This window comes from Telopea speciosissima, chromosome 1, assembly GCF_018873765.1.
Source record: "Telopea speciosissima isolate NSW1024214 ecotype Mountain lineage chromosome 1, Tspe_v1, whole genome shotgun sequence".
In the NCBI taxonomy this organism is placed as follows: Eukaryota; Viridiplantae; Streptophyta; class Magnoliopsida; order Proteales; family Proteaceae; genus Telopea; species Telopea speciosissima.
In genome coordinates this window covers 78,261,507-78,397,306 of record NC_057916.1, presented here as the reverse complement: position 1 = coordinate 78,397,306, position 135,800 = coordinate 78,261,507, and the positions used below count along the sequence as shown (strand labels likewise).

Here is a 135,800-nt window from a genome sequence, read left to right as displayed (position 1 = left end):
CACAAAGAGAGTAGGTTCATCCACCATCTTACAGCCATTATTACTCTCCTATTGTAAGAAATCGATATTTCTCTCATGTAAAAAGATATTCATTCCACATCATATGGACCCTTTAGATTCTCCCTTGATCGTGGCAGAAGGAAAATTCGATCCTTGATAAAAATTTAAAAAAAATATGATAAAACAATGGAATCATTTTCGTTTAAGACCCCAACCCGCTTTCCACAATTCCACTTTCAGCTGCTCTGCTCACCGTTCACCTCTTCCACTTTTAAACTTGACAACCTTGGAACTATAATAGATGGAACAATAATGGTTACAGTATCATAAACATACGTGGAGATGCATGCGAATGCATGAGAGGACAATTGATTATTATGTTACAGTTTGACATATGACTAATCCAAACCATTTGTTATTTTTTCAACAATCGGAAGATTATGTAAATTAGTTTTTCCCAACATATATTTGACGTTTGAAAAATTCTAGATGTCACTATGTCTAGTGAAGTATAATAATGTTTCACTATTTGGTAGTATATGGGTAAGTCCTTGTTAGTAAAGACCATACAAACATCTAATTGGTATAATTTCAACTTAAAATAACTGAAGGAAGTAGCTAAAATTACAAAATATGTATTTTGTTTTTATATTGATTGCATTTTTATAGTTTTATTATAACTTTGAATTAGAGGTTGAGCCATTTTTCTTACTTATTTGAGCTGAAATTTGACCATTGAGATGATATGAGGTCCTCTATCACATTGACTAATTCATGTACAACCTAATGGTAAATAGTGAAGTGTTACACTTCACTAGGCATAATGAAGCCTCGAAGGACCCAATTAATTAATGGAACTGTCTAAATGACACCTCTAAAGGTGTATTTAGAACTTGACATTTTCTTTTTAATTGCCCCTTGTCTTATTTGCAAAAATTCTTTATGTCAGGGGTAAATTAGGATTTTCATATAAATTTATTCTTCAAAGAAATTGATCATTCCAAATTGTTGTCTTTGTTGGAACTCCTTTGAGAATGTGGATCATCTCTTTTCTTCATACCCCTTCTCCTTGTCTGCCTATGATGATAAATGTTAGTTAGTATGGTATTCTCAGTAAATGTTAGTATGTTCCTAGAGTTATCCTCATTTTGACAGAGAGTGGAAGTGGATTTTGAAATCTTTCAATGGCAAAACTTCCTATGATACTCTTGGTAAGTTGACATTTTTGTGCAGTAATCCATCATATTTAGTGGAAAATAAATAAAACAAGATGGATTTCATCCCCGTGTTCTATTGCTCAGATTTGGGACACTATTACATTTAGACTCCAAATAAACATAGGTGTGTGGTGTGTCCAGATACTACTAGAAACAGTTATCTTGCCTTATCTTGAGATATTCCTCTTATTTATCCTCACCCCCTTAATTTTGATATGAAAAAACGCACTCCCTTTTAATGTATCACATTTGTTCTTGGTCTTCCTTCCCCCTTTTTGATGTATCAATTTGTCTCTTTAGCTGGTTGTATTTATTGCAACCCCCCCCCCCCTCTCTAAGATTTTGTTGTAATTGTCTCCTTGGGTTTTGTTGTGTCACTTTTATTGGTTGTATTTGGCTCTGGCTTTTGTTGTATCCCTGTTGTTGTTTTGTTTTCCTGTGGGTCTTCCCTTGTCTATCCTTAATGGGTTTTGAGTTTGTATTTCCTTTTCTTTCCTTAATATATTTTATATTCGCTAAAAAAAATATATTATCATTGTCTTGTACATTTTTCGAGTATCCGTGTAAAACAATATGATTTACCCAAACTAGAAAAAACAATAGTATGTTATACACTTATACTAAAAACACAAAAATGTAAGATTACAAATTATTTGGCACCTTAGGAGGTGTCAATAAAAAAATCCCATAATTAAATACGACAAGTGCTCATGATTTTGTGGGTAAACACCAAGGGTATGTATAACAAGTATTAACCTGTCGCATGTTAATATCACCTAGTTGTGTCCTAATATCACCTTGTTGCATGTTGGGGCTGCAAACCAATGGGATTCACATAATGCTAGGGAGGTCTTTCTGGCCCCTTTGTGGGTCCCTTCCTTGCCCCTCTATGGGACAATGACCCTCGCACCAAAAAATAAAAAATAGATAAAAATACTTTGGGAAAATCTAACACTCTCTTGCATGTCTTTTAGTTTCACACCACTTGCCCAGAAATGGGAGTGGTTCAAAAACAATTTTAAATTTGAGAGAGGGCTGAGCATGCTGTCAACTTTTAGTAAACTAGTGACATACACCAATCATAGGACTGGACATACGAGGGCAAGATGGTATTTTCCAAAGTGAATGGAGAGACGCCGAAATTGGCACTTGAATCGGGCCGAACCAAATATTTGTCAGGCTATTGTTCTCTTATTCTCACGAATTCATAGAGTAAGACATCGATTTCTCAATAAGATCAATTTTGCATCTAAGTAGTAAGCCCACCCCAAGCTGAGTGCTCTCCTATTCCGACTTCCCCAGAGCCTCTGGTAGCGCACCTTTGCGTCATGCCCAACCTTTTCCCTTAAAAATTTTAGTTAAATTATAGGAATGAAATACAACTAAAAGCCTTAATTTCAAGCTTGAAACTTTAAAATCAATATACGAATTCCAGCCCTTACTCAAAGTTTGGGCCTAGCCCGAATTCCAATGGGCTGGGCTCAGACCAAAAAATCTCAGCTTGGGGTTGGGTGAAGCCCAGACCAAGGCTAAGTGACCCCAGGCTGGGCCTGACCCTGGGCCTTCATAGCTCCCAACCCATACCGGTCCAATTGCCTCTCTACTTTAGGGCCTTAAGATGCGATGTGCTTGATCTTTTTATTTATAAAGAAAAATTCCAACCTGAGGGAGTGAGATCAAGCTTTACCCAAAATCAACTATACTTCTCTGCCTTTACTAGTGGATTTCTCTCAAAAACATATGCGATGTAAACCCTTATCATGATGTAGGTTTCTTTTCCTTTTGCTTCTAATGTTTCTATTCTCTACAAGGAAAAAAAAAAAACTTCGAATGGTACCTTACTCCTATAGAAAGCTAATCCTTTGTTGATAAGGAAAGGGGAAAGGATTGGTACACAGACTTGCATGGTGCACAATCATGCTTTCGACTGTTGGATAGGCATGATCTTGTATAATACACGACCCCTCATCCCTATCTTACGGTTGCAGGTACGATCGTGTACCATGCACGGTTGTGTACGAAACCTTTTACCATGAGGAAAACATCTAAAGCCTGAAGAAAGTCTCGCTAAGCAAGTGGATAGGCTATGCCAGTGCTCTTTATCTCCTCCTAACACTCTCTTCACTCCGTTCCCTATTGACAAATTGTATACCGTGCTTCCCCTTGGCTAGCTCGCTCCCCCATCCTTTGAATCCTCTCCCTTTGAGTTTTCATGATTTTTTCTTGGGAAAATGAACTTTGTCCGGGAGTGTGGCCAACACCAGCACTCCCATGAGTCTATCTCTCTCCTCCTCAAAACAAGGGGGCAGAGGTGTATTTTCATATGGGAAGGAGAGATAGACTCATGGGAGTGCAGGTGTAGGCCACACTCCCGCACAGAAAACTACTTCATTTTTTTCTTTTATCATTGTTACTTTGTCCAAATGGAGAGTTTTTCTCACTTCCCACCATGGGACTTCATAATTACCTCTTATTGTATAAAGTTTGAAGTGCTTTTGACACTCTTTCATAAGTCCTATCCAAGCACTAAAAATGGTAGATGAAGAGATTCTCTCTACACTGTGAGTGAAGGAAAACTCAACCTTATCAATATTAACCATTTAATGGAATGATATATTTTACCACTCCGATGATCAAATTACCATTTCTAATGTATGATTCCTAAAAATGCATAAAAATGCTCTAATAATGATAATAAATCTAAAATAAATCATAAAAATCTAAAGGCAATTATTGATACTAAAATGATTAATAAAAAAAAAGTTTATCTAGAAAACCATCAACAATTATTATGTCTAAATGACCCAAATACCTTGTAACGTGAAAACTAAGAAGATGCTTAGAAAATCCTACAAATAATGAAAAATAAAAAACAATTAAGAAAAATAAATGTTAAACACCTTATGATAAGGTTGTGTTTGTTGTTGTTGAATTAAGAAAAATAAATGTTAAACATCTTTTGATATTAAAATAATTCCGAGAACAATTTTATAATTGGATGACAAAATTGTGCATAAAATGACAAAAATACCCTTCTAGGTGCATAAACCCTAAAATACATCTAATATGCATGTAAAAATTCTAAGAAATCCAAAACACCTCAAAACTATCATAATATCTGTAAAAACCACAAAATAGTAAGAGAGAATTTTTAGAAAAATCGGCATAAAATGTGAAGAAGCAAAATAACCCTTTATATCCCAAATGCAAAAAATATTATCCTAAATGCCTAAAAACATGTAGAGGATTATTTGAGTAAAATAAATAAATAAATAAACTAGCATAATTTTAATTCTAAAATATGAAAAATAAAATTATTCTAAAAATTAAAATATGAATGAAAACCCTAATGTAAAAATCTACATTATTACATAAAATTTTAAGAAAAATACTAACATGCATAGAAAAATCCCAAAATTCATACTAGTCATAAACATAATCTAAAAAATTAACTATAAAATACCAAACAGATGTTAAAATTATAAATATTTATTGAACATAAAAATTATAACAATAACAATGCATCAAAATTTCAGATAGAACACTATGAATCGTGTCAATTCAAGAATTAGATTTGGTATACTGTTTATCACCTATTAAGGGCTACAACAGTATACCTGGGATAAAAAATTAATAATAGATTAAATTAAAAAAAATATATACCTACAGAAGAACAATCTCACAAAAAAATCAGGGGTTAGGGGCATGCACAACCCATGGATAATTGTTGGAGCTCATTGTTGCAAAATTCGGTTCTAAATTTGGAACCTAATTCCTACCCTCCAAATGTTGCCTTTGAATGTGTGGATGGATTTGTTTTATAGTTGAGAGACTTCCTTAGGGTGTGTTTGGTTGTGTAAATCCACAAATGGTAAATGTAGGAATAGTCATGGGATCATCTTGTGTTCACAACTATTGGAAATCTCCAGGTCACCCTATGGTCGCCCATGGGACCCTAGGGCAATCCCATGGTTGCCCATGAGAACCCTAATTAAATTTCGAATATCTCATGGTTGCCCATGGGAACCCTAGTGAATCCCAATTATGGTTTGATATACAAATTTTACACAAAATCCTCTCTTTTCTTGTCCCATAAAATTATGGGATCCACAAGAATTGAATAGGTCATCTCTTTTCTAGCCCATGGAAAGAGGGATCCATCCCATACTTGAATGTGCAGCGAAAAATAGATCGATTCGGATTTTTTTCACATCCCATGATTATCAAATAATTAATAAACTTAATACATAAATAAAACATTAAGATCTGCTAACTTGTAGAGCCTCAAGTGTTGCTCCTCCTTCAGATAATGGTTCTTCCCCTAACGAGCTGTTTAAGAAAGCTCCAACTTGGATATCCTTGATGCAGTAGAAGAACCATCCTTGATGTAGTAGAAGAACCTCAAGCCAAACTAGAATTTCTCCTCCAAAAACTGGATCCAATCCGAAAAATCAAGGTTTCCAAAACCCTAACCGATCTCACAACTCTAGAGAGGGAGCAAGAGAACAAGAGAGAGAGAGAGAGAGAGGCATGATGATTTCCAGGGGGAAAAAAATTCAGCCAAGGCTAGCTATGCTAGTTGTCCCCTCCTTGGTGTGTTTAAATAGATGAGGTTCTAATGAACCTTCTCATTCCTAGTGAGAGTAACACTCTCCATCTTGTTTGACTTAAAACCTTGATGGGCTTTCTTAATGGGCTTCTAATTAGTGAAGAAGTACAATCTAAAAGCGAATAATTATAATTAATAAATTTAAACATTAATGGACCTTAAATAATTAACATCAAGCCCATATATACTAGTTTAAATTAATTAATTATTAATTAACAAATACTAAAAATACCCTGCATACAAATATGCACTAACCCTCCACTAAACAACATCATCGTCATGAAATCTAGGGCATGTATACTTGTACTGCCAAACCCCATTCCATGGTATATGTCTGTATCAGAGCGTCTATGTATGTGATCAGAATCTGCAAAACACGATTAAACAATCAAATACATAATAATAAATTATCATTTTATGTGAAAATATGTTTTGTAAAAATCATTTAACAAAACGGTTCAGGATTTCGATTCAAATCCAACCATCCATAGACTAACTCCCCTTGATATTCTTCAATCGAGTAGTGAAGACCATGTTGAGTGACTCTTTCACTCACATAATATTTACGTATTCCCAGAACATCAGCTTTTGTTCTCTTGAACCACAGTTATTGGCAATCAAAGAATACGCTCACATCATGTAGTGACGAGGCCCTCTTAGGTACTAGGTCTTGATGATACATGTCTATCCCAAACCTACATTTGGCAGTAATATATGAGGGAATCGACAAACATGTCTAGGCATACCCAATGCGACAACCATATGATAAGGGCTACCTAACCCAAACCCTAGTCGTGACTACCAATTTAAAGTAATACTTATGGACATACATTGCTCAAAATTTTATATCGCATGTGATCATATTAAACAAAATGTATGAAATGTTTAATACATAATAAACCAGGTCGAACCGACATGAATTGGGTTTGATAGACACACATATCCAACAGTAATTTCGTGGAATCGTGATTCTCAAGTATTCCTGTTTGGTTGTGTAAAAATTTCACAGAATTAAGAGAACCACCTGATTCCACTTTTTATACTAAAGTTGTTTTGGACCACCTAATGCTATAGTACATTTAAATATCATGATTCAACCTGGAAGCAACATTTTTAATAATTAATATTTTATTAAAAATAAAATACTAATATTTAATTAAATAAAACACTAATAATTACAAAAATAAAATCTTATATTTTATTAAATAAAATACCATTTTTAGTTAAATATTATGCTTATATTTTTTAAATAAAACACTAATAATCAATTAAATAAAAAGCTAACATTTAATTAAAAAACTAATATTTAAAAAATGCATCCCTTATATTTTTTATTTTGAAAAGAAGAAAAAAAAAAAAATAAAATCAAATGTGTCTGGGCATAACCTATGCTATAGGCTTAGAGAAACTTTTACATTTAAATTATAATCTTATATTTATATTTCCGAAAAAGATCCCCACGATACCAGAGTGGGGATTCTTTCTCACACCCTCTAACATAATGAGATGCGAGATTCACATTGATATTATTTCTCCTCAAACAAAATGTGGGTTCCCTATTAAACGAGTTTGTCTCCTGCCTTCTCATTGGTGGTTTCCCACTCTAGCATCGTGGGAATCCTGTTCACTTATATTTATCTTTGCCTTATTTTTCTCTATATCTCTTTTATTTTGGTTAGTCTAGGACCTTAGGCCAAAGGGTCGAATATAGGTCTTTAGCCTCTACCCCCAACCTAATTAACTTACCAATTAATTAGCTATTTAGCTCACATTCAAAGGATTAGGTCTCTGCTACTGGACATGTCCCACTTAATAGATTGTCTATATCAAGAGTTGACATGATTTAATGGTATTTAACCACATGATTTATCCATTATATATGGAGATTTTCAAAGTGTTCTTGAAGGAACTTTTATAATCTTTCAAAATTAAATATACAAGTTTGGATCAAAGATTATTTTCATCTAATTAATCTGATACGTGAGTTCCAATATTGATTTAATGGTGATTTCAATTGGAAAGTTTAAGTGTTAATTAAGATTAGTCCACCCCCCCCCCCCCCCAAAAAGGAAAAAAAAAAAAATTCCTATTTTATGTTATCTTTTAAGGACCACTTCAGCTGGTCCGGTCCCCACCCTATCCATTTGGAAGAGTTTCCTGGCTTCGCCTTTTATTGAACATAGATTTTGGACTCTTGAGTGTTAAGATCATGTAAACCTTTGTATTAACCCAAAAAAAAACCCTTTTAAGAGGGGACCAGATAATCAGACAAAGATTGTTCACGCTCAACAAACGGGCTCCATCCAATGGTTGAACCTAGAAATTTTCCAACCACAGTCTGATGATCACCTGGTCTGAAACACATTACACATGTATTTCAACCTGTGGGTTCAACCAAGCGCTAGTAATGACATCCAACTCAAAAGCCAGAGTTTCAGGGTGGAGAGACCATTCTAAGGTTCATAAGCTCAGTAACTGTACACTATTCATGCAATGTGGGACTAAAAACCCTCTCATTCTTGGCCATTTATAGAGTGCACTCACCGTATCAATTTCCATAAATTTGGCCATGTCATACCCGACCAATGTAGGACTAAAACTCATCTCATTCCTGGCCATGGAACACACTCACTACATCAACTCCCCACCTTAGAGCATATGATACCCAACCAATGTGGGATTAAAACTCTTCCTATTCCTGACCATGGAACACACTCACTGCATTAGGCAGTTTCCTACACTATTCTCTCAGAATCGAATCTTCTCCATCACGCATGCTGTCCTACACTATTTCTCTTTTTCTCTCTCATAATAAAGTTTGGACCGAGTTTCCCCCCACCCACAATGAATGGGATCCCATTCACCGAGGGGCGGGAATGGCCATTAGGAGAGTATTTTGGGACATACAAAAACCCTAGGAGGAGTTTGTGAAGACAAGGATGGTGGGTGAACCGTCCTCTGGTGGAGGATTGTGATCTTCTACGACGCGCTGCCTGTAGCAGCTTGAACGACACACAAATAAGGCATGGTGCAATGACCGCATTACCCCGGCTCGGGCAGGGGTAACGCGGTCATTGCACCGCAACGCACCGTTGAAGATTTGGATATAAAACTTTTGTCCATTAAGTTTTCTCTCTCAAATAAAGTTGTATGGCTACTTAGTTTAGTCTCAGAAGGTCAACTATTTGACTTGTAAATGTTTTATCCTTGGGCCTTCGTGGGTTCCTCTAAGTACCAGCGGAGGATAAGATTTAAGAGCCGTACTGAAACTATTCAAAAATTTATAAGCGACGGTCCAATATTAAACACAGAGAAATGCTTTCTGTCGCTCTTGTCAGTCTGGGTATCTAATTAAGCCCATCAATATATTAATGGGTTTCTCTTTTGTAATCTTAATCCCAATTAACATGAACTTATAAGATTAATACATTCATAATTGACTCTAAAACTTACTTTAAAAACCTTAGATTACGTACGTATCATATCAAACACTACTTCCACAATCTTCCCGTTTACCAAAAAAAAAAAAAAAACTTCCACAATCTTCCTAATTAATCTGAAATGTCTTCATTATTGGACCACTTTTAGGTTAGGGGAGTCTATAATTAAGAGTTTCAGGGCGGTTTAAGAAGGAAATTTCTTTTTTTACATTTTTTTTTTTTTTATCATATTCTTCAACTTGATATCAACAAGAATTCTATATTTGCTTCCTTGATCCATTCGACAACATAGTTTTCAATTAATTTGGAACTTATTATGTTAGAGTTGCATTTAAGCATCATGTACTGGTTTCTCACTACAAGTCCCACAAATTAATGATAATAAATTGTATCTTATCTATAATTGTTAACTAAACAACAATTACTTTTTTTGGTTAACATAATTACTATGGGAAAGGATCATTTGAAGGAGCTGGAGTTTGGCAAGGGGCCAAGAACCTGCCCAACCTATCAATAAATATAAAGAATTGCAGAAGAAAATTCTAATTATTTTGCTACTAATGACATGATCAATGACATGCTAATCACAAATGTAATTAATCTTTAGATGGCACTGTTTACAACACTTCCACAGCCATGCATTGTGCTCGCCAAGTTGTCCATCTATACTCTTCAAGTTGTGCATTAATCCACCAGAGTGGAAAATATAATAGTACCTTATGACCACTACTCTAGATAATCATTTGTGACACATTCTTTAAAAGTTTACTGTAGGATGTTCAGTGGTTAAAAATCCACAGTTATAGATTTGCTGTGAAAAAATCCGTAGTTACAGAATATCATTTTTTTTTTACGGTAAAAAATCCTTAGCTATAGACGTAGCGACGACACTTGTAGTTGTGTATAGAAAACCGCAGGTAATTCGCAGTTACAGGTTATTGCTGCGGATTTTTGGACCTTTTACTGTGAAAAAAATCGTAGTTATAAGCCCTTTTTGGTGTAGTAAGGGTATTTTGGAATAATAGATCGATAATTCCTGCTTGATACCATCATTACTCTCTAAGGCATTTTAGATGATTGCTTCTCTCATCTAAGCTCTTAAGTCTTAACCATTGGATAGATTTGGCTCAACTTGGATGAATTCAGTGTTAACTAGGCAGAATAATGCTCATTTAAAAATAAATGACTTTGGATTTCCTTATCATAAAAGGGGGGGGGGGGGGGAAACAATTGGATTTGAACCATGATTTCAGTAAGAAGAGTTTTTTTTTATGGGTATTGACGTATTGTATTCTAAAAGGGGAAGAGGAAAGGTGAATACTAGGAGGCTCAAACTGTCAAGCATGAGACCTAGTAGGGTGGGCTTTTACACCACACTCTATCAACAACTGCGCTCGGCAGTTGTTCTCTAAGAAGAAATTAAGAAAATATGGACAGGTTATTTATGTAAAGAGAGTTTGTAAGAAGTAATAAATGGTAGGAATATTTGAGACCCAATGAAGAACTGGAGGCTGGATCAGGTTCTTGTACGCCCTTAGGCACATAGATGAAATCCACTCACTCTCTTGAATTCCATCTATGCGTCTAAAGGCGTACGAGAACCTGATCTGCACTCGAAGAACTGGGTATCTTAGATAAGCAGTTGCTAGTCACTTTTGGTGGGTCTCAGCTAAGTAGCTAATCACTTTTTTGGTGGGTCTACACCCATGAAGAACTGGGTATATCGGATCCGGCTCCTCTTCAGGGAGCTTAGAGCCCAGGGCATGCCCAGGGGGCATCCAAGGGTGGGGCTGTGCTGCACACATCTCGGCGCATGCCTAGGGACGTCTTTGGCACAGCCCAACGACTGGATGCTTCTTGGGTGTGTTGGGCTCCCTGGAGACGAGCTCAACTCGAGTATATCTCAACTAAGTAGCTAATTACTTTTTTTGGTGGTTTTACACTCTATAGCCATAAAGAACTGGGTATATTTCAGGTTAGTCAGTTTCTAATCACTTTTGGTGGGTCTAAACCCATAAAGAACTGAGTATATCACTTTTGGTGGTTCTACACCCATGAGGAATTCGGAATATATCTCAGCTAAGTCAGTTTCTGATCACTTTTGGTGGGTCTACACGCACATATCTCAACTAAGTCAGTAGCTAATCACTTTCAACCATTGGGAGAGAGTGCTCGAAGATCAGTTCGACCACCGGGAGTTGGGGTGCCGCGCTCCTACTTCTAAAATCCCAGTTTTTGCAATAACTGCGTTTTTGGTGTGTCTACACCAATTAATTAGAACTGGGTATGTCTCTGCTAAGTCAGTTTCTAATCATTTTTGGTGGGTCTACACACGTGAATAATTGCGTATATCTCAGCTAAGTCAGTAGCTAATCACTTTCGACCACCGGGAGGTGGGTGTGCCGCGCACATGCCTACTACTAACATCCCAATTTTTGCTACAGTTGCATTTTTGGTGGGTCTATACCCATTAAGAACTGGCCGGGTATGTTTAAGCTAAATCAGTTACTAATCACTTTTGGTGGGTCAATTATTGTTCACTAGTGTAGTCTTGAACCGGGTCGAAGATGGAATAAACAAGAGACCTATATATTGTTTGGCTCGTGGGGTGGAAGCAAAGGGTTTAGCACATGGGTACACATAATTGCAGGTCACTTTTATCACTTTAGAAGCTAATCATTATAATAAAAAACAAAAAACCTGATCTTAATTATTCTAATTAAGTTCTAATCTTAGATTTTAAGTTTTAAATCAAATGCTTATATATAAGATGCATGTACGTGGCACCAAAAGAACCTTTAGTCTACACTTTAAAATTCAGAGAAAACTATTCAATATTTCATATCCAGTTGTGAAGAATATAATTTGCCTTAAGAGAATTTTACGTGTAGTGTAACCAAACTGTTGTCAACCTAAATGGAGCAAAGCTGAGACACTTTATTTGTACTTCACTCCGACTTTCATTAATAAATAGAATAATTTCTTCCCTTCTTTTTTTTGACTAATTCAATTTCATCATAGAGATGAAGTGTCATCGTCTGTGGCGGCTCCACATATTACGATACTGCCCGTTTTGATAAAGGTTAATTTGTTGCATGATTTTATAACACATCGTATATGTGAAGGTTACCACTTATATGAAAATTCCATGATCAAGACACAATTGACATGAGATTAAAACTAAAAAAAGTCTTAACAAGGTTTATAGCAGGTCTCTATCGACACATCCTCGCCCATAAGTAAAATAGCATACCCTCCAATAATTGTCACGTGACAGTTTAGGTAAGGTCAAAAATTTGTGTAAACGTTGATTAAACTGATATGCCATGTGAAAGCTCCCAACTAGAGCAGACCAATAATGAAGGAGTGTTATTTAGGCCCTTTGCTCATTTCTCAAATTTCGTTTCAATCCGAATTTGTCAAGTCACAAAACAAAATATTAAAAAAAAATCAAGTATTGTCAAGGGATTACACCTCTACAAGGGGATGCATGGACATACATGGAGGGTATATCTACATAAGAGAGGATAAATTGGATCTCGGTCTAAAATTTGAAATGTGGCAAATCCACATAATTTCTTAAACAAATAGTCAAAATTTCCAGATCATCCTTCCACATGGCAAAAAAAAAACAAAAAAAAACCGGACGTGTTGATCTACTTTTGTATAAATGCATGCTAGAATTTTTTAGTCGATGAATGGAATTCAAGTACGTTCCTCCTCACCCCCTTCCCCCATACTCAAGTAACTCAACTCATCTCAACTCAAATCAACTCAACATTATCCAACTAAATGAGGTCAATTACGTGGATCTTTTTTCTCCAATCAGCTTTTTCCAAATTCATATTTGTTATCAGTCATAAGCTATGCATGTCTTCCCTCACCACTTTTCCAATAGTCATTTTAGGTTTATCTCTGAATCTCTTATCTCTTTTAATCTAAATAAAATTACACTCCACACTACGAAACTATTAATCAAAAGTCTCTATAACACATGTTTATATATGTCACTTCAAACAATTTTTTTTCCCACAACTTATCATCTATCGAAACTATTTCTAAATTAACTCTAATTTATATAATTCAAGACCCTTACGTAGAAGCTTACATTAACCTTCCATTTACCAGTCATAACGGCTAGTGTACCGTTACCAAAGGACCACAACTCTCTTTTTAAAATTTGATTTCTACTAAGCACGTCATTAACTAGTGTTGCACTTTTGATTTAAAAAACCAAATAATGCCTCTATGCATTGTCCAATTAACTGTTGATGTTAGAACCCTTTTCATTATTATTATTTGCATTTCCCCCCTTCTTAAATAATTTGTTAAGGCTTCTAATTCTCATTTTCACAAAAGTAATCACCACTATTGTTATTCTAGTCCACTGCTCTTGGTCATTGAATCCCTTCTTATCCTTCCACTCTCAAAATTTATTTCTTTGTTTCTTAACCAATAACCATCACACATGTTTGAGTCATCCAACCTTTTCTAATGTGATTTCTTATAAGAGATTACACTCATAAGATCGCGTATGTGGTATACATGGATTCTGAATTAAAAGCTTCAAGAAATCATGGAATGGAATTTAATCAATCAGTTCTATACGTCAAGGACCGGGCCCTCCGGACAAGGGAGTTAGCCTAACTATTTTTCTCCCCTGAAATGAAAACTAAAGTATATGATTCTAAACTTGATGCCAAATATGTGATATCTTGAATGATAGGGAGGGCTGAAATAGGTGGATCGGTCTGGTCGCCATTGAGTAGTGAAATCAATGCTTTGTTGTCAGATTCAACAATTAAATAGTCCAAATTACTATCTTCAATAGCTTGAAGGATGCCTGCCCGAATTGCCAATGCTTCACTGATGAGAATAGTTGTGAATATAGGCATATAGCTGGTTCAGACGCTGCATGTACTAATTTGCCATAATCGTCCCTGAAAACAAATCTAAGACCCCAAAAGAGCTACTAAATACTTAACACTAGGGTTTCAATCCTCCAACCTTTGAACACATTCATGACAACTTATATGAGCCCCAAACCAAAGATTTCACCATTAATGAAACATTAAGGCAGGTATTTGAGCTCAAACCAATATTCTTAATTTCTAACTACTTGTCTCCCTCATTGGAAATATATCCATAAGTAATGAAAAAAAAAAAAAGAAAAAAAAAAAAATCTTTTAGTGAATACTCAATTGCTTCACCTCACTTCCCAATCATTAGACTGGTCTACTAGAAAAAAAGCTTTCTTTCCTTTGGCCAAAAAAGAAAAAAAACGAAAAAGAATGGTCTACTATAATTAATTCATTTCTAATGGAAGAATTAGTATACTAAACCTAAGCTAACTATTAAAAAAGAAATTAAAAAGATAATCTAAGTAAAATTATTAATTAAATAACTAATCTAGCAACTCTCCTACTTCACCTTGGCCTACACAAATAACTTTCCATGTGTTTAGTGATATATATATATATATATATATATAATCATAAAAAATAATTTCATTAAGACTTACAAATTAAAAATTTGAAATGTTGTGGTAATTAACTCTTAATATATTGTTATCAACTTCATTAGAGATTAATTATTTGGGTTTATCATCATTTTCAAGATGAGGATATGAGATCCATCATCCATTACGTCATATGGTCCTAATGGGTTGATCCTTTGAACCAAAGAAAGGTGGAAATATTTTAAGACTCTGGACCCTCCATATGGGTAATTAATAACTAATAAGGGTCAAGGTGAGCCTTCCAATGTTGGGGCCAATTAAATCATATGAATATGATACACGTGAGGCACCCACAGCTCTTGAAATACTAAAAACTTCCTTTTTGGGTAAGAGACTTCAACTTTTATCAAATTACAGATACAATTATCAAATTACAAATACAAGGATGGTTGGGCTGGAAGTGAATTTGATTAAATCTTATTTTAGGAGTTTCCATTTCTTTTAAGCAATTAAAACCATTTCCCAATTTTGAATTATTATATTATTCTTATTAAAAATTGTTTTATTTATTGTGAATTAAAAGAACGGCAAAAAGAGCATCCTCCCACGTCGCATGTAAGAGACCCAATCATAGAGTGACAAGTCAAAGTCCTCTCTCAATGGTAATCTTGTCATTACACATGCTTCTTTGTCGTGTCTTCTGTCTATGTTGGATTTCGTACAATAGAGAAGAGATTTATGACCCTTGATTCTTTTCATCTATGGCAAAGAAAAACTTTTTCTTATATTATATCTTATCTTTGATTTGGTGGTAAAATCTCAAGTTGTTCATAACAGAGATTTAGGATAATGGAGCCTTGCATTGGCATTGGTTAGGGTTTTTCTGTTTTTTTTTTTTTTTTTTGGGGGGTGGGGGGTGTGTTGGTGGGGGAGGGGGTAAGAGAGCAAACATGACATAGGTAAAGTGGATTAAAATTCTCTGTAGTGCGGGCATCTAGTGGTACATTGCAATGCATCCCTGACAGTTCGACACGAGGAAAAAGCTTCATCTGATGATGCGAGTTTGATGCAAGACAATTTTTTATCGCATTTGCCACGTGTCGAACTCTCAGACCCGTACTACAAAGGAATTTTTTTCCTTGGTAAAAGGCATAGTTTTTTGTCGCATTTTCCACTTGTCGAGCTCTTAGACCCACACTACATAGGATTTTTTTCCCTTAATAAAAAGGCAGGTTTCACCTATAAGAGACCTGACACTCTTAAAGTTTGCTAAACCCCAACACCCAACTTGCCCAGGTGAACATTCATGGGACCCTTAATATAACGCATATACTCCTATAGGGCTTAATTAAGGTTTTTCAAATACCCATAGTATCCAATTCAAACCCTATAGAAAGCTATAGAGTAACACCCATCCTAAGACCTAACCATTAGGGTTGGACCATCCACCGCTTGAGTGAGCGGTGCCGGTGCTACTGTGGGGAATCTTGTTCCCAACCTCACTTGTCAAAACCCTTACATACCTCAACTTAAAAAACCAAAGAAAAAAAGGGGTGTACATGTGGGGGAGGCATTGGGGACAGTGTTTGGTAGTAAAATCATTAGTGAAGATATGTTTTGGTTAAGTTTTGTTTTATCCACATTCTTCTTCACCGGTGACGGACCTTATGATTGGAATCTTGTATCATTATTACATTTATCGATCCACGTTTATTTATAAAGTCAAAATTATTTCTCCCTTAACGCAATCCGATGGTACCAATAATATTACTGATGACCATAGTGAAAGAATTCCGCAGGTGAAGAGAAGCTTGATCCTTTATATTTTAATATGTATATATATCCATTAAAGAATAATGTATGTTTATAGTTCATAATAGAGAGTCAGCTTTCTAGAGAAAACTTGACTTTGTGGAAAAATTTTATAATAATAATGAATAATAAAGACTAATAAATTAGAGAGGGTTTTATAGTCCCAATATGAGCTGTCCTCGTTGTGCCACCCCTTAAGCAGCCATTTCCAAGCCCTCCCTTATCAACCGGTTAAAATAAATATTAAGAGATAGTTTTCTCCTCCCAATCTCAAAGTTGAAAGTTGATTTTTTTTGGGGGAGGGGGGATCAACCTATATCAAGAGCTCATAGGTCACTAGGTGAGCATCCAAGGGGACATCCCAGGGGGTGGCTCAAGGTAGGGGAAGTGCATGCGAAGCATCAAATACGGATGAGGGGACTCAATCAAGTTATCAAAGCTCCTGAGCATGCTTCGACAAGACATGCCAAACCACCAGAACAAGTCCAGGACTACAAAAAGTTGAAAGTAGAAAGCAAAAAGAAATACAGTGTTTTTTAGTAGAGGTACCCTCCCTAATAAATGAAAGGGATCAGAGAAAGAACACTCAGACATAGCCCGATGTGAAAAGACTGATGTTGCCCCCTCAAAAAATGAAAAAGGACCAGGGACAGCATCGAGCTGTGTTTGGGCACAGGTACATGTCGAGGCACAACATCGATTAATGTTCCTTTTCCGTAAATGAAATTTCCATCTAGCAAGTTACCTAATTAAATGAAAGCTCTGGAATTCCAAAGCTAGCTCCCCTCTCTTTTTTTTGTTTGATGGAAAGCTATCTCCCCTCTTGATCAAACCAAACATTTTATGATTGTTTACTAACTAATAAATTGTTTATAAGAGCAAAAGAATCACAAACATCAAATCAAACAAAGTTTTATTCTATTTTCCTAGGCCCACCCATCCCCGTTGCTTCCTCATATTATAATCATCTTTAAGTAGTACTAATCAAATATATATATATATATTATTAACATAAGAAGACTTCATAAAAGAGAGTAGCCTAGCTTTGCTCAAATTTTTTGATAGAACTAGAAAACAAAGATGGATCGAGCCTTCTCTTATTTATTTTAGAATGGGAAAGAGAAGAGAAAGAACAAAGAGGATATAGAGTAGTTGCAAGCATATCTAAAAGAGAAGAACCACTAGAAATGGCAATAGAAGAAGTGATGAGATTAGTCCAGCTAACTAAGGATCTACAAACAGATCTAATCAGATAAAGAAAAAATGAGATATAATTGGCATTGCTCATGTCATAGATATTAGTGTCTATAACACAGATACTTTGGGAAGATCTAGGAGGTTGGTGATATGGCCATCCATTAGATTCTTGTTTTTTTATGATGTCTTAGAAGATTTGCTCCTGATATTTAGGTAGGTCGGATCCTTTGAACCTCTATCCTCACAAATCTAGGGAAACCCTCTTGTTATCTGCACAACACCATTAAGAAAACCCACATTTGTTCCTCGTGCTTAAGAGTGTCAAAGCTAAGGCTAAATCGAACCAGTCAAACCGGTCTGGACCGATCCGATTAAGTCCGATCCAAACCGAACTGATGCCTTATCGGTTTGGTTTCGGTTTACGGGTTAGAACATCATTCTGTTTTGGCTTGGTTCGGGCTAAACCGACGAGCCACCGATTGTCCTAACCGATAGGACCAAACCTAAACCGAACTGAACACTGAAACTGACCCCGAACACTAAAATCCCACCTAATTCCTACCCAAAACCATTCTATACCCGGTTTTCAAACAGAATTGAAACCAATAGCACAAAACGAACTGAACCGAGTCCAACCTGAATCGAAACTGAAACCGAAAAGTCATTATTGGTTCAGTTTCGGTTTCCCTGAAGTTCACACCAAAATGAAAAAACCAAACCAAGCCCAAACCGAACCGCCCGATTGATACCCCTACTCATGCTCCTGCAAATGCATTTCAAGACCTCTTGTTATGTACTGTTAAAAGTTAAAAAACACTCATAAGAACACCATATTACCATTTTGAGAGAGAGAGAGAGAGAGGATTTAGAGTTTTTTTTCCCCCCTTAAACAAAAGTTTTAGAGAATACCCAAGATTTAAATAGTCCATGGGACGTGGGGTATGTCGAGTGAAGGAGCAACAAGGTGGCTAACAGCTGAAGGAATGAGGAAGGATCGTGTAAGCTTCAAATTCCTCTGGTCATGTTAGGCTTAATACACCCTACCTTGCTTGCTTCATTTTAATAAAAGCCCTCCCCGTTGACAAGGGAGAATTATGGGTGGTCTTAGACAAAATTATTTTATCTCCAACCAAACCACCTCTGTAAGGCCTTTTTGAGCAACTAACTATACAAAAACCAAAGACCAAAAACTTCTATTTTATTATCATTATTTTCTTTATACATACAAAGCTGTGTTACCCAGTTCATCTATTTAAGTACTTCTTCCTCATGGTCAGCTGAGATACATGCCAGCACTGCTGTCCCTCTTCTCTCTCTCTCTCTCTCTCTCTCTCCAATTTAAAAGCAAAATTTCTTGCATTCTTGCCTACCCAGTTAGTCTCTTCTCTTCTCTTCTCTTCTCTATATATACTCATTTCAGTACAACCACCACCACCACCACCATCACCATCACCAGCAAGCTAAGCCCCTTATTGCTTTCCGATCCCACATACACAATGTGGTCCATTTTTTTGTGGACTGGAGCTTTGGTTATCTTATACATTACACATTGGGTCTACAGCTGGAGGAATCCCAAATGTAATGGAAAACTCCCACCAGGCTCAATGGGTTTCCCTCTAATTGGAGAGACCCTTCAGTTCTTCTCCCCCAATACCTCCTCTGATATTCCTCCTTTCATCAAACAGAGAATGGAAAGGTAATTAAGTTTTTTTTTTTTTGTTTTTTGTTTATTTTTGGACTTTTGATAGCCAGTCATTTCCTAAGCTAGAACAGAATGAATCTAAAACATGTTCTGGTATAATATCATTTTCACAGATATGGACCAGTGTTCAGAACCAGCCTTGTGGGTCGACCTGTCATTATATCTACAGACCCAGATCTCAACTATTTCATCTTCCAACAAGAAGGTCAATTGTTCCAGAGTTGGTACCCAGATACCTTCACAGAGATCTTTGGTAAACAAAATGTGGGTTCACTACATGGTTTCATGTACAAGTACCTCAAGAATTTGGTTTTGAATCTGTTTGGCCCTGAAAACATTAAAGATGGGCTCCTCCCTGAAATAGAAAAATTTGCCAAGAAAAACTTACATCTCTGGTCATCTTGGGACAGTGTAGAAGTGAAGGAAGCCACTGCAACGGTATAAGTTCAGACAGAGTACTTGATTTCTCAATAATTTTCATTGTAATGCTATTGTGTTGATTGTAATGGTTCTTAATTTGGATCGCTACAGATGATATTTGATCTAACTGCAAAGAAACTGATCAGTTATGACTCCGCCAAGTGCCGCGACAATCTGAGGGAGAGTTTTGTTGCTTTCATACAAGGACTAATTTCATTCCCTTTGGATATTCCTGGCACGGCTTATCACAAATGTTTGCAGGTACTTTTACTCTCAAATGTGTGTTGGGACTTAATAGAACTCATCCTTAATAGTTAGCCTTTAAGGAGAGGGGTGCAAGTCCTTATAAGCTTTTACATTGGGCTACTTACATCCGATGTGAGATTATTGCTTTTGCGTGAAACCCAATAAAATAGATATAATGGCGCTCTTTGTGCAGGGAAGGAAGAGAGCAATGAAGCTGCTCAAGGATATGTTCCATGAGAGACGAGCAATGCCGGAGGAGAAGCGAAAAGGAGATTTTTTCGACCATGTCTTAGAAGAATTGAAGAAAGAAGGAACAATCCTTACTGAGGCAATTGCTTTGGATTTGATGTTTGTCCTTCTCTTTGCCAGTTTTGAGACAACTTCCTTGGCTCTAACTTTATCCATGAAGCTCCTTTCTGACAACCCTTCAGTGCTCAATGAATTAACGGTCAGTAACACATCCCCAGTTTATGATTCTAGTATTGTTTCTATCTCTCACATCCATGATTTTAAAATCTTGTTCTTTGATGTATGATCAGGAAGAACATGAGAAAATTGTAAGGAGCAGAGAGAATGTTGATTCTGGGGTTACATGGAAGGAATACAAATCAATGAGTTTTACATTTCAGGTGAGCCAAGCAACCCATTTTGACAAGTCTTCTTCCTTTTCTTGTCTCTTTTCTTCCCCTCCCTTTTTAATGGAACCTTGAGAACCCTTTTTAATTGACCTGTTAAAATTGCAGGTAATCAATGAAACAGTGAGGTTGGCAAATATAGTCCCTGGAATCTTCAGAAAATCACTTAGAGAAATCCAATTTAAGGGTATGTTTATGTTTATCATTTGACTAATCAAATTCTAGTTAAAAAAGAAAATTGAGCCTTGTTACATTTGGAGCATTACTCAGGCAAATTTGTCTGGTTCTTCAGGTTATACAATTCCAGCAGGTTGGGCGGTTATGGTTTGTCCTCCAGCTGTCCATTTGAACCCTGCCAAGTATACAGATCCTACTGCCTTCAATCCAGGGAGATGGAAGGTTAGGCCCATATCTTCAGTATTTTATCCTTTTTCCTTTGTTTTCTTCCCTTTTCTTTCCTCATTAGATGTGGTATTTTATTCTAGGACTAACTTTACCTTCACCAGCGGAGAAGTAAGAATTCCTTCACCAATGGTGATGTGACCCTGAGATTGGACTACTGTGTCATCAACTCCCAACCCCTACTGGAGAGGCTATAAAATATGTTTCCACATACTAATCAAATGGTCAGATATCCATGATGAGGACATTCTCTCTCTCTTTTTTAATGAGAGGGAGGGAAGATGAGAACGAAGAGGCTTGAACGCAAGACCTCCTAGTAGGGTGGGCTTTTACACTCCACACTTTCTACCAACTGCACTAGGCAGTTGTTCTCAGGACATTCTCTCTTAACTAGGTCCTTCATTCTATAGTTCTTCCTAATGCATTCCCATCACATATCAACTTGTTTGTCACTAGGTCCTTCATTCTATAGTTCTTCCTAATGCATTCCCATCACATATCAACTTGTTTGTCACAGGGCATTGAATTAAATGGTGCAACAAGGCATTTCATGGCTTTTGGTGGTGGCATGAGGTTTTGTGTTGGAACAGAGTTTACCAAGGTGCAAATGGCTACCTTTCTTCACTGCTTAGTTACGAAGTACAGGTAAGAACACAAATCCACACACACCTCTCATGCTCATGGACAAACTCATGTATATATAGATAGAGAGGGACTGATTTATCATGTTTGGTTTTGTCAGATGGACAACTATTAAGGGAGGAGATATAGTTCGTACCCCTGGTTTGGCATTTCCAAATGGTTATCATATCCGGATATCAGAGAAGCATAGTTAAAAGCATTCCAAATGAACATTTCATGCATCAAAACATATCGATGCAATGCAAGTTACTTATGGCTTGAGACAATATAACCTTTCACTTACAAGTTGCAGAGGGAGTCATAAGTTGTCTTCAGGCAGTGTAGAGAAAAGGAGAAACAAATTATTCCGAAACCAAAACCACTTTGAAAATATATTTTCCATTCTTGGTTGCTTACCAACTTTTGTGAATAGACTTGAGGTTTGCTCCCTTTTCCCTCTTCCTCAATGAATAATGGAGATTTTCACAATGTTGTCTTTTTTTTTTTTTTGTAAAGGGGAGGAGGTGTGAGGGGGAGAAGGGAATCCAGAAAATGTAACTTACCAGTATGAAAATTTACATGTAACAACTAGTGTAAATGTTTCCAACTCATGATTTTGTGTCAAGTGCAGACTACCTTTTTTGAGATTTCAAATATATAAAATTGTCAAAAGAAAGAACTGACAAGTAGAATGAGCATAACAATATCATGCCAACTGCAGCAACTGATTCAGTCATTATTCACTCGGCTTACAGTAGGTTTTGAATTGGATGTGGTCCTTCAGCTACCATGTTTGTGCTATTTATAATTTTATATGCTATCTTTTTTTCCTGCTCAGACAATTTTTGATGGCCCTTTATATCTTTCTTTGAGCCTGCGGTGGTCAAGTTTTTCATCCATCGAACCATCTCCTTTCCTCCTTGTGTAGTGTCCCCCACCCGAATTTTTACCTCTATCAAGTTTGTGTCTGTCTGTATGAGCATGGCGAAGATGGTAATAATCAGTTCCTAAATCAGCATGCCTGTGCTTGTGAAGCTCATGACGAACATGACTGCTTTGTTTATTTTGTACACTATAATGCCTGCCTTCCTTCTTGTGATGCCTACGAAGATGGTTGTGAGTACTGCCAAGACGTGTACCATACTTCATATCCACTCCAGCTCTTTGCTTCTTCTCCTCAAATTGATCATCCCACCACTCATGAATTGGGTCAAAGAATCCTTTTTGGTGTAAAAGCCAAAGAAGCACAATCACTGCAACTCAAACAATAATAGATTATTCATATGTAGCATGTTTCTGAAAACAATCCACCCTAAGCAGAAACTGACCAAGAAAAAAAATTAACCTGTTGGAAAGATAGCCAAAAACAAACCGAACATCATTACCCAACTCATACAAATATACTGTATGTGGCAACTGAAGTCGAAAAACCCGGAGCATTTCCTTCTGCTTGTAAAAAGAACCAAAAGTACATCAGTAGGCTGTCAGACAGGTTTCAAAAATGTCTGTGTGAGGGTGCAGGACTGCTGGTGGGTAAGGACTCAATACTTAATGCAGTTAAAAAGAAAATTATAATAGCCAAGAAATTTTTTTTTTGAAAGAACAGATTTGTAAGCCTACTTAAAAACTTGGTGCATTATGCTTTAAATGTGTCAGACTGGTCTGTTCCCCGCAAGATTATCCATGTTATATCACCTAATACCTTGGCAATCATCTGATTGTTCTAATCTTTTTTATTTTTTATGTCTTGGAGAGGAAGGGGAAGATGCAGTTCAAAGGTAAAAACCATGATAGAAAGGAACTAAGAGTTCAGTTTGCCATATCAAAATGTACTGTCAGAAAGGTGAGGTGATTAGTGTAAAGTAAACTATGGTTTTAAAAAATGGTCCAGGGAAGTTTCCAAATCAAATGAAGATATTTAAGTCGTTCATAGAACAATATATCATGAAGTCGGTCACTCTCACAGCACTTTCTCAAATCCAGGGAAAAGAAAGGATGTTGAATTCATTAACTTCTCTGAATTTTTGTGAGCACACGAATCTTGTTTCTAATGAAAAATTTTATGAATAAAAAGTTCAAAAGATCATAAATTTTCCATTTATTTGTGTCAAGTGGTATTTTATGTGGAAACAGATGGTGAGGCCCATGACTCATTTCCAATTAAAGGAAAAGGAATTTAAAAAGATCAAGCAAATTTGACATTAATGAATTTGGATACTTTTGGGGGAGGAAAAGGGGGAAAGTTTGGGGGGGGGGTGCATAATTGTATTTTAGGAAAGAAAATATATATTGGTCCGCAACTCGAGGAGTCACATTAGCCCACACTATGAGAACAGTTAGTAGTTTCTCTGGATAAAAAGAATGTGATTACTCTCTGCACTATGCCATTCCAAAATTTAATCAACCATACAGAAAGAGGACGTACATTTGGCATCGACCTCAGAATTCCTTTTCTTTTCCACTTCTATTGCACTTCTATTTTACTCTTCATTTTGACTGAGAATATTCTTGTAAGTTCTCTTGTTTTGTTGTACAGCTATAATGTAATTTAATAGATATTGAAGCATTTTACCTGAGGGAAAGAGGAAACTATGTTTTCTTGTATCTAAATTGATTATAGTAGTCATACTTAGCAGAACTTGAATATGTTAATACATCAGTACGTCTTTCTTTCTTCTAATTACGATCTCCACTATGTGAGTCGGCTCAAGCTTAGGCGAATGAATTTTGTAACCCTAAAGGAAGCACATGTTTAAGCATTAGCACCAGCTTATATACGCTTACAAATAAACAAGAAGTGACAATGAAGATGTCAATCAATAATGAAGAACAAAAAGCACCTTAAAAAAATGCTTCTGTCAACCCAAATTAACACCAATTTCATACTAGGTTTTGTTTTTTGTTTTTTAACTGGTTAGGTGTGGGGAAGGTGTTGTATCGAATTATCAGCAAAGGAAATGAGGATCTCCCAAATAATAGAAGGAAATAAATACAAGAATATATGGTTTTGTCCTGAAAAAAAGATAAACCAATAGGAGAGAAGCTCTATTCGGTCTACATCTCTTAACCCCTTCCAGCAAAGGGCCACTGCCATTATCAGGGGATGAGCACTCAAGAATAATTCTTTGGATACTGGGTACATTTTATTAGTAAATTTCAAACCTCTGTGACTTAGAATTGGTGAAAAACAGTGCATTTCTTAAATGGAGCACATACCTGCAAGTTCTGCCTGAAAAGAAATCTCCTAAACCATCCCAAAATCTGTTCCATATAACTTCGATAGATTCAAAGAAGCCATTTATACCTGTCTTTGGTGGTTGAAAGGGAGAAATCTGTAATATGATAAAGTATTCCATTAGGCTCTGTTTGTTAAAAGAAAAAGGAAATTGTAATCAGGGATCAAGAATCTACATATGTATACATGGTAAAAGGGGAGGCAAGCAACACAGTACACAAAAGTAGATACCAGGAAGACCTTTACAGAATATATGTAGATGTCTGAAAGTCAAATGTAAACTTATTTCATAATCCTTTCAAGCATCTGAAATTTTTCCATGGTAGATGTTCTTTATCATGTAAGGTCAAGAATTGAGACGTTTCTCAGTTTCATGTTCTTGAGAACAGTATCTGTTCTTTTGTCTCGTTTTATAATACCAGTATTTTTTTTGGGAAGGGGGGGGGGGGGGAGGAGATATGGTGACATGCGATTTTAGAATAGTTCTCAAACAATCCTCTGACCTGAGTTCCATTGTCTAGAACAGTAGCTGAAGTAGTAAACTGGCACTCTGCTCTGTCCACTTCATTAAAATCAGAGTCCTTTAAAATTGCTGCATTGAAACACAAGCATTTCAACAAAGAATTCCTATTCTCTCATTCTTATGTATTATTTTTCACTTCCTGTTACCTGCACATACATATTTTGCCGCTTGATCTGTTGTTGGGTATAGCTTGAAAGAGCGAACTGCAACCTCATCTGGCTTCATTATGTAAAATTGTTCCTGCAACAATATTACTTACAAAAACATCCTCTCTAGTGTTTCAGGAAAATTTTAGGATACACAGAAGTTTGATGTAAGGGTACCTCCACGAGGGTTACACCACTTGAGCAATCAAACTGCAGGATATAGGAATTACAAGCAATTAAACTAGAGAGGTTTCTTGAAATTCTCCTTCCCAAAAAGAAGTAGTAAAGAGCCAAGGAAAAAATAAATTCAACCATCAACGCTGTTATACCCAACAAGTAGTTATGCACCAATAGAACAATATAGATTCACGGTTATTGATATTAGTTACATCTTAACATGAGTGCTACAACATATGTAAGTCTACACATTATTTGCTAATTTTAATCTTTCCTTTCCAATCTAGAACCTATTATTCATGTTTAGTAAAAAGGTGTAGGAGTTAATTTAATTACGGGACTGTATTCCTGGGCGGATCCGGTCTGGAAAGGTTCTTCACGAGGGCCTTGGTTCTGTCACCTAGGTCAGACAGGGCTGTAATTTTGTGGACAGGTGGACCCCAGGTTCCCTGCTCATATGTCAAGTTTCATCCCTATCAGAGTTGGTCAAGTGGCAAAAACAAGTATTGAAAAATCAAGGGCTATGAAGGGGTGCACACCAAGAAATGGACGTTTGACAAATACAGGGATGCATGGACATACATGGGGGGGGGGGGGTATTTGATTGAATTCGTATCTGATCTTTGACATGTGGCCAATCCAGATCATTTCCTAGAAATCCAACGGTCGAAACTGCCTCTGCTACATCACACCTCCATGTAGCAGAAATAGGTGGTCCTCCTAGAAAAGATCTCCAAGTGCAGGCTGGTCTAGGAAAACTTTTGCCATTTAGCTATTCTGTCAAATGACAGCTGAGTTGGCAGCTTGAAGCGTGTCCTATTCTGCAAGTTATACCTGCGGTAAGTTTCAGCCCTATAGCGCTCCTAAATACCGAAAGGAACCACCTTTCGTTCTTTAAGGGAAATCAAGAATTTCAGCAGAATGCAATGTTAGGAAGGCCACAGGGCTTATGTCGATGAAGGAATTGCAAAAAGTGGCAAATCCACAGTGTCTGCCATATTTGGACATTCTGGAAAGGCGATGTCACTCTCCATGTGCCAGAAAAAACTGCAGATGCCAACACCCACATCGACAGAACAAAAAACTAATGTAATACAAGTATCTAAGTGCACCTAATTTTGTCACAAAAAAAGTAATGCAAAAAAAAAAAAATCGTAGCCTTTTTTCTCTCTTTCTTGTTTTATTTTTTAAATGCTGACACCTGTTTCGATCAAATTCCTGACCAACTTTCATTCTAAAATCAAATTATACACTACTATAACAGTTCCTCTATTTCCCATGCACCAACTTGTCAAATATGCGCATCTCAAACATTTTAATAGGGAAGTCATCTATCTTTGTACTACAGTACATAATCCCACAAGTATACCAAAATTCTGTTTGGCGCTCACAAGTTGAGTTCAGATCAACAATTTATGTTTCTCTATTTGCAGTTTCGTTTGCAAGAATAAAATTTTGTACTTATATATAAACATTGATCTTCACTAATCATTAAGTCAGATGATTGCAATCTCTATGACACAGAACATCTTATACATCATCCAAAAACTATACCATCAATCCAATTGTTCACAATTCAAACAATAGAAACTCGAACTCTACTAGAAAATGTACCCTAGTGCTCATATAGATTATGCTGAAACATTTTGATAGAGGATACCGTTAAGCTGTATGATGCTTCTAATTTTCCAATGTTCTTAGTTGTAACCGTGGCAGTGCCAAATTGAGTAAGGGCTTCAAATGTTGGGATGGTGACACCTAAGATTTTTCCAGGGCTCCTGAAGAGAAATGTAAAGGCATGAGCACAATCATTTAAAACAATGCAATCTTGAGATTATTACACAAGTATATAAAATAAAGTAACATCATGAAACTTGAGATAGAACAGTTTTACTTCACTATATATAAATATAGAGTGGGATGCACTCTCATATGCAATATAAGAGAAGATGGTTAACTGCTACTGCATACAACGAAGAAACAATACACAGAATTGCAACAATACTTGCTTCGAAAGTAACTCCCACACTCCCTCTAGCTGTTCAAACATTTATAAAAAGTTACAACAGCATGTATGAGATATTGATACAAAAGAGAATTTTTTCACTGAAATGATGTTCATCAATCCCATGTCTCTCTCAAGCCCCAAATGGATTTCAGGAAACCATCTCTTAGTGAGACATACCATAACTTGAGATGACATGCCAAAAGCATTTAAGATTTAATACACAGGCAAGAGATGACATATCACAGGAGAAAAAGAATTGATGCAGAAACAAAGAGAAAGCATCCATCTGAAGCCTGTGGTTCTCGATTTTCCAGAATTTCCAGGTTTCCTAGTCTCTCTAGGAATCCTAGTCTCTTTGGGAATCTTATTCATAGTCTATCAAGGAGTATTGTTTTGGGTTCTACTTTCCTATTTTAATTGTGAGTATTTGCCATTGGTCAGGATGGATTAAGAATTGATAAGTCCAGGTCCTGTTTTGATTATGCTCTTAAGTCAAGTCCTATAATTAGGAATTTGAGTCCAGATTACATTCTAAGTCTATTTTCTGTTTGTTACAATACCAAGAACAAGGGAACCAGTACCTGCAAGAGTATAGAAGAAGAAGAAGAAGAAGAAGAAGAAGAAGAGAAAAGTCAGCTCGATCACCAGGATCGAGTGGTCATTGATCAGCTAGCTCAGCCATTGCTTCTTTGGTTGTAGATCAGATAGCGCGCTTTGGTGTTGCTTGAAGGGAGGAGAGAAACAAGCTCACGGTTTGTCTTAATAACCTAACCGTCTGCCCCACTCCCTTATATTAAATCAAATAGTGATAATAACAAACTTAAGTCATGGACTTATGTGCATTTGCACATAAGCCCCTAATAAGTAAAGAACATTAGGAGTCTGCTCAACATGCTTTTGGCTAGAGTGGACCTCATCCAAGCCCCAAAGTCATCTCCATCCCCATGCTTTTGGCTAGAGATGGTTTCTCCCTCTCCTCAGTTGATGATATTAAGGCGGAGGCAGTTGACTATTTATGCAGATTTTCTGGCCAACTTCCATTGCCTCTCCAAATCTTATCCCAGAGGGTCTACTTGTTAGAGTTATGTATTAAGGGTACTTTAGGAACTAGTTTAGTTACTTATTGTCTTGCATTGTATCTTTCCACTTTCTACTTTTTTCCCCATCTTTCATTTGTCTTTTTTCTTTTTTTTATTTCTCATCTCTTTCCCTTTTTGGTTAGAACTCTGTTTTCCCTACTTTGTTTTGTTTGGATTCATGTAGCCAACCCCATTAAGGCTGAATTTGTTGTTGTTGTTTTTGTTGTGGAAGTAATATAGGTGTGGTAGAGATCATTTTTCTAACATAAACATTCTACCATCATCTCTCTTCTTCTCCTTCATCTCCAACCTTCCATTCTCATCACTTTCCTTGTTCACTCACAATCTTTAAATTCCAACTTGGTATCAGAGCACATAGAGGTGGATAGACACTTCATCAGGAGAAGATTGACTCTGGCTACATATGCACCCCTTTTGTAAGGATTGGTAATCTGTTGGCAGATATCTTTACAAAGGGATTCATTTATCATCAATTCAGTACCCTGTTGTGCAAGCTGGGAATGTATGACATTTATTCTCCAGCTTGAGGGGGAGTGTTAGAGTTATGTATTAAGGATACTTTGGGAACTAGTTTAGTGGCTTATTATCTTACATTGTAATATCCTTTTTAACCTTTTACCTCCCTAGGGAGTTGTATGTAATTCTATATGTTATGTTAGTAAAGTAATACAGGTGTGGTAGAGATCATTTCTCTAGCACACAACATTCTACCATCATCTCTCTTCTTCTTCTCCAACCTTCCATTCTCATCTCTTTCCTTGTTATATACGTGTGGTAGAGATCTGTTGCAATGTATTGGGTACAACTGTACAAGGGTAATTCTGTCCTATAGGTATTATTGTCATTGTATCTATTCTGGAATGTTCTTCCTCTAGTTATGAATAAAGAGGTTGTGGATGTTAGCAGACCTGAATTAGAGAGTAATTGCTTGAATGATCAATATGATCAACCAAGCATTGTATTTATAATATGAGAGATTACATACTAATGACCAAAGTACCCCTAGTACAGCCGACTTAACTAGGAGGTACAAAGAAGGAAAAAATACAACTGTGAAATGACCAGAATACCCCCACAGTATTCCGGTGTACATAATTCAACACTCCCCCTCAAGTTGGAGCAAACATGTCAATCATGCCCAACTTGACTAGATTAGGATGGAACAATTTCCCAGACAATCCCTTGGTGAAAATATCAACAACCTGATCAGTAGACTTCACAAAGGGAACACAAATCAACCATTGTACACAAGCCACATTCAAGCAATTCCACCCATTGGTCTCCAAGTTGGGCATGTATGATATATTGGCACCAACTTGAGGGGGAGTGTTGAGAACCGTGGGATTGGAATATTATCTCTTTACCATAGGTTACTTTAGGGCTTTATTATTTTCAACTCTTTACTTTTTTTCCCTTGGGCTGTAATTCTCCTTATAAATAAAGTGGACCTCTGTCATTAATGACAAGTCAAATTTTTCTCCAAACTCTGATTCTGAATTGACTATCAAAGTAATTCTCTTTGCTAATAAATTTTCTCTAATTCTGGTTCTTGTTCCTTTTCCCTGTGATCCTGTCACAAGCTAGTCTCCTGCTGGAATTCTCCTGGTTCGGGATTAGTTCTGCATCAAGAATACCTCCCTCCAGCTAAACTCAAGTTAATGAAGATATATGCATTCTACACCATCTCCTTTCTCCAGGGACTTAATATGTCACAAATCAGGAAAAGTAAAACATGTTCTCAAATATTATTGTATGATATATATGAATATCACCCCCAAAGTTAAAAAGAAGCTTCATAAGCAATCCTTTGGCCGATGATAGAAATCTTTAGAGATAAATCCTGCAAACGCGTTGCACTTAGGTGAGAGTGATAACCTTTGGTAGACATACTCTATGTCATCAGCTCTTAATTCTACCAAGAGATTTGAATTAAGAGCTTCAGTGATTCCTATAGAGAAAGAATGTGTCCCTGCATTCTGCACGTTGTTTCAGGTAAAGCTTCAGAAAAAAAAAAATGATTGGAATCAAAGTAGTAACTGTAAGAAAATGGAAAAATATATCACGGACATAACTGGATGTTGGTTTATCCTTTCAAACCTTCCTTCCACACCATAAAGAGGCACCTGGTTCCTCCCAATTCGGATCTGATCATTCTGTAAGAAAATAAAGACAAGTTAGACTAATCATTCAAACTTATCCACCATATTTCTTTGATCACAAATATGATGGAAAGAGCAACAGAAAACAAACAGAATTTATTCGTTTATTTGCTCATATTTCCTGATGTCTTCTATTTGGAAAAATATATTACACTGATGAAAGAAAATTTAAGTTTTTCCCTTTTTTTTAAAAAAAAAACTAAAAGGCACATCTGAAAACATAATAGCAGCCCTTAGCTACAAATTAGAATTTACAAGATCACCAATCTAAATCAATGGAGTTCCTATATTGACAGAATTTTACAGTTCACATGAAATAAATATATTAGACATGAATTCAGCATGAAATTAAACTATCAAGTTTTCAATTCGAGAGACTAACCTCCCGATATGTCCACAACTGATTATGCAAGCAATTCAAAAATGGTGAAGAGCAAAAGTTTGGCTGCCCATTATAAGCCTCATAACTGACCCCAATCTTGTTGCATTCAAGGCCGTCCAACGTAAATCTCACTCTCTCAAGTAGCATCCACATAGAAAAGTTCCCTCCTAGGTTCTGTGGTTGACCTGGACCATCCTTCAGCAAAGATAAAGCACTCATCAACAACTAAGTAACACTGCCCAGATCATATGATCCGATGCTGCAAACAATTTTTGCCTCTTTCATTTGTACTGCAAATTATATAGACAAACCAAATGACATGGAGGAGGAACTATAAAAACAGTCAATTCTTCAGAAACCCACAGTCATTTGCTTAGCGCATGGGACCAAGTAGCCGCCAACCAAGGAGGCATCTTGATAAAGCTTTGGTGTTATTGTTTTCCTCTCACATTCGATTCAAAGGGGTACCCCCTGGGTCCTACCACCTTCTCTATTAACACCCATTCTATTACCCCTCCTACTTCTAGTCCTCTCCTTGTTCCTAACCTTATTGGGCCTAGCCCCTCGAGCGGCCAGCCCATCCCACCCCCCTAAAGTTGAAGAAGGAGGGTTGAAGAAGATGGTGGAATGTTGTGTGTTGGAGTGATGTCTCCACCACACCTATATTACTTCATTAATAATATGAAAGAAATTACATACACCTCCCTAGGGAGGTAAAAGGTAAAAAAGGAAAATTACAATATAAGGTAACTAGTTAACAAACTAGTTCCTACAATACCTTTACTACACAAACTCTAATACTCCCCTTCAAGCTGGAGAATAAATATCATGCATTCCCAGCTTGCATAATAGAGTACCAAACTGAAGAAAAGTCCTTTGGTAAAGATGTCTGCCAATTGATCACCAGTCTTCACAAAAGGGGTGCAAATGCAGCCAGAGTCTATCTTCTCCTTGATGAAGTGTCGGTCCTCTTCGATGTGCTTTGTTCTATCGTGTTGCATCGGATTGTGAGCAATGCTTATAGCTACTTTGTTATCACAGAAGAGCTGCATAGGTTCTTCAGTATCAAACATAGTTCAAAATCTCGCTGACGGAAATCTCGGTAAATTTGAGCTAGTCGAGAAAAGATATCATATGAAACACAAAAATGTCAAATATCGAAAATCTCGGTCGAGATTTCGACCGATATCTCGTGAGTTTCAAAAATCTCGCAACATATCGGCTTTTAAGTGAAAAGCACCTTATAAAAAAAGCCAGAACTCGACCTCTTGTTCGAAATTTCGAACTCCCTCGGTCGAGTTAGAGCTCTTTGTTGTGGAGAAGGAGAAAAACATCAAGGGAGTAGTGGTTTCTTCATTTTTTGGCCAATTCTTCACCATTTCTACTGGGATTCACTACAAAGAAGACTTGGGTGCTGCCTACTTCCATTTTAGGTAAATTTACTATTCACAAAAGCTTTTTTTGGAAAAAATATGAATAATACTTGTTGTATGGGTGTGGATTATATATATGTTGTTACACACCGGAGGCCGATCTACGACCTCACAGTGTCGAAATATTTTTCTGTCTTCCATACAGTGCTGAAAACTATGCTCAAATTAGCGAAGGAAACAATCACGCCACCTTCTTTTGATGAGATCTCCAATGAGATTCGTTACAACAAAAAGTACTACCCATATTTTAAGGTAGTCTCAAAATTTTAATCTTGAACTACATAATATTGTTTAGTTATTCGTACATATGATTACCCAATTTTGTAGTGACTTTGGTTGGTTGTATGTTCCATATAGGATTGCATTGGTGCAATAGACAGTACTCATATTAGTGCCATTGTCAAACCTTCAAAGCAAACCCGATATAGGAATCGAAAAGGATTAATCACACAGAATGTCATGTGTGTATTTTCCTTCAGTATGCGTTTCATATTTGTGTACGTGGGTTGGGAAGGAAGTGCACATGATGCTCGGGTATTTGAAGCAGCAAGATCAGATCCTAGCATAGGTTTCCCTCATCCACCTCCAGGTAAAGACAATTACTCTAATTTTAAGCTTATACAAATTATAATTGAATGTTAACACCGAAATATTAATTTACAATGTCCATTATACTTCAAGGCAAGTATTATGCTGTTGACTCAGGTTATGCAAGTCAACTAGGATACTTAACACCGTTTCGAGGTGAAAGATATGACTTGCCAGATTTTCAAGGGGATAGAGGGCATGCAACAACAGCGAAGGAGTTGTTCAACTACAGGCATTCTTCTCTGTGTAATGTTAATGAAAGGTCCTTCGGCGTATTGAAAAATAGGTTTCAAATTTTAAGGTCAATGAAATCTTATTGTTAGAAGTAAGGGAGAGAGGGGGAGTCATGACTAGGGAATAGCGTCAGCCCCTATTCACGATTCCCTTATTGGGGGTATTTTTGTCTATGGGAATTGTTTAATGTTTACCCTATTAAATAATATGATTTGGGGGTAGTCAAAGTTACGGCTGCAGCCCCTATTCTGCAGATTCGATTCTCCTCTTCCTCCTTCTCTCTTCTTCTTCTTCTTCTTTCACTAATCTTACATGGTATCAGAGCTAGGACTATAGAGGTCGGTTTTTCATCCTCAATCCTCTCTCTGTTCCTGCGCTTTAATTTGTATAAGCTTGTGGATTTGAAGAATTAAGGTTTTGGAACTTCTCGTGGTCTCATCTTAAAGGGGATGCAACACCCTTTGCTGCAGTTTTATGGTTTTATTTGAGCCTAGTTCATGACTATATAAAGAACTAGGTCTCGGTGGTTTATGTTTTGAATTTGGATTGAGTTATTGGCTGGCGTATGTTGGTTGTGATTGATTGGAGGTCGTAGAAGGTTGTATCACCTTGCTGCCCTACAGTTTCAGAATTGTTTGTAATTTCAGAGGTGTTTGACAGTAATAAGTGAGTGCTGTCCATAAGTTTGCAAGTTCAGAAGTGGTTGCTGCCCATTAATTTCTCTCTGTCCGTGACTTCTCTGTGAAGATTTAATTTGGTTTTAGTTCAGCGTGGGTGATGCAAAGATTACTGTGACAGAATTGTCCTCCTCTTCTCATCGCATTACCGAAAGGAAACTTGAAGGGATTTCTAATTTTCAGCAATGGAAGATGGTGGTTCGATTGGCCTTGACGGGGCGTGATCAACAGGATCATCTCACCAAGCCAAAGCCTGAAGGAGACAAGACATGGGATACGGTGGATGCAAGAATATTGAGTCAGATGTTGAACTCAACAGATAATTAGATTGCAGCCACGATTCCTCTCATGGTAATGAGAATTCTGCCCTTGCAGCCTTCCCCAACCGTGGGTCCAGTGGTGGGACAGGTACGGGCAGCGGTGGTGGTAGCCGTGGTCGTGGGTCAGGGAACAGTAAAGCACCCACATCCGGTACTTCAGAGACTTCAGGACAGGTGCGCACTTGTCATCATTGTGGCAGAGCTGGTCACATTCAGCGCTTTTGTTGGAAGCTTCATGGTAAACCACCTCAGTTTGCAAATTCAGCCAACAGTGATCCGGTGGTTACCCCTCCTTCTAAGCCTGAGGGTAAAACAATGACTATGTCTGATGAAGACTATGAGCGGTTTACGCAATTTCAGAATTCTCAGTCATCTCAGTTCTCCACTACTACCCTAGTTCAGCCAGGTAATGCTATTGCATGCCTATCATCTACTTCTCGTCTCTGGATCATTGATTCAGGTGCTTCGGACCATATGACTGGAGCATCAGGTGTTTTTTCTTCGTTTCGTGAAACTTCTTCTGATGTTGTGTTAGCCGATGGGTCTCTTGCTAAAGTTCGGGGTACAGGCACTGTGCATGTTACCCCCTCTTTGTCGTTGTCTTCCGTTTCTTACTTGCCCAAATTTCCTTTCAATTTATTATCTGTTCGCAAATTTACCAAAGCTAACAATTGTTCGGTTACCTTTTTTCCTGATTATTGTGAGTTTCAGGATCTCTAGTTGAGGAAGACAATTGGTAGAGGTCGCGTATCTGGGGAACTGTATCTTCTTGACGACGCATCCACTATGGCGTGTTCGAGCGTGGCACTTCCTCATCAGATTCATTGTCGTTTAGGTCATCCTTCATTGAAGAGTTTGAAGATTTTAGATAGTCGGTTTCAGTCCTTGTCTAGTTTGCAGTGTGAGTCTTGTCAGTTGGGGAAACTTCACCGTGTAAGTTATCCCCCTCGAGTCAATAACAGGGCTGTCCAACCCTTTTCTTTAGTTCATTTGGATGTATGGGGTCCATGTCCTGTTTCGTCTATGTTGGGTTTTCATTACTTTGTCACTTTTGTAGATGACTTTTCCAGAGTTACCTGGATTTATTTAATGAAGGATCGTTCTGAATTATATTCCATTTCTATACTTTTGTGCTTGAAATTCAGAATCAATTTACTACTTCTTTGAAAGTTCTTCGAAGTGACAATGCAAAAGAATATTTTTCTGCTTCCTTTCATGAGTTTATGGTTCAACATGGGACCATTCATCAGTCCTCTTGTGCGGATACACCTCAACAAAATGGTGTAGTTGAGAGGAAGAACAGACATTTGATGGAAGTTACTAGATCTATTTTATTTGAGATGAAAGTGACTAAAGTTTTTTGGGCTGATGCTGTTTTGACTGCGTGTTATCTTATTAACCGCATGCCTTCTTCTGTTTTGGGTGGTGGCATTCCATATTCTTTGTTGTTCCCTTCCCATCCGTTGTTTGTCTTACCACTAAGTGTTTTTGGGTGTATTTGTTTTATTCGGGATCATCGTCCTGATCGCTCTAAGTTGGATCCTAGAGCTCTTAAATGTCTTTTCGTGGGATATTCTAAAACCCAAAAGGGTTACCGGTGTTATTCTTTTGATTTGCGAAAGTACTTTGTTACCGCTGATGTCTCCTTTTTTGAATCGACTCCATTTGTTGCATCCTCGCTGCCTGCTTCAGAGATGGACGATGATCTCCCTCTTTATGTTGTCGATACTTCTTCTCCTGTGCAGGATCCTTTGCCTACGGTGCCACCTCCTACCAAACCACTGGATGTTTTTCGTCGTCGCCCACCGGATGCACCGACACATTGCATTACTCCTATGGAGAGATACAGTACCCAGGCGGCACCATCTACCACGTTATCCTCGCCTTCAGATCCTACTTCAGGTACTCCCACCCCTGTTACTGTACCTCCTATTTCTGATCTTGATGTTCCTATTGCTACCCGTAAGGGGGTTCGCAGTTGTACCTAGTACCCTATTGATCGTTTTGTGTCCTATGCTCGTTTGTCCTCTTCTTTTGTTGCTTGTTTATCTAATTGACAGTTATCCTATTCCTAAGTCTGTGGTAGAGGCCTTGGCTCACCCTGGGTGGAGGGCTGCCATGACTGAGGAGTTCTCTGCTCTGAAGGACAATCAGACATGGGAGCTTGTTTCTTTACCCTCTGGTAAGTCTGCTATCGATTGTCGCTGGATCTTTGTGGTGAAGGTTAATCCTGATGGGTCTGTGGCTCGGTTGAAGGCCCGTCTTGTTGCTAAGGGCTATGCCTAGGTGTATGGTATGGACTATCTGGATACTTTCTCTCCGGTTGCAAAGCTTACTTCTGTTCGCATTTTAATTTCCTTGGCTGCTATACATCACTGGCCATTATTTCAGCTCGACGTCAAGAATGCGTTCTTGCATGGGGACCTCCTTGAGGAGGTGTATATGGAGCAACCTCCTGGTTTTATTGCTCAAGGGGAGTCTGGTAAGGTGTGTAAGCTGAGGAAATCTTTGTATGGGCTGAAGCAGTCACCGCGAGCTTGGTTTGGCCACTTTACAGATGTTGTGCTGGAGTTTGGTTTGACTCGGTCTGAGAATGATCACTCAGTGTTTTTCAGGCAGTCAGATGCAGGGAAGATATTTTTGGTGGTTTATGTAGATGATATTCTTATTACAGGGGATGACTCTTCTGGTATTGAGAGTTTGAAGACATATTTGGGACAGCCATTCCAGACTAAGGACCTGGGACGACTAAAGTACTTCTTGGGTATTGAGGTAGCTCAATCAAGGAAAGGGATTTCGCTCTCACAGTGAAAATATGTGCTTGATTTACTTTCAGAGACAGGATTATTGGGCTCTAGGCCTTTGGATACTCCTATGGATCCAAATGTGAAACTCATGGCAGAGGATGGGGATGTTCTGGATGATCCAGAGAAGTATCGAAGGCTGGTAGGGAAACTAAACTATTTGACTGTGACTAGACCTGACATCTCTTTTCCTGTCAGTGTACTGAGTTAATTTATGTCCGCCCCTAGGACAGCTCACAGGGAGGCAGTTATAAGGGTGTTGAGATATATTAAGAAGGATCTAGAGCGTGATCTCTTGTATTCTAATCATGGTCATAGAAGGATTGAAGGATTTACTGATGCGGATTGGGCAGGATCTCCTATTGACAGAAAGTCTACTTCGGGCTATTGTGTCTTTGTTGGAGGGAACCTTCTTTCATGGAAGAGCAAGAAACAGACTGTAGTAGCACGGTCTAGTGCAGAGTCGGAGTATCGGGCTATGGCTCATGGCACTTGTGAACTATTGTGGATTAAACAGTTGATGACGGAACTTGGATTTGGTGATGATTCTCCTATGCTGTTGTGGTGTGACAGTCAGGCTGCTATTCATATTTCTGAGAATCCGGTGTTTTATGAGAGAACGAAACACATTGAGGTCGATTGTCATTTTGTTCGTGAGAAGCTACAGTAAGGGATTATTTCCCCTCGCCATATTCGCACTGGGGAGCAGCTTGCTGATTTGTTCACCAAATCTTTGGGAAGTATGAGAGTGAATTACATTTGTACCAAGCTGGGCATGATTAACATCTATGCTCCAACTTGAGGGGGAGTGTTAGAAGTAAGGGAGAGAGGGGGAGTCGTGAATAGGGAATAGCATCAGCCCCTATTCACGATTCCCCTAATGGGGGTATTTTTGTCTATGGGAATTGTTTAATGTTTACCCTATTAAATAATATGATTTGGGGGCAGTCAAACTTACGGCTGCAGCCCCTATTCTGCAGATTCGATTTTCCTCTTCCTCCATCTCTCTTCTTCTTCTTCTTCTTCTTTCACTAATCTTACACTTATAAAATTAAAGACCAAGCCGCCATTATAGTAGCATGTTGTAGACTGCACAACTACATAAGAGATGAACAAAGACGAGATGAGTTATTTGAAGAGTATGGTCGTGAACAAACAGTAGAAGATGAACAAAATCTAAGTCATCAATCTTTTGAGCATACTGCTGCAACTACTAATCAAAGGGCAGGGGCAAGACTTATGAATGAAATTCGGATAATTATTGCAAATCATTTGGCTAGAAAAAAGAGGATACCTCAGATTCCAATTCAACAGTGACAGTATTTTGTTATGTTTGAATTTTCAATTGTTACACTATTTAATGTTTGATTTAATACTTTTGTTAACTTTAATTTGACTCTAAATTTAGTATCTTTGATTATGCTACATATTGCAAAGTTTACATTATGCTACTGTTTCAAGCTCTTATCTTCCATAACCGTTATTGTATTTATTTTTTTAGTATTGAACAGATGACTTCCAATGAAACTTTGGTTACCGTTACAAGACGTGAAATCTGCCAAACGTTGTGTAAAGTTTATACAATAAATAACGGTCCAAATAGTGGTAGAGACTACTTCAAATGTCCAAACCATAACACATTTTTTATGTGGGTGGACAAATTCGGATTATGTGAATGTGGGTTAGGACAATGTAAAGTTCGAGTAGTAAAATCACAAGCAAACCTAGGCCGAAGATTTTGGTGTTGCCCATAATCTACAGGAGTATGACTACCAACTTCTACATTCAATTGAAATGTTGTCATTTTTTCTTTTTTTAACCCAATAATGGTCTCTTAATATGGAATAATGTATTTGGAATATAGGTTGAAAATCGTGGTTGCAGATTTTTCAAATGGGTTGATGATGACATCAATTACTCTACTACCAAAGATAATCCACTCACAAGTGATTCTGTGCGACCGTCCACGTCTGCTCCTTCGCCTGACACTCCCCCTTCATCTGATTATGTCAAGGGATATATACAAAGAACAATCTAAGGCGAGGAGGAAAAAAAAAAGAATGTTAACTGGAGCAATTCAAGACACAGAGGAAAGGTCAAGGATATTTAAAGATATCTTTGATGCTATTTAGAAGCTTGATTTAAACAAAGGAGGAAATTAGAACCCCATTTGAGCATATTTGGCATTTTGCTTTGTTGTAGACTTTTATTGGACCATAAAACTTTTAATTACGATGTTTATTTTAATCTTTATTAGCTAAAGTACATTATTCTAGATAAATATGTTATTAAAATTTTCTAAATATTGGTAACAGTACATGTTCCAGAAACAAATTTTATCAAACACCAGTGGTGTTCCAATTGTCTTCTGAAAACGTTTCCAGAACAGCTTTACCACGTGGGTCAAAAGCGGTTTCTCAGCACAGAAACGGGAAAAACTGTTCTGCTGTTTCTCAGCACAGAAACAGCAGTAAGATTATCAAGCGGGCACGAAGTCGCCCATTCAACTCGTGGTATTTCTCTGTCCCAACGAAAGTATACCCTTAATCTGCTGAGTGAAACAGGAATGCTAGGTTGCAAACCTGCAAATACTCCTCTGGAGCCAAATACACATCTGAAGAGTAAGGATGGAGATCCAGTTGACAAGGGCACTTACTAGAGGCTAGTTGGTCACTTGATATACTTATCTCACATCCGACTAGATATAGCCTTTGTCGTGAGCCTAGTTAGTCAATACTTGCATGATCCTCACTTTTCACATTTGGCTGCCTACAGAATTTTGAGATACTTGAAGTCTTCTCCTGGCAAGGACATTTTATACTCTCCTCACAGTCATTCTCGGGTAGAAGCATATACTGATGCTGATTGGGCTGGCTGCCCAGATGACAGGAGATTTACATCAGGTTATTATTCCTTTGTTGGAGGAAAATTTTTTTTGGATGAATAAATAATTCAAACCAAAGGGAGAAAAGCGGGAGGGGGGGGGGAGGGAAGAGAATACAAGCAAAAGCCGACACTAAGCCCTACCAAAAAGCAGGGACAAGACAAGGGCCAAAGCCCAACCCAAAAAACGCTAAAAAAAGTAACAAGCCAGGCAAACCAAAGAACCAAGCCCGACTCGAAGAAGACCAACTAACCCAGGTCGATAGGCACTTAGAGCATTGATTCTATAATCTAAATGGAATGGCGAATTCAATTCCAGGTTAGTCAGGGAGTAAGAAAGGTAGGGACACTTTTAGGGAAAGGAGGGGAACTGGGGTTACGGCAACGGAAAACGTAAAGAGAAGGGGAGGCGGTAGGGAGAGGAAACCAGGTAGAATTAAGGGTTGATAGAGAAGAAGGGGGCAGGCCCATTTAAAGGAGATGGGCCAGATGAGCCAGACAAAGAGGGGGCAAGGGGAGGGATCTGGGCTATAAGAAGATGGGCCAGCTAAGGAGGGGCCGTAGTTGGGCTGGGCTATAGTGGGAGTGGATAAGGGGTGGACCACGTCGATGGAAGAGGGAATCGGGGAGAGAGAGGAGGAGAAGTGGAAAGGAGACTTTTAGATTAGGGGGGATGGATGGGGTAATCGTAGAGAGAGAAGGCGAAGTGGAAATGGAAGGGGGAATCAAGGAGAGAGAAGGCGAAGAGGAAAGAAAGCTTTTAGACGACGATTTTAGAAAGGAGGTGATACCAAGGTGTAAGGGGAGCGACTTAGGACAAGTTTGTAGAGGAGCAGCAGGCTCGAAGAGATCAGCAAGCTTAGCAGGCTTGATAGGAGCAGGGACAAAGGGGACTGGCTTCGGAAGAAGACAAAGGGTTTTGCATATCGGAGGGGGGAAAGTTGCACCATCGGATAAGGACTCGACCTGGAGGAGAGAGAATCGATTTGAAACCGCAATAGTAGGGGGGACCCGTTGGGAGAGATCGACGTCGGGAGATCCTTTCAGCCAGATTTGCGATGGCGGCTTCTTCTCCGGCCATGACTAAGGTTGCACTGCTCAGAGGGGATTGGAGGAGAAGCAGAAGCGATTGGAAGAGAAGCAGAGTCTTCGATTGCCGATGAAGCTGAAGGTATCTGTTCTATTGCCAGAGAAAGAGAGGTTTTCTTCCAATGTTCCAAGGACCTCCAGCCATGACTCTACCTCTATCTTCGTCTTCAGCGAACTTGAAGATAAAGAAACCATTGTCATGTAGGTATGTTTCAAATCAACCCTTTGTTTTCCATTGCTTTGAAAGAGAAGCTGTCACAAGGGGAAGGGGGGTCGGGTTCCCATAAAGTGCCCTACTAGGCAGTTATCCCATTTCTATGCCTTATGGAGGAGGAGATCAGCTTTGTAATGGGCTGCCTTGGAGCCATTGATGAAGGTGGGAGCGACGAAGTACAGGGGGAAGCCATCACGGGATGGGGGGTTTGGGGATGAGAAGAGTGAGGACCAAGGTCGAGGTTCAAGGGTAGGGAGAAGGGAGGCCCTGGTTGGAGGAAATTTAGTTACCTGGAGAAGTAAGAAACAGTCAGTAGTTGCTCAATCAAGTGCAGAAGCTGAATTCAGGGCTACGGCACATGGAGTTTGCGAACTACTTTGGCTACAGAGTCTTCTTCAGGACTTATGTGTTCCAGTTGATCTCCCCATGCATCTCTATTGTGACAATAAATTTGCCATTAGCATTGCACACAATCCAGTCCAACATGATCTCACCAAGCACGTGGAGATTGATAAACATTTCATCAAGGAGAAGCAGGAGCAAGGAGTTGTGTGTATCCCATTTGATTAGTCAAGTGATCAGTTGGCTGATGTTCTTACTAAAAGTCTTTGTCATAAGTCTTGTTCTTTGGGTGAATAAGAAATTCATTACCAAGGAGGAAAAAAAGAATTACAGGGCCCCCGAAGGGGGGCAACAAAACAAAAAATTAGAGGCCAAAGCCTTAGCTTTGAGGGTCAGGAGAAATAAGGGAGATAGAAGAGAGACCCCAGGAGACAACAATATCAAAGGAAATGGAATCCCAAATCTGCTGATAAGATCTAGAATTGGAGGTCCATTTCCTGATATTGCGCTCCATCCAAATATGGTTCAAAGTTGCACAAAAAGCTAGCTTTCCAACAGTATCACATAATGAGCGGCCAGCAAAAGTCATGTCGATCTAAATCCATTCACGGGAAAAAGGAAGAATTCTTCTAGAGGTTGGCCAACATTTGAGTAAGATGCCTTTCTAGATCGCTGTCGTTGTAGGGCACTCAAAGAATAAGTGATCAGTGTCTTCCACATTGTTCCAGCAGAGGCAACAATAGGGGGAGACAGGGATGTGGCGATGCAGAAGGAAGGCTTGAGTTGGAAGACAGTTGTTGAAGATCCTCCAAACAGTGAAACAGTGCCTAGGGATGTGAAGCTTAAACCAAAGAAGCTTTCTCCAAGGGGCTAGAGGACCCTTAAGCTGAATGAGGTCCCAGGCAGATTTTGAGGAGAAGAGAGATGTATTGTTTGCCAACCAATTTACACAGTCATGGCTGCTCAAAGGCCTTCTGAGGATGGAGGTGAGGTCATTCCAGATGAGGGCAAGATCCAGAGAGGAAGTAGGAGGAGGAGCCCAGCCGGACTGATCTAAAATGTCAGCCACCAAAGAGAGCCTGTGGAGACCCGAAGCATAAATGATCCGAGGGGTACTTGGGGGGAGGAGGATCCCCTTTGGGTATCAATGATCCAGCGAAAGATAGGAAGAAAGCCCATCCCCAATCTGAGATTTGATGACATGGATGACCAAGTGATGGGAGCCTAAGATTTTGCGCCAAACCCAAGAAGAATCAACCAACGGGGAAGCCGTCCAGATGGAATCATGACGAAGGGGCCCCAAGTAGATCCAGCCTACCCAAACGCTCATGTGCTTTGAAGCAATCTTCCAAATTAACTTGAAGATACTAACCGAGTTCACATCTTTGATTCTTCTGATGCCCAAGCCACCTTCTTTCTTCGGCAAACACACAACAGCCCAGGGAAGAGGATGAAGGAATCTGGAAGAATCATTACCCTTTCAAAGAAAAGAAGCCAATAGAGATTCTAAGGACTTAATAGTAGCTTGAGGCATCCCATAGATGCCAGACCAGTAGATATAAGAAGATTCCAAGACTGATCTGATAAAAACCAACCTGTCAGCATAAGAGAGTAGCTTGCCTTTCTATAACTGAAGCCTTTTCCGAATGAGATCAAGCATCAGGGTGCAGTGGTGGGCTGAAAGTCTAGTAGGGATCAAAGGGAGACCCAAAGCAGATGACCTTCTTGGAATCCAAATTTCTCTAGAAAAGGAGCCTTTTCCAGCTTAGAAACCCCAACAAAGAACAATAGAGACTTTGAAGGGTTGATGTGGAGGCCCGATAGCTCATGAAAGTGCTGCAAACATAGCATAATAGATTCCAGAGAGGCAATGGAAGCCTTTGAGAAGATCATCAGGTCATCCGCAAAGGCCAACTGAGATAAGTTGAGAGCTTTACACTTAGGCATAGGCACAATAAGCTGTCAATCTGTGCAAATTTGGATTTCCCTGGAGAGAGCTTCCAAGGCCAAAGTGAATAAGTAAGGGGAGAGAGGGCAGCCTTGCCTAATTCCCATAGAGGCTTTGAAGTTACCTGCCGGGCTGCCATTAATTAGCACTGAAAACTTTGGGGAAGAGATGCAAGCCTGAACCCAGTTGACAAAGATAAAGGGGAATTCCATCTTAGTCATCACCTGACTAATGAAGTCCCATCTTAAAGAATCAAAGGCCTTGTGGATGTCAATCTTCAGGAGGACAGCAGGGGAATGATTTTTCCTATTAAACCCTCTGACAATGTCATGACAAATAAGAATGTTGTCCGAGATGTGTCTTCCAGGGATGAAAGCCGATTGGTTGTCATTGACAAGAAGATCCACAACACTTTTGAGCCGCCTAGCAAGGATCTTGGCAATGAATTTGTACAGGAGATTGCAGAGAGCAATGGGCCTGAAATCATTCATTGCAGACGCGCCATCCTTTTTGGGGATGAGACAGAGAAAAGTGTGATTGATACCTTTGACCTGATAAGGGTTGAAGAAGAAGCTGACAATGGCAGCAAAAAGGTCCAATTTGATGATGTCCCAGGCAGCTAAAAAGAAACCCATACTGAATCCATCTGGGCCAGGAGCTCCCGACACCTTGAGAGAGTGGATTGCAGCCACAATCTCATCTTCATTAGGAATGGAGCTCAAAGAGTCAAGGAGAGCCGGGGGAATAAATTTGTTGAGCAGGCCATTCGGGATGGAAGGAGAGATCATCTGAGAACTGCTGAAGATTTCCTTGAAATGCTGAACAGCCAAGTCTTTGATATCTTTAACTGTGGAGACAATAGAAACATCCTGGGCTGTAAGCTGAACAATGGAGTTTGCATTGACTTTGGCTTTCAGTGATCTGTGAAAATAGGCAGAATTTGAGGGGGAGTGTTGTAATGGGGTACAAGGGTAATATTGTCCATAGGGGTATTATTGTCTTTGTATCAATTTTGGAATGTTCCCCTTCATATTATAAATAAAGAGGTTGTGAGCACATTGTTCACAAGCCAGTATTTCACAGAATTCCACACATTTAGATGTTACTTTTCTCTAGAGCATCTCTTTTCGATTTACGAAACTACCCTCATCATGATGTTTCACACATGTCCAGCAAGAAGTCTATACAGGTTGCTTTTGCTACCCATGAGACGCAAACCCTTAATAGTTGGATCCAAGAGACCTATTATAGAAAATAAGATATTGCAATAATGGTAAGCCCAAGTTTTAATAGATTGCCAGTTTCATTCAATTCTTGTCGAAGTAAAACTTCAGTATATCAGTTTGAAAAAAAAAAACATAAAAAGAATAACTGCAAAGATTTGTTCACTTAGTATTGGTCATAATCATTGAGATCAATCACCTTTAAATCAATGATGCAAGCATACATTGTTCACTTAGTGCTGGGCATAATCATTGAAATCAATCACCTTTCAATCAATGATGCAAGCATACCTGCCTTGGGATTACTAGATAGAAGTCTTCAAATGATGGAATACTTGTATAGCCCACAAAATCACCGATAAGGTTGACTCTTAGAAAATTGTCAGTGGATAATACTGTTCTTTTTTCAGGCCCAACAATCACCTCCTACCATCAAAATCACCAACAATAAAATTGTGTCAGAAATAACTTTAAATGGACTGAATCTTTCAATTATCACAAATGGACTTGGCCTTTTCTTTAGGAACACCAAAAATGTTGTTAAGGGTCCTTTGATTACAAGTAAAGAGAAGACAAAATAATATACAAGATAATATGGAAACTTAGATAATGACAATATTTAAGAGTTGTACACTTAATATGTTAGGGAAAGGGAAGGACCAGAACTGGTAAAATGGAGAACCAGTTCCAGTTGGAAGAAGAAAGAAAAGAATAAGAAGATAAAGGAAGGGGGGGGGGGACTATGTTGATTTGTGACATACACTGTATCACTATTTATTTTGTGAGTGGGAAATTACAAGTATGCCCCTTACAATGCTGGATATTATAACTAAAAAGTAAAGACAAAAACACATAAAGTTCACTGTATACCCTTATACCCTTACATGCTACTATTCTATCAATGATTGCGTAAATAAATTAAAATCTTGCCAAAATGGTAATTAAGCTTTTCAAATACATTCCTGAGCCCTATCATATTTTTCTTTTAAATCCATGGAATTTGGTTGAAAAGTAAAGTAAAATTTGATTGTATAATAAGTAAGTTTTTGAGTTAGTAACACAATCATTGGTGAAATGATTAGAAAAGTTTCCATTTAATTTTTTAAGAAGGTATTCGTACATGGGATTCTCCCATCGACTCAGTCAAATTAGAGTGCAGGGGTATTTATGACATTTTGAATGAGCATTTATGCCAATCTGACCGTATTCAGTGTTAGAGGTCTCACGAGATCTTGGCAATTTTCTCGGCTTCGCCTCGGGGCGAGTCGAGATAGGGTGCGAAATAAGAAGAATACATTTTCTCGGCCGAAATTTTGGTATCACGCCGAAATGTCACAAAGTCAGTTATATAAATACCATGTTTTGATTCTCGGTCGAAATTTCGACCTATTCTCGGTAAACTCGACCGGTTTCGCCAGTTTGTGAAAAAAAAGCTTGGAACACTTGGATTTGATTCTCAAGAACAACATTTGGAGGAGATTTGCTGCCCAACAACCTTTCTTGGAGGAGATTTTACTTGGTACTTGGTAGTTGTTGGCTTGTATTGTTAAATGTTGACTAAAAATATATTCCACTCTATATAACAAACAATGTTAGATGTATGATTCATGAAATGGTTCATAATTTGATGTCTTTTCATCCCTATAGCTTATTTAAATTGTTCTACTTGAATTATGTGTTTTATTACTAAAACTTTTGTGGAATAGGTCATATTGGTATATATAGATATACAGCGTACACTACAAACCTAGGGTCCTATGTCAAACTACCATTTTGGGTGTGATTATTAAAAAACTAAGGGTTCCACCATGTTTATAGGCCCTAAAATAGACTATCCTGCAAGTTTTATGACCTAATTAGGTCATATGGCCACTGAAACCAAGGGCCGAGATTTGGCATAAAAAAAACACCAACTCGGCCGAGATCTCGCTGATTTACCAAGACAACTAGGTTTTTTTGCTGACCAAAACCAGTCGAGATACCGAGACCTCGAATCTTGACCGCATTTAATGCTCTGGTCGCCCACATAAATGGCCATGTATGAAAACTTTTGCCTTTTTTTTTTAATTTAATTTCCCTTTCCTTCACTTCCAACCAAACAGAGGCAAGAAACAAAAATTTAAAGAAAAGAAACACTGGTAAGGGAAAAAAAAACGTGTGAAAAAACTAATTTTCTTTATCTGCAGAATCACAATTAACAAAATTGTATTTCTATTTCAACAACAACAACAACATCCAAGCCTTATCCCAACTTAATGGGGTCGGCTACATGGATCCAATAAGAGACAAATGATTAAAACCAACAAAGTAAAAAAGGGGGGGGGGGGAACAACATGGATACAACTACAAGGGTGTTGATAGATAAAATTAAAGAAGTAAAAAGGGCGGGGGGGGGGGGGGCAATACCACATTGACACAAATTCTAGGGCATCGACCCTTCTTAGCTACGTACCGCTTCTTAACTGCCCAACATTTTGCTCTAGGTCCCGAAGAGGTGTGAATACAAAACAGCATCACAACAACAAAGACCAGCTAAATGGGGTCAACCGTTCGGATCTTTGATCTCCAATCAGCTCTATTTGAGGTCATACTAGGAGTAAGGCCTAAGCTCAGCATGTCTTTCTTCACACTTCTCCTAAGGTTATCTTAGGCTTGCCCCTGGTTCTTTTGGTTCCCTCAATCGGTATCATGTCGCTCTTACGGACTGGGGCCTCTGAGGGCCTCCGTTGAATATGGCCATACCACCTCAATCGACTCTCTCTAAGTTTCTCATGTATCGGACCTACTCCCAACCCAGCTCTAATATGATCATTTCTTACTTTATCCTTCCTAGTTTTACCGCTCATTCATCTCAACATCCTCATCTTTGCAACTCCAAGTTTATTTATATGGCACTTATTTACAGCCCAGCATTCCGACCTGTACATCATGGCTGATCTAATGACAGTGCTATAAAATTTTCCTTTAAGCTTTAAAGGGATACGTCGATCACACAGAACTCCGGTTGCGCCTCTCCATTTCATCCACCCTATTTTAATCATTTGAGAACATCGTCATCTACGTCACCTTTCTTGTTCATGATTGATCCCAGATATCTAAAGTGATCACTTTGCAGGATCTCCTTCTCTTCAATATTCACCACTTCATTATCCGACTCAGAGTTGCTAAAGTTACACATCATGTATTAGGTCTTAGTTTTACTTATCTTCAGACCTTTTGATTCCAAGGTTGATCTCCATAGTTCCACTTTGGTGTTAATCCCTGCTTTTGTCTCATCTACCAAAACAATATCATCTGCAAAGATCATACACCATGGGACCTCCCCTTGTATGCTTCTAGTTAAGTTATCCATGATAAGTGCAACAAATAAGGGCTTAAGGCTGATCCTTGGTGTAGCCCAATTGAGATTGGGAATTCACTACCTTGGCCCCCTGCTGTTCTAACGCTAGTCACCACATCAGCATACATATCTTTAATTATGTCTATGTAAGTACATGACACCCTTCTCTTTTCTAAAATATTCCAGATTAGCTCTCTAGGAATTCTATCATAGGCTTTTTCCAGATCTATAAAGACCATATGAAGATCTTTCTTGCCCTCTATATATCTTTCCATGAGTCTCCTTAATAAGAAAATTGCCTCCATTGATGATCTTCCTGGCATAAATCCGAATTGGTTTTCCAATATAGTAGTCTCCTTTCTCAAGTGAGCTTCAATAACCCTCTCCAATAACTTCATCATATGGCTCATTAACTTTATGCCCCTATAGTTATTACAATTCTGAATATCTCCTTTGTTTTTGTAAACTAGGACCACAAAGCTTCTCCTTCATTCATCTGGCATTCTCCTAGTGGTCATAATCTTGTTAAACAACTTGGTTAACCAGGATACACCACAAAGTCCTACGTTCTTCTACACCTCAATTGGGATCTCGTCTGGACCTAGAGCTTTGCCTACTTTCATCCTTCTTATTGCTTCTTTTACATCATGCATCCTAATTTTGCGCACATATCTACGCGAAGAGGAATCCCTATGAATGACGCTTACCGCGTCCCTATCACTCATGGGGTCTTTATTGAGGAGTCTGTGGAAGTACACTTTCCATCTATCTTCAATGTCCTCATCCTTAATAAGAACTCTACCATCCTCGCTTTTAATACATCGAACATGGTCTAAATCTCTTGACATCCGCTCTCTCACTTTTGCTATTTTAAAAATAGCTTTTCCCCATCCTTTGAATTTAGATTATTGTAGAGGTCATCATATTTCTTCGCTCTTGATTTCCTTACGATCTTCTTGGCTTCGTTTTTGGCCAACTTGTATCTTGTTAAATCCTCTTCCTCTTTAGACCTTTGCCAAGACTTAAAACAAGCTTTGGTCTTAATGGCTGCTTGGACTTCATCATCCCACCCCCAACACCTCTTTAGCAACCTTCTTTATACAACCCGCCTTCTCGTCCCACATCGTGTTGGGGTCACCATCAAGATCCCATTTTCCTTGTTTGATCACTTAATCCAAAAATTGAATCAAGAGCTCTCCTTTTAATTTCCACCACTTAATCTTAGGATAAGAATGTTAGAGTTATGTATGTAAGGGTAGTTCTGTCATTGTCATATTATAAGACATGACTTAGTTGTTATTTACTCTTTCTTTTATTTATTCTTTCCTCCCTAGGGAGGCTTATGTAATTTCCAGAAGTTTATTAATGAAATTGTTATGTGTGTTGAGAATCACTCAACACATATAACCGATTATTAACTGATTATTCTCCCAACTCTTCTTCTTCTTCTTCTTCTTCTTCCTCTCTTCTCTTCTCCCCTTCTTCTCCATATTGTTTGCTGTAAATCTCTTCTCTCTCACTAGAATCGATCCATCTTCAAGTTCTAACTTGGTATCAAAGCCAGCACATCTGGTTTGAGAGTCGATTGAACTAGTTTGCTGTCCTCACCTCTCTTTGGAACCCTAGAAAGGTAGAGGATTCCATTAGAGGCTGTACTATGTGAGATACTACACATATTACATTCTTTGGAGTTGTATCCTTCAAACCAAATCCATATGGAGTGATGTTAGGATCTGCTGAAGTGGATTGAAGCTTGAGATGATGCATACATAGCTACCGCCAGCTTGGGGAGTGTCCTGTTCGATTCTCCCTCATCCTTCCATCAATTTAAATGAGACCTAGTGCATTTGAATCGCCTAGAAGTCCTCTATCAGACCCCTAACCTCTCGGTTATTGAGAGGAGTGCTGCTTGGCTGAAAGCTGCTGTGAAGACATTGAAGCTACCGCAGTTTTTTCCGCCAGCCATGGGTTGTTTGCACTTCGATTCTGTCTTTGGCAGACTGGTTTGCCTTGAAACCAGGTTTGTTTGAGTCGCATGTGAGTGCTTATTGAAGCTCTTAAGGCCTGGTCCTTGAAAGGGGAAGATTGGAGAGTTGTGCTCCTTTTTTTGCTGCTGTACAGGTATCGGCAGCTCTGTTTCTGCTTCTAATTTGATCCTTTTTTTGAAGATTGATGCATTGGATGGTTGTTTGTTGCTGAGAATGGAATGTTTGCACCTTGTTACACTTGTTGGGTGTTATGAACTGAAGTTCCTTGGGTGTTTGAAGGCTTTGGTTTGAGTTATGCTTTTTTTTTGCTCTCTGTATGCCTGCTGTTTTTCAGGCTTTGCCCCAGCCTAGTTGCTTTGGTTGTTTTAGAACCATTTGTGTGCTGGTTTACCTCCTTTGTTTGGGTTGAGTGTACTCCCCAGTTGAGCAGCATACTAGTTTAACTGTTGAAGTACCTGCATATGATGTCTACTATGTCTGGGGCTGATTCTGAGGTCAGTGGACCCATTTCAGCTAGTGGTCTCCCCACTATGGCTTCTTTTGACAATCCCAACACCCAAATATCTGTTGTGAAATTGGACACTACCAACTACTTAGATTGGTCCCGTTCTATGAAGTTGTCCCTATGCAGTAGGGGAAAGTTGGGATAAATTACTAGGTCTATCAAGGCTCCTGCTACAACTGATCCAGGCTATATCAAGTGGGAGACTGAGAACTCCACTGTTATGACTTGGTTGATATTCTCCATGAAACCTGAGATAGGTAGGAGGTTTATGAGTAAGGAGATTACGAAAGATATTTGGGACAGTGCCTCCAAGGTTTATGATAGAGTTGGTGATACAACTAAAGTATATCAAATCCTTAAAAAAATCATCCATATGAAACATGGTGATAGGAGCATATCTGATTACTACAACACTGTTATCACCTTGTGGGAGGAGTATGATCACTATAACAATCTCCACCTGTCCAATTCTGAGGATGAGGCAATGGTCTACAGGAGCCGTGAAAAGGGGGTCCTTATTTTGCTGGGTGGTCTTAACCCAGAATATGAGCCTCTTCGCTTGCAAATCTTAGGGAGATCTCTCTTTCCATCTCTGGATGACGTGTGCAGCTACTTGCAAAGTGAGGAAACCAGGAGAACAACTATGGATATTACACCATCCATAGAGAGATCTGTTCTTGTTTCTAGTTCCCACAGAGATTGGAAAAGGGGGAAAGGCCAAGGGCCAACTCGTGGAGATCACCGTGAAAGATTTAAATGTGATCACTGTGGAAAACTTGGACACACAAAGGACAGGTGTTGGGATCTTCATGGGCAGCCCCCTGGTATGTGTAGTGGTTCATCTAGTGCCCGTGGAGGCAAGCGAGGGGGAGCTAGGGCTCACTCTGTGACATTTGAGCCAGAGCCATCTCCAGTCGGTTCCTGATTCCCTTTCACACGATGATATTGCAGCCCTCCGTCTGCTGATGTCTCACCTTGGAGGGTCAACTATTGGTTCTACCTCTGGAGGGTCTACTACTTCTGCCTCAGCTCTGCAAGTCTCGTCTTCTCCTCCTACTGCACCCACCTGGATTATTGACTCTGGAGCCTCTGATTACATAACTGGTATGTCACGGTATTATGATTCCTACTCCATTTGCTCTGGCCGGGATAAGGTAAGGGTTGCTGATGGTTCCCTTTCTTTTGTCTCTGGTAAGGGTAATGTGCGAGTTACTCCCTCTATTTCCCTTGAATCTGTCCTTCATGTTCCTGATTTTGCTACTAACCTATTATCAGTGAGTCACCTAACCAAATCCTTAAATTGTTGTGTTACTTTCTTTTCTTCCTATTGTGTTTTTCAGGATTTGGAGACAAAGAGGGTTATTGGCAGTGGGACTGAAAAAGGAGGACTCTACCTTATTGAACCACGGTTACCTGCTCAATCTACTGCTGCAGCTTATGTTTGTGGTCAGAGTGATCGTAGTACTTTGGAGTTTGTAATGCTTTGGCATCAACGTTTGGGTCATCCCCCTTTTGTTGTTATGAGGAGACAGTTACCCCACTTGTTTACTTCTTTTCCTTCCTCTTGTGTTTTTCAGTGTGAATCTTGTATTTTTGCTAAACATTGTCGCACATCTTATCCTTATTATGGTAATAGATCTACTGCACCTTTTTCTCTTGTTCATACTGATGTTTGGGGGCCTTCTCCTACTACTTCTTTATTTGGATTTCGTTACTTTGTTTCATTTGTGGATGACTATTCTAGGTCTACTGAGACTGTTTTGTTGAAACAAAAGAGTAATGCTTGTGATGCTTTTAAGGATTTCTATCAACTTATCGGTACTCAATTTGGTATTCGAATCCAAATTGTTAGGTCTGATAAGGGGGGTGACTACATGTATGGGGGACTCTAACAGTTCTATACTGATAATGGCATCATCCATCAACTGGCTTGTGTTGACAACCCCCAGCAAAATGAGGTGGCTGAGCGAAAAAACCGCCATTTGTTGGAAATCACCAGGGGTCTTCTCTTTGGTATGTATGTGCCTAAGACTTTCTATTTTGATGCACTTCTTACCGCTGCCTTTCTTATTAACTGGATGCCAACTCCACTTCTTGGCTCCAAATCCCCCTGGCTCTTCTTTCTCCTCAATCCTCAGTTTTCTCCTTGCCTCCAAAAGTCTTTGGTTGTGTTTGTTATGTTCATGTCAACAAATCAGCCCGCACCAAGCTTGATCCCAAAGCTCTCAAGTGCATCTTCTTGGGCTACTCTGATTCAACCAAAGGGTATAAGTATTACCATCCTCCTTCCTGAAGGCGACTTCTCTCCAAAGATGTCACCTTCTTTGAGTCTATCCCTTACTTTTCTTCCCCTCAACATCTTGTTCAGGGGGTGAGTACTAGAAGTGAACAGGATGCTGATGTCATTCCTTTTCTATCTCCCTTGCCTACCTCCACTTCCCCATTCCTATTTGATATTGGAAAATACAAAGATGTGGATGTTGTTAATGCTGATGGTGTTATTGATATTGATGCTAGTAGTGGTGGTGATGCTAGCAAAAAAAAAGAATACATAGGAATAAGATTCAAAGATGTTGTATTCATAAGAGGTGAATGCTTGTTGAAGGGAAAAGGAAAGCAACCCTGGTATGCGTAGAAGGGAAAGCAACCCTGCCAAAACCCCTCTTTGGATCCACATCCTCAGTCTCATCCTCCTCAATCAAATAATTCTTCTCCTTCTGAATTAGATCTTCCAATTGCTATGAGAAAGGGGAAGAGAGCATGTACTAACCCATAGCCCAGTTTGTTTCCTATGACTCTATTTCTCCTACAGATATTGCCTTTTCCACTGCCCTTGAGTCTTCTTCCATTCTCAAAAATGCCACAGAGGCCTTATCCGATCCAAAATGGATGCAAGTAATGTCTGAGGAAATGTTGGCTCTGGAGAAGAACAATACTTGGACACTAGTTGATCTTCCCAGGGGGAGAACTCCAGTTGGATGCAGATGGGTTTATACAATCAAGTATAAATCCGATGGTACAGTGGAAAGATACAAAGCTAGGTTGGTTGCAAAAGGGAATAGTCAGGTGTATGGCATTGACTACCAAGAGACTTTTGCCCCTATAGCCAAGCATAACTCAATCAGGGTTCTTCTTTCAGTGGTTGCCAATAAAGATTGGCCAATGTACCAATTAGATGTGCAGAATGCATTTCTTCATGGAGATTTAGCAGAAGAAGTGTACATGCAGCCTCCACCTGGTTTTAAGTGTCCCTCAGCTGAAGGGAAAGTGTGTCTCTTGAAGAAAGCTCTCTATGGCCTCAAGCAGTCTCCTAAGGCCTGGTTTGAGAGATTTAGACAAGCCATCCTGAAGAATGTGTATTATTAGAGTCAAGCTGACCACACCTTGTTTATCAAGAGAGATAATGGTACAGTTACAGCTCTCATTGTCTATGTTGATGACATCGTGGTAACTGGGAATGATGTTGCGGAGATAAACAGCTTGAAGTCTTATCTGGCTAAACAGTTTGAGATCAAAGACCTTGGACTCTTGAAATACTTCTTGGGTATTGAAGTATCTAGATCAAGGAAAGGAATCAACATCTGCCAAAGGAAATTTGTCTTGGATCTTTTGAAAGAGACAAGCATGATAAGGTGCAAACCAGCAACTTCCCTCATTGATCCGAATCATAAGCTTGGTGATGAATGTGGTTCTTCGCTTATAGATGCAAGCAAGTACCAAAGATTAGTCGGGAAACTAATTTATCTCTCCTTGACTCGACCAGACATCTCTTATGCAGTTGGAGTGGTGAGTCAGTTTATGCATGCTCCCAGGAGTGGACATCTAGATGCGGTGTATCGCATCATTAGATACTTGAAACCTTGTCCAAGAAAAGGCCTTCTATTTGCCAGGCATGACCATTTGTAGATTGAAGGCTACACAGATGTTGATTGGGCTGGTTCAGTCTCTGACAGGAGATCTACTTCTGGGTATTGTACCTTTGTGGGTGGTAATCTAATTACCTGGAGGAGCAAGAAACAACTAGTTGTAGCTAGATCCAGTGCAGAGGCTGAGTTTAGGGCCATGGCTCATGGAGTATGTGAGCTTATATGGCTAAAAAGACTTCTTCAAGACTTGAGTTTTGAAACTGAAGGGCCAATGGGACTTTATTATGACAATAAAGCTGCTATAAGCATTGCCCATAATCTGGTTCAGCATGATCGAACCAGACATATTGAGGTTGATCGACACTTCATCAAAGAGAAGCTGGATTCTGGGTGCATTTGTACTCCCTTTGTGAAGACAGGTGATCAAGTAGCAGATATCTTCACCAAGGGTCTCAGTCCTAGTCTATTTAGTACCTTATTGTGCAAGCTGAGAATGTATGATATCTATTCTCCAGCTTGAGGGGGAGTGTTAGAGTTATGTATGTAAGGGTAGTTCTGTCATTGTTATATTATAAGACATGACTTAGTTGTTATTTATTCTTTCTTTTATTTCTTCTTTCCTCCCTAGGGAGGCTTATGTAATTTCTAGAAGTTTATTAATGAAGTTATTATGTGTGTTGAGAATCACTCAACACATATAACCGATTATTCTCCCAACTCTTCTTCTTCTTCTTCCTCTCTTCTCTTCTCCCCTTCTTCTCCATATTGTTTGCTGTAAATCTCTTATCTCTCACTAGAATCGATCCATCTTCAAGTTCTAACTAAGAAGGCTTACATATCCTATGCTTCTATGAAGTAAGGCACAAGTCCAGGACCACCAGTCTGTCGGTTTTTCTGGTTAAGAGGAAATCTATTTGGCTAGCATGATGCCCGCGTTTGTCTGTAACAAGCTATTCTTCTCTCTTTTTGAAAAAAGTATTCATGATGGAAAGATCATAAGCTACTGCGAAGTCTAGAACTGAAACACCCTCTTCATTCCTTTCCCCAAACCCGTAGCCTCCATGAACACCTTCATATCCTCTACGATCTTTCCCAACATGCCCATTTAGATCACCTCCTAAAATAATCTTTTCTCCCAGTCCAAAGCCTTGCACTAATCCAATTGTATTTCTATTTCAAGCCAGCCATAAAATAAATCTTGGTATTCCCAGTACAAGTTAGATCAAATGAGAAGGCTATTAGAGGCATTTGGAGAAGGGACCTTTCTTACTGATGGTATGGGAAGCTATCTTTGGGAATAACGGTGGTCTAGATTTATTTATAGTTAAGTGAAAAATAGCAAGTTATGGCGTTCAACTCTCCCCCCCACCCTATTTTTCTTCCTTGGCTGTCTTCAAATTGTTCGGCAATATGGTTTGAGAAATGGCACAGGAACATTTCCATTCATATTATATTTCTTATTTAGCTTCCAAGATTTAAAAATATATATATATATTTGATTGAACAGAAATGACTGTTACATGCCAATGCCCTCTGGTTCTTTTCTGATGTCTCATTGAGGCTCCATTGAACAGAAAACAAGGGGAAGAAGGCTGATCTGGTTCTGTTCTTCGTGAGTTGATCTCATTACTTGAATCTCACCTTCTCATTATGATCTGTAAGTCTCAATTCAAGTCTTTAAATGATGGTCTCCTCCCTGGAACCCTTTATCATACTAGGGTCCCAAAGTAAGAGAGTAGACCAAGATTTGTTTCGGAGCTCAACTCTCATACTTCCTCGTTCTGATACCAAGATCGTATTTGTAGTGTGGTGCTAGAAGTCAATAGAGAGGAGATAAAGGAGGAGAGAGAGAGAGAGAGAGAGAGAGATGAAGAAGAAGAAGAGTTAGGCAGGAAAGCTTAGAGGACATTGTTGATGCCTCTTCCTCATATTCACTCACATTAGGTAAAAAGTAAAAGATTACATATATGCACTTTTCTAACACCCAGTACACAAATATGTTTATTTTACATTCTATTTCCCATTCTACCCTTACAATATGTACTTTTACCAGTTTTTGAGTTACAATGTGAATATTGAAACATATGAAGTACATGATATAATAGGAAATCGCATGTATATCAAAATTAATAGCAATAAATAAGTATAATAAAATGGTAGAAGAATCAGAGGCAGCTATGTCAGTAAGAATTATCAGACTCATACTGATATTTTAGATCCGATTTTCACTTCGATTCGAATATTAAACCCTAGAGAACGCTTTCCAATACCAAAAACATGGAACCTGTCAAGGAGAGGGAAACAAATGTCAGCAATCAGTCAGTAGTACTTGCCAGGTATAGAAAAGATAGAAGAAAATGCATCATAAAGAAGGTTTCTACTAAACTGGTGTACCATCCATAGAATCTTTGTGGCAATGCAAATAGAACGTCCTTCAACTTACACACTTTTCATTCTGCTATAGGGAATAAGAACCTAACAGGCGCCCTCACATAAACCTCTTCCTCGAACTCACCAAGAAAGAAAAGAAAAGAGGACACAAGAAGAATTCATAAGTCAACTCAGAGTAATGTCCCTGACGCTGAACTCCATTAATCTTTGGTACCTTGGCAACAAACCTAGCACTTTACCTTTCTACAGGTAGCATCCACCTAGCCTTCCCATTAACCATTGATCGTTGTGATTAATTTGCACATAGTTTGTGCACTTCTGTGTATCAACACATTCTGAAACCATTCTAACTAGTCTAGTCAGAAAAGCATATTAGAGAACAACTTTATGTTTTCAAAGTTCAATTTCAAGACCAACCTCCAATCTAGTAAACAACTGTTCCCATTTTCCATCTGAAATTTAGCCCTTCCATCCTTAAATATTGTTCGATTCTCAGCTTCTACCTTATTACTCCAAATGGCTTCCAAAGCATACAGTACATTACAGAGACTAATCATCCTTTCTTATAGCAATAATGACAACATTTTTTGAGAATGAACAACATGTCAGCCAATCCCAAATTCAAGAGAATTCATTATTGATAAAATAATTCAAATTATTTCTCACCTTCTCATTTTACTATTTTTCATCAAAAACCACTAGCTACTCTGTTCCAAGGAAAAAGAAATTTTCTATCATGGAAAGTACCAACGTGGTACTGAGCTTGCTGGCTCACCTCTTCTCCTCATGATTTTCTTAGCTCATGGAAACATGAGGAAAGCACAACCATTGCATGCATTGGATTATACAATTTTGTTCAAAACTCCCTGTTGTAATATGGGTTCAGGGGTAATATTGTCCTTGTACCTATAGTGTCTAGGTTCATTATGCACATGTTAAATGTGTTAGTTGAGTGTTGAGCAAGTCATTCCATATTTGTAATATTCTAAGATTATAAATAAAGGCATGGCTACTGTCACAGAGACAAGCCAATATTCACAGAATTCTACATGGCATCAGAGCCAAAAATATTCCGGGAATGTGGGAATTAATTTTTTTTTTCAATTCTTTCTCCTTCTCTCTTCTCCAACGTGATTCTGCCCTAAGGAACTAGCACCGCCAGCCCCTCCACCACCTACCGCTAGTTCCGCCAGCCACCGCCAGCCACTCCACCACCTAGCGCCACCTCCGCCAGCCCATCCAGGCCCTCTACCTCTACCGCAAACCCCCGACAGGCCCACCACACCCTTCCGCCACTACCGCCAGGCCTCGCCGGCCTCTCCTTCCCTTTCCGCTACCTCCACCAACCCTATAGGCCTCTCGCCTACTTTTTCTCTCGCGCGAGAGGTTTCTCCCTTGCTGCCCCTCTTATACATCCCCTTGGTGGTGAGTTGACTCCCACCGAGGGTTTTTTTCCCTTTCCTACATATGTTCTAAGTTTCTGATTTTTTTTTGGGAGGTTTATTTCACCGTTTTTTTTTACCAGTCACCATGCCTGACATTTCCGAGACCTCTTCTGCTTCCTCTGGTTCTGATGGTTCATCGCAACATGACTTTCTTCCGTTCCCGGTGAATCCTATCAAGTTGAATGGCAGCAATTATCTTTTATGGTCTCGCTCTTGCTTGTTTGTGATTGGTTCTCGTGGTCTCTCTGGCTACATCACAGACACTCAGATTAGGCCTACGGCTGGTACTACACTTGATCGATGGGCAAATTTCAATGTTCTGGTTATGTCCTATCTGGTAAATTCCATGGAACAAGACATTGCCGGGTGTTATCTCCTCTTTGATTCAGCTGCGAAAATTTGGAAGACAGCCCAGGACACCTATTCTCAGGTTGGGAATGCTGCCCAATGTTATGAGCTCCATCAGAAGATCCATTCTACCAAGCAGATGGAGTTATCTATTTCTCAGTATTACAATACAATGTGTACCTTGTGGCAGCAGTTGGATTTTTTGGGCACATTTCGTGCTACCATTGATGTTGATGCTATGGCCTTCCGGAAATGGGAGGATGGTTTAAGTGTTTTTTGATTTTTTGGCCAGACTCAATATTGAGTTTGATCACATCCAGTCGAATATTTTGAATAGGGATCCACTTCCCACTCTGGAGCAGGCGTATGCCATCCTTTCGGCTGAAGACAGTCGGCGTACAGCCATGGTTCATCCTGTGACTCAGGAACGATCAGCCCTTGTTTCTGGTCCCTAGCCTTCCCGTGGAAATTCCTATCGTCCTGCTACTACTGATCGGCCAGCTGGTGATCGCCCCCCGATTAAAGGCGATCATTGTGGGAAGGAATGGCACACCAAGGACCGATGTTGGAAGCTTCATGGCCGCCCTGCAGATACTCGGGGGCGTGGGAAGGGTGGTTCCAATAGGCCCAATAATACCCATGCTCATCAGGCTGCAACTGAAGACCAGCCTGATCAGTCTCTTTCCTCAGTAATGGCTGAATTACACAATCGACGGGATATGGTGAATCACTTGGACACATCTTCTTCGGCATCTGTATCTCCTTCCATAGCTGCCTCGGCTCTATCTCTGCCTACCCCTTCCAATCCATCTTCTTCCACAGGTATATCATTTGGTGGGAATTGCACCTCGGTCATGCCTAATTCTTAGGTTATTGACTCAGGGGCAACTGACATATGATAGGTTCTTCGTCTATTTTTTTCATATATTTTCCTCTGTCTGGTCATTCTAAGGTTCATGTTGCTGATGGGTCTCTGTCTCCTATCTCGGGAAAGGGATCTGTTCAGTGCACTTCCTCTCTGACTCTTTCTTTTGTGTTACATGTTCCTAAGTTTACTACTAATTTGCTTTCTATTAGTAGCATAACTAAGGATTTAAACTGCAAAGTCATTTTTTTCGCAACTCATTGTTTATTTCAGGAATTGGGAACGAACGATATGATTGCATGTGGTAAGGTGGTTGGTGGTCTGTACGTGCTTGATGATTCTCGGACAACTTTGACATCTCAGCTGGCATCTTCTACTTTTGATTCTATACTATTTGAGTTGAATAATTAGCATCGTCGTTTGGGCCATCCCCCATTTAGAGTTTTATCTGATTTATTTCCTAGTCTAGTGAAGCAATGTAATAAACACAATTTTTCTTGTGATGCTTGCATTTTGGCCAAGCAAACTAGAAGTACTTTTCCAATTTCAGATAATCGAAGCTTGATTCCTTTTGGTTTAATCCATTCTGATGTATGGGGGGGCCTGCACGATGTGTTTCTACTTCTGGTTTTAGATGGTTTGTCACCTTCATTGATTCTTTTAGCCGAACAACTTGGGTTTATTTGATGCATAGCAAGAGTGATGTGTTCAATTGTTTCTTTTTGTTCCATAAAATGGTCCAAACCCAGTTCGATGCCAAGGTGAAGATTCTTCGATCAGATAATGGTAAAGAGTATATGGATGGTGCCTTTCGCTCATATTTGGACAGCCACGGGATCATACACCAGACTTCTTGTGTTGACACTCCTACTCAAAATGGGGTGGCTGAACGCAAGAATAGACATCTATTGGAGGTTGCTCGTTCTCTTATGTTTTCTATGGTTGTGCCTCCTCGTTTTTGGGGGTGATGCTGTACTCACTGCCACTTATCTCATCAATAGGCTTCCCTCTCGGGTCTTACATGGCAGTTGTCCCTTAGATCTGTTGGTTGGGAAATCCACTTTTACTGTGCCGCCAAAAGTATTTGGCTATGTCGTGTTTGCACGAAATCACCATGTACAAGACAAGTTTGATCCCAAAGGGTTACGGTGTATTTTTCTTGGTTACTCAGCCACCCAGAAGGGATATAAGTGCTATCATCCTCCTACAAGAAAGGTGTTTGTCACCATGGATGTAGTTTTCCAGGAGTCTGAGGCTTACTTTCCACAACCAGTACCTCTTCAGGGGGAGATTCTAAGTGGTGAAGAGGTCCCGCTGATTGCTCCTCTAGATGTTGAAATACCTACTATAGAGGATGTTTCGGTTGAACTAGAAGATGGAGTTACAAGTCAAGAACAAGAAGTGGGACAGACTAAGCAACATGTACAGGGGGAGAAATATGAGAAACAAACGTACTCTCGGGGAACTAATTTTCCTTTGGATAGCCCTCGGTACAAAGAGAAAGAGACCACCACCACTGCACCACCTACACAATCGGCATCTGTTCCTACTCCAAGTCTTGCTCCTAGTTGTATTTCTGGTAAGCCTCCTCTTGATCCCAGTCTCGATTTACCCATTGCTATTAGAAAACCAAAAAGAAGTTGTACACAACACCCCATTTCTATCTTCGTGTCATACAACTCTCTAACTCCTGCTTTCCATGCTTTCGTATCTTCTTTATCCTCCTATTCCTAACAATTGGCAGGAAGCAATAGCCAAACAGAAATTGAAGGATGTAATGAATGAAGAGATGCTTGCCCTTGAGAAAAATCAGATCTGGGATTTGGTAAGTCCCCCTTTGGGAAAGAGGCCTGTTGGTTGTAAATGGGTCTTTGTTGTAAAGCACAAGGCTGATGGCTCAGTAGAAAGATACAAAGCAAGATTAGTAGCCAAAGGGTTTACTCAAACCCAAGGAATTGACTATCAAGAGACCTTTGCTCCGGTAGCAAAGATGAATACTGTGCGGGTCATTATTTCTTGCGCTGTGAATCAAGGATGGGAACTCCAACAACTCGATGTGAAGAATGTCTTCCTACATGGAGACTTGGAAGAGGATGTTTACATGGAGATACCACCTGGTTTTACCTCTTCAGAGACTCAGGGAAAGGTGTGTAAGTTGAAGAAGGCTCTGTATGGTCTGAAGCAGTCACCAAGGGCTTGGTTTGGCCGATTCCATAAGGCTATGGTTGCATATGGGTATAAGCAGAGCAATGCTGACCACACATTGTTTGTTAAAAGGGTGGGACAGCAAGTGACAATCTTAATTGTCTATGTTGATGACATGGTAATCACGGGCAGTGATGCACAGGAAATCCAGAAGCTAAAAACTTATTTGGGCATAGAATTTGAAGTCAAGGACTTAGGTAGATTAAAATATTTCTTAGGGATTGAGGTGGCCTATTTAGCTAAGGGCATATCTCTCTCCTAAAGAAAATATACCCTGGATCTATTGAATGAAACAGGGATGCTTGGATGTAAACCAGCGGATACCCCTCTGGAGCCCAACACACATTTGAAGAGTAAGGAAGGTGACCCGGTGGACAAGGGCAGCTATCAGAGGTTAGTTGGCCGATTAATATACCTCTCACATATCCGACCAGATATCACATTTGCTGTGTTATCACTTGTCAGTCAATATATGCATGATCCTCACTCTTCTCACTTGAAAGCAGCATAAAGGATACTCCAGTATCTCAAGTCCTCTCCTGGAAAAGGGGTACTGTATTCTCCAAATAATCATCTCTGGATAGAAGCTTACACTGATGCAGATTGGGCTGGCAGCCCTAATGATAGGAAGTCAACATCCGGGTATTGCACATTTATTGGAGGAAACCTAACTACTTGGAGAAGCAAAAAACAAGTTGTTATAGCTTGATCTAGTGCTGAAGCTGAATTTCGGGCTATGGCACAAGGTATTTGTGAACTCCTCTAGCTCAAGGGGGTTCTTTAAGATTTGGGGATGAATGCTGATCTTCCCATGAGGCTCTACTGCTACAGCAAGTCGACAATCAGCATTGCTCAGAACCCGGTTCAACATGATCGCACCAAACATGTTGAGATTGATCGGCACTTCATCAAAGAGATGTTGGAACAAGGGATAATTTGTATCCCGTTCATTCAGTCTAGTGAACAGTTGGCTGATATCCTTACCAAAGGAATCAGTACCAAGTTATTTTTTCCTATTGTTAGCAAGTTGGGCATGTTTGATATGTATGCACCAACTTGAGGGGGAGCGTTGTAATATGGGTTCAGGGGTAATATTGTCCTTGTACCTATAGTGTCTAGGTTCATTATGCACATGTTAAATGTGTTAGTTGAGTGTTGAGCAAGTCATTCCATATTTGTAATATTCTAAGATTATAAATAAAGGCATGGCCACTGTCATAGAGACAAGCCAGTATTCACGGAATTCTACACTCCCAAACCTGAGTTGAACACAACCAGTGGGAGGGTGCTCTGGATGTTATGAATACAAACAAGGCACTAGGTCACCAATTCATGATGTGAGAACATACACTTATGGAAATAAATACATGTATTGTTTGGCGGAAGAGTGGGTGGAAAACATTTTCTGTATTTTTTGTTAAACTAATTATACAAGAATATAAGTTAGTGATAAGAAGTTCATAGAGTGCAAGTCAACCCCCCCCCCAACCAAAAAAAAGTCCATGAAACAATAAGACCCAGAAATAAAAAAGGATGCAACTCTACTATACTACCCCAATTTCAAAAACCTAGTAACACAAATCCTATTAAAACCCCTATTTTTTTTAGGGAAAAAACAACATAAGTTCTGTCACCCTGAGTGATGTAGATCAAAGTATGAAGAAGAGAGGGGCCAAACTAGAATTCAGAAAAAAAAAAAAAAAAGTTATTATTCACGAGTTACTGTTTACATGAACAGTACCCGAGTTATTGTTCACATGGTACTGTTCACATGAACAGTGTCACAGCCGTACTGCCTTGTGTGGGAATGCTTCTAGAAGATCTTGTGGGGCCCAAGACCAGATTGCGTGGAGAAGAAATAATCCAACATATCATCTACTTACTATTTTTGCTTAGTTTTTAATTTCAGATTTAGAAAGTAGGCTTAGCTTTTATTTAGAAGTTTCTAAGCTAAGTTAGAGTTTTTATTTTAGTTGTTTTCCTTTTTGATTACTTAGCAAAGTCTAATTACTTGTAACTCAAGTCTCAGTCCTTCTAGAGACTTTCTATTTTCATTGTTTCTATTTTGGGCTCAATTCTTGAGTCTATATATTGTAATGGCCCATAGAGGCCTCCCCATGATTTAATGAATGAAGTTATGTTGCTGTTTTGCAATGCATTGTCCTGAGAGAGGCTGAGAAGGGTGAGATGCCCAGGTTGAGATAGCCGACCCCTCCTATCCCTATCCCATATCTTCCTTCCCTACCTGATCCCCCTTCTTCTCTCCGTTACAGTCTATTTCGTTACCCTGTTATCTGCAACAAACCAAGGCTGCTGAGAACAACTAGGTCTTCAAGCAGAGCTACTGATCACCTGCAGAAGTCACCCTCTGGAGATTTAAAGCTACTGCTGTCACAACCATTGACCAGAACACATTCTACCTGCTTGCGGCTCTGGTTTCCTTTTCAGAACCTGCTGCAACTTCAAGGTCCTAGAACTCATCAACCACTGAACCTATTGAGGTGATATTTGAAGCATCTTTGGAGTACATCAATCCCTTCAATCAACCCTGCTTGGCTTCCCCTGTTGTTGGCCAGATTGGTTTTCTCCATTGACCTTCTATTTTGAAGTTTAGTTTCTATTTTCGAGCCCTCTTCAGAACTCAGCAACCAGCCACCAGAATTGACCCCAATTTGGAGCAAATACTCACCAACCAAGGTTAGCCTTCGATAAGATTTAAAGGACATTCCCATTGATGGTTTATCTGTAACTAATTACAAAGCTTCTAATTTCAGCTTTTTCCTTATATTTCTGTAATCTGCATATATCTCTATATCTGAACACCAGAATAGACCCAAACTTGGAGGGCTATCCCATTTTATCAAGACCTAAACTCGATCTGAGTTGCAGGTCCATCAATTGGCTGGTTAATATTGTTTGTTATACCTACTATTTCTGGATTAGCAGCCTAATCTGCCATACAGTTAGGAATCGTGTGCTGCCCGGGATTTCATTTGGGATTAGTTTACTTGTAAATTGACCTTATATTACTGAGTAGTACCACCAGCTTCCAAACCCACGTAAAAGGCAAATGTCAGAGCATTCGTTACTTTCCAAGCACCCCCAATCTCCAATAGCCAAAGGGAGAATTCTCTACATAATTCAACTGCACTTTTCAAGAGTTCCATTTTTATAATCAATTGTAACGCCCCAAACCCAAACAAGGTTCAAAGCACTGCTCTCGTGAGTGCCGACCCAGAAGGTCACAAATAAACATGTAAAAGTTACATTTTAAGAATTAATTTATGCACTGATGGAAAATAGTTACATTTATGCATATATAAAAGTCTGGTTCACACATACCAAAGTGTTATTTACAATTCAAAAAGTCTAACTGTTCTTAACATCACAAAATATCTTTTGGGCCCTAACCTTGGGGTCTCAACTCACATACACTAAAGTTGTACAAGCCTCCTCATCTGAAAAATATCAGCATATATAGGGTGAGCTTACGCCCAGTAACGTACACATGATTCTATACACAAAAGCATTCAAGGATACAATAATGGATACAAAGACATAAATGACAAACCATAGAAATTCATTTTTTAATTAGTTAGCTCAGGTCTTGGCCATTTAGTGAACTACCGTAATACACAATCTGTTGAGGGTAGTAGTCGACCTTGCATCATTATTCTACTCATATTCCTAGGTACTACGGCCCTGGGGAGGATGATACGGTGAGCATTATAGACGAGCTCTACTCCCGTGTATCCAGGCACCAGAGCCCTGGGGGAGGAACCCTCATCTAATACATATCATACTATTTAGATAGGCTCTACTCGCATGCATCCAGACACCTAAGCCCTAGGGAAGGAACCCTCATCTTATAAGCATCATACTAATATAGACGGGCTCTACACCCATGTATCCAGGCACCAGAGTCCTGGGGGAAGAACCCTCATCTATAAACATAATACTAGACATGTCTACTCCCATGTGTCCAAGCACCGTAGCCTTGGGGGAGGACAAGCTCTAGTTCATTGTAGGCCACATCTACACCTTGTTCTAGGAGACCGGAGCTCTGGGGCGGACGTGGTCCTACTCATCATAAGGCCCTCATCCAATGCATAACCCCCTACTGGAAAGGGGACGGTAGCCACAGGGATGCTTTACAAAGTTACCATTAACCATACATACATACATACTTCTCTTTCATTTGCTTCCATCTCTTCATTACCCATTTCATTTCATAATCATTCATTACTTTCTCCTAGCATAACATGCGAAATCATTCTCATACATATTTCATTGCATGGCATATATCAGATTTCATATCATAAACCATACACATATCATCATTTCATATAAACATCTCATGTCATACTTCATACAACATCAAAATATTATCAAGTAAACACTTTAAACATTCCCATGGCATTCATTCATATAACAATATATAAATCAAACATCATTAAATAAACACATCACATCATACAATTCATACCCATACTTCCCTCACACAACATACATACACTGTATTATAGTACATAATCATGGATCCCTCACCGTTGACTCAACTTCTCTGTTTCTTCTTAATTTCCTTTCAATTCACTGCTCCAGCAGCACTAAGACTCATTAAATAATATAACAACACCATATAAATAATACCAAAGAGCAGTAGGGCATTCCCATCATAATACAAATATTAATAAAATATTCACAAAAGTATAAAAATATCCAATTCCATCTAAATATGAATAAAATAATCATGACATGCATGCGGGGTATTACATCAATCATCTTTTCCAGGAAGACAACACACAAGAACCCTCAAAGACGGAAAGAAAGTCTAACTACATCCCTCAAGAAAAAGAGCAGTCCATAAAAATAGGTGAGAACATGTTAGCTAGCCTCCTTATCTTGTGATTGAAATGACATGATCTACTGTGAGAAACTTATCAAAGGACAAACTTGCAAGAAGGTGGTCAGCTGGGCTTTCCATATAACCTTTGCCAACAAGGTAGCAACAGATCCAAAAGGCAAGTATAGAAAAACCTTGAAAATCTTCCTTTTTCATCAAATCTCCAAACCAATCATCCCTCATCTCCCCAAAGATATGCCCCATTATCCACCTTATCAAGAAGAATACTAGAGTGGGAATCTCCAAGTCAGTCAAATGTATCTTAGCTTTTGCACCCAAGTCAGCCACCCAACTTCTTCATCCTAATGTCTGCTGCTATATCATTTCAACAAATAACAGTTCCCCAAATTTGATTTACTTCCCAAGCAAACAATCACTGAAGGCTCAAATAAGCTTCAAATCTTTCACCATTGCCACCGTTTTCTTTCTCTACCGACGGGCAATCCCGAAATATAACTTCATTTCTGAAACAACCAATCAGCTGAAGGCGACAACGAAACTCCAATTTTCACTTCCTTTTACCTACAGCCTTTTTGTTTCTCCCTATATCTGCATACTATTCCCTGAGTAAAGCATGTTTCATCACTCAAAGACACGAAAGCCTAAATCTCCAAACTCCTAGGGAAGTAAAGCATGTTTCATCACTCAAAGACACGAAAGCCTAAAGCATGTTTCTCCCTCTTCCTGCCCCTCTGCTCCCCACTCTGACCCTTCCTCCCACGTACCTCCCAACTCCCCCCCATCCATCCCTGTTGTCGACCAACCTACCTCTGCTGCTAAACCTTGGACCTCTCTCTTCTCCGGCAGCACCTCTGCAACCCTTGCCGGACACCCTCTCCATTTTGTCCCACCTACCTCCCTTGACGATTCCAAAGTTGGGTTCTACCCCAAAGGATTACTCGAAGAAGAAATTTCTAAATGGTAGTGCTGCCTTGTGGGGCATTTCCTGGGTAGCCGTCCTCCTTACCATGTTGTCAAGTCCTCTCTTCTTAAACAATGGTGAGCTTCAGGCGCTGTCTTCATCTACTTGTTATCCAGTGGGATTTTCATCTTCAGATTCTCCGACGAATCTGATAAAGCTCGTGCGCTTGAAGGTGGCCCCTGGCAGATTGGAAAGAAGCAGATTTATCTCCGGCAATGGGACCATCGTTCCTCCCTCAACAGGATTGATCTCAAGTCTATTCCTGTTTGGATTAACTTACCAGGCCTTCCTTTCCATTACTGGTGCCCCTCTAGTCTTAGCATCGTCGGATCGACCATCGGCAACCCCCTCTTCTCCGACGAGCGCACCAAGAGCATGAACCGCCTCTCCTTTTCTCGCATTTACGTCGAACTAAGTGCTGAGGACCCTCCTCCTGATTTCGTCACCATCCAGGAAGAAGATGGCCACTCCTCTCAGCATGTTCTCTATGAAGGCCTGCCTCACCACTGCTCTGTCTGCAAGCTCTTTGGTCACACCTCAAAGAACTGCGTGCCAGGTCCTCTCACATCCAAGACTAACTCGACCTCCTCCCAGCTTGCTCCTATGACTCTGGTCGAGGTTAGGACCTTCGCTGAAGATCTCCTTCCTGCTTCGTCTACGGTTGTAGCTCCTGCTACGTCTACGGTTGTAATGCCTACTGTTGGTTCAGTCGATCCTGGGATCTCCCTGCTTGCCCCATCTTCTGCTGTCGCTGCACTTGGAGACAACTCGATCAACTCCATCTCTACTGCGGTTGTGGAACTACCAACGATGTCTTCCATGGCGTCGGAAGCAGATGGCTCCAAAATCCCCTCTCGTGGCCGGAAAAAACAAAGGAACCGCTGTCGGAGAAGTCTCCAAGAACCTGACGAGGTTTCCTCCCACGACGAGTTACCCGATGCTCACCTACCACGCTGCTCTCCTGATGCTGGCCACAACAGATTCGTTGCTCTCATGAGTCTCGATCCTGATGCCGATTGTGATGTCGCTCTCTCCAGCTCTCCAGGAGCCCTGGGAGATCCTCAACGAAGATCTGCAACTTACCTTTGCAAACCCCCCTACAAATCACCTTTCGCCCCTGCCTCGCTCCCCTTTCCCTTTTGCTAACAAAACCAAAAACCCTTCCACTGCTACAGTCCAAGGCCCCCCCACTTCTAGCTCTTACCTACCCCCAACGATGTCCCCTGTTCCCCAAAAAACCCCTCTGACCTTTCCACGTGGCCCTCCCCAACCAAACCCCTCTCCCCTTGTCCCATCTCACTTAAAACCGTCTTTTGTTAACCTGACCCAACTACCCATCTCCCCAACCCACTTATCTCCATTTTTCCCCTTTAAACCAAACCGGCTGAACCTAGTCGAATCAGCCCCAGCCCCCTCACCGGTTCTACTAGATCTATCTCGTCCTTGTGTCCTCCCTCTCCCACCTCTCCCCTGGTTTGCTTCCTCCCATGAAAGAATACCATCTCCGACCCTGTAGTGTTCCACCGAGGTCCAGAGTTAGTTCCTCCACTGGTTGGCTGCCCCCTCCTCCCCCCTCTCTCATGATCCCTTGGACTATTTGGAACGTCTGTGGGCTCAATGCTTCGGCCAAACAAGCTGAAATCCGTGTCCGCCTCAAGTCCTCCAAATCCCCCCTCTGCTGCCTCCTTGAAACCAAAGTGCTCAAGCACAATTCGTCTCGCATTGCCTACTCTCTTGCCCCCTCTTGGTCCTTCCTTTCCAACTATGACCACTCCCCCTATGGCCGAATATGGGTTCTATGGGATCCCACCAAATTTCATATCTCGGTCTCCTCCTCCTCCCCCTAATTTCTCCATCTCAGCATTTCAAATCACCTTCACAACCATCTCTTCTTCTTCACCATGGTTTGTGCCCTCAACCGCCACCCTGATAGGATTCCTCTCTAGGGTGACATCCGATCCATTTCTTCTTCTGTTGGTTCCTCTCCCTAGGGCATTGGAGGAGACTTCAATGTCGTCCTCTATAGGCATGAAAAATTGGGTGGTTCTCCACCAAGCAGTTGCAGCTTTTAACTCCTGTCTGGAGGACTCTGGGCTAAACGACCTCAGATGGTCGGGTGCTGATCTCTCCTAGCACAACAAGCTCTCTGGCACTGACAGAGTTGCCTGCAAGCTTGACAGAGTCCTCGTCAATGATACTTGGCTTTACTCCCTTCCTTCCTCTTATGCCTTCTCTGACCTTCCTGGTCTTTCTGACCATTCCCCCATATCTCTCTTTGTCCTTCCTTTCCTTTCTTTTGGCCCTAAACCCTTCAAGTTCTTTGACATGTAGTCCTCCCACCCTGGCTTTCTTCCCCCTGTCCAAGTGGCTTGGAACATCCCAGTCCACTCCTTCTCCTCCCCTCTCCTTGCCTTCTCTAAAAAACTCAAAAATGTCAAGGTGGCTTTCAAAGCCTGAAATTCCTCCACTTTTAGCAACATTTCTTCTCGTGTCTCCTCGTGTCGGGACACCCTCTCCTCCATCCAGCTTCGCCTTCAGTCTGACCCCCTCAACTCTTCCCTTGCTGAGGAGGAAATCCTTGCTGCTTCCGAGCTTGCCTCCTCTCTCTCCCAAGAAGAAAGCTTTCTTAAACAGAAATCCAGAATCAAATGGCTTGAGCTCGGTGACTCAAACACCGCCTTCTTCCACCACTCCCTAAAAGCCCACTCCAACTCCAACTCCATCCTCTCTCTTACCTCCTCTGATGGCTCGGTCCTCTCCTCTATTGATGCCATCAAAACTGAAGCTATGAACTACTTCACTGGTATCTTTTGCCCCCCCTCCTACACCCATTCCCCCCTTCCTGTTGACCTAATCAACAAATTCCTCCCCCCACCTCCTCAACTCCCTCAGCTGCATCCCCTCTGACTCTGATATCACCTTCGTTGTTCGCTCCCATAAGGCTAGCAAAGCTACAGGCCCCGATGGGTTCAGCATGGGATTTTTTTCCACTTGTTGGGACATCATCGGTGTCGAGTTTATCAGTGTCATTAAGAGCTTCTTCTTCAACCCTCAAAAGATCCAAAACATCAACCATACCTTCCTCTGTCTCATCCCCAAGTCCTCGGGAGCTTCGTCCATGTCCGACTTCAGATCCATCTCCCTTTGTAATCTTCTTTACAAATTCATTGCTAAAATTCATGCCAACCGGCTCAGCCTTGTCATTGACTCCCTTGTCAGCCCTAACCAATCCACCTTCATTACTGGGAGAAGCATCTTGGATAATATCATCCTTTGCCAGGAAATTGTCCGAGGTTTCGACCGCAAGTCCCACTCTCCGGCTGCTCTTTTAAAAATAGACATCCACAAGGCTTTTGACTCCATCCGTTGGGATTTCATCTCCCAAGTCCTCCTCAAGATGTCCTTCCCCCCAATTTTTGTCGACTGGATCCACTCCTGCATCTCCACCCCCTGTTTCTCTGTTCTTCTGAATGGCAGTCCTGTTGGTTTTTTCCCTTCCTCTGTTGGTATCCGCCAAGGTTGCCCCCTCTCTCCTTTTCTCTTTTGCCTGTCCCTTAAGGTTCTCTCTCGCAACATCCAGTCCAAAACTGACCTTCACCTCATCTCCCCCATCCCTAAATGTAAGCCTACCAACCTGACTCACCTTGCCTTCGCTGATGATCTTATGATCTTCTCCAAGGCTGACCCTCTCTCCATTGAGTCCATCATGTCCTCCCTCCACCTTTTTCAGGGCCTTTCGGGGCTCCGCATTAACCTGTTAAAGTCCCAAATCTTCTTCGCTGGAGTTCCTGACAACACCAAAGCCTCCCTCTCCTCCCTCACCGACTTTACAATTGGCACCCTTCCAGTACGCTACCTCGGCCTCCCCCTCATCCCTGCCAGACTTTCAGCCCACCACTGCTCCCCCATCTTAGATCTCCTTCGCAAGAGGTTGCAGCTTTGGAAAGCCAAGCTCTTATCCTATGTAGATCGCCTCGAGCTCATCAAATCGGTGCTCCAGTCTTGCTACATTTATTGGAGTGGTGTTTTTGGTCTTCCAAAGGCTACCGTCAAGGCGGTTGAATCTATTATGTGTGCTTTCCTTTGGAAAGGTGTGGACTCTGCTAGGTTCCTTCATCTAATGAGCTGGGCTTTCCTTTGTGTCCCCAAATCTGAAGGAGGCCTCGGGCTCGGGAGAATAAAAGATGTCAACATTGCTGGATCCATCAAGCTCATTTGGAAGATCCTCACCAACAGAACCACCATCTGGACTTCTTGGGTGTATGTTGCGCCCCTTCGTAGAGATTCTATTTGGTCTGTTAGCCCAGGGGCTGACTCCTCATGAGTTTGGCGCAGAATTCTCCAGGTGAGGCATTTAGCCAGGGATGCCATTTCGTACAGGATTGATGATGGTTCGACCACCTTACTTTGGCTAGACAAGTGGCACCCTTCTAGTGTCCTCTCTTCTATTGTGAGCCCCCAAGATATCTACTCCTCCGGATTGGACAGATCTGCCCATGTTGCTGCTATCATCTCCAGAGGCTCCTGGTCCCCTCCCCCCTCCCCTCCCCCCCTCGCTGACCTTTGGAGCTCCCTTCCTCCCATCCCCCCTGGGAATCGAGGTAGAGGCGACACCATCTTGTGGCTCCCCTCCCACTCGGGCAGATTCAACTCTCACTCCGCTTGGGACTTGGTTAGACATAGATGGACCCCTTGTCCTTGGCATAGAGTTGTTTGGTTTCGTGGCCACATACCTCGCCATAGCCTCACCGTTTGGCCGCCCTTGCAAGCTGTCTTCCTACCCAAGCCTTCCTTATTTATCGGCATATTCAGGTCCCATCCAGCTGCTGTCTCAGTTGGAATGGGGCTGAAGATGTCGGTCACCTATATTCTTCACTTGCCCCTTTGCTTCCACCATCTGGACCCGTATTCATTGTTGGCCCGGTCGGCGCACTCCTCTTCCTCTCAGCAGGGAATGGATTTGGATCGACATGGCATTCGGAGGGAAGTCGATTTGCGACTCGGTTGGCAAGATTGCCTTTTGTGCTACTATCTCCCACATTTGGATGGAACGCAACCTTAGAAGAAGGACATCCAACTCCCGCTCTTTCGACATGATTTGGAAGGCCATCTTTTTTTATGTTTCATCTAAAGTTAGATCCCTCCCCCTTATGGAGGTGAAGGATTCCCCAAGGAACAGGCTCATTGTTGTCTCCTGGGGTCTCCCTACATCCATTTTGCGCCCTAACTAGTTCCTAGTTTCGGCTTGTTTGCCCTTGGGCTTGTATATTCCCTCTTTTTTCTTCGTAATTAAATTTTTATTCATCCAAAAAAAAATCATATACAATTTCACAATGAAGAGCTGTAAAATGCAAACTTAAGGAAATGATTTATATTACCAAAAAACATAAAAATTACTGATATAACTATAAATAAGGCATCATATGATTCCACAACTATCAGACCATAAAGTTTCTATGCATGCTATATAACTTTTTGCTCGAACTACAAATCTATCTAGGCCATCCAAATCCAAATTCTTATCAGTAATTCAGGGGGAAAATGGAATTTCTGAACGCAAAAGAAAGACAACGAATCAACTATGACATCTTATAGCACTAGATACAACAGCCTGGCTAATCAGAATGTTAAAACCAATTAGCAAACTAGTAAACATACCAATCACCTGGAAATCGGAGACAGTGTGCAGTGTTGGCCTTCCCCTTCACCAGCTTATCAACTAACCAAAAAAAGTTAAGGATCCATAAACAAATAATGAGATGGTAAGAAAAGTAAAGAATGTTAAATAACCAATATTAAGCACTTACAGACGTTCCCACAAGAAGAAGGTACACGGTGCTGTGGCCCACAAGGACAACAGATTGGCTATACACAGAGAACACAAAATGGAGACTGAGTGCAACATACAAAAACAGGAGTACTGTGAAAGAAATCAAGAAAAAGAATCAAAAAAATATACTATTGTAAATGGACTAACCTTATGTTTATGGCAAATTATAACTGTGAGATGTCCAATAATTGTGAATAGAATAGAATATTGAAGAATAATGGAAGTGGAAACCATCAAAGCAAAACTAGGACAGGAATTGATTCAGATCTGAAGAACTACCACAGGAGGAAGAACAAGAAAGGCCAGCCTAGCGCAGCCTAGATTGTTTAGTCTTTTCAAATTCTGTTTCCAAGTTAGTTTCTTTTATGTTTGTCTTTAGTTCAGTCCAATTGAACCAGTGGCTCAATTTTTTTTTTGGTAAAGTTATGGTTCAATTTGGTTTACTTTAATTAAGTCTTTTCTTTTACTTATTTCAGAGTTGGGTCCACATCCCTCTTAATGTCGACATTATTAGTAGACATTAAAGAGATAGTGATATGTACTGTTGGAGTTGGTTAGGTAGCCAACTCCAACTCTTTCTCTTCTTTAGTCAATAAAAGCAAACTGTGGGGGCTTCTTAAACCACGATTTTTATTTTGTAAAATTAAGCTGCTGCAACTGCTACTCTTCTCCATGGGTAAAGAACCTTGTGTTTGATCAACGATTTTGTGTTCGATCAAGGTTGGTTGGTGTTTGATCCTTCCAACCACCTTGCAGTGAGAAGCCTGGGTGTTTTTTCTTTGTTGTCATTCTCCTTCATCTTCTTTTCCATAAACCAAGTAAGTGTTTCTCTGAATTTTTTGCAATTCCTAGTCTGATTTTGAATTCATATGCAAGAGTGTTTTTGGCAAAAATTACGGTGGAGGAAATCTGGCCATCAGATTATCCTCATCTTTTGATAGGTTGTTCTGAAACCTAAAAATAGCCTTTGACCGGAATTTGACCTTTGTCAGACACTCAGACCAACTAATCTGGTTTTATTGAAGAGTTCCAATTCTGCTCTTGTATTCTCAGATTTGATACCATCTAAAATTTAATTGCTACTCAAAACACTGTTTCTTGATTTATTTTAGAGTTTATGTATTAAGGGTAGTGTAGAAAACCTAAGACCTATAACCAGTAACTTTAGAGAGGAGAAAAGAGAGAAGAGAAGATGGAAGAAGACTCTTGAGAGAACACCAGCTTAGATGATTCGAACTCCATCCCAAGCCTTCTATTTATGATATTCAAAAGTAAACTTGGGAAACAAGTAAACAAAACAGATTTTAAAAACCCAAAATACCCTTATCGGGTTACATATCTCAACACTCCCTCTCAAGTTGGTGCATAGATATCGCACATGCCCAACTTGACAAAACTAAGGATACACCTAACTCCTAACAATTAAAGACATAAAACAATAAAGGAAACCATAATGGACTCAACCACAATAGGGACACTCCCCCTCAAGCTGGAGTATACAGATATCAAAAGAAAGGCTCCAGCTTGGACCAAAAGAATAGAAAATCAAACTCAACACCAGTCTTGAATAGTAGTTGTAGACTTCAGTGAGCACAGAGGAAACTCCAATCAGCCATCATAAAACCAGTAGAAATATCAGCCCAAGCACTGGATGATAGATAACATCAACCGCAATCCAAAAACAGTAGATAGGTAACGATGACAGATGTTCTCTAATAATTGTGGAACTTGATTTCTAATAAGAGAAGACTCGATCTTCAAACAAAGGAAGAATCAATTCAATCGCACAAATTGGAATTTTCCTGTCGATCTTCAAAAACACCAGATCATGCTTAAAAGATGAAGGGCAGCAACTTCAGAGTTTCCCTTCAAAAGTAAAAAATCTTCACTAAAATAGTCTTGAGAAAGGTAAGACTCTCCAATTGATGACTTGTACAGAGCATGCAAATAGTAATATCCAATTCCAATCTCCCCCTCACGTGTAGCAGTACACGTGACCAAATAACGGCCAATAATCAACATCGTAAACACCATGCAAGGTCCAACCTTCAAACCTCCCCTTACTGGAGCCAACAACCACCATGCAAGGTCCCAACCTTCAAAGAAGTATAAATCCCACATGTGTTTGGGGTCCACCTGGGCAACTATACTTTAAGCATTTTGAAGAAATGTCAGAATTAAAAGGGTAATGGCAGTTTGGTATATAACTAGCATCTCAATAAGTTCCAATCTCCCCCTCAAAACAAACTCCAACCTCAATGTCATATAAGTACCAATTTGCCAAAAAAACAAATTGATGTGATCTAGGGCCCACCAAAGCAATAATATGGCCTATATGTATACCCAATGGCAATTCTGTAATTAAATCATGCAACCTCCAATTGATGTGGAGCCCGGGTCAAAATACCCAATTTTGTTCGGGATGGACCCATCCAAGTATACAATAGGCAATAGCAAGAGGTAATGGCAGAACCGTAATTTAAGTGAAATTCATATATATGCATAAGCAAGGCCAAATTTAAGGGAGGAGTGGCAATCTGGTCAAACAATGGCTATGGAGAGTGGCAATCTTGTAAATAATGTAAATTTAAAAACCCATTAAGAAAATTGTAACAAAACAAGGATATAATGGGTATTAAATTCAAGAGGGAAGGACAGAGTAGGGATTTCAGAGAATATAGGGGCAAATCAGAAATAACTTCAGGAAAGAACTACTTTTGTATACTTTTAAAGGGTTGACCTTGTGTGCAAATACCAAAAAATTGTGTTTTTCTTCCTTACGGTTTCTGAAACCAAGAGTAAAACTTGTTGACAGAGGGGCAACACTAGGAAATAAAGTAGGAGATAAAAATGATAAAGAAAGTTACAAAGGAAAGTTTATCTTCTGCCTTCCATAAAACCAGAACCAGCGGTGGGGCAGGGCGGTAACCTTGTAACACCAGGGTGATAAAAATGGGAGAGAAAACCAGAGAGAAGGGATCTCACCAACAATAGCAAACCGAAGAAGGAAGGATCTTTCTATCTCCTTCGAATCAGTAGCAAAATCAGTGGCCAGCAATGACATTAGCAGAGGCAAAAAGAAGCTTGCGACACTTAACCAAGAGATTGCATAACAGGTGCAATCGACGCCAGCTATTCGATACTCAGATCAACAGTAGTAGCCATCAACCAATCCTTCGAACTAGAAAATACCATAAACCATAGCAGCGGCAGACAGAGGTGGAACCAGCGGAAAGGAATCAAGAGACAAACCAAGAGAACCAGGAGACAATTCAACTGCGGCACTCGATTCAACATCCATCAATAGCAATAGATTGCAGAAATCTTTCAACACCCCAAGCCAGCGGAAACCTGCTTCTATGTCGATCAGAAGAACTCATCACTGACCTCCAGCGTGAAACTCCACCGTGAACCAGAGGCGAAACCAATGATCGAGGCAGGAAGAAACCCACCGAGAAAATCAGCGCAAATACCAATATTACGAGAGACCAGATTGTGGGCAGCAGTAATCGCAAGAAAGAAACCAGAACAACAGCACTCGAGAAGAACACTCCTTCGATTGACAAACAAAACCCCAGTTCTCCTTCTTTTATGAACTAGGGTTTTCTCCTTCAACCCAGAAACTTAAACGATTCTCAAAACTGCAAATGGTGAAGAGAATCAGTCACTGTTGCCTAGCTCTGATACCATGTAGAAAACCTACAACTTATAACCAGTAACTTTAGAGAGGAGAAAAGAGAAGATGGAAGAAAACTCTTGAGAGAACGCCAGCTTGGATGCTTCGAACTCCATCCCAAGCCTTCTATTTATAATATTCAAAAGTAAACTTAGGAAACAAGTAAACAAAACAGATAAAAAACCTAAAAATACCCTTATCAGGTTACATATCTCAACAAGTAGTTTGGGCACTAGTTTAGTATCTTATTGTCTTATGTTGTAATTTTACTTTTTTACCTTTTACCTCCCTACGGAGGTGTATGTAATTCTCACTTCATGTTAGTAACTAAAATAGGGGAGAGGAATCTTCTCTCCCTAACTTTTGGCTGCACATCTTCTTCTCTCTTCTTTTCCTCTCTTTTCTTCTCCTCATCTTCTCTTCTCCTCTTCTCCTCTTCTCACCTCCTACCTTTTCCCCTCCTCTCCTGTCTCGAATCGATCCTTACACCATTTCCAACTCTCCCACCAGTCTTCACACAGGCCACTCACCTTGGCTGTCTCTCACAGCTTGGAAGTCTCTCAATTCATACACATGCATAAGCATATGTAGTTTCTGTCAAAATCGTGGGTGGCTAGAAAATGCCCCTCCTTTATTAACAATACTTCCTTGTTACAAAAATAGCAACTCCCCTTAGCTAATGGAGAGATTAAACAAAATAGAAACTAAATGAATCTCACAAGGAAAATATAAACTCCAAAATATAGAAACCTAATGTACTTAATGACTAGGAATAGAAAATAGAAACTAACTACTTAATCCCGTATAGGACCTAAAACCCCAATATTTGGACTTATAGAATTGGCCAATTGCGAAAGTAAACCTAAAAATATAAATCCCATGGCCCATACAACCCATTGGACACTCATAATTACAAATATTAGTCCATTCTTGGTCCAGTTTGATGGCCTGGTTTGCTGCTGCCCATCTTGTTCTCTTGAACTACATCAGACAGTTTTACCAAAGCCCAATATAATTCTTTGGGTTTGGATTTCAGTTTACAGTTTTAATGTTATTTGGGTGCCATATTCGTTTATTCTAGTTTTAGCTGCCTTTATTATATTTTTAGAAGTCTAAGTCAAAGTCAGATATTTGCCTGTGATTTTTCTTCAGGCATCATTTTTTAGGGAAAAAATTTTCCTGTTTGCTTGCTTGATCTTGTTAAGAGTTAAGGTGTTGTACTGCAAGGATATACTTGTCATACACTGCCCTTACATTAAGTAGTAAGGGCAGTGTTGTAATCACTGGATATCCTTTTTATAAATAAACACATACTACTACCGATTGGAAGTTACCACCGTTCTCTCCAATCAGTACCACTCTCCTTTGCTACTTTTGATTCTTTCTTCTTCTTCGCTATTTGTTTATGCATCATTATTGTTGGTTGTTTTAGACCTGAAACTGTTACGGGTATCACTAGAGAGGTTTTTCTGTTACCCAATAAATGCTTTCCATATGCCAGTTCAAGCTTGTATAGAAAAACCGTAGCAAAACAATTGGCTAGAAGCAAACAGGAGAAAGAACAGCAGCTGCCAGTGTTAAAACAAGAACCACAATACATGGGATTGTGAAGCGCACCATAATACAAGGAATTGTGAAGCGAATTTCAGGTCATAATTAGATTAGGATTTCGGAGGGTCGAAAGACTGAGAAAACAAGGTTATTATTTGGAAATGTATTGGAGTTGCAGAAAATTAAACATAGAATAGAAGCTATAAAGAAGAACATAATAAAAAGTTCGAGAGAACCAACTTATACACTGTGACCATGAATCCAGATGCTATTCTATTGGAGTTTTTTTCTCCCGTTTTCCTACCACCCCACCCCCTCCCCAATCTTTTTTATGGATACTAACTAGGCTACTAGAGAGCCTTACTGATCACCGGACACATTAAAATCCCCATGTATCCTTCTGCCAGTAATTAAATAAACTGAAACAACTACCTAAAGTTCAACTTCAAAAGCAGATCAAATAAACCACTCAACCAATTCAAAAACTACTTAACCCAATATAGAACTATATAAACATTAGACCTGATATAGGGCTTATCCAGTTGCATCCATACATGAACACAACGGTCCAAAAAAGGCATATTAAACCTACCAGAAAAAATTTCAGCAATGTTTTGCAAAATGGGCTTGGCTTGTATAACAAGACTAATGATGCACCAATAAGAAAGTGAAATGACACAAATTGGAAATGTTCAAAGGCCCATGGTGAGGCCCCAAAGTCGCCATGGGAGAAGTGGTGAATTTGACAAGAATGCTCATGAATTAGCACAATTATGGCCTCAACAAAGTAGAGTGGAGGAACAAAATCCATGCAATGGACCCTAAGGCCCACTAAGTTGAATGGTTTCCTATCATCAAATGAAACCAAAATCGCAGGAATCCAATATGATATAAGAGAATCAAGTAAAAGTCATATCCTATTATGGTATTTTGAGAAATTTCTATCGCTAATATACCTCAAACATCCTCTTATAGTGCTATTTCCAGATTCCCAACATTAGTAGAAAACTTAATTTTTCAACCTCCCCCACAGTAGCAGCTGGAGGATAAATTTCACTTTTTTATACCCGAAGACAATCATTTCCTTAAAAAACCTCATTTTCTCGAGTCTTGTTATATATTGTACACTTTATACCTTTAGTTCATAAACCTTATCCCCCAGCTAAAATAGCTTTTACATTTTCTTAACAGTTAAAGGCTGACATGTTGAGCATGTTAGTCAAACCTGTAGTAGAATTTCAAGGTTTCCAATTTTCAATATACATCCCGCAATCAGATATATTTGTATTCTCTATGACTCTATGTGAATTATCCAAAGGCCACAGAACAACAAGACCAACACACAAAGTAAAAAGATTCTTTAGTTTCAATAGATTTCCAATCAAATCAATGGCAATAATAACCATATAGGATATAATTTGTAATGCATAATCTTGAAAATGTTTCCTAATCTTTAAAGGACAAGTAACATGAACATCCACTAAAACTAAGTGCATAAAGAATATTTCAAGAAAAGAAGAAAAAAAAATTATATACAAATTACAAATGAAAAAAATTGTTACCTGGCTATGCTCAATAATGTGACCATTTTCATCTCGTAACCTAATAATTAATAAACATTGAGAAAAACAATAAGAATAAACCATGCATAGGGAAAAAAGGGAATTAAACACTTAATAACCAAAATTATTTAATAAATGTGGGATTAAAATAGCGTTTGAGTTGGAAGTTAAAAATTGTGAGAGAACAAGGAAAGAGATGAGAATGGAAGGTTGAAGAAGAAGAAGAGAGGTGAGGATAGAATGTTGTGTGTTAGAGAAATGATCTCTACCACACCTATATTACTTCACTAACATAACATATAGAATTACATACAACTCCCTAGGGAGGTAAAAGGTAAAAAAGGATAAATACAAAGCAAGACAATAAGTAACAAAACTAGTTCCCAAAGTACCCTTAATACATAACTCTAACACTCCCCCCTCAAGCTGAAGAATAAATGTCATACATTCCCAACTTGCACAACAGGGTACTGAACTGATGATGAATGAGTCCCTTTGTAAAGATATCTGCCAACTGATCACCATTACTTATAAAGGGGGTGCATATGTAGCTAGAGTCAATCTTCTCCTTGATGAAGTGTCTATCCACCTCTATGTGCTCTGATACCAAGTTGGAAGTTCAAGGTTGTGAGAGAACAAAGAAAGAGATGAGAATAGAAGGTTGGAGAAGAAGAGAGATGATGGAAGAATGTTGTGTTAGAGAAATGATCTCTACCACATCTATATTACTTCACTAACATAACATATAGAATTACATACAACTCCCTAGGTAAGTAAAAGGTAAAAAAGGATAAATACAATGTAAGACAATAAATAACTAAACTAGTTCCCAAAGACCAAAGTAACCTTAATACTTAACTCTTAACAGTTTGGTATATTTGTTCTGGAATACAATCCGGAATAGAATAGATCAGGAACAGCATTTGATAGGCCCTTTTACAAAGTCATTTCTGTAACTACACTCAATAATTACTTTTAAAACCCAAAATTACAAAAATGCCATTATCACTTATGTCAAAATAGAATAGTTACAAAAATGTCACTTGTCAATTAGATAAATGTCATTACCAAACAATTTCATTTGTCTGTAACAAAGTGTGGGGGAATTACTTCATGCATGCTATGTAACCAACAAAGCAAGTCAAAATGAGAACCCAAAAGGACAAAATGATATTGTATTTATATTTTTGTTGAAGCCTTCAAGGGAAAAAAAAAACAATATCTAATAAATATTAGTGTTTCATAGATGTGCAAATGAGTTGTATACACAATTATCAATAACAGTGTTTCATACATCAATCTCTGCCATCCCATGATATCTAGCCAGCTGATTTTAAATTTCATTCCTATTGGCTATTCTTTAAGCGTGAATAAAAATGATTTTATCTTTCTTTTCTCAATCGGATTCCTCTATTACTATCTCTACAACCCTCAGCCTGTCCAGGTATATACTCGGTGATGCCATGTTGCAGATACCCCTACTATTCCTGCTGCTACGAGTGATCAGCATCCTTTCTCTTCTTCATCGGGTGCTGCTCCCATCCTCTCTTCTGATGATCTCCCTATCGCTGTAAGAAAAGGGGTAAGAACTCGTCATCCAATTAAGCGTTTTGTTTCTTACCATGCTCTATCTTCTTCCTTGAAAATTTCCCTTGCAGCTGTCTCCTCTGTTAAAATTCCTTCTAAGGTATCAGATGCATTGGCTGATCGTAAGTGGAAAAAGGCAATGGACAGTGAGATGGATGCTCTAGAAAAACAACATAAGTGGTCCCTTTGGTGCAGACCTAAAAGGCTAGCATGCCAAGATCGATAACTGGTAGAGAATAGGGTTTTTATCTGAACTTGGTTTGATTAGGCTAGGGTTGATTAGGGTGGGTGGCTGCTGGTTCTAATGGAATATCAGTGACAAGTTCTTAAAATTAATCCTGGTTCTGTAATGACCAGATTAGGAATGCTACAGGGACTGGGTATGTGAACAGTTACAAAAAGGTGAAGTTGTAAGGGGTTGGATTGAAGCTAACCTGCAACAAAAGGTGCTACTGTAACTTTGTTGATGGAAGCTTGAGGTTGAAGATGACGAAACAAAAAAGATAAATTTAGCAAACTAGAGTCCCACTAGTTGCCCAGCCATAGGAGTCCCACCTTGGCCCGCTGTAGGAGTCTCACCTAAGCATACAGTTGGCTTTTAGATTAGAGTTGCAAGTACGAGAAGGTGAAGAGGTTGAAGAAGGAAGAGGAAGAGAGGAGAGGAAGAAGAGAGGATATTTCGGTGGTCAATCTTGAGTGAGAGTGTTCTCTCCACACCTATATTACTTCATTAATAGAAATAGGAAAATTACATACACCTCCCTAGGGAGGTAAAAATAAAGAAAGGTAAAAAATAGAAATTACTTTTGGAACCGCTTCCTCTAAAAGGCCGACCTTGTAGGAAAGGGAGGAAACAATATGTATATCAAACAGGAGCTCTAGCACGGCGGACTATCCAAAGGGGGACACGGGTGGATAAATAATTTCAACACCTACCCGCTCCCAGGGGGACTCGATACCGTGACACCTGCCTACTCTGATACTATATTGGAACCGCTTCCTCTAAAAGGCCGACCTTGTAGGAAAGGGAGGAAAGAATATGTATATCAAACAGGAGCTCTAGCACGGCGGACTATCCAAAGGGGGACACAGGTGGATAAATAATTTCAACAAATACACAATAGGGCAACTAGACAAGAGGCTAGTTCCCAAACTACCCTTATCATAAAACTTCTAACAACTCCAACACTCCCCCTCAAGCTGGAGAATAAATGTCATGCATTCCCAGCTTGCATAGGAGAGTACCAAACTGAATAGAGGTAAGAGCCTTGGTGAAGATATCTGCCAATTGATCACCAGTCTTCACAAAACGAGTGCAAATGCAGCCAGTGTTTATCTTTTCCTTGATAAAGTATCGATCCACTTCAATATGCTTGGTCCTGTCATGCTGCACTGGATTGTGGGCAATACTGATGGTTGCCTTGTTATCACAGTAGAGTCTCATAGGGCTTTTAGTGTCAAATCCCAGTTCCTGAACAAGTCTTTTCAACCATATGAGTTCACACACTCCATAAGCCATAGCTCTAAATACTGCTTCTGCACTGGATCTTGCTACAACATGCTGCTTTTTGCTTCTCCATGTAACCAAATTGCCTCCCACAAAGGTACAATAGCCTAAGGTAGATCTCCTGCCTGTAATGGATCCAGCCCAATCGGCATCAGTGAAACCTTCCACTTTCAAGTGATTGTGCCTTGCATACAGCAGTCCTTTCCCTGGGGAGACTTTAAATATCTGAAAATGCGACACACAGCATCCAAGTGGCCACTCTTAGGGGCTCACCACTCCCACGGCATAAGAGATATCTGGGCAAGTCATACAGAGGTAGATAAGTTTCCCCACTAGCCTTTGGTACTTTTGCGCATCAACAAGAGAAGGACCACAATCTTCTCCTAGTTTGTGATTCTGCTCAGTAGGAGAATTTGTTTGTTTGCAGCCTAACATCCCTGTCTCTGTCAATAACTCAAGAACAAACTTCCGTTGACATTTGTTGAATCCTCTCTTGGTCATTGATACTTCAATTCCTAAGAAAAACTTCAAGGGACCCAGATCTTTGATTTCAAACTGTTGAGCCAAGTAGGTTTTCAGTTTATCTATCTCAGTCATATCATCTCCAGTGACGACAATATCATCAACATAGACAATGAGGGCGGTGATGGTACCATTGCCTCGCTTGGTAAAGAGAGTGTGGTCAGCTTGGCTCTGGGAATATCCATTCTTCAGAATAGCCTGCCGGAAGCGCTCAAACCATGCCTTTGGTGACTGTTTGAGGCCATATAATGCCTTCTTGAGGAGGCATACTTTCCCTTCAGCTGAAGGTATTTTGAAGCCTAGTGGGGTTTGCATGTACACTTCCTCTTCCAAGTCGCCATGAAGAAAGGCATTCTTCACATCCAGTTGATATAATGGCCAATCTTTATTGGCAGCCAATGATAAAAGAACTCTTATAGAGTTGTGCTTAGCCACAGGAGCAAATGTCTCCTGGTAGTCAATTCCATAAACTTGACTATACCCCTTGGCCACTAACCATGCTTTGTATCTCTCAATAGTACCATCAGATTTATACTTGATTGTGTAAACCCATCTGCATCCAACTGGGACACGTCCCCTGGGAAGATCTGCCAATTGCCAAGTGTCATTCTTCTCAAGTGCCATCATCTCCTCAGACATAGCTTGTCTCAACTTTGGGTCAAACATAGCATCAGTAACATTCTTAGGAATAGAAGCAGTAAAGAGAGCAGCAATAAAGGCAAGACCTGCAGGAGAAAGAGCATCATAGGAAACAAACTGGGCTATAGGATTAGTACAAGCTCTTTTCCCTTTTCTAATAGCAATAGGAAGGTCTAAATCCGATGAAGGGGAAGGAATGTCACTTGATTGAGGAGAATGAAACTCAGGATGTGGATCCAAAGAGGACTCTTGGTAGGTAGGTCTTCTTTCCTTTACTCTACAAGCTTTCACCAAATCTTCAAAAGAGCTTCAATACAACTCAAGTAGTGTCTTCAAACATCTGAATAGGTTATATGGAACCTATTTCATACTCTTTCAACAAATCTTTACATAGGAAACTCCTCCTCGAAACCCTTTATGCCCAAGGGTTCTAAAGAGAAGAAAAAAAAAGGAACAAGGAACTGAACACGACTCTCAAACCTAGTGTGCTCTAATACCAAGTTGGTTTTTAGGTTAGAGCTGCAAGTAAGAGAAGGAAAAGAGGTTGAAGAAGGAAGAGGAAGAGAAGAGAGGAAGAAGAAGACAAGGGAGAAGAAGAGAGGATATTTCGGTGGTCAATCTTGTGTGAGAGAGTGTTCTCTCCACACCTTACTTCATTAATAGAAATAGGAAAATTGCATACACCTCCCTAGGGAGGTAAAAGTAAAGAAAGATAAAATAAAAAATAAAAAAAAAATGCACAATAGGGTAACTAGACAAGAGGTTAGTTCCCAAACTACCCTTATCACAAAACTTCTAACAACTCCAACACATACTTGATAAACTCACAAGCATTTCTCAAAGAGAAGAAGACTAAGTCTTTTTTTTTTCTTTTTGATGAATTCTGGAATGCCAAAGCAGCCTTCCACGATTTGAATTTATAGGGGAAGAAGGAGTTCCAAAAACCCCTTAGATACATGTGAGTAATTAATGGACTGTTGGTATTCCCAACCCATTACATAGAAAACATCCCCCCATGCATCTAGGAATAATAAACAAGAACCTAGGAACTAGAAACAAGAAAACAATAAATCTGCCCAGGAATATAAAAAGACACTTAACTACCTAGATATATGAAAAGACTCTTAAATAAACCTAGGAAATATGAAAATAAGCAACTAAACCTAATCCCGTATGCCTTCCTTGTACCCACATTTTAGGCCCATTAAAGTGGCCCATTACAAAGAACACACATGGAATCAAAGGCCCAATACATACATAACCCCACCCAAGGCTTATTTCCAATAAAATAAGCCCATTATGTGACTTATCTGCATCAATTCTCCCCTGCTTGAAAAAAACTTGACCTCGAATTTTGTAGAGACAAGGAATAATCTTCATGTGATGAATGTACAGCTTCAGCCCATAATAAAATTCCGGCATCTCACCAACATAGGGAATGAAGTCTGCGAGACGTGGTCCTTTCCCCTCGATAAAATTAGGGGGGTTCAAACCAAGATTGGAGTTGAGACCCAAACCAAGGAGGGTAAGGCGGGAAGAGTTAGAGCAATGGGCAGAGGCAAGAGGGAACTGGCCCATTAGACCCAGCTGGGTCTGCCAAAGAGGGGAGGGTGGAGGGCCGGGTCAAAGAGGGAATGGACAAAGGAGAAGGAGCCATAGGGGGGCCCACAGCAGGGGTAGGTAAAATTGGGGTGAGTGAGGGTCGTGGGGACAAAAACAACTTAGCCTGCATTTTGAGAAAGGAGGTGATCCCCAGGTTCAAGGGTAGCGGCCTTGGTGAGGTCAGCAAAGGGGGAGAGGGAGACAGATCGACAAGCAGAAGGTCAAAGGAGTCTGGAGGAGGATGGTGACAGGTCAATTGGCTAGGGGGAGTAGGCTTAGAGGTCAGCTCCTCGAGGGAAGGGAAAGCTTCACCGTCACAGAGGTCGGTAGACTAGAGGATTGCGAATCGATTTGGACTAGCAACAGCTGGAAGGGGGACCAACGGTCCAGAGGGAGGATGACGATGCGGAGAGCTTGATGCCGGGAGCTCCTTGCGGCGAGATCTTCGTTGACGGCTTCTTCTCCGACCACAGCTAGGGTCACAGTGAGCAGAGACTGCTGGAAAAGGAGGCGAAGGGTAGATAGAGGAGCCAAGGCCATTCACCGTAGCTAGGGTACTTGTGAGAACTTCTTCTCCGACCACGGCTAGGGAACTTCTTCGAACCCAGCTAGGTTCGGCTTCACTCACAGCAGCATTAGGGTACTTGTGAGAAGAGTCTACATCACACCCAACAATAGCAGTGGTCTTGGGATTGCAAGCTTGGGTGGGATGTCCGAAAGCCTTGCAAACAACACATTGGGGCGGAAATCTTTCGAAGAATATCTTCTGCTGGAAAGAGAAGCCTTCATCATCTAAGATAGTGACTGAGGATGAAGGGAGAGCATCAGCAGAGATAAGAACACAGATCCGAGCGAACGACGACCTATCCATCTTTTTTATTCTTTTATCAGAGTAAAGGAGTTTGCTGACGACAGATCCGATGATGCTAAGACCCTTTTCGCACCAAAAGTAGAGAGGAAGACCAGGCAGCATGATCCATAGAGGGATGGAGTGGAAATCAACCTTGTTTAGTTGCAGAGGTGATCCCACTGAAGAAGAAAGATGGGATTTTTCCCCACATGCCAAGGGCCACCCTCAAGGGCTTTTAGTTTATCAACTTCTTCAGAGAAATTGAAAATAAATACACCATTTTCAAGAAGGTAGGTATCCATGGTCCCAAGGGATAACCATTGCTTAGATAGAGATGACTTGACAATATTGAAGTGAGGTCTGCTCCCAAGGAAATGACCTACCAAGCAGTTCGACGATTTGGAGATTTCAGAGTCAAGAAGCCCCAACGGACAGAGGCCGACTAATTGGTCACCAACAAGGGAAGGGGGAACGAAGTGGAGAGGGTGTTCTTCCCTAGCAGAGGAGAGGGCAGGCCTGAAGAGGGAGTTCTAGGTCTTAATGCCGGAGGCAGGGAGGGAAGGAGAAAAGTTGGAGGAGAGGTTTGGAGGGGAGGGAGGAACCGGCGGGCAGGCTGCAGGAGGGATATCAGACATGGCGGAGATCAGACCATGGCGTATGCCACTTTATTATCACTGAGATGTTGCGCAAGTTTGCTGTTACCAAGAATATCAAGCGAGTAACCTCATTCTTTAAGAAAAAAAGGGTATATGCAAGACAATATTATCCTTTTTCAATGTGACAAATGAAACTCAAATCATGCTGTTTTAAATTACGAAAACCATAAGACCTAGAATGCAGATAATCAGGTTAAAAAATGAATTTGTTTGTAGACTTAAATCATAGATAGTAAGATTTTAACAGCCCCATGATATTGGAGAGCTAAATATCCATATGTTCCCTAGTGTATCCAGTGGTAGAGACGATGGTGGCATATAACACTGAAAAACAAGCTGTTAGAACAAAACTGAGCGTAGAAAATAAGGCAATATCCATGGCACTGTGCCAGCAGCTATGGAAAACACTGATGATTACAAGATGACAAGCACTTTCAGTTAGGGATAATCCACAATTATCACTCCTCAGTGAGGGACAAAGTGGTACCCAAAGGAAACTCTTAACTGTTTGTGAAGCATGTCAGTTTACACATACCTAATACATGGATTGTGGGGTATGGTATGCAAGTTGAGCACAATTGACTCATTGTTACAAGAATGACAGGGGGATTGCAAGAAAAAAATAGACCTTGTAGATTTTTTTGGGTTGGCTTATTCATTTAAAGGTTATACCCTACCCCTATATTTAAATTTAGTAAGCCATAAGTCCCATAGTTGGGTAACTAGTGGTTTTAATAAATGTTTAATTGGAAGGAAATATTGACTAATGCACCTCTTCCACCACATTTATTTGCCTGCGTTCTTCTTTGGTACCCAAATAGTTTAACGTTCTAATAGCCATTAACTCTGCATTGAATAGGATGTTTTCAATAGGGATAGTAGGTTTGCGGTTTGCCACAGGGCAAAAGGGAAAATAAAATTAGCAGGCTTTTCTTGAGCAACAGAAATTCAAAAACTGTTCTACTGATCAAAGCTAGACTAGTGGAGACAGGAAATACATTGTTAAACTATTTGTTATCCAACAACACAATCAGACAGACTACGTTTCAGATAAATGTAAAACTTGCCTCTCACATATTTGAACAACCCTAGCATCAGCATCTGGCTCACATTTTCGTGTCTTAACATAATATTCCACAGGTTTATATGGAACATCCTGAAATTGTCAAAAATCAAAATAATTGGAAGAAAAAAAACTACTGACGGGAAATAGAAATCTCCAGAAAACTAAATATTTCTTGTAAAAGAAAGAAATATAAAGCATCTAACAGCAACTAATCATCCACTATTCCTAGCAATAAGAAGAAAGAAATAAACATTAAAAGTAAACAGATAAATATATGAATAACAAATCTTCAAACACCATCCCTCCCCCCCCCCCCCCAATCAGTGTATCTCATAAATGTATAACGACAAGACATGAAAGACAAGAGGTTTATCTTCTGTGGATAATAACACAAAAAAGGTCTATGACGCCAACCCAATTGGAGCCTGAAAAGCTTCATAGCTCTTGTAGACCTCAATATGGAGTTAAGTGAGGGCCTCAAGCTGAAGACAAATCCCTGCATTAGGACACTAAACATTTGACCATCAATTCCATTATTATTGCATTTTCTATCCATGCAACCACGTGGAGAAGATTCTGTGTGGGAATTATTTCCAGAGCTTAATTGGAGCAATATTATATCTGTCTGCTGAGTTCTTTCAATTAAATGTCTTTCACCTGGATGTACTTCATTTTGTGTCTTCATTGGTATAGGGACATCTTACTTATAAAAATCGCTAGTTTTTGTAGTCTTATTTGTTAGGCTTGGAATAGTTTTTAGCAATCCAGATATTCTCATACCCGTATATATGTTAACTCGTACAGGGCATATGCAGCAGATTTGTTGATCGTCACAACAGGTGGTATTCGCACTGTATGCATCTTTTGGGTTGTGTTGTCCTCTACCTCCACTAGTTCCGCAACAATTGAAGCTTCTCCCCCACTCTGAAAATAGGAAGTTCATGGAATCCATCCATAACTAAACGAAGTAGTAAGAGATAAATAAAGACTACAAACACAGAAACATAGAGATACCCACGCACACTACCATTATGTTCCGTTATGACAAATTCCAGTTTTATGAAATAGTGAATTTTGCGAAAACCACAAGGATCGAGACTTGACAAAATCGGAGTCTCTATTTGATCAGAACACCCATTGATGAAAATTTGGGAAAATTAACCTATTTATTAGAAAAACTGATAAATAACCGTTTCCAACATCTGGTGTCAAGTCTGAGACCATAGTCGGCCTCATTCCACAGAACATTAATACCGGAGTTGGGGAAGTAGAACAAAATGAAAGCACAGAAGAACTCTCACCGTTCCACTGGGAACCGCCATGTTTACCACTATCTTCTTACTGCAATTCAATATGTCGGAATCTGAAACCTTTTCGCATCTTTCCAACTTTGATTTCGAGAGGATCTCAACTCCAATAACGGATTTGAGAATAAGAAAACAAAGAAAAAGTAAGACCAGAGAGACTTGTTTTACTGTCAATCGAAACTCCATTTTTTTCTTCTTTCAAGGAACAAGTTGCCGTTCTTACATGACTCGATCAAGTTCGGTTTTCTTACCACAAACGGATCCAAACATGGAAGGCGGGTTTGGCGGGATTTTAGTTGGTAGTTCAAAATACTTAACGGTAAAGTACTTGCTTCAAATAGTAACTGCTAACCATGTAAAGCAGTGTTGTTTCCCATTTTACCTACTTTCTATTCTATGGCTTCTCGACCACACCTTTGAAAATTGCATACCTAAGACGGGGAAGGTTTTCCAAGTAGTCCATCAATCGGGCAGTTCGGTCCGATTTTGATTGGGTGAATTGCTTTCGGTCTACTATTGTGTCAATCTAAAACCAAATCGTCAAGAAAGTTTTCGATTTCAGTCTGGGTTCGATGTGGTCCGTTTCTGGTTTGCATGATGTATACATAAGGAACTTAATGCCCCCCCCCCCCCCCAAAAAAAAAAACAAGTTTTTGGGTTTCTTAATTCTTATCAATTTACCATTAGTCTAGTGACTCTAGTCTCAGTTTTTTATCTGGATCAGGTCGATTTTTGCATTGGTCGGTCCGGTTTTATTTTGGTTTCTATTAATTTTATAAAATGCCAACCCAAGACCAAACCAATTAGGATTTGATTTGGTCTAGACTACAACAATCAATTTGGCTGAGGCTGCTGACCTTTGAACTAGGGATGTAAATGGATATTCGTAAATCCGTATTCGATCCGCATTCTTATCCGTTTAGGAGAATTCGAATCCGTTCGAAACTAATCAGATACGAATATGATAATCCTCCTATCCGACCGATTATTATCCGATTCGTTTAGCAGTCCGATGGTAATAAAATATCTGAAATATAACTCTATGTTTGTCTATCCTTTTAAGTTACCTTATTGGATTTTGTTATCTTATTTTTATAAATTTATAAGTTAAGATAATGTGATTCTTTTTCTAGATTTGCAATTGGTTTATATATATTGTTTTATGCAATGTGATACATGGAATTATATATCTATTAAAAAATCAAAAGTAAAAAACGTAAGAGAATAAAAGACTAAGAAGAGTAGAAGAAATGGTAGTTACTAAACTCTCAACTCTCAACCCTAACCCTTATCATAAAAACGGTAAATATGTAAACGGATAGTCAAAAAATCGTATTCGATCCGTATTCATATCCATTTAGGAGAACCTGTATTCAAAAAATCACTATCCGAAAATTATCCGAATACGTCCAAATATAATCAGATACGAATATGATAATGCTACTATCCGACCGAATTCGATCCGTTTACATCCCTACTTTGAACACTATTAATTCACCTTCTCAAATGGAATTTTTCATATTTTTGTATTTTCTCTTTGCTTTCCTAATCTTGTGGGCACCATGTAGATGATATTATTCCCTAGAATGCCATTGGTGTGTCATGGGGTATTCCCCTAGACTAGCATCCTAGAGAACCTCCCCCAAAAAGAAAAAGGTAGGGGTTTCTCTAGGCAAACGTCACAAGTGAGCACATGATAAAACAATATTATACATAGCAGGGTAGCAACTAGCGAGGTCATTTCATATGAACAATAGAGAAATAGACTCACAGATGCTAATATACCACCCTGCACCGGTGGGCTCAGACAACTTCTTCCCCCTAAATAAAAGAAGAAAAATGATATCGTAATAGAGAGGCAATAATGTCCTTCAAGATGCATCTCATTAGTTCAAGATTAAGGGGTGCATATAAGTAAATTTGGTGGCCAAACTCAATCATAGAATTGATACACGTTTTTTTTTTTCTCCGTGTGTATAATTTGGATTGAAATATGAGATGGAAAAGTAACCCAACCCCACTCACCCCAAGAAAAAAAAAAGAGCCTAGAATGCATACCAAACGCAACATTAATAAATTACCAAAATGTCATCAAATGGAGTTGAATATAAAATTCAAAATAACATCTTTTGTAATTTTAGCTACTTCCTCTATTTATTGCCTTGATTCCCTTTGCTCCCTTTGCTCCCTTTGCTCCCTTTGCCAAAACTCTCTCTATTTTAATATCGTTTTTCTTTTTTATTTGGGGGAAGAAGTAGTCTAAGCCCATTGGTGCAATGTACATTAGCATCTGTGAATATATTTCTCTATTCTTCACATGAAATGATCTCGCTACCTAGCTATGTATAATACTATTTTATCACACTTCATTGATGTACTCACATGTGCCGCTTGCTTAGAGCACCCCCCTACCTTTTTCTTTTTGGGGGAGATTCCCCAGGATGCTAGTGTAAGGGAAAAGGGAGAATCGATCAATCTACTCGTTGAGTGTTGGACCCTCTTCGGTCCCCCTTCTTCCCCGAAGCAACACTCTCATATGCATCCAAAGCAGTATACACATATACACACACACAAGCATATGCATAATCAGACACGACATATGCATCATCAGACACAAAAGCAAGGAAGGAATTTTCTTTTTCTTATTACGGTGGGAGAATTTGCCTCTTTCCGTTGGAGGTGGTGGAAGCTGCATCCGCCCTTCGAGTTCGAGACCAAATCTCCCACTACACACCAATGGCATTGTAGGGAACAGTATCATCTACATGGGCCCACAACCAAAGCCCCGATCAATGATGGCCGTGTAACTCTAACGGTCCTAAGGTAGTGAAATTCCTTGATGGGTAAGATCCAACCGCAACGAAAGGCATAACAATCTAGACATTGTCTTGGAGAGAGGCTCGGTGAAATCGACATGTCTGTGAAGATGCGGTCTACCTGCACCTAGACAGAATGACCCTACTTTACTGTTCCATGGGATTGGCTTTGGGCCTTTCCTATGCAAATTAGGTAGAGGGCCAAAAAGGCCTGCTTTCGGGGCACCCAAGCCATCAATGAGACACCACTCTAGAAGAGCTAGAATTCTAACCTTGTATCAAGATCGACGGGCCAAGGGACACTCAAACAGTTTCTATGGGGCGTATGCCTCCCAAAAGGTAACGGAGGCATGCAAAGGTTTCCTCGGATCAGACGGCGATTGGCCCTCAAGTGCAAAGACGGAAGGGAGCTTGACTGCAAGACCCACCCATCAAGCATGGACGAAAGTCGGCCTTAGTGATCAGACAGTGCCGAGCAGAAAGGCTGCCACTCAACGGATAAAAGTTACCCATAGGTGGATCTGTAATTATATCACACCTCAGGGGAATTATTCATGCTGTGTAGTTTCAGAATCACGAATCGACGATTGCAAATTTCAAATAAAAACCTAAAAAAAATTTGGGAGTAAATTGAAAAGTAGGGGCAAAGAAAAAAAAGGTCGCCTTACAAGTTACAAGGGAAGCCTAAAAAAATAATGCAACAATCAAAAGTATGGTCAATATAAAAGAAAATTCAATTATATTTTGACATGTCAACCTAGCAACTGACTGTACAAATGGAAAATGTTTTCGCTAATGTTGCGGCAACACTGGTCTCTTCTCCAACAATTCATAGTGCAGGACAAAATTATCCTGCAAACCAACCATGAGAAAAGCTAAGAAGATTTGCTTGGAAAATGATTTGCACGTATTGATTTTTTTTTTTTTATCGAAATTTGACAAAGGCAGTCTGCATTCATACAAACCTTACGAACAGTTTCGCATGTATTTGGATCAAAACAGAGATAGGAACCTCTTTCATATGTGTTTGTTTTAACCAAAGGCTCCATGTTGGAGACCCTGATGAGCCACAGCCGTAGGTCTCTATGGTAGAACCAACCTCTGTTGTACCTGCAGAATAATGGGCATGATGCTCTCATTAATAACAGAAACTACAGGCAAGGAAAGCAAAGGGTAGAAAGTCAATAGTGGAAGAGTTTGAGTCCATTTGGATTAAGAAAATAAACATAGAGATTCAGGAACAGCATACAATTCATTAGCGGCATACAACTGGGCCTCGTCTTTCGGCATGCTGTAGACAAAGCAAAAACAGATATGATGTCACTTTTGAATCTAGACAAGGAGACATATTTAATACAGACGGTGAGAAGAGAATCCCAGGATAAATTTGTACCTATAAAAAATATAGAACAACGTCTCTGGCTGGAATTTTGAAAAGTAACCTTGCTGCATCCACCACAACAGAGGTTGGGACCAAGAAAGAAAAGAAGATAAACTAGTTAAAGAAGACTAATATAAATACTATATTAAGAAAAGCTCACATGTAGCTGAGGCGGTGGTTTAGCATAATAGCACTCTGGCACTTGGTACTCATGTTCTCCCTTAGCAGGCTCATCAGACCAGGGGGAAGCAAACTTCTTGTGAATATCATTAGTTGAACTCAAATTCAACCCAAGAGTAGTCAGATCAGTTCCTAGAGCGAGAGAATTTAGGTTTGGATTGCTCATCTTTATGACACCCAATAAACCAAGTAAACCAAACCGATCAGACATGGCCTGCATAACCTTCAGGTTTTGATCTCGATATGACTGACCCACGGCCGACATTTGCTGCATGTGAAACTGAGACTGGCTCTGGAGCTGTTGATACTGCTGAATAAGCTGGTCATAGGATCCCATACCAGAAATTGAATTGGGATTGTTAACAGGTCTCAATCCTATGTTAGGTGGCCCATTGTTTTGAACCTATGGGTGAACCGGAATATATGAAAAACAAAAAGTGAGAGAGAGAGAGAGAGAGGTTGGAATTGGAAAGGCACAGAACAGCATAGTAAATGATAGCTTGCATGGAACCAAATAACACACCTGAGAGTGATAGCTTGCATGGGAAGATGGAAATAGATCAGAACCATGCATATGGAGTAGATCTTGGTTGTTTGCAGCTCCAAAGGAAACCCCACTACCACCTACAGATGGAGCTTGCTGCTGTTGTTGCTGGCGATGAGATGAATATGTTCCTCCTAAGCTGAAGCCACTTGATCTCCCCATCTGGATAAGAAAGATATGAGGTCAAAATCTGATTAAGGGAACAGCATACTGTTATGAGTTCATCGGCTAGCCCAATTTGCCCTGTTTAAGTAGAGCAACTCACGGGGAAGTGTTGGGATTGCATCATTGACATGGCATTATCATTAAGTTGTTCTTTCTGGTGTAAATCCATTGAATAATCAGTATTGCCACCTGCATAAGAATCACAGGTTATAAATATACAACTAATACTACAACAACACAAAAAATAACCATGCAACATAGAACTTTTCCAGTCTTAATATGATAGAAAAATGTCCCCTCCTGAAACCTGACGCAAGGAATGAATAAAATTTTACAAAAATATGACAGACTAAAAGTTAAGCAACAAGAGGGAGTTGCAACTTGCAAGGCATAACATTCTTTGACAGAGGCCCTATCGGGATAGTTGAGTTAGTAGCATCCTTAATCAGATCTAAGGACAATAGCTTCAAAAGGTATGGACTCCAACCTAAAAAATGTAACACCAATTTAAGTTTAACATGAGGCCCAATGGAGCAAAAGAGAAGGGGGGGGGGGGGTTGACTGGCGCTAAAGGCAACAAAAAGTCCAAATATAGTAATTATGAAATTCAGTTGACAGCTTAATGCCAAATTACAGTATAGAAACCACCACAATGCTCTATCAGCAACTAAGTCTAGTGAATCACAAAACAGCCCAACAGCTGGAGACAGAAAATGCATGCAGGCAAAGGAGACCAACAGAATATTAAATCAAAAGAATGAAATTTACTGATCACACATCTTAGGAAACACTAGTATGGATCATAGTTAGTAAATATGTGTATTATATGTGTATAATATGCATACCATACCATATTTTAAAAATATATATATATTTTTACATATATTTTCATAGATACGGAAACAAACATGTTTTGTTTATAGAAGAGAAAGGAATTCTGCAGAGATAGGCAGAATCGGTGAGTGTAGTTCTCCACCCCTTGTTAACTTATATAATGTAAACTTACAGCCAAAAGGGAAGCTAGAAGCTTACAATCCAAAATACAATAGGAAACTAATATAGTCATAGAAATAGAAACAAAATCTAACTAGAGGAATTTATCTAGAAGAATACATATGAAGGATGTAGCAAGCTACCGCCAGTAGTGCACAAGACCCACATGTACTCCCACGGTACATATAGGTCATGTACCCTTCACAGCATATATATCAGTAACTTTAACACTCCCCCTTAAGCTGGAGCATATCAAAAAGTAGGCTCAAACAGAGGCCTGGTAAACATATCACCAAGCTGATCAGCAGAGGAAACAAAGGGTGTAACAATAAGTTTCTTCATGACGGCACTCCGCACAAAATGACAATCAACCTCAATGTGTTTCGTTCTCCCATGAAACACGGGGCTACTGGCGATGTAGATAGCACTTTGGTTGTCACAAAACATCTTCATAGGTTGGGTGACTAGAAAACCCAACTCTTGAAGTAGAGACTTTAACCACATCAACTCAACTACAGTATGAATCATAGCTCTATACTCAGCCTCAGCACTAGACTTGGTGAACAGTTGTCTGCTTCTTGCTATGCCATGTGACTAGATTACCACCAACAAATGTGCAAAACCCTGTAGTAGACCTCCTGTCCCCATCAGCACCAGCCCAATCAGCCTCAGAATATCCTACCAGATCAACACTTTGATGAGGACGATAAATGAGCCCCTTTCCTGGAGCCCCCTTCAGATATCTCAACATCTGACCAGCTACCTCCCAATGGACCTTCTACCGCTGCTGCTACAAGCCTACAACAACTACTAGTGGGCCTCTTTTTCACTAGCATGTTCACCAGGGTCATCTATCTTTACCAAAGCTTCAACACATGGTTCCTAATTGCAAATCTGTCTCCCATCTTCAGTGTGAAGCTTGTGAGCTGGGGAAGCATCGCCGGTCATCTTTTCCCACTCGTAGTGAGTCTAAGAGTCCATCTTTATTTTTGTTGTTCCATTCTGATATCTAAGGTCCATGTCGTGTTAAAAATAGGTTAGGTTTTCTTATTTCATTATTTGTGGATGATCATTCTTGTATGACTTGGGTTTATTTGTTAAAAGATCGTTCTGAATTATTGTCTACCTTTAAATTTTTTTTTATAATGAAATAAAGACCCAGCTTGACACTTCAATCAAGGTTTCCCGATCTGATAATGCTCTCGAGTACGTACAGTGTGAGATTTTTTGTTTTTGCTTAGACAATGGCATAATGCATCAAACGAGTTGTTCATACACGCTTGAGAATCTGAGCATAATCATCCCGAGACACAGAAATAGTGGGAAAAGCCCCAAATGCAAATGCAATAGTGGTGTCACTAGAAGACACATGCTCGATAGAACTCTCGGTAATAACAACGTTAGTTAACACTCCATAGCCCAATCCGTGCAGCCGTGTTTGACCCAACAAGTATCAACGGTATGATTAGGTTTGTGACAAAAGGAACACTGACGAGAAGATTTGTCAGGATACTGACCTCCTGTACCTTGACCACAGCCCTTTCAATAAAGGAGCCATGCCCCCAATTAGCCAAAAAAAGAAGGATTCCTTATGGGCCCGAGGAGGGGGCCGGAACGGCCAGGTTATGGGTGCCGGGTTTAGTTGACTCAAAGGCCCAGAATCAGAAGGGCCCACAAAGGGGGGATACGATAGCGAAAGGGGGAATATGAGTGGGACCCATGGCTGGGGGGAAGAAAACTTGCACCAGTGGAGGGGCCTAATTCAGGGGAAAAAGAGGGAGAGGAAGGAGGGGAAAGGGTAGGATTGGAATGGGTACGGGAAGAAACTGGAAGGGCGCCAGAAGGATGAGCCAAAGATAGCAAAAGAGGCAAAGCTGCAGGATTCGAACTGATTGTAAGATGAGGGGGGCAAGACGAGGCAACTTCAAAAGGCAGAGAGGTAGCGTGGATGCCTCGGGGGCAGCATCACAGGCAAAATCAAAGGTTAGAGTGCAGAAGGGGTTTGGACCAAAGGGTATGGAGTTACTATTATCCAGTGGTAGGGAGGATGGGGCCTGGTGATGTCCGCGAGGAGAGCCGGTGGGGGGGTCTCAACGCCGGTGGGTATTCTTCTTTCTATTAAGACGTCTTGCTCGGCTAGGAAAGCGAAGGAAGTCTCTAAGATGGATACGGCCAGCAGCACCAGAGAAGGATGAGAATGATTGAGCAAGCCATGGAAGCATCATTGGTTGCAGGAGCTGTAGAACTAACAAGGAAGACTAGTAGAGTCATTTTCATTGAATCTCCTGAAGGCTGAAGCAACACCGGCATAAGCAGAAGTGGAGACTCCAATTGAAGCAGTAGCAGGGTAAGGGGAACAATAGGAGGAGGCGTGGCCGAACACCTTGCATTCCTGGCAAAGCGGAGGAAGCCATTTGAAGCCAACTTCTTGTTTGAATGAGAACCCCTCATCATCGACCACCATTATAGAAGAGGGAGGAGGGTCATCAGCTGAGATTTCTATGCATATCCTCACATAAGCAAGCCTATCCATTTACTTCGCTCTACCATTGGAATATAGAGGCTTGCCCAGAACGGAACCAACAATGCTAAGTCCATCCCTGCACCAGTAGTGAAGCGGAAGGCCTGGTAAGTTAATCCATACGGGAATGGAGCTTAGGTTGATGCGCTGGAAAGGAAGATCGGCTTATCCAGAGACTTCCTAGCACCCGGAACTTATCTTCTTCCACATAAAATTTGAAGAAGAACCGTTGTCTAACAGGCAAGTATCCATGGACCCTAGCAACTTCCATTGTTTCATCAGGGATTGTTTGACGATAAGAAAGGGAGGGCGGCTCCCAATGAAATAGCCGACCAAGGAATTGAACCATTTTCAAGGTTTAGTTGTCCAGCAAACTAGTAGGCAAAGGGCAACCTTAGTGATGAGGACATCACTCAAGGATTTATGCAGCCACATGTCACTTCATTATGGATAAATGACCACCATTGTGTGTAGTTCTTTTTATTATTTTGTTGTATTTTTATTTGGGGTCAGAATTGTTGTGTACTAATGTTGTAAGGGAATTATTGCTGGAGAAGTAGTTATTCGAGAGTAGTTATTGCTGGAAAAGTAGATATTAGGTTCTTTTTTTTCTTTTTGGGGTTTAAAAATACTGTATTTGGAGATGGAAGCAAGCAAGCAAGGAAGGGATGAAAGCAAGAGTGATCTTATGCAATTCAAGATGGTGTGAAGCCAAGATGATCTTCTTTCTTCTCTACCTTCTATCCATTCCTCTCTTTCAAACTATATACCTACAGTAAACTATCCCTATTTAATTATCATATTTCTCCCAATCCCATTTTCATTTCTTAAGTCCCTTCCATTATTTCTTTCAACTACAGCAGCCTGTATTTGTAAACCCCAATAAACCATACTCTTTTGTCTGGAATAGGACTGATAGTGATGAAAGATGTGGATTCCCAAACCTGTCCTACATCACTTAAAATCCCCAACAACAGAGGGAAGGGCAAAATGAAGGGGGAGACCTTCCCCCAACTAGACTGCCCAAATAGGGAGCTCTCCACGTGACACAACCCTGGGGGTGAATGGAGAGGCCGACAGGGGCGGGCTGGGAGGGAGGAGTGGAGGACTGGGTGGTGACGGCACCACACCAGGGCTTCCAGCTATGGTTGACCTCCTATTAATCAGGCACGTGCCTCCTTAAGGGTGTCAATTTAGAACCAAAACCGGATGTTTAAAACCGAACCGAATTAAATCAGTTCGGTTTTGACTTCACAATCTGAACTCTTTCATCGGTTCGGTTTCATGATTGAAATCGTCAAACCAAGTCGAATACCCATTTTCAAACCGAATAAGGAACTGAATAAATCATATTCTTTTTTCAATGTTTTTATCAACTTGGATGATAACTTTTATTCCATTTTACTGTATGGAAAAAATTTAGAGGATTATGTCTCTATCGTACAAGGGGTTCTTTTGTTGTAAAGATGTAAAAAGTTCACCCAAACATCTAAAATAGGGCCCAAATCGAATATGAAACCAAATAAGGAACCAAAACCAAACCGACAGGAAACACATGCTCCTATTCGGAGCGGTTTTGGTTTCCATATGTTGTATCTTGAACCAGACTGAAAACCTGAAACTGAACCGATTGACACCCTTAGGAGTTCCACGTAGTACATTACTAGGATAGAATCATAGTAGAATTACTCTTTTTATAGTAACTATGTATTGCTCTTCTCTTGTTACAGCTCAACAAAATGTGGCAAGTACCTCTATAGAATGCTCGTCTCTTTGTTTTATTGTTATAGTAGATAAGTCTGTCTCGTATTTTTTCCTTGTATTTCACATACAAAAGCAACTCCAACCAAAACAAAAGATGATACAAAAGCCATCCAGAAACAGGGGGACAAAGAGGTCTACTGTAGTAAATCACAGCTAATACAATTCAGTAGTAAGTTACTAAGTTAATACATGCACCAAATCTAGCTCATGATGTGCTAGCCCAATAATGTCATGTAACATTTAAATAATGTACAACATGGACAAAAGATCAGCATCCTATGATCCTATCATGGTATGGATCCAAGGGTAAGTCAAACACCTTTATATCCAGGTAAAGCTGGAAAATCTTCATTTTGGATGCTGAATTCTTGATTTTGTTGGATAACACCAACACTCTGCTTCCGTAGTGAACCTGTTAGTCAAGCAGTTAAGATTTTGTTACAAAACAACTCACCTACAAGAAAATATCGGAAAGGAGAAAATGTTAGGACTTTGATTTACCCAATTGTCCTTGAGAACTACCGGCAGAACTAGGGCGTCCACTTAACTGAGGGAAATCATTTATATCAAAAGGAGAATTGTCATTAGAGTTAACATCATTTAGCATTCCCATGGAACTTAAGGTATTATTCCCTCCTTGGACTTGGCCTTGAGACAGAGGGCCACCAGCAGAATAAGAATTTCCTAGCAATGAGAACACCTGCGGTGCTGAATTTAGTTCATGTTATTTCTTATAGCCGGGGAAGAAAAGCACTAAATCAAAACAAAATCCATATATTAACAAGATCAGATGCAAATTTCCAGTTCTGCTCTGGTTTAATAAAGAAAATTATATCCTTATCAACAAATATATGTATTACAAGGAACCAGGAACAGAACAAACTCACTTCAACAAAAGATCTAAAACATAATACTAGCTGAGAACCGAATAAGGCCAAATCACTGCCATATGCAAAACTGGAATTTAATTCATAAAACAGCACTATGCTAAAACTGAAGATAACTCAACCTAAATGCGCTATATTATCTTGATCATCATCCAATCTTCTCATAACACAAAAGAGCGAATCAATTCCCAGGGAGCTGGGAACACACAAATACATGCACTAGTAACCGCACGACTCCACCCGAAGATTTCATTGCTCATAAATTTCATTAGCACCAAAAGACAGATCACATTCTCCCATCTATTGAGATATGCATTTCTTAAAAGGACCCTAATGACTTTCACATTTATGATTTCTATATATAGATTATAAGGAATTGAATCCATTGAGATATGCATTTCTTAAAAGGACCCTAATGACTTTCGCATTTATGATTTCTATATATAGATTATAAGGAATTGAATCCAGCAGTTTCGACTAGGGATAGAAGATGTATCTAATGAATCAATATGTAATATAACCTACATGATACAAGTAACTTAACAACTTAACCACCCAAATATTTCAATTATAAACCATCCTTCATGTGGACCATAAGCTATAACATTCAGACCAATCAAGAGGAACCAATAATAGTTATAAAACATGATAATGTATATGTAGAGATATTTTCCCTAATACATGATAATCTCTCCTGAGGGTGGGCCTTGGTGGCTGGTGCAATGGTAAAGGTTGCTCAATTGTGACCAAGTGGTCAAGGGTTCGAGTCTGGAAACAGCCTCTCTGCGAAAGCAGAGGTAAGACTGCATACATTATGAACCTCCCCAGATCCTGCAGTGGCAGGAGCCTCGTGCACTGGTACGCCCTTTTTTTAACATAATCTATCCTAGGTTCATTCTGCATGGTGATTATCTTCATAATCCAGCCCAGCTCCTGTCATTTCAACATCTTGTGCATCAAATGTGCCTTCCACTATCCTAGATTAAGCAACCACATTAACAATAAATGTTGACAATCTTAAGATCACCTCACAATCCTTTTTCAATTCTCTTATGGACAGTAGACCATCAATGATGCAGTAACCAGGATACAAGAGAAGAAGAATTTGCAGCAGCTTGAAGACCGGGCCTTTCTTGGTCTTGCGGTTTCTGGTTTGAACCAATTTTCTAGTTCAGTTCTGGTTAGACTTGATCTTAAGTCCTCAATGGGTTAGCCTCTACACGAAGCAGGGGTAAGGCTGTGTACTTTATGAGCTTCCCCAGACCCCACAGTGGCGGGAGCCTCGTGCACTGGGTACGCCCTTTTTTATTGTAAAAGGCCAATTTTATAAGTCCAAGTATAAGTGATTTGAGTTCTACACAAGATTTGGTGTTAGTTTCTTATTTCTATTTTAGTTTTGGTTAGATTGGATCCATATTGAGTTAGTAAATTGATTGTTTCTGTTTTGTTAAAGAACTGTTGAATCTGGTTTTAGAAACTCCAGAAGCTCTAGAAAGTTTCTATTCTCAGATTCCTTGGTTCTCAAGTCTAAGCTGAGGGATTAGTTAGTTCATAAATTAGTAGTCTGATAAGTTATGTAATGAAATGATTATGATGAATGAAAGATGGGTTTATGCTGTTTGGGTCTGTGGATTTCAGGCTTGCTCTTGTGAGATTCAAAAGTGTTACTTCTATGGATTCAGAAGTGGACTATAATTGTTTCAGTAATTGAACGCTGGTGGATTCCGGGTAAGGATTTTGGTGGGATTTCAACCCTACAGGTCAGGTGGATTACTGATATATTTGCTTTCTCTCTTCTTCCCTCTAATCCAATCAGATCAGAATACTTACTACTTTCTTACCCTGCTCATACCTGTCTATATGTTTCTTGATTCCGTTTGTTTTTCTGAAGCATCATTCTTCTAGTTTGGATTCTACTTTGTTTAATCTCATTTCTGCATACTGATTTCCTGTTTCTATTTCTAGTTCAGTTTCAGTTTCTAAAATCTTGCTACTACTCTACTTTCTAAATTCTGGTTTTCGGAAACAGAGTCGCTACTTCTGATTTCTGATTGCAGGTTACAAATCATTTTTCACCTTAGATAATTAATTAACCGCTGTTATAATCCCCAGAATTCTGCCTATCGATTCTACAGTATTGCTCAATCCTATCAGCAGAAGGATTCTTCCATAAATTTAAATCCTTCCATCCGTCTTCAATCATTTTTTGCATAACTGTTTTTCATGCTTATTAGACCATTCGACCAGAATATTAGGCTTATCTGATCTGTCTTGAATCTATTATAAGATTTTTCTTTGCTGATTGGGGTCCTACCTTCCAGCAATTCTGGCTTACCTGAGGTTTCTAAACCCTAATTCCTTAGGTGATTTAAATACTCCACTAATCAAGTTCTAATGAAAGTTCTACGGAATCTCAGAAAATTTCTTCCAAATTTTTTTATCAATACAATAAAAAAAAAAGCAGTACTTGTACTTGCATACTACCATACTAACTACATTATATATAGATGAGAACTCATCTCTACTGTAACATCCAAAATAAGATCATACAGTATTTCCATACCAAATGTAACATGCAACATATGGATCTGTAAGACTAAAGACAAATGCAAAGTTATCAATTAAGAAAATCACTGGTTTCTTTTGGACATTAACAAACAAACTATGAATTTTAATGAGATTAAAACCACTACCTTGTGGAAGCACGCCACCCATTAATCTGTTAGGCCCTTGAACACTAAGACTACCAGACCCGCTATTACCCGCCAAACTCAATCGAGAAGCCAGACCAGGCATGGACAGTCCTCCACCAGAACTTAAGCTCCTCCCCATGTTGCTCGCACCAACAATGTTCCCCATTGAGGTTGTAATTCGAGGACCAGTATTTCCTAAAATTGGAGAGACCCCCAATCCTACAACAAAATACCAGTTACTTGTGACGGTGTAGATCAAGGAACACAGAAATAGGACCAGGAAACTGAGATATTTTTATAACACTTATACCTCCTCTATTTGTCACCCCTGAATGCCCATGTGAGCTGGCATGAGACATCTGGATGTCAAAAGGAAAATGCACATTTAAACCTAATTTTTTAGCAGTGTAAGTGTATAAAAAGGGTACCCATGCAAAATCCAAAATAAAAACCTGAGAAAGAGCAACATGAAGATTGTTCGATGCGAAACGTCCAGAAGAAAGGCTTCCTACAGGTTGTTGAGCACCATTTGACGGGACACCGTTCATTGCAGAGTTTCTTGATGCAAGTGTGCCTGGCATGTTGGGAATGTTGAAGCTCCCATGAATGTTATGTAGTCCCTGAACACTTCCTATCAAAGAGAAACCAACACAATTGAGTTAGATTAGGATAAATTGATGAAACATATAATATTGAAAAGGGAGAGCGTTCTCTGAGCAAGCGGCATAGAGGAGCACACCAATGAGGTGCGGCAAAACGGCATCATATATTGGAGGTCAGCAAGATCATTTCATGTGAAGAGAGAGATAGACATAGAGGTGTAACTGTACCCTACCCTGGCAGCTCAGAGAACCTTTTCCATATTGAAATTTAACTACTAACCAGTGTGATGAAAAACAGGGGCAGTGGAAGCAGATTGTACAGAAAAGGATGATCCAAAAGGTCTTCCCGCATTGTCTGGAATATTTGAAGATGATCCATTGAGCCCTGACTGCAAAGGAAATTCTTCAATGATTTACAGTAGCAAACATAGGCAAATATCATGCTGATGTTTGTAGCAATTGATGTTAAAACTTAAAACAGTTTTGTGGAAGCTCCTCACAACCAAATTAGAGTACAACCCACCCACCCCCCAGGCTCCCACCTTTTTTCTTCTAATTGTTAAATGAATACACCCATTTGTTCATCTAGTGATTGCAATAGGTTAAAGCAACTATAGTATGCATGGATGTATATCATAATATTTACCTAACTATATCCAATCCCAATTACCATCCACTCTGATGTCTAAAAATGTTAATGATAGTGTAAAGAAGAATGAATACATTGAGTAGGCCAGACATTGCAAAATCATACAAACTTGCAGACAAACATTCCTTGCAGTGAAATAGCCTTTGTCACCCTGTAGTTTGAAAGAAGAGCTTCTGCCTTAAGAGTAATTCTTCTCCGCAGACCTGGAGTCCAATCTAGAAATTAAATGACCAGATAGGACGAAAAATATTAACCAAAATTCTCAGAACCAGACTTAAAAAAAAAAAACAAAACTCAACTCGTGTTAATGATGTTATTCAATGCCTAATAAAAAATGACTCCTCAATCAATAGCAGAAATTCATCGCAAAACTATGCCGGGAAATTTTTTATATATATTTAAAATAAATAAATTAAAACAAAACAAAAACTCCATTACCAAATCCGATTAAGAACCTTGTGGTGTTATTACTCTTTTAACTATCAGAATCACCTAACTGCATTTGTACAGAAAGTTTTGGTACTAAACACGGTTGAGTACTGTTAAAAAATTTTCTGTTGCAGTTGTAAGGCCCATAATCTTGATAGCAATTTATCCTACAAATTCAAATTTGTATCAATCTTCCCATTAAGGAGAAGAAGAAATAGAAGAACAAAAGGCTCGCGTGATAATTCTCAGCATGCATTAAATCAAATGAGTTTGTGAAAGCAGCGAAAAGTGTAAACGTCACCAAATGTATGTAACGAACCAATTGAAGGATAGTGAAAAGTTGCAGGCACAGGAAACCACCCATGGAAAGAAAATTAACAGGAGTCTAGATTCTTATAACCCTAGTTAAATGAAATAAGCATCATTTTCAATAACTAACGAGACAAGGAAAACAGATCCAGCTTCACATCAAGGACTATTCTCTCTACTTCTTTTTCTTCGCTTTTAAACCATACAATGTCGTTGTTAATGAATTAACAGTAACAGGGGGGGCGACAAGACGAAATCTACAACCATTCGAAAACAATAATCTGAATCCGACGGAAGAAAGAAGCGAATCAAAATTTCTGCAAAAACTTTAGTGAAACGGAATGAGATGTCTCCAATGGACGATAAACTCTCTGAAAAGGGAAATGAACTAGAAATCCCACACGATCTGAACAACAGGTGAGGGGAAACTAAAATGAGTGAAAATTTCGAAACGGCTAACCTTCTGTAGTTCTGTGTGATCCAAAGAAAGCGAAGTCCGTTCTCGGGAAACCCTCGGAACGAAACCTGAATCGAGCTCTGGTTGTCGAACTGTTTGAGTGCAACAATGTCGTCTAAAGTTTATGGGATTTTCTTATTACCCTTGGGTCCTTGATAAATCCATCAACCTGTCAAATGGTTTGTAATCTTGTTTTTTTTTTAAATAAGAATAATAATGAGATTTTATATGTGTATTTGAAAAATATGCATAATAATGATATTTTTTAATAATAATTTAACGATAATAATTTTTATATTATTTAAAAAAAATTATATCTTTATTTTAAACAGTATTTTGAAATAAGATAAAGGGAAATCAAAAAAAAATATGTCAAATTATTGTTAAGACACTCTCCTTAAATATTAACTAATTTTGTTGTATAATGTCCATTTCATATAAGTTTGTTATTTTACAATAGTGTATATCCAAACCTATCTTCCCTTGCCGTCAGCAATGGTCTAAAACACGAAATCGGTTGTTGCCATCTCCAATATATCCAGACCCAAGAACTTTATAATCGGCCCTTAGATCCAAAAAACATATAGCGATTCTAGGGTTTTTCAAGTGAAACAGTCGTCAATAGGATCGGTCACGATCGATTATGATTTGGATTGACCGATTCACTTATTTGATTCTTGATTATTGAAATCATGGCCCTAAGTTGTGAAAGTGATGGATTTAGGAATTTAGGAATCGACATTAATCGATATTTGGCCTATACGAATTGATTTACTAAAACAATGAAGGTAAAATAGTAAAAAAATTGGTATCAATGTCTTAGGGGCAAAATCGTCTAATCCAACCTAATGCGGCCAATCCTTATCAATATCAGCAGTATCGGTCGGCATTGGAGGTGAATGATCCCAACATCGATACCATGCACTAAATCGAACTGTAGGTTCTTGTACACTTGCACCAATGTTTGTTGTGTGCTGGTTGAGTTCAACTTCAATCCAAACCAGGTAAGGGTGTTAATTGGTTTATAAATGATTATATCGTTTGGTTTGGTGCAAAGTAAAATAGACAGAACCCCATTACCAAACAACATTTTTTTAAACATTTTGAATTATTCATATCAGCATTCACTCTCGTGGTGAATTGCATTTGTGTATTATAAATTAGGGAATTTCAAACACCTTGAGGTGTTAAATAATCTATAACCTGACCTTTTAACCATTTTGAAAATTTTTGTCCAATGAAAGTAAAAGTGTCATTTTACACTTGTATTTGAAAAAAGGGAGAATGTTCTCTGTGCCGGGGGCGTAGGCTGCGCCCAGACACATGGGGGTGGGCACAATGACCATTATGCCTCTCTGAGTGGCAATGCCATGTGTTTAGACTCAGCTTGCGCTGCGGCACAGAGAACATTAGCCCTTGAAAAAATGTGCATAACAGTAACATCTCTTGATTTTTTTGTTTGGCAAAGCAATGACACCTCTCAATAATGACAAAATGATATGTCAATTTCAACTTCGTTTGAAAAGCCTTTTATAACTCTATCTTGAAGGACTTATGGGAATAAGACAATGGGCGATTAAAAGAAGGAGCAAGTTCTAAATACACATACAGAGGTGTCATTAATACACTCCCTATAGATAATGAAATTTATATTATGGGGTAGAGTTCTTTTTGTTTGTCTCTCTGTCCACCCCCCCTTTGAAATGACCCATGCCCATCCTATGTGATGATCTGTTCCATGACCCAATTGGTGCCGCCTGCAAGTTTTACCGCATACGGTTTGTGTGCCTGCCTTCCCCTTTATATAATTTACAATCTTTCTCATCAACAAATGTAATATATATATTATGGGAAAAAAATATATGTCATGCTGCGTAGTGCCTACACTCAACATTTAGATGGGGCGAAACAACGGCCCCACCCTCGTGAATTGCGGAAAATCCCACCCATGTTGATGCCCAAGTGTGTGCTTTGATGGGCCCCTTGCACTAGTGCAAGGGCCACGCAGCCTGGCAAGGAACCCTTACCTATATATTATATATTCTTCCTCACCTACATGTTTCTACATATTTTATAATTCATAGTATCATATAGTTTCTATTATATTATTATATACACACTTATATAATCAGTTTGCCGTTGATTTAAAGGTAGAAACCGTTATTGAACTGTTTATTAAACAGTTTGATTTGTAAACAAAAAAATGAACCATTTAGTAAGCGGTTTATCACTTTTGGTTTAAACGGTTTCGATTTGATTTTGACAAGTTTAAAGCCATGTAAGCTAAGCTTGGCTTAGAACAGCCTAGGGTATAAAAAAAACGAGTTGAATCAATTGAACAATCATAACTAATTGGATCAAACCATAATCGATGGACCAAACTCTTTATCAATTCAATATTGTTTTTCATTTTTTAATAAACCATAAAGACTGAAACCCATTGGTAACACCAAAAAATTCCAATATTTTTTTCATATTTTTTGTTTAGGGAAACAGTTTTCCCGGCATATGCAAGCACTCCCATGTGTCTATCTCTTTCTCCTTCTCAAAACAAGGGGGTAAAAATGTATTTTTATATGAGGAGGAGAGATAGACTCATGGGAATGCGAGCACTTTCTTTCCCCCTGCTCGTTTTTTGCACAAATTTTTTCCCGAAAATTACACAATATTTCCACTTCTATAGTAGGTTTATTACTTTTATACGGATTTTGAAATGATTTCAGTAAAATTTCCACTTTTATACGGATATTGAAATGATTTCAGGAAAATCATTTATCCTCACGTCTATCCTAATCCTGTGCACTTTCCTCTTTCCTCTTACCTGCGAGTTGCAATAGACTCCCGGTCGCGGACAATACACGAAAGGCCCACGTCCAGGGTATATGAAAAACTGAAGAGTGAGGTAGAGCCTCAGAGTCGAAGAGCGGAGTGGTGCGCGTGATTGTTGTTGCTATTCTCGAAATCGAATTCCGAATTCCCAAGTAGCTAGGAGTTCCCTTCTAGGGCTTATATTAGCCAGCCATGGAAGGCGAGGACGAAGGGCCAGAAACGATGATTGACAACATCTGCTCCAATGGTTTTGATGATAAGCGCAGTAAACCGATCATGAGCAGCGAACAGTTGGACGTTGAGGCTTACGCAAGTCTCTACAGCGGCAGAACAAAGATCACGAGGCTTCTATTCATTGCTGATCGATGCGGTCACCAGTCAATGCAGTTGGAGGCATTGCGAATGGCTTATGACGAGATTAAAAAGGGCGAGAACTCCCAGCTCTTTAGAGAGGTCGTTCAGAAGATAGATGGAAGGTTGGGATCTGCTTACGGGATGGACCTGACATGGGTTGATAACGTTGATCGTAGAGCTGAGCAGAGGAAGGAGAAGCTCGAGAATGAGCTCAATTCCTACCGGGTGTGTTTTATTTGTTTATAGTTGCAGTGTTGCTTTGGTGTTTTTATTGAGTTTGCATGTTTCATGGTTGGTTTGCACCTTTTTTATTAAAAATCCTCAGCATGTTCGTTTTCCCTTCTGTGATTTGAAGTCTAGTATAATGAAAATTTGATTCAAAATTCAAAACCCTAGTCAGAATAGAAGTATTTATTTTCTTTACTCATCGGAAAAGAGAGAAAGAGTACAAATTGTTAGGGTTTAGGGTTTAAGCACAAGGTTGCTCAAAGCATTACACCCTGAGTATCTAGTTTGGAATACCCAGACTGCTGCCTCCAGCTAGTATATATAGGGAAACTAGGGTTTAGGTCAGATGGGCTAATTACTAGATTGCCCCTCACAAACTGGGCATTAATACAAGTAGGATTATATTAGAACATATGAAGGGATATTACATAAATACCCTTACAATCTCCTCCTATGTTCTACATATATCCACCACACATGTATAGAAACCATTATTCAATCAGTAATTGAATCAATATAAATTGAATAAGTTGAATATCAATAATCCAATAAATCAAAAAAGTAAACTTCAAGAAATAAGCTAGGGTTTTAGATCAAAACTAAACCCAACAATAAATCTGAAGTTCCACATGCAAGTGGCTAAACCAAAAGAAAAGTCCTTGCAATCCATGTGACTTTACTCATCAAGTAAGTCATCCTCATCGAGATCCAGGTTCAACTGTTCTCCTCTATCTTTGCCATTCTCTGTAATTTGTCAAATATGAATTTCATAAGATAATATAAATTCAATCATTTGCACAATAGTATCTAGTTCAACAATAAGAACTTAGTACATTCCATATATGGCTGAAGGTAAATAAAAAACAATAAGCATCATCATCAAGTTTCTTTATAAGAACTCGATCCTATATAGTCTCTATCACAAGGACCATACCATGTTTCCATTTGGAATACTGTGTTCGTCATATCAGTCATAGATTTGTGTTGTATCATCAAATTTGGAATGGTACACCATACTATGAAAGACATGTCATCAAATTTGGAATGACATAAAGACTAGCACAATATCATTGAAACATATCAGACATTTTTCATATTCCTTTGTGGAATAACAAAGTAAGGAAACTTCACATGAAAATTTGCTACACCATCAAATTTTGAATGGTTTCACAAACCCCAATACTTAGTAACCTAACTAAGTTATCTGAAACATGTAAACTGTCCCGAATGCTTACCAAGGCTAGATGAGATTCGAATAATTCAAAATAATACTGGGTTAGGTTAAGACCTGACTAAATGGTCTTTAACCCCATCTCCCCCGTAGTTTTGAATGTTCGATCTTTGTTTAATCCCTTTGTAAGGGTATCTGCCGTATTATCCTTCGATCTCACATCAATCAAAGTGATAATCCCTTGTTCTGTTCTATAATTCAGCATGGTCTGTTTCAGCCTGATGTGTCTCCTCTTACCATTAAAGAGTGAGTTATTCACAATCGTCTTTGTTGCTTGATTATCACAGAATATAGATATAGAGTTTAACTTGAAACTCCTCAATGGAATATCCATGATCAGATCCTTTATCCACTCTGCTTCATTTCCCGCAGAAGCTAAAGCATAAAGTTTCGATTCCATAGATGACAGAGTAATACCAGTCTATCTCTTGGATTTTCATGCTATAGCTGTTCCTCCTAGTGTAAATACATAACCACTAGTGGATCTGCTGTCTTCCAAATCTGAGCACCAAGATGCATCAAAATATCCTTCAAAAGTTGGAGGATGTCCAGTATAATATAGAGCATAATCTAGAGTACCCTTAAGGTATCTCATCAGCCTCGTCAGGACATCCCAATGCTCTTTTCCAGGATTACTAGTGAAACGACTCAGCATGCCTACCGTAAAGGCTATGTCTGGCCTAGTGCAACTCATTGCATACATGAGATTACCAATCAGTTTAGAATATTCTAACTGATTCACGGTGTCGCCTGTATTAGGTTTCAACCGTTTGTTATAGTCATAGGGTATCGCAATCGGTTTACAGTCACTGTATCCCCAACTAGAAAGTAGCCTCTCAATGTAATGAGACTGACTAAGGGTGATCCCTTGCTCATCGAAGCTTACTCTCATTCTAAGAATGGTGTCTACCACACCAAGATCTTTCATGTCGAATTCTTTGGACAAGGTTTCTTTAATGTCTCTCACTACAGAGAGATCAGAACCTAAAATCAACATGTCGTCTACATATAAGCAAATAATCGCGACCTTGTTTAACTCAGACAAAAAATAAAGGCACTTATCCGAGTTGCTGGTTTGAAAACCAAGGCTCTTTACTGTCTTGTCAAACTTCTCATGCCACAATTTAGGTGCTTGTTTAAGACCATAGAGAGATTTGTTTAATTTACAAACTCTTTTTTTCAGAACCTTCCATGACAAACCCTTCAGGTTGGTTCATGTAGATTTCTTCTGTTAGGTCTCCATTAAGGAAAGCCGTTTTTACATCCATTTGATGCACAACATAGTGCTCAATAGATGCTATGGCAAGAAGAATCCTTATCGTGGCCAAATGGCAGACCGGGGAGTAGATGTCAAAATAATCCTCCTTCTCACCTGGGTATAGCCCTTAGCTACTAACCGTGCTTTATACCTGGTTATAGACCCATCCAGATTAAGTTTCTTCTTCAGTACCCACTTACACCCTATTGTCTTGGCCCCTTTAGGCAGATCAACAAGGTGCCAGGTCTCATTCTGCATTAAAGAGCTCATTTCCTCATCAATGGCTTCTTTCCATAGCAGTGAGTCCCTAAATCTCATCGCTTCCTTATAGGTGGATGGATCAGCCTCTAAATGGTAGGTCACAAAATCCTCACCAAAATTCTTGGGTACTTTATCTCTAGTAGATACTCTTCTAGATTCTGATTCAGTAACCATTGTGGGTTGAGTGTCAGCAGCAATTGGTTCAGTATCCATGGGTGATTCTGTAATCATTTCTGTCAGACCAGGCAAGGTCAGGCTTTTATCTCTGAGAAATTTATCTTCAAAGAATATAGCATCCCTAGATTCTATCACCACATTAGTGAATAGATCCAAAAATCGGTCTGCAGCACTGTCTTCTGCACAGCCTAGATACACACAAGTGTTTGTTCTAGCCCCCACCTTAGGTCTCCTAGGGTCTTGTATCCTAACATAAGCTATACAGCCTCAAACCTTAAGAGTGTCATATCTACATGGATGGTTATGCCATAGTTCATAAGGTGTAGAAGTCAGTTTTGAATGTGGTAGTCTATTTAAAATGTGATTTGCAGTCAACATTGCTTCTCCCCAATAGCAAGAGGGCATGTCAGCTGTCAATAACATGGAGTTTAACATCTCTGTTAACGCCCTGTTCTTTCTTTCAACTATGCCATTTGATTGAGGTGAGTAAGGAGCAGTAGTTTCAAGGATTATGCCTGCAGAGGCACAAGATTCCTTGAACTCTGACAGTTTGTATTCTCCTCCTCTATCACTTCTAAATCTTTTAATTTTCAAGTTCAATTGATTTTCTACCCTCCATCTTTAGATTTTAACAGGTATAAATGACAATATCTAGAAAAATCGTCTATAAATGTTATCAAATACTTCCGACCTCCTCTAGTTGTGTAGCTTTTAAAGTCATAAATGTCATAATGTATAAGTTCAAGAAGTTGAGTGCTCCTAGAAACCGGTCTGAAAGGTTTTCTAGTTATTTTGGTTTGAGCACATACTTCACATCTGTTAAATCTAATTGAAGTGTCTAATGGTAAATTATGAGTTTTAACTAGTTTTAGCATTTTCCTATAGTTCACATGTCCTAACCTACAATGTAGTATTTTGGGATAAAGTGAAATATGGTTAACCTGGTTTATTATCTCATTAACTAAACTCAACCTGAACATACCATTCAAATTATAAGCACATCCACAATAAAAAGAGTCAACAGACAGTGTTACTCTACCATTACTAAAACTAATAGACATGCCAACATCAAGCAAAATTCCAATTGAAATTAAATTCTGTTCAAAACCAGGAAAGATTTTAACATTTTTCAAAGTAAGTATTTTACCTGATGAAAGAACCAGGTTCACTGTCCCTTATTGAATCACCTCCACAACGTCTCCATTTGCAACAGTGACAGTCTCTGCTACTTGAACAATATCAGTGAGCAGGTTCTTGCTATTGCAAACATGACAAGTCGCTCCAGAGTCTAACCACCAATCTGAAGATGTACTGGCCAACCCTTTACCCTTGCCAACCATGGCAACAAAGTTAGTAGGCTCAGTCTTGTCCACCAACATGTGAACTGCCTTCTTTGGTGTGTCAGTGTTCCCTTTCTTAGGACCCCTACACTCAGATACATAGTGACCCCACTTCCCACAGTTGCGGCACTTGCCTTTCTTTTTAAAGTTAGTCTTTTTAGCCTCCAACTGTTGGGGTTCTTTCTTAGGTGGCTTAGACTGCGTAGGATTTTTCTTGGATTGTGAAACTAAATTGGCAGATGCCTGTTGTTGTTTCACCATCTCCAAGTTATTCCTGGCTCTGTTCTCATCTTCGATTCTAATGAACCGTTTGAGATCATCTAGCCCTACTTGTGTTTTCTTCCTATGCATTTCAGTTTTAAAGGAATGCCAGTTAGAGGGTAACTTAAAAATAATTGCACCCACTAAGAATGCATCAACAAGAGGGATATTTTCTTGGTTCAGTTTTGTTCTCAAGTTCTCAAAGTTTGTTACTTGAGGAAGTATTTCATTGTCTTCTTGAAACTTGAAATCCATAAACTTATCAACCAAGTGAGTTTTTAGAGGTCCTCCTCCTTTTTGAATTGGGCTTCTAAGTTTTCCCAAATCTCTTTTGTAGTCTCATATTTACTATAGGTCTCTGCCAGCCTATTTGACAGGCAGTTCAATAAACAGTCTTTGCAAAAGTCCTCATCACTTATCCATTGGGCTTCAGTTAGGTCCGTACAATCAGAAAAAGTATTTACCACAGTGTAGATAGGTACTTCAATCCAAACTGAGTCCTCCTTTTCCAAGAACTGAACTCAGAGCCACTAAAACTTTCCAATTTGATCATCTCAATTGGAATAACATGTTTTTCCATTGTTAAGTGATTTGTTTATATGCCCAAATAAAAATTCAAATAAAAATAAATACTTCAAGGAACAATCACACCTGAGATGGAGAACCCTGGATTTAGACGGCGGAGGAAAGGATCACGGCGGTGCAGTGGCGTCGACACTCGTGACGTATACGGTAGTACTAGTTGCTGGTGCAGGTGTTGGCTGCTTGCGGGTATTGGCAGCTCACAAGTACTGGACGAACCCAAAAGCAAATAAAAAACTAAAGCCTCTTTTTTTTAAGCTTTCTGTCAAATCAAATAAAGCACCAAAGAACGCTTTAGCTTTTTCGTAGCTTTCACAGATTTTTTTTTAAAATTTTTTTCAAACAACCATTCAAATCATAAGCTAAAGCTTTATGATTACAAAAAGACAAAAATCTGCAATTGCTTTGACCGTGTGGAATTAGAAGCTAAAGCTTTTGAATGTGGAATCAATCTAAACGAAAAGAGAAATCTGATTTAACTCTTTTGTCCTTTGTGAATCAAACAACAAAAGAGAAACCGATCGAGTACACCTCTTTGAGATGAAATCTGCTCACAGATGAGTTTTCCCAAATCGTTCGCACGTTCGAGACAGATCGAAGAAGATGTAGGCACTGTTGGACAAAAGCCGTGAACGTGAATGTTTTGTGCCACGCCAAACCGATCTCTCAAAAACAAATTGTGAATCTGAAAATCCAAAGCCGATCTTGATTGCAGAGAAACGAAAATAATAATGCTTTAAGATTGTTAGGGTTTAGGGTTTAAGCATAAGGTTGCTTAAAGCATTACACCCTGAGTATCTAGTTTGAAATACTCAGACTGCTGCCTCCAGCTAGTATATATAGGGAAACTAGGGTTTAGGTCAGATAGGCTAATTACTAGATTGCCTCTCACAGCCTGGGCATTAATACAAGTAGGATTATATTAGAACATATGAAGGGATATTACATAAATACCCTTACAATCTCCTCCTATGTTCAAATTACAATGACAATGGTCTTAAGTTTCTATTTCTTGAGATGAGGAAATATTCTATATCTAAATTGAGGAAAATTTTCCAATTGGAGTTCCCTAAAAGTGAGAATATGAAGTTTTGTGGGATCAGCTTCAGAGCACAACTTGTTAAATGCAATTGTTGAGGTGAGGGGGCATGATGTGAGCCTGATACTGTTAAGTTTTTTACATTTAATTTCAATTGTACTCTGGGTCAATAGCAGGCGATATTGCTGGAAATAACCATATTAGCAGGGACTTTTAGAATGTTGGTGGATAATATGTGGTGACTAGGGAAGGATAGGAGACCCATATTCTTCGGCAAGGTACTAAAACTCGGGTCTCGGTACCAACTCGGTTCTTGGAAAAACCGAGACGAGTCGAGATCTCGCCGAGTTGGTGCATTTTTTTTTCCCAACTCAAAGCCTCAACTTTGGGTCAACCCGAGATCTGGACCCGAGATCCGAGATCTCGCCGAGATATGTCGAGTTTTGTCCAGTTAGGTATAAGGTATTTAAGTGGTAGGTGGGTTAAAATAATGGGTCGAAACCGAGATCCAAACCGAGATCCGAGATCTCACCGAGATATTGCACTTTTGAGACTCGCAGGCAGTCTCGTCTCAGCTTTTCAAAAAACCGAGAAACTGGGCGAGATCTTGCGAGTTCTCAAACTATGTTCTTCGGTTAGATGTTAAGATATCAAAGTTTAGTTGAAAACACTGTTTTTGATTATGGTGCCTCCCTGGCTCCCCTTTTCCCACAGTGGGGGAAAGAGTTATTTCTAGGAAATTTGTTCACCAGATCAACATTATCGAGTTTTTATTGCATCTTAATTTTAAAGTATGGATCAATTTCATCAGTGTTAACAAAACCTATTGCAAACATCGTGATTGGCTCCGAACTTAGTTTTAAACTGATTAGGAAATGCCAGTTTTGCTCTGAATTGGTTTAACAAAGTTTAGAGCACTGAAAAAGGAATAATCACCCTTAAAATAGACTCATAATGGCTCCATACATTATAACGCTCCATAGACCCCGCAGTGGCGGGAGCCTTGTGCACTGGGAATGCCTTTTTTTTAACATAGACTCATAAGGATTACTTAAAATGGGTGAACTACCATGTTGCATATGGATAATGGGTAACTACCTGGCTTAGTGTACTAAAAGGGGTAAGTTAAAAAAAGAAAAGAATAATTGGGTTATGCTTATGACTCCCTTTTCCCACTATTAAGTATTAACCTTGGTAGGGAAAACAAAATAAGGATTGAAGGGACTTGGGGGTTAAAGAAGAGGGCAATGGCAAAGGGAATTATAAGGGGTTTAATAATAAAGCAGGGTTTTAAGAATCGGAATCAAATCGGTGAATAAGTTGATTCGGATATGAATTGGCTGTGAAAGGTTTCGATTCTGACCAATTCAATATGACTGATTCACACCTCAAAACCCTAGAAATTCCCTATTTTTGGATCTGAGGACCGATTTTAGGTTCTCGAGGACAGATTCGAATCAGAATTGGCACTGACAGATCCCGCGTTTTAAAATCCTGGAATCAAGGAAAGAAAGGAATTGGGGAAGGAAGGATGGGTCGTCTTCTTCCTTGCGCACGTGGAAAACTGGCATTCGACGGGGTGTTCAATCTCTACCAAATAGGCTTGTATTGACTCGAAATTCCAGGGATGGATCAATACCTCAATGCTCTATCAATTTCAACCCACAAAACCTTGAACCAGAAGTTGGATATTGTTTAGAGAATTCTGAAACAGATTTTGGTTGAGTAATGGGTGGTAGATCTGATAGTTGATGTAGTTCTCACACTCCATGTGCTTCTTCTCAGTCCTGGGTACAAGTCTTCCTTTCCCACGACATTCCACAGGAGGGGTCGCCCTTAGGTTAAGTGGCAGCATACTAAATCTGAAATAAAGGGATTGGGGACAAGGGAGAACACTTCGGTTCTCTTGGGCTGCTACTGTGTCCAGAACAGAGCCCAATGAAATACAGTATAAAGAGGAAGGAAGAAGAAAGAGGTAGAGAGAGATCACATAGAAGAAGAGGGGGGGGGGGGGGGGAGCTTGTACAACACTGATCATGCAGGCATCAAACCACTCACGATTTCAATTCATTATCAAATCTTCCTATCTATGATGGTTACATGGTATAAATAAATAAAAATCAAAGACTCCTATTCAAACTCTAAAACTGAAAACTAAGTCTACTCAAAGTAAAATAAAAGACTAAGATAAATCTAAATAAATAAATAGATTATTAATATCCTACTAGACTCCAAAAACCAATTTGACCCGGTTCATCTCCATCCAGATTCCCAAACGGGTTTGAGCAAACCCATGGAAGCACTCCTGCATCAACAAGTTTTCATCTTAGCAAGCTTGTCTTAAAAATGTTCCATCAACTGTGATTAAGAAAAGTGGTGCAGCTAACTCACTGGGAAAGGATGTCAGTCACATAGAACTAAACATTTTGCAATTGAGAAACAACTAGAAACTAAACAGATTACACGCTACTACTATTCATTAAAACCAAAAGGTGCACCATTGTCGTAGGATGTTCTTACATTCCTTTGGTTTAGAAAGAACAGAACAACTAGTACTAACACACACTACAGACAATTGGCAAGTGTAGGCAATGCTTCCAGGTCAACTACTGTTAAGTCTCAATTCACAACGTACAATCTCCATAATTCATTGTGCTAATCAAAAAATGATTCCGGTCCATAATAAAAGAGAGGACTTAAATTGCTGGTGAGTTCTGCATTCAAATTTTCAGGAAATTTGGGCAGTTTTATTGTTTGGGTCTGTCTACCTTGTTACTTTTTATCCTGCATCACTTCACTTCTTTTTTCATGCATTGTATCAAAGAAAACAAAGGTTTTAAATCACATTACTTATGTGCAGATATATTAACATGTTTTTTCTTTCTGTTTTCCCACTTTACTTTTTTTAGATATTGCCGAAGCTCTTCTAAATTGGAACTCAAAATCCAAAACCTTTTGTTTTTCAATTGTTTGAACACACTTCAATATTTTTCTGATTCTTGTTAATTTCTCTTAGAGCTTCTGTTGGAAATTTTGTTGTCCGTCTTTAAGTGTCTTTCTAGAGAATTTTGTCCTTTCATCTTTTCCAATACTAGATTCATCTCATTTTACTACATATTTCTCCTACTAAGTTGATACAGTTCTTGGTGGCTCTTTCTATGGCCAAACTTTGGAACATCTTTTTATTGTTGTTACTGTTGTTTTACTATTTACTGTCATTGGGAAATGTATTCTTCATGGTTGCCAAGTCAAGTTTTCCTTCACGGCCCTATATACCTATTGCCAGGCAAGTTAGTTCTTTCTCAAAATTTTGTGGGCATGTTCACAGTACCATCTATTCATGTTAAGTATCAGCCTGTACATACTTTACTATGTGGTTGCAAAACTTTGTGAAAGGCTGAAATGTCAACTTGGTTTACTGCTGAACATACACTTTGAAACATACGCATAGTGGGCCATATAATTGAGAGGGTGCCACAGACTTGTCATGTGGACAATCGAGAGGATAATCCATTCAATTGTTGGATTGGGCAGAGCAGTCATGGTTTGCCCTTTCTGGGCCCTGAAGAAGCTATTATTTATACTGCTGCATTTGCATTTGTTATATTTATTGAAGTTCATGATTGAGATTGACTTATATGACTAAAGTACTTTTTCCTCTCCAATTCATTTTCCTTCATCTCCACGTCTGATCCTGAAATCTTTATATGCAGACAAATTTGATAAAAGAAAGCATTAGAATGGGATACAATGACTTTGGAGATTTTTACTATGCGCATGGTGCCCTCGGCGATGCTTTTAAGAACTATAGCCGTACTCGTGATTATTGCACTACATCAAAGCACATAACTCAGATGTGTCTGAATGCAATTCTGGTTAGCATTGAGATGGGCCAGTTTACACATGTCACAAGCTATGTTAGTAAGGCAGAGCAATCACCCGAGGTGGTGGACCCTATTACAGTTGCAAAATTGCGTTGTGCTGCTGGATTGGCTCACTTGAAGGGTAAAATGTACAAACATGCTGCTCGCAAGGTTTGTGTAGCATATTTAGTCTTTGTTCATTCGTTTTAAAAAAAAAGTTATATTTCATAAATCTTGCATGCTGCATTAGTTGATATTGCGATGTTGTTAGCTTCTTTTGGAGCAGCAGTGTAATACTTATATTTGTCAATCGTCTTAGCCTGTGGTTAATCCCCTCCCATTTTCTGGTGATGCTTGTCTCTGTTCAGCATTTCAAATATTTGACAATGATATTTAGGCAAATCTTTGAAGAATGCTTGAAATTTTGGGATTTAATCTTCGTCAGAGACTAGAACCAAAATTAATGACCGATTTCAAATTTAAAATCTTGAGAATGGTAGAAGCCTGGAAGGTGAATTTCTTACTGGTTTACCTGGAGACTGGAGTTGGATGAACCATGAAAATGGAGTTTGTCAGATCAATGACATTTTAGTTTTCTTGTCTGGCTATTACTTTTCCCCCATTTTTTTCGTTAGTATGGCATAGTTAACTTGCCGGGGAGAAAGCTCTTCCTGTTTTGGGAGCTTGAATTCATATGTTTTTTTCTTTGCCCTTGAATATATTTTGATCTCTCATGCATAAATAGCCAAAAACTCAGGATTATGAGGACTACATGCATGATTTAATCGACTTCTGTGCATGTGCATGTCCTATGAGTCTATGACCATGCGCCCATGTGTGCATTTGTGTGGGTGCATGTGCATGTATGTGTGTCTGTGTGGGGGTGTGTGCATGCACGTACGTGTGTGGTGGTGATGTTGTTGGCTGTGTACCAGGTTTCTAGTCTTCGTCTTGTGCTGAACAGGTTGACTTTTGCTGATTATGAACTTCAACTTCTAAAATATTAACTTCTGTTTCGGTGTGTTAACAGTTCTTGGAGACAGGGCCTGAATTGGGAAATAACTACTCGGAAGTGATTGCACCCCAAGATGTTGCGACATATGGTGGACTTTGTGCCCTTGCTAGTTTTGACAGGACAGAGTTGAAGGCATTTATCTAATATTTCTCATCTCTAAATACTCTTCAATTTTCATGCTTACAGTTGAGAAATCAACCTCTAATTGCTTCCACCCCCCCCCCCCCCCCGGCGGTTACAGAACAAAGTTATAGACAATATCAATTTCCGGAATTTCTTAGAGCTGGTGCCTGAAGTAAGGGAGCTTATTAATGATTTTTATTCCAGGTAAAGAATTACAAAGTCCAATCCTGATTTCTGGTCCTTAATCTGCAATTTCTTTATTGTGTTTTTTTTTTAAAACTAAAAAAGGTAATTTTCTTTTGGGCTATGAGGCAAAAGCTTGAATAGAATAGAAACAATTCGGGCTGAAAGTGTAGTGGGCCTAGTGGATGGCTTAGAAGTTGCTATTCAATATAAGATCACAACATACCTTGACTTGTAAGTATCATTATTATCCCAAAATGACACATAAAGTCAGTCTGTGAAGTTCTTTAGCTGATATAGCCCAACCAGAAAGGAGCATGGTAAGTTAAAGAAAGAGTAAAAAATGAGTGCAATGTTCTCCTATTGTTAACTTGAGCAGATATATTCTAATTCAAGATGAGGTTGGGGGGGGGGGGGGGGGTTGTTTCTCTGTGTGTGTGTGTGTGTGTAGTCATGCTGGTTCATTTGACGGGTAGTGTGAGTTGCCTGCCTCATTTGATCCCGTTAATCGATTTACAAGGAGTTTGAGTTTCTGATGCTTATTCATTGAAACCAGCCTCATGGATGAGGCTCAAGAAGGGCCCTTAGGCACAGACTTAGTGGCTGAAAACCACTGAGGTTCTTCTTAATCATTATTTAATGAAAAATAAAAATCTTGTCATACGGTAGAGCTATATGTGTGCTTGTACTTGCATGTGTTTCACTTTGTAAGGTTTAAAAAGGGCCCTAAGGCTCTAATTTCTGAGGGTTTCCTTCTCCTGTGATGCTCTCTTTAGAGTCCCATTGAAGTGTTAAAGAGTCTTGTCATAACAGCATTTTTTGGAAGATACTGGGGGGTGGGGTTGGAGTACAAGCTTGTCCTCATTTTTTATTCATTTTTCATTTAAAAAAGTTAGGGACTCTGGAGGTCCAGAGGGCGGGCCGTGGTGCAACGGTAAGGTTGCTCCATTGTGACCAAGTGGTCCCGGGTTTGAGTCTGGAAACAGACTCTATGTGAAAGTAGGGGTAAGGCTGTGTACATTAGACCCTCCCCAGACCCCGCAGTGGCATGAGCCTCGTGCACTGGGTACACCTTTTTTTTAGGGATTATGGAGGTCCTAATTCTTTGCCTTCATTAATTCTAGTCTGGACTTATATCATTGATTCGTGAAAGATTATTCTGTGATATAATTGTTGCAAAATACCATGGATGCTGTGAGAGCAAACTCAACTGAATATACCCAATGCCCTATCTTTCACTTTTCATGATTGAAGGGAGTAGATCACTATTTGATATTTTGAAAATTCTCTGATGCAGCCATTATGCTTCATGTCTTGAGTACCTTGAAAATCTCAAAGCCAATCTGTTGCTTGATATCCATTTGTATGACCATGTTGAGACTCTATATAATCAAATCCGTCACAAAGCCCTAATCCAATACACACACCCCTTTGTATCTGTTGATCTGCACATGATGGCTAGTGCCTTCAAAACAAATGTTGTTGGGTTGGAGAAGGAACTTGAAGCTTTGATTACTGACAATCAGATTCAGGTATGCTACTCTGGCTACAATATTCTCCATTTATGTTGATTCATGAAGCTTCAATTTGTCTTTGCAGTAAAAAAATTTTTTTTTTTTTGGGGGGGGGCGGGGTGGTGTGGTTCGGGTTTGGAGGAGGGATGGGTCAACCTCTTAATTCAGCATTTTACATTTCTTTCAGCTTGTTATTCCATTCGTCGTGTCTTTCATGCTTTAATTTATCAGACTTGTCCAACTACAGGCTCGTATAGACTCGCACAACAAGATTCTATACGCACGACATGCTGATCAAAGAAATGCAACATTCCAACGGGCCCTACAGACGGGCAGCGAGTTTGGCCATGATGTCAGGGCAATGTTGCTGAGGGCTAATCTACTCAAGCACGAATACAATACCAGAGCTGTGAGGAAGTATGCGTAGGATGGCCAGCTCTGACAAGCATGTTCTCATGCCTCACATACATCATAGTGGACTATTATTCTGGGTAATGGAAGCAAGTTTTTTTAGGACAAGTGAAAATGGTTTTTTATTTTTTATTTTTAAGGTAGGCCCTTAAGGAGGGTTGAACTCGTGCGTTGGTCCTTGCCAACTGAGCTACCCCTTGGGGTGACAAGTAAAAATGTTAATGTGGCAATGGGGCCTCATGCACTTCTGAGTATCCCAGTTTCCATGTTTATATGACTCAGTATTGAGTGCCATGTATATATTATATCGCATTTCATTGCTTTTGTGGTTTGTTAGCTTTGCACTTAGTAAAGTATGAAGGCCTGCATTGCCATTAAACACTAGGAAGTCTTTCTTTTCCAGGTATAAAAATTTGACTTTGAGTCTCTGGGAAAGACTAATGGTGAAAAGCCGGGGTTACCAAATTTGTTTTAAATTTCAAAAATAAAAGTGAGTAGGAGAAACACACCTCAAAAAATTATGGAAAAACAATAATTTACTTATGCTGAAAGGTTTGTGCACGACCATGTTGAACATGACCCAAGGAGGAGAGAGAGAGAAAGAGAGGGAATGATTGAAATTCTACTTATTTTTTGTCGAAGTTTCAGAATGATCAAGTCTAATAAGATAGAAGTATATTAAACTTCAGTTCACATGCTGGGTATTAAACGGTGAGACGGGGTTTGAAGCTTGGAAAATTATCCTCTCCAATTCCTTAAAACAGAAGTCAATGAGCTTGGATTGTTGGATGTCTGAGCTGTCACGTGTCGATAACTCCATACCAAAGTGTCACACTGCACATGTTAGAGAATTAGAGAATATTAAAATCCAACTCTGGTCTGTACTGAACTAATGATCTACCGATATGGGATAGGCAAGGAATCGATATTGGCCCCCTCTCGATACCAATACAAATAGACTGATCCAATCGATCCAATACTGATTGCTAAAACCATGCATTAGAGTAGATGTGGATGACAAATCTAGTGACTATTTTGATTGTCCAAGAGAAATGGTTGTTCAATCTTTTCTCTTAGGTCAGAGGCTTAGTAGGCCATGGACCCTAGAATTGAGTTCCTTTGCATATATACCTACACGTATGGGTTAGGTGCCAACATCTGTCCCACCTTATGCCATTTAAAAGGTGAAAATAGACATTTATGAGGGCAAATCCATCTTTTACCTTTTAAATGAAGAGGGATATTTATGAAAGCCAAAAGAACTGGTTAGCATCGGACACATACGCGCAGGTGAACGTGACAACAATGAAGCTCTTAGAGCCTCGAGGTTGTGGCAGTTGTACTGACCGTTGAATCACTCTTAGTCTTAGGGTTATGGAAAACGGAATCGGAGATCAAATCTGACAATGCTGATTTCAATCCAAATAAGCTAGAAATTGGTCATGGTTGATTTCGACCCGAATTGGCCAATACGATTCATCCAATTCCCAATTTTGAAACAATGTTTCTTACTTTCTATTGCTTCTAAGGGCCCATGCTAATGAAAACCACCTTCTCATAAGAAAAAAAATTACTTATTATCTTTCTTCTTTATTGGGTCTATTTAGAACAGATTTTGACTGAAATTAAGATTACCTGCTCAACTAATTGGTGACCTTGAAGAGAATATTCAACGATGGACTTAGTTCTCCTTTAGCCATGCTGAAGGAGGAATTCCCTCATCAATGGCATCGTTGCCTTTGGATTGGTGCTACGTAACTGTGAAGGGTATTTCGGACCTCCAACAAATAGGGAGAGTTGATGGAGTCGGTTCAAGAATGAAGAGTGTGATTAATCTCTTAGCATTGAGTACCATATAGGAACCTTAACTCTCCACTATATATCAAGGAATATAGGGATGACTCTGCAACAAAAACCTTCGTAACGATTGCCTTACGAACGCATGAGGGTGATATTCTCTCACAATCAACATTAGGGTTCTCAACCCTAATTCTCAGAACCCACAAAAATACAAAGCACTGATCAGTGGGGCACACAACCCTATTGAGTGTAAGAGAGAGAGAGAGAGAGAGAGAGAGAGAGAGATCACGTTTTCTTCTCCCCACTAATTTATGGGAAAAAGAACTCTGTTCGTGAGCGTGTGCACTATGCCAAGACACAGAGCGGGTCAAAATGATCGCTCCGTCCCCATGCGAATGCCACCTCTGTTGATGATTCTGTGTGTACCCCCATTGGTCCTCGAAAGCGTGTGCACTACGCCTAGACAACGAGAGGGTCCAAATGATCGCTTCACCCCCATGCGAATATGCCACCTCTGTTGATGATTTTATGTGTATTCTCATTGACCCTCGTGCTAGCATAGAGGCCATTCTCCCGGATAGAGAACACTTTCCCTTTTCCCTTTTATACATAGAACCAATAGTGTGGTTTCTTTAATGGAAACCAAAACTTCTCTCTTGTGGTTTAAATATCTTATGGTCTAACTATTTAAGAGTCCCAACTCCCAACCCTTTTTTTTTTTATGAGACCCAACTCCCAACCTTACTAAAGTAGAGAAGAGGTACCTGGTTATAATATTCTATAATATCTTTTAGTTTTTAATTAAATATATTTACTATTATGTACATCAAAGTAAAATAACTCTTCTTTCTCCCAATATAAAAATTAATTACGCTCAGATCCCTCCCTCCACTTAAACAGATATCACATAACAATTCTCAAGGCATGATACAAATTACTCTCGCCACCCTCGACCTTTGTAATAACAGGCACAAAAAAATTGTACCATTTATTGGATGAATAAAATATTTCAAAAATAATAATTAATACTAATTAATAAGTTCAAAACTTTTTTAATTATTTACAAAACTTGCCACTGGTCCAGGTTTCATCCAATCCTACAAACAAATTTTGATATTCTACATTACAAGAAGTGGACTCCATGTTGAGTATCTCTTTCGTACACAGATCGACACTATGAATCCAACACATTGATATATAGTTTGAGAGACATCAACTGTTGGAACACCAAATCCCTTAATGTTTAGCTATTTCAATAAGGACCTCTCAGGTCAGGGGGACCAATTGTAAGCTATCTATGAGAATATTATTGCTAAACATCCGATAATACACCACTTAAGATCCTCATGTGATCTAATCCAATGTACATACTTATGTACACTCACCCCTATGTCTTGGAATCATCAATCCACAAGACACAAAGTATAATGACCATGTGGATAGAATGTTCAATTATGTCCCTAGTTGTAAAAACTTTTACATAAAAGTCTAAGGATAACCATGGCCAGTTAACATCATACCTAATAAAATGAAATAAATAATTTAATTATTGGATTTGATGGACACACTTCCAACAAGAGTAATAAATACCTAGATTTGTGGGTGAAAGAAGATTTTCTCCTATAATGATTAACCTACTTAGTATCATTTCAAGTCTAGATTAATAATGTGACCATGTTTACCCTCCAACATGGTAAACATGAAGAAGGGAAAAACAAAATACCAAAAAAAAAAAAATAATAATATAAATGTGTTGTGCGCTGCCGTTGTGCCCAGACACAGGGGCGGGCGAAATGATAGCCGCACCCGCATGGAAGGCATAATTTCCCGTGGGTGTGGTGGTCATTTTGCCCGCTCCTGTGTCTGGGCACAGGGGCAGTGTATCGCACACGTCCCAAGTAGTGTTCTCTTGTCGTTCTTAACTTAGTTTATTGGGGCGCTGTTCTCTGTGCCGCAGCGCAGGCTACACCCAGGCACATGGGGGTGGGCGCAATGACCACCCTGTCCCCTGAATGGTAGGCTCATGTGCCTGGGTGCAACCTGTGCTGCAGCACAGAGAACATTCTCTCTAATTTATTTTCATTTTTAATATAAGACATTTTTTTATTCAACGAAGGTAAATCTTATCGTTTCACATACTTATTCAAATAATGTGTAGTTTTCAATAATAATATATTGACAAGTCATTGTTAAATTATTTTAAAAATCATTTTTTACTCTTATATTAAATAACTCTTAAGAACAAGACAAGGAGCAATCACACTAAATTTACAACTTCTTAGCTCATCATTTTTGTCACAACAAGATAACCCTATTAAGAAATTATAAATATGGTCATTATAAAAATATTGCATACAAATTAAATAATTAAGTACATTTGGCAATTGAATATTCCATTCTTTATAGATTTTTTTTTGTTGTTTTATGGCACAGGATGGGTTGATCGTTACACAAAACTACTAAATTATTACAAGACCCTCGTGTAGTTGGAGAGTCAGCAACCTAACTCTTCCCAAGTCCCAACTCCCACGCATGACTTCTACATGACATGATACTTATGTAAGGAAGGGTACTCCCGTAAATACAACACAAAACATGGGCATATTTTGTGACAAACTTGACCAATCACGACAGTTCTAAACTTGTTTGAGATCGACCAACCCACGTGTCCCCCCGCGATCTCATGGAACTTAGATCCTATTAGCCCAACTGTTAAACTCCTGGCAGTCCACCATTGCCTCCTCAGGCCGGTTCAATGGACACGCGTCAGGTTCTCTTGGTTCTAATGGTTTGGTTCTAACTTCTAAACCCAAAAAATTTAAAAAATCATTCCCTCTTGTGACGGAAAGTCGAAAGCTGGAGATGGGAATATGAGATAATATATAAAATAAGAGTAGCAGTAGTGCCTAGCCTATGGCCACCCGAGAACTCCACTATAAGAATCATCTGTCGATCTATGCATTCAAGGGTATGGCGGAAGAACAATCGCGTGAGGGTTTATACATAGTTTTGCTTGAAAGGTTTCGGGATTTGGAGGTGAGTCACACCAATCTCAACGACCAGTTTCAAGTGTTATTGCAGGAGACTAGGGAAGAACAGGGGAGAAGGAAGAGAGGGGAAAGGTCTTCATCATCATCTTCATCGGATTCCACCGGATGGAGTCGTTTTTTGCCAGGTTCTTTCTTGTCCAGGACTCCTTACAGGAACGTGTTGGAATCCATGGGACATGCTGTTTATGTCTGCAGGATTTCTACTGGGGAGATCATTTACTGGTGAATATTCCATATCTCTTCTTATCTTTTCTGTTAGCTTTCCCTTTTTCATTTTCTGTCATAGTATAATATTTGCAATCGATCTAGCAGAGAATCATTTAGATAAACCTGCTCTAATAGAACAGTTCTATAGAAGTTATAATTGGTACAGATTGAGTGAATCTCTTTAACATATGCTAATGCGAGATATGATGTATCTCTGTAATGTCCGTTGGTTGTCACTAAATTACTAATAGAGTTCTGAACCATTCAATTGCTAAGGCTACACATTTCATATGATAGTATCATTCTCATTAAAGTAAAATTGGGCCTTCCAAGATTGGTTGGCCTAGTATCTGGATAGCTAGTATTCGATAACTATGTGGCATGTTGACGTCAGCTGCATCACTGAATCAAGATATGAAAGCTCGATCATTCGTTTTATTTCTCTGTTAAAACATACACCCAAGAAACATGACCAGAACCCAAAATCAGAGCAAGATGACACAGAGATTTGACGTGGTTCACACACCAATACGATGTGCTACGTCCAGGGACGAAGCTGAATATGTTTCACTATGTAATTGAAGAAAGTTACAATGGAGATCTTTCAAGAACGCCCAAAACGGTGCTGCTTCTCTCTTCTCAAGACCCAAATACGAAAACCCCAAAATCGACTTCAATATAAATACTCATCCATCGGGTCTGGTCGAACTGTACCGCAGGCCCAAGCCCTCCGCTACCATCACAGATCTCAGAAAAAAATCCCATTCAGGTCGACACCAAAATATGTTAGAGCGGTTCAATCTTCGAAACGGATACATGAATTCGAGACACACATAACGCGCTCCTTTTCCTGTAGTATAAATTTCTTAAATTGAAATAGTCACACTTGGGATGCTTGGGAGGTAGAAGAATATGGTGACACTGAATGGTTCAGGCAGCTAATGGAATGGGTATATCTGTCTAATTTCATAGTTATCATCACTGTGTTCTGTGGAAAATATGTTTGCCAAATAAATGCTGACACCCACTTTGGGTTTCCATTAGTGAAGCTTACCATTTAATGGCTAATTCATAATACTCTTCCTTTTTATTTGATTTCATACCTGTTAGCTTAAAACAATGCGCATGAGCCTTGCTTACTGATAAATTTGGGATTTCATTGTAACGATTAAGAATGGAAAGGAAGGTTGACACTAGTGATGCATGCATGGAATAGTGGTATGAGACTATGAGAGTTTATAATATCACCTTTTTTTTATTAAAATATCTACTTGTAACTGAGCTGAATCTGCCCAATCCATCTTGCCTACTGAAATAATTTTCATTTTTTATGTAAAGAAATGATAAGTGATATAACGCACTGTCCAAGTTAGCATGTACCTCATGGTTCAACCTCAAAGTTCCAACAGCACAGCTGATGAGGTTACAGGCAGATAAAAGAAAGAGTTTAACTAACTTTTCCAAAATCAAGAAAAATGTTCTACTGGATGGTCCGACATAGCCTTAGTCAAGTGTTAGCAACATATGTTTTTGATGGATTCAATTCAATATCACATTTAAGGTAGTCCAGCAACATGCTTCCAGTAGTTGACTGATTCATTCCAGGATCTGCTTAATATGATAATTTTTAAAAAAGTATTAGAAGTTTGAGAATGGTGAGGTTCAGTTGCATCAACATTTAGTAGGAAAAGTAAATGTTGAAATAGACCTTATCGCTCCCTGTGGAGATGAAGTGTGGTTAGGATACCGTAATGCCAGGACAACGTAAAAGAGCACCATCCACCAACATGAAAGTCCAAATCCATGGGTTGGTCAGAACATAGGAGCAAATGCCCTTAACTCTTTTCCATGATTTAAAGCTCTTTCTGCCTACTTATCTTATAGTTCTATTTATTTTTTGTGACTTACTAAAAGAATGAGTTCTTAGTGTCAAAGGGTTTCAATTAAGACGGGCCATCTTGTAAATACATGTAATTTTGTTTGGGACACGTATCATGCTTGATATTAAAAAAATCACAATATTCAACTGATGGTACACTTGTTATTTTAGCTGAAAAAGACTTCTCTTTTTCAGGAATCGTTCTGCTGAGAAGCTCTATGGATGGAAGGACTATGAAGTACTTGGGCGAAGAGTTACTGATCTGGCTATCAGAGGAGAAAACTATGCGTCCCTCCAGAAAATCATGGAAGGATTGAGCAGCGGTCAATCATGGTCAGGTCAGTTTCCTTTCAAGAAGAGGTCCGGTGAGATATTTATGGCAATAGTGACAGAAAGCCCATTATATGAGGATGGTGAGCACGTTGGTGTTATTACTGTCTCAAGCGATGCAGCTTTATATCATAATATAAACACAGAAAAACTAACATATCGGGATCGTGCACATGGCCAAATTAGAGAACGGGGGTTAAACATGAAAAAGATTCAGTGGCGACCACAGCCACACAATTCACTGGTTCCACAAATTGCATCGTCTGTTACAAATCTGGTGCTTATGTGCTACACTATCACATTTATTTTGTAGTATTCTTATTATTATTTTATCCTTCCCTTTGCGATCAGCATCATTATGTGGTTGAACTGAACAGGCCTCAAAAGTCTTCTCACGTGGACGTGGAGAAGATAATTGTACTGCTTGTGCGAGTGATGGAAACAGAGAAGAACCAGGGTTAAGTACTGAAGCTGTGGAATCAGTAAAGATTGGAAAGCCAGTAAGATTTGATTTTTCTACTTGTACCTCTCTTTTTTTGTATTACTAAAGAATTTAAAATTTTCTTTTGGCATTTACTTGCTTTCTTCTAAAATCCCTATGAACTATTGAATAGAGAGTTTCACAAGTCATCATAATCTTTCCTTTTGCACATCAATGATTTATTTTACTCATAACATTCTGTTGGTACCATTTGGAATGAGTACAGGGAGATAAGTTATTTGTCAGGAGAGCTGGCCTTACTGAAAGGGAAGATTCTGGGAATGTTGCAGAACATGGTTCAGATAATATATCAGTGGGCAGTGTACTTCCCATCGCTTCAAACTCCATGAAAGTTCCAGAAACAGCTATGGATCACTACACTGTTGGTGTTGACAGGAAGAACGTAGAACCTAATAAGAGCAATTCTGTTTATGCTGTTAAAAGTGTATGTTCAAATGACCACAAAATTAACAGTTCTTTTGAGGGTTCCTCCACCACAGACAAGAATACTTCTGTGACATCTTGGTTGGAGTGTTGCAAGTATACTGGGATGTCCAGAACTGGAATTCCATTGCCACAGTTAGGCCCTGAATGGAAGGGGAAGGAGCAGATACAGGCTGATAGAGTTAACTGTGAAGCTGTTGAAGCAGAAGGTAGAACACAACAAGAGCCAGAAGTGATACAATCTTCAACTTTGCTGAGTTCAGGGGAGAGTGTTGTTAGTAGCCAAGAGAGTTCATCCACAAAAGAGGATAAAGAATCAAGCTCAATGGTCGATTGTGAGATTAGTTGGGAAGACCTACATTTAGGGGACGAGATTGGGCAAGGTATTCTCAAATGATTCATTTGCCTTTATCCAATTTTGTTTTGTACTCTCTCTCTCTATATATATGAAAATTATTCCAACACCAATAATTGGATGGGATTTTCATCCTCCTTTTATTTTTTATAAATGATGTCTCTGAAAAAAGTGAAACCTCTTACATTGGTTGTGTGTGTGTGTTGGGGGAGGGGAGAAGCTCATAGGGTACACTTGGTTAAGTGGCAACAGTTTACCTTCTTTTGATTTCAGTATTCATTTTACTTATATATCTGGTTATTGTTACTTTTCAGGTTCATTTGCTACTGTATATCGAGGAATTTGGAATGGATCGGTACTTGCATGAATTTGACAAATTTCCTCACATTAGTAGTTACTGCAATTGAAAACTAAAGTAATATCAGCACATGGGAACATTATGACTATTTTACCTTTTAATCAGGATGTTGCTATAAAACTTTATTTTGCTAGTGAATATCATGAGGGGATTTTATTGGATTACAAGAAGGAGGTATGAGAATTTTTGAATAAACTTGTAATTGTTTGTTATAATTGTATTAGAAACAGTGGATAACAAATATCATTTGATACCTTCCTCAGATTGGTATAATGCAAAGATTGAGACATCCAAATGTATTGCTGTTCATGGGGGCAGTGTATTCGGCTGAACGGCTTGCTATAGTGACAGAGTTCTTACCCAGGTAATAAAATGAAATCTCTCATTAACAAGCATAAAGATAATGACAAAAATAATAAATAAAAAGAATTAGAAACAAAGAATCCATGGACTTTTCCCGAGTAAATGTGGATTTTTTCATTTATTCCAAGTTCACTAGGGATTTGGTGTCGGATCTGCAGCTGTCTCATTTTGGATCCCACCTCAACCTTATTGTCTGTTCTCCCTCCTCCTAGATAGATAATGTGCTAGCTGTATTTCACAATTTTGTTCGTTCTAATTAACAGGGGAAGCCTCTTCAAAACATTACACAGAAACAATCTGATATTGGACATGAGACGCCGTTTGAGAATGGCACTTGATGTTGTGAGTATCTTCTTCATTTTCCATAAACATGAGACGCCAATTGAGGGTGGCCCTTGATGTTTGAGGATAGATTTCGAGTTCCTTATGTATTGGAACCTCCTTGTTTCAGGCCCGGGGTATGAATTATTTGCATAACCGAAATCCTCCAATAGTTCATAGAGACCTGAAATCTTCAAATTTACTTGTTGACAAAAACTGGACGGTCAAGGTATGGGGTTTGGGTTTTATCTTCGATCATTGTTTGTTATTTTGTACCTAGCAAGTACTGTAGAAGATGCAGTTTTTCTGGTTTAAATAAATCAGTTCACTTTCTCTTCACCAGGTTGGAGATTTTGGCCTATCCAAGTTGAAGAATGCTACCTTCTTAACAGCAAAATCTGGAAGAGGGACAGTAAGGATCTTCCCTTTTTTCTTCGTGTACACATTGACTTGTATTCCAGCATATAAAAAAATTCCATAAATCTCTTTTCCCCCTCATTTTCTGTAAATATGTGCTTCTGTCCCTGCATATACTGTAAATTGTAAAATATAAAATATCAGTTCATGATAAGGTTTTTCTTTCTCATCCATAAACATCCTGCAAACTTCAAGTATGATTTACATTGTGTTTACAATCAGAACTCTTTATCCAAGGTTGTCATGAAAGTTCTAATCTCTTCTTTCTTTTTCAATGCAGCCCCAGTGGATGGCACCTGAAGTGCTCCGGAATGAACCTTCAAATGAGAAGTAATCTTTTGAATGGATTTAGCACACTGACATTCTAAAAGTGCACAGATGCTTTCTCATCTTTTGAATGGATTGAAGCACTATGACATTCTAAAAGTGCCCAAATGCGTTTCCTCTTTATTTTTTATTTGTGTGTTTGAAGTCATTCATATAGGATTAGGAAATTTAAGATGGACCTCAATCCATCATCCTCCATGGATTTTACTACCATAGGATTACGTAGGCCCTAAATTCCTGAGATTGGGCCTTTCAGTTGTTGGGGTCTCCTCACATGAATTGGGAGCCTCTAGGTATGCATTTACAATTTTGATGGTATCTAAAACTTTTAGTTTTTGGCTGGCAGAGTTTTGACATCATTGCAGAAAGTTCCAATCCTACTGTCTATCTGATCTTGGGTTATTTCCTATCTGTATTGTTTGAGTGGGGAACCAACATTTAATGGAGGGGAGGCTCCATGGCATTACTTAGCTGACAAAATGGTGTTTGTTCCTACTGGATCAGGTCTGATGTGTACAGCTTCGGTGTCATTCTATGGGAATTAATGACTGAATCCATTCCGTGGGCCCACCTAAATTCTTTGCAGGTATGCTGTTGTTTCTAACTGAATCAAATAATTATTGCTCCAAACAATGTCTTTTTATTTTATGAGATGGCAAAAAAGATTGGTGTGGCTCATCATGATGGAACATAACAGATACCAATGTGGCATAGTAGATCTTAGTAATAATTCAGAGTTGGAAATAGTTTTCACTAATAAGTATCTTTACTGTAGGCACCGTTTATAATTGATATTATGGACAAATAATCTATATGTATTAATATTTTTATGGAAAACAAATTGGTTCCATGATTTATAACTAATAGTTTTATATTAACTTATTAAGTTTTTAGCTAAGCTTCTATAAATTATTAGAGAAAAGGTTCACTGAGCTGCCAGGGGAGGGTACGCTGGGGGTCTCTCTCTTCCTTCTCAAATTAAATGATCTTGCTTGCTCAGAGAATCCTCTCCCATATTATTATTTATCAGAGGTATGTACTGTGTGTCCCCAGTGTTATATGTGCATACTATGTTGGGAAATTAAGAACTTATGGTAGGATATTTAATTGTCAAGACTTTGCCCTTAGTCCTTGTGAGAATAATGATTGATTACTTTCTAGGATTTAAACAGGTTTTTATCAATCTAAAGATAATTGAAAATTGAAATGATGAAATGTCACCAAGGGTTCATGGATCAAATAGCTATGTTGTCCAATTGAGACAATTGGCTTCTTAGTTTTCAATTCTTCCAGATAAATAGCTTATCAAGTGTTTAAAAATGCATATTTGCTTTGAAATGGGTGATGGAAATATTAAAGAAGAATTTGATGAGGGATCTACTACCAAAGATTAAGCTGTTAAGGTAAAGAAGTGATAGATTTACTAATAAAATGATATATAAGACATGATGGTCTTCCTTGCATGAGGAAACTAGAAAGACAATTAATGCATCACGAAAACGAAAAACATCACGCGGCATGGTAGAAATATGTTGGGAACTTTGAAGCATTTAACCAGAGACATCCTGCTGCTTGTTGGTCGCATATTAGATGCAGTGACCTCTCCAGTCATATAAAGTTGCAGCCCAGTTGGACCATGCTGCATATCACAATAAAGTTATATGCAAAAATGTTAGAAGAACAATTGAAAAAAAAAAAGAATGTAAACCACTGAAAATACATTGGGGAAAGGGGCCATGACATAGTAGGCCATATGGTTTTGATTCGTGAAACGTGACATACGACCTGTCCAAAGCATGTTTTTAAAACTCGGATTGGACTTAGCTATATCAGTAGAGTCGACTCGGAATCGACTGGGATTGATTCCGATCAAACCCGATTCTATGCATGTCGAGTCTGACTGAGTTAGGCCAAGTCAGGATGAGTCTGGTTGAATTCCGGCTGATTCTGACCAATTTCAGGACGATTCGAGTTGGAATCTAATTGGAAGCGATTGAGACCGATCCCACTCCGGTTTCCAAGTTTTAAAACC

General features: G+C 39.3%; 5 protein-coding genes and 1 non-coding gene across 7 annotated transcripts in view; 4 read left to right on the top strand and 2 right to left on the bottom strand.

Moving 5' to 3' along the window:
* The first annotated feature begins 19,229 nt into the window (after positions 1 to 19,229).
* LOC122648840 (cytochrome P450 87A3) lies at positions 19,230 to 22,404 on the top strand. The gene is made up of 9 exons (XM_043842106.1): positions 19,230 to 19,429; positions 19,549 to 19,873; positions 19,967 to 20,116; positions 20,295 to 20,549; positions 20,641 to 20,730; positions 20,845 to 20,923; positions 21,029 to 21,135; positions 21,656 to 21,783; positions 21,881 to 22,404. The coding sequence occupies exons 1-9, from the start codon at positions 19,230 to 19,232 to the stop codon at positions 21,972 to 21,974; spliced, it is 1,428 nt and encodes a 475-aa protein (XP_043698041.1). The 3' UTR covers positions 21,975 to 22,404.
* Positions 22,405 to 22,593: 189 nt separating this feature from the next.
* Positions 22,594 to 90,610, bottom strand: LOC122655143 (protein HAPLESS 2). Its single transcript, XM_043849372.1, has 18 exons — positions 90,372 to 90,610; positions 89,851 to 89,994; positions 89,072 to 89,160; positions 80,642 to 80,681; positions 73,830 to 73,887; positions 73,681 to 73,741; positions 57,149 to 57,227; positions 45,536 to 45,670; positions 31,490 to 31,684; positions 31,021 to 31,101; positions 30,824 to 30,924; positions 27,501 to 27,618; positions 25,841 to 25,873; positions 25,664 to 25,757; positions 25,498 to 25,586; positions 24,976 to 25,091; positions 23,105 to 23,205; positions 22,594 to 23,012 (listed from the first exon to the last, which is right to left on the bottom strand). Exons 1-18 carry the CDS (start codon positions 90,561 to 90,563, stop codon positions 22,594 to 22,596), a joined length of 2,145 nt encoding a protein of 714 aa, XP_043705307.1. The 5' UTR covers positions 90,564 to 90,610.
* Positions 90,611 to 93,833: 3,223 nt separating this feature from the next.
* LOC122672290 (probable NOT transcription complex subunit VIP2) lies at positions 93,834 to 106,888 on the bottom strand. Of its 2 annotated transcripts, XM_043869788.1 has the most exons (15): positions 106,780 to 106,888; positions 105,647 to 105,777; positions 105,204 to 105,312; positions 104,774 to 104,952; positions 104,632 to 104,680; positions 104,322 to 104,540; positions 101,243 to 101,449; positions 101,061 to 101,153; positions 95,564 to 95,652; positions 95,278 to 95,460; positions 94,735 to 95,157; positions 94,587 to 94,639; positions 94,443 to 94,484; positions 94,159 to 94,303; positions 93,834 to 94,045 (listed from the first exon to the last, which is right to left on the bottom strand). In XM_043869788.1, exons 2-15 carry the CDS (start codon positions 105,662 to 105,664, stop codon positions 93,986 to 93,988), a joined length of 1,869 nt encoding a protein of 622 aa, XP_043725723.1. In that variant the 5' UTR covers positions 105,665 to 105,777; positions 106,780 to 106,888; the 3' UTR covers positions 93,834 to 93,985. The 2 variants fall into 2 exon arrangements, with proteins under 2 accessions (XP_043725723.1, XP_043725727.1); XM_043869792.1 differs by lacking the exon at positions 101,243 to 101,449.
* On the top strand, positions 105,204 to 105,284 carry LOC122649277. The gene has a single exon (XR_006331243.1). It is a non-coding gene; the product is annotated as a small nucleolar RNA snoR35 (small nucleolar RNA).
* Positions 106,889 to 109,664: 2,776 nt separating the features above from the next.
* Positions 109,665 to 123,547, top strand: LOC122669289 (COP9 signalosome complex subunit 1-like). The gene is made up of 6 exons (XM_043866036.1): positions 109,665 to 110,175; positions 120,041 to 120,361; positions 121,221 to 121,337; positions 121,447 to 121,532; positions 122,809 to 123,043; positions 123,273 to 123,547. Exons 1-6 carry the CDS (start codon positions 109,789 to 109,791, stop codon positions 123,450 to 123,452), a joined length of 1,326 nt encoding a protein of 441 aa, XP_043721971.1. The 5' UTR covers positions 109,665 to 109,788; the 3' UTR covers positions 123,453 to 123,547.
* A 4,659-nt stretch (positions 123,548 to 128,206) lies between these two features.
* Positions 128,207 to 135,800, top strand: part of LOC122655134 (U-box domain-containing protein 52-like) — an 8,417-nt gene continuing 823 nt past the window's right edge. Inside the window, exons 1-12 of the mRNA XM_043849365.1 lie at positions 128,207 to 128,508; positions 130,568 to 130,979; positions 131,080 to 131,241; positions 131,410 to 132,010; positions 132,297 to 132,337; positions 132,446 to 132,514; positions 132,604 to 132,704; positions 132,967 to 133,045; positions 133,155 to 133,253; positions 133,368 to 133,436; positions 133,722 to 133,771; positions 134,273 to 134,354. Of these exons, the coding sequence (XP_043705300.1) occupies positions 128,207 to 128,508; positions 130,568 to 130,979; positions 131,080 to 131,241; positions 131,410 to 132,010; positions 132,297 to 132,337; positions 132,446 to 132,514; positions 132,604 to 132,704; positions 132,967 to 133,045; positions 133,155 to 133,253; positions 133,368 to 133,436; positions 133,722 to 133,771; positions 134,273 to 134,354 (2,067 nt within the window). The remainder of the gene's footprint in view (positions 128,509 to 130,567; positions 130,980 to 131,079; positions 131,242 to 131,409; positions 132,011 to 132,296; positions 132,338 to 132,445; positions 132,515 to 132,603; positions 132,705 to 132,966; positions 133,046 to 133,154; positions 133,254 to 133,367; positions 133,437 to 133,721; positions 133,772 to 134,272; positions 134,355 to 135,800) is intronic.

What these genes read in the sequence shown, in the direction of transcription:
- LOC122655143 (XM_043849372.1), bottom strand. Translation starts at nt 90,563, where the DNA reads ATGGAGTTTCGATTGACAGTAAAACAAGTCTCTCTGGTCTTACTTTTT. An exon ending in ACATTATTGAGCATAGCCAG is followed by an intron (nt 73,888 to 80,641) that starts GTAACAATTTTT and finishes CTCTGTGTATAG; the next exon opens with CCAATCTGTTGTCCTTGTGG. An exon ending in AAAGGATAAACCAACATCCA is followed by an intron (nt 30,925 to 31,020) that starts GTTATGTCCGTG and finishes AACAACGTGCAG; the next exon opens with AATGCAGGGACACATTCTTT.
- LOC122648840 (XM_043842106.1), top strand. Translation starts at nt 19,230, where the DNA reads ATGTGGTCCATTTTTTTGTGGACTGGAGCTTTGGTTATCTTATACATT. An exon ending in ATCAAACAGAGAATGGAAAG is followed by an intron (nt 19,430 to 19,548) that starts GTAATTAAGTTT and finishes TCATTTTCACAG; the next exon opens with ATATGGACCAGTGTTCAGAA. An exon ending in TGAAGGAAGCCACTGCAACG is followed by an intron (nt 19,874 to 19,966) that starts GTATAAGTTCAG and finishes GGATCGCTACAG; the next exon opens with ATGATATTTGATCTAACTGC.
- LOC122669289 (XM_043866036.1), top strand. Translation starts at nt 109,789, where the DNA reads ATGGAAGGCGAGGACGAAGGGCCAGAAACGATGATTGACAACATCTGC. An exon ending in ACAAACATGCTGCTCGCAAG is followed by an intron (nt 120,362 to 121,220) that starts GTTTGTGTAGCA and finishes GTGTGTTAACAG; the next exon opens with TTCTTGGAGACAGGGCCTGA. An exon ending in ATTAATGATTTTTATTCCAG is followed by an intron (nt 121,533 to 122,808) that starts GTAAAGAATTAC and finishes TCTCTGATGCAG; the next exon opens with CCATTATGCTTCATGTCTTG.
- LOC122672290 (XM_043869788.1), bottom strand. An exon ending in AGGGGTGACAAATAGAGGAG is followed by an intron (nt 104,541 to 104,631) that starts GTATAAGTGTTA and finishes ATTTTGTTGTAG; the next exon opens with GATTGGGGGTCTCTCCAATT. An exon ending in TTGTATGCCGCTAATGAATT is followed by an intron (nt 94,304 to 94,442) that starts GTATGCTGTTCC and finishes ATTATTCTGCAG; the next exon opens with GTACAACAGAGGTTGGTTCT.